The 117,565-nt window shown below is 43.4% G+C and overlaps 1 protein-coding gene across 3 annotated transcripts; it reads left to right on the top strand.

Annotated features, from left to right (window-relative positions):
* Positions 1 to 23,920: 23,920 nt before the first annotated feature.
* On the top strand, positions 23,921 to 90,693 carry LOC311254038 (ecto-NOX disulfide-thiol exchanger 1-like). Of its 3 annotated transcripts, none has more exons than XM_084384463.1 (15): positions 23,921 to 24,086; positions 49,195 to 49,343; positions 49,458 to 49,595; positions 59,405 to 59,572; positions 59,759 to 59,965; positions 62,172 to 62,405; positions 65,379 to 65,591; positions 69,582 to 69,688; positions 72,441 to 72,558; positions 72,787 to 72,986; positions 74,561 to 74,668; positions 75,549 to 75,605; positions 81,963 to 82,065; positions 88,738 to 88,823; positions 89,214 to 90,693. In XM_084384463.1, exons 2-15 carry the CDS (start codon positions 49,334 to 49,336, stop codon positions 89,343 to 89,345), a joined length of 1,881 nt encoding a protein of 626 aa, XP_084240589.1. In that variant the 5' UTR covers positions 23,921 to 24,086; positions 49,195 to 49,333; the 3' UTR covers positions 89,346 to 90,693. The 3 variants fall into 3 exon arrangements, with proteins under 3 accessions (XP_084240589.1, XP_084240590.1, XP_084240591.1); XM_084384464.1 differs by having other exon boundaries at positions 23,921 to 24,114; XM_084384465.1 differs by lacking the exon at positions 23,921 to 24,086 and adding an exon at positions 49,087 to 49,106.
* Positions 90,694 to 117,565: the final 26,872 nt, after the last annotated feature.

The raw sequence follows: 117,565 nt of genomic DNA, 5'->3' as shown, positions 1-117,565 counted from the left end.
ACATGATCTGTCCTGTAGTGGTCCTGTAGTGGTAGCGGTCTTGTCGTGGTCCTGTAGTGGTTCTCTCCTGTAGTGGTCCTGTCCTGTAGTGGTCCTGTAGTGGTAGCGGTCTTGTCGTGGTCCTGTAGTGGTTCTCTCCTGTAGTGGTCCTGTAGTGGTCCTGTAGTTGTCCTGTAGTGGTTCTCTCCTGTAGTGGTTCTGTCCTGTAGCGGTCCTGTAGTGGTTCTGTCCTGTAGTGGTCCTGTAGTGGTCCTGTAGTGGTCCTGTAGTTGTCCTGTAGTGGTTCTCTCCTGTAGTGGTCCTGTAGTGGTCTGTAGTTGTCCTGTAGTGGTTCTCTCCTGTAGTGGTTCTGTCCTGTAGCGGTCCTGTAGTGGTTCTGTCCTGTAGTGGTCCTGTAGTGGTAGTGGTCTTGTCGTGGTCCTGTAGTGGTTCTCTCCTGTAGTGGTCCTGTCCTGTAGTGGTCCTGTAGTGGTAGCGGTCTTGTCGTGGTCCTGTAGTGGTTCTCTCCTGTAGTGGTCCTGTAGTGGTCCTGTAGTTGTCCTGTAGTGGTTCTCTCCTGTAGTGGTTCTGTCCTGTAGCGGTCCTGTAGTGGTTCTGTCCTGTAGTGGTCCTGTAGTTGTCCTGTAGTGGTTCTCTCCTGTAGTGGTCCTGTAGTGGTCCTGTAGTTGTCCTGTAGTGGTTCTCTCCTGTAGTGGTTCTCTCCTGTAGTGGTTCTGTCCTGTAGCGGTCCTGTAGTGGTTCTGTCCTGTAGTGGTCCTGTAGTGGTAGTGGTCTTGTCGTGGTCCTGTAGTGGACCACTACCCTCCTCCTCCCTCCTCCACCCTCCGGCTGTGGTTGAGACTGTGTGAGATTGTTTTGGTCTGGTGGTTCTGAACGGCAGCAGCAGCGTCACTTCCTGCAGGCCTGTGTGTTGTTACAGAGCCTTCCTCATCACCTCCTCCTCCTCACCTGTCTCCATGTTCTCAGTGCAGTGTGTGTGTGTGTGTGTGTGTGTGTGTGTGTGTGTTGTGTGTATAATGTGATTATCCGTCCTCGTCATGTTTGTGTCGTCCCTCCTCGCTCGTTAATGGACCTCACACTGCTGAGCTCAACAGGGACGACTGAGCTGCACAGAGGAAGAACTCACAGGAGACCAACACACACACACATTCATAACTGTGTGTGTGAGTGTGTGTCTGGTTTCGTCACAGTGTGGGGACATCCTGAGTGTTCTGGGATAATGTTGTAAAACGACAGACATGTTGAGCAGCGTCATCACGACATGAAGTCTGGTGTTGTGACACGTCTGTGTTTCTGCTTCTGTCTCCACAGACGTCTCGTTAAAAACCTCCAGTAGTTTCAGTCTGACACATGTTGAAACTCAGACTTGAACTGTGGTCTGTGGCTTCATTAGGGTAACTCCACTGTATTGATAATGTATAAATCTGAATGCGTCTGTGGTTTTCAAACGTAACATGCCAACATTGCATCGTGGTGACGGAGCTGAAGCTTCAGATTAAAATATAAAACACATTTTATTTTTCACAACTGAAGACTGGATTTAGTTTCTTTGACACTAAAATGACTTCAGCTGTTTGAGGTCAGAACAGACAAACATGATTTATTGTTCAGTACAGAGAATATCTGACCAGCTGAAGGTTGTTTACACGGCTGCTGTTGAATTGTACAAAGCTGTGAAGACGACACACTGAACTGCATTCAGGTCCATTCAGGTCGAGCGAGTTTATGTCTGAGATGAACCAACAAACACATGAGAGAACAGAGTGAACTGTCCCTTTAATGTGTTCTGATGGTTTAAGGTCAGTGTGTGTGTGTGTGTGTGTGTGTGCGTGTGTGTGTGTGTGGTTATTTAAGTCCTCAGATACTTTACTTCAACAAAAAGTATTAAAACCACAGTGAGAAAAAACTCCACTCCCAGTAAAAGTCATGCTTTAAACCCGGAGTACTCGTCCTGTGAGTTAGAGGTCCACTGACATGACGAGCTCTCTGCAGACATGCTAACAGCTCTGTGTCACTGTACTCAGGCACAGCACGTCTTTGAGCTAAATGCTGACATCAGAATGCTAATTTGCTATCAGTGTAGTTTGTTAGCATGCTAACACCAGCTAATCATCAGTAAACACAGAGTCCAGCTGAAGTTGCAGGTATTTGGTGAAAAACTAAAGTCTTGGATGTTTCTCTTTGTAGTTGAGGTGCAAATACAACATTTGCCATAAAGAACCAGATCAATTATTTCTGTTATTAATTCTGATTATTTTCTTGATCAATAGCTTGATCTATAAATTGTCCAACAGGAGACGTATTTAAATGTTGAGCAACAGTCGAACACACAGACACGTTGATTGATTAGCAAAATTAATAAAATGACAGATGAGTTGAAAATTAGAAAATGAATTCTAACAGTAAAAATCAGAAAACGCATTCTGAGATTAAAGAAGCTGAAGACATTATGTTTTTTTGTCCAAATGAAATTCTCTACTCTCTCTCTCTCTCACACACACACACACACACACACACACACACACACACACACACACACACACACACACACACACACACACACACTTGGATCAAAGCAGAGTCTCCATCAGTGTGATGGAGGAAGCAGAGCAGCCGGAGGGAAGAGCTGCTGTGACTGAAGAGCTTTTTAATTCACACAATGGAGTGTGTGTGTGTGTGTGTGTGTGTGTGTGTGTGTGTGTGTGTGTGTGTGTGTGTGTGTGTGTGTGTCTGTCTTTCTGGCTCCACATCAAACAGATCTGATTTGTGCTGAAGAAGCAGAGTAGGGGCAGGAAATGGATTAACTTCCTGTGTGAGAGACAGAGACGCTCCGACATTCTGATCATTAAAATCAACATGTGTATCCATTAATTATCTTTAAATATAATTAACCTTTATATTAATAATTCAACAGTAATACAAAGAAACGTTCGGTTAGAGATGTCAGAAAATAGTGAAAAAAATACCTTCTGAAAATGTCACTTGGATTATGCTCGTCACTGCTATGGCCCTGCCTGATCGTGGATGCGCCTACTGCCATGACCCTGCCTGACACCCACCACTACTGTCGCTAATATTAGTCACATCTCTGTTACATACGTTCCACTACTATTATTGTAATGCATTACTACATACCATCCTTACCATTAACCACTACTACTGTTATTACTAGTAATCACATTTCCATTATGTGCATTTCATTATTATTGCTGTAATACATCTTTATGTACTTTCACTCCTGTCAACCATCCATTATAATTGAATACATCGTGATCTCGTTGATCTGCTCTGTACATGCGACATCTATTGCACGTCTGTCCGTCCTGGGAGAGGGATCCCTCCTCTGTGGCTCTTCCTGAGGGTGTCGTCTCTGTACAGATTGTAAAGCCCTCTGAGGCAAACTGTGATTTGTGAATTTGGGCTATACAAATAAAATTTGATTTGATTTGATTAAATATTTTCACAAAAGAAATTCATATTTTGACGTGTGAAACAAAACATGGCACATGAAATCACATGAGATTACCTTGTTCACATGTCAGTTACATGTTTTCTGTGTTAGCTGGACATCTTTTAGGTGTTAGTGAAAAAGAAAGTTATATTTTCACATGTCGGGTAATTATGTTTAAATGTAATGCAAAGTTTCCTCGTGTAAACAGATTAAACTGTGTGTTGTAATGACCAGTGTGGTCGTGTCTCTTGCTCTCATGTCAGAGAAATATATTTTTACATGGTTGTGTTGGTTCTTCGTAAACCATTTGAATATGTTTAAATCTTCTAAAGAAATGTTCCACCTCTGCAGGACTGTCTGCTGTTGACTCAGGACAGTGAAGATGAGGCAGACACATGAATTTAATGTCCTCAGCGTTATAAAATCTGACTGTAATCCTCATCTGATCCTTCTGGCTGTTCACACTCAACTCCTCGTGTGTGTGTGTGTGTGTGCGCGCGTGTGTCTTATCGTCTGTTTCTAATTCTCAGATTTGAGTTTTTAAATGTGCGGTCGAGACTTTAATCACATGCACATGTTGAATCTGAGGTGAAACCAGTTTTCTCCTCATCTCAGTGTTATGAGTCAGAGGCTCTGGTCCAGCAGTCAGACTGTGGTCTGTCCCTGTTTCTGTTGCACTCTTTGATAATGGAGCCGACCAGTACTGGACCAGTCCCAGTTTCCAGACTGGACTTCAGCAGGAATGATGCGTTTTACAGTTCTGTCTTCACGTCGTCAGTCTGAGCGTGTTTGAAGCTACTGCATGCGTGACTCCATGATGATGCTGCTGATGGAGAACAGCCGACCAATCAGAGCTCAGAATAAACACAAACATTCAGTGAGAGGGCAGAGGTGTGTGTGTGTGTGTGTGTGTGTGTGTGTGTGTGTGTGTGTGTGTGTGTGTGTGTGTGTGTGTGTGTGTGTGTGTGTGTGTGTGTGTGTGGGGGTGGCGGTAGAATCGTGTCATAATGCGTGCGCACCTATCAACTGAACGTGTCACACGTGCGTGCTTTGACGCCTGTGCAGCAAGCAGCGCCTGACGTGTAATGTAGGTTCCCCATTGACTTATAATGGTCCCCCGTTCACACGCACGTTCACGCGTATGACTGCTGCACGCCGGTAATCACACTACGCGTAGTGACTACGTGTAACATTCATGCGTTTTTATGCGAACGCACGCATTAACGCTCGCATGAAGATAATTGAACATTTTTTGTCACACGCTCACATGTAGGCGGAAATGACGTGCGCAAACTATGTCACGCGTAACAAGATGCTGCGTGCGTATGAAGCAGCGTGCGCACGTCTGTCTGTCACTGTTTGACAAATGTTGTCACGCGTTCACACACGCGTGCGGTCGCAGTTTCTGATGTGCGACCGGAAGTTGATCTGCACCGTGCGCAACACACCGCGTACGTGAACGCCTCGCGTAGTTGGCCTTTTCATTTTATTGAAGTGTCGTCAACCAGGGGAGGCAGCAGTGAGCCAGACACTGCTGCCAGAATTATAAAAGAAGAATGAGAAGGAGGAGAAGTGTTTTTATATATATATATATCTATATATATATATATATATATATATATATATATATATGTATATATATATCTATATATATATATATATGTATGTATAAAAAACGCTGCTGCTCGAGTCCTCGGTGGGACCAGGACGGTGGATCATTGATAAAAGTGCGTGCTTCCCCCGCCCCTCCCAACAAAAGTCCTGGGAGTGTGTTGCAGCTGTTCAGGTGCACAAACCTAACGCACCTCTCCAGCGGTCCCAGCAGTTCTCAATGAACTGATCACCTGCGGGGGGCGTGGTTAACTTACAAATGTTTGTCATTGATTTTGTGTCTTATGTGAGAAACAAAGTAAAAGAAACAGCAACAGAACTCTTTCTCTGTCTTCATGGAACAAATGAATCATGTCATGTAAAAGCCTGTATGTCTGTATCTCGTATTGGATCGATGGCTCCATCTACTGGATGAACATGGAACACAGAACAACTACGCGAGGCGTTCACGTACGCGGTGTGTTGCGCACGGTGCAGATCAACTTCCGGTCGCACATCAGAAACTGCGACCGCACGCGTGTGTGAACGCGTGACAACATTTGTCAAACAGTGACAGACAGACGTGCGCACGCTGCTTCGTACGCACGCAGCTTCTTGTTACGCGTGAAATACAGTCTGCACGTAACAACGCACGCACGCATAACAAAATTCTCATGCGTGCACACACCCGTTGCTGCGCATCTCTCTGGTTGTTTTGACATTGATATACCTTCATAGTGTGTGTGTGTGTGTGTGTGTGTGTGTGTGGCAGAGGTGAAGATAAGCAGCAGCCTCTTGCTCTTCCCATTAGTCCGCCTGAAGAAGGATGAGGTGACTTTCATTTTCCTCCCCCACTCATCACACACACACACACACTAGTCACAGGGTTAAATGGAGGTCAAACACAGTGTGTGTCAGATGTGTATCTGTGTTGATTCATGGCGTCAGCAGATGAACAGACGACGGATCAGAGGAGGGTTTTTACGTCAGCGAGTGAAACACAAACACCAGGGTAATGTTGGCACAGAATGTTTCTGTACACAGATGTGTTAAAACTGTACATTTCTTTATGTTCAGTTTTATGTTGTGGCATGTCTGTTTCTGCTCTGTTAGCTTTAGACGCACAAACTCTGGTTCATTTAGGAAAACATCATGTTTTGTCTTAAAACACCTGCTTCTGTCTCCACAAACAGCTGGAACATGTCCCGACGTCTCATTGAAAACATCCAGTGGTTTCACTCTGACACATGTCTCAAACAGTCTCAAACAGTAGTCGCTAACGCTAACTACACTTCCACCTCCACCTCCACCCATGGCAGTCAGGTGATAAACATTTACATTTACATTTAGGGCATTTAGCAGACGCTTTTGTCCAAAGCGACTTCCAATAAGTACATTTGTCACAAGAAAGAAACCACAACATATCACCATTGATAAAGTAAGAATGAATGCTATGAATGCTACGCAGGGGTCGAGGTGAAGTCCGAACAAGTGAGTCTTGAGTCTTTTTTACAGAAGATGGCGAGTGACTCTGCTGAACGAACAAACTCCTGACATTGGTCAGGCGTTCGTTCCACTGCTGAGGCACCAGAACAGAGAAGAGTCATGACTTCGCTGAGCGACCTTCGTTTGCTCTCAGAGATGGCGGTACCAGCCGACCAGTGTTTGGAGGTAGATGGATGCAGTTCCGTTGACGGCCTTGAAGGCCAGTACCATCGTCTTGAGTCGGATGCGGGCTGCAACAGGAAGCCAGTGGAGGTCATGGAGGAGGGGGGTCATATGGGAGAATTTGGGTAGATCGAAAAGGAGGTGCGCTGCAGTGTTCCGGATACACTGCAACGGTTTAGTCGCAGAGGCTGGGAGTCCAGCCAAGAGCGAGTTGCAGTAGTCCAGGCGGGAGATGACCAGGAGTTGCGTTGCGTCCTTTGTGAGGAAAGACCGGATCCTGCAGATGTTGTAGAGGGCAAATCTGCAGGATCGGGCCACAGCAGTGATGTTGGGGGTGCAGGATAGTCTGTTGTTGAGTTACGCCCAGGTTCCTCAGTCATTGAAGCCGATACTGTGACATCCTCAGCAGTGACTCACAGGTCCATGCGAGGGGAGTCTTTCCCCAGGATGAAGAGGAGTTCAGTTGTATTAAGGTTGGGCTGGAGGTGGTGCGCAGTTGTCAAAGTGGAGATGTCTGCCAGACATTCTGAGATGCGCGTTGCAACGTGGGTGTCAGAGGAGGATGGGGAAAGAGAGGAACAGTTGGGTGTCGTCTGCATAACAATGGTAAGAGAATCAATGTGATGTGATTGCAGAGCCTAGTGATCTAGTGTCCCCTGGGCCACCTACCCAGATCTGCACTCGAATTCCACGCTGTCTCTGTCACCCTTCCTTTCAAGCTGAACATTGTGGCGATCTGTCACCCTCCCGGTCCTTTCCGTGACTTCTTTGAAGATATGGACGCTCTCCTAAGCTGCTCCCCTGACAATGGCACACCACTCGTTGTCCTGGGTGACTTCAACATCCACCCAGAGAAGCTGCACTCATCTGAATTCATTGACTTCTCCACATTTGACCTCACAATCTCCCCCTCTCCACCCACCCATCGGGCCAGGAACCAACTTGACCTTGTCTTCACAACCGCAACCTGAAATCCCTCTCTGCCTCCACTTCTCCTCAACTGTTCTTTCCTCACTACCATCCACAGAACAATTCTCTCTAATGTCGACCGAGGAAGCCTCCTCCACTCTGTTATCCTCCCTCTCCTCTTTAAACGCTCTCTGCCCCCTGACCTCCCGACCAGCTTGATCATCCCCTCCCGTTTGTCTGAATCGCTGCGAACCAACAGAGAAAATGGAAAAAATCACATCATCCTGATGACCTTGCTCACTACCAACACCTCCCCTCTGACTTCACCTCAACTGTATCAGCAGCCAAATCTGCCTTCTACCTGTCAAAGATCAACTCCTCTGTCTCCAACCCCAGGAAACTATTCTCCGTATTCTCTTCGCTCCTCACCCCTCCTCCGAAACTACAGACCTGTATCTCTTCTTTCATTCCTCTCCAAAACCCTGGAACGTGCCGTCTACAACCAACACCAATGTTTCACAAAACGACCTCCTTGACCCTAATCAGTCAGGCTTCAGGACTGCTCACTCCACTGAGATGGCCCTCCTCACAGAGTCCCTCAGTGCCTCCAGAGCCTCGTCCCACTCATCCGTCCTCATTTTCTTCGACCTATCTTCTGCTTTTGACACAGTCAACCACCAAATCCTTCTCTTCACTCTGGCTGAAGTTGGCATCGCTGACTCTGCTCTAACCTGGTTCACATCATAGGGTTAGGGTTAACCCTAACCCTAACCTGCACCTTTCAGGTCATGTGGAATGGCTCCTTGTCCAAACCCTGCTTTCTGGAAACTGGTGTCCCTCAAGGCTCGGTACTAGGACCACTTCTGTTTGCACTATACACTAGATCACTAGGCTCTGCAATCACATCACATGGATTCTCTTACCATTGTTATGCAGATGACACCCAACTGTTCCTCTCTTTTCCCCATCCTCCAATACCCACGTTGCAATGAGCATCTCGGAATGTCTGGCAGACATCTCCACTTGGACAACTGCGCATCACCTCAAGCTCAACCTTAATACAACTGAACTCCTCTTTATCCCGGGGAAAGACTCCCCTCACATGGACCTGTCAGTCACTGTCGAGGACGTCACGGTATCGCCTTCATCGACTGCGAGGAACCTGGGCGTAATCCTGGACGACGGACTGCAGATTTGCCCTCTACAACATCCGCAGGATCCGGTCTTTCCTCACAAAGGATGCAATGCAACTCCTGGTTCAAGCACTTGTCATCTCCTGCTTGGACTACTGCAACTCGCTCTTGGCTGGACTCCAGCCTCTGCGACTAAACCGTTGCAGCTTATCCGGAGCGCTGCAGTGCGCCTTGTTCTCAATCTACCCAAATTTTCCCATGTGACCCCCCTCCTCTGTGACCTCCACTGGCTTCCTGTTGCGGCCCAGATCCGATTCAAGACAATGGTATTGGCCTTCAAGGCCGTCAACGGAACTGCACCCATCTACCTCCAAACACTGGTCAGACCACACACCACAGCGCAAGCACTTCGCTCCACTACATCAGCTGGATGATGGCTGGTACCGCCATCGCTGAGAGCAAACAAAGGTCGCTCAACGAAGTCATGACTCTTCTCTGTTCTGGCGTCTCAGTGGTGGAACAAACTCCCGGCCAATGTCTGGACAGCAGAGTCACTCGCCATCTTCTGCAAAAGACTCACTTGTTCGAACTTCACCTCGACCCTGCATAGCATGATGATGTAAATACAGCACGTAGTCTATCACTCGAACAAATGAGAACATATTTGTTGCATCACTCAGTGTTGCTGCAAAGACAGAGTTTGAGCTGTGAGGATGAAAACAGAGTTGTACAGTATCAACTGTACAGACAGGGTCAGTATCAGCTGTAAAGACAGTCAGTATCAGGTGTAAAGACAGAGTTAGTATCAGGTGTAGAGACAGTATCAGCTGTAAATACAGAGTTAGTATCAGCTGTAAAGACAGTATCAGATGTAAATACAGAGTATCAGGTGTAAAGACAGAGTTAGTATCAGCTGTAAAGACAGTATCAGCTGTAAATACAGAGTCAGTATCAGCTGTAAATACAGAGTCAGTATCAGCTGTAAAGACAGAATAAGTATCAGCTGTAAAGACAGAATAAGTATCAGCTGTAAAGACAGAATAAGTATCAGCTGTAAAGACAGTCAGTATCAGGTGTCTGTGCTCATAGTGAGGCTGGCAGACAGTCAGACTGAAGAGTACAGGTGGTGTAAATCAGGCGTGCTGCAGTGTGTTCATTAGGACGGAGCAGCACACAGACGGTGGGTGTGTGTCGGTGTAACGGACGGTGTTGGCAACTTGTTCCCTCTATTGTTCCCTCTGTTGGACGGTGTAATGATCCGTCTTCTCTGTCCACAGCAGTCTGCTCTCTAATCAAAGCTCATCCCTCACTGTCCTCCACTGTCCTCCATCTGTCCTGACCGTCACACTGGTGTCACTGCTGCTGCTGCTGACAGCCAGGGGGAGAGGCACGGGGGGGACAGGGAGACTGGGGGTCATATATGGAGGGAGAGATGTGTCTGCAGCTGTTCCAACTATATGAGGAGAGTGATGGTGTTCAGCTGCAGTCGCATCAAAATAAAATGTCACTGCTTCATGTTTCTGTCAACATCAACATTTCGGTGTTTACAGACATGTACAGCACCAGTATTTATTCTTGTGACTGGGTCGTGGAAACAACGTTGATTGGTCAAATTTGTGTAATAGTAGCAGTTAATTGAACAACATGTAAAGGTGGTGCAGGATTCACAGGGATTGGCTGGATTTTGTGTGAATTGTTGTGATTGCAGTCTTGCTCCTTCCTGCAGGGACAGAGTGAAGCCTCAGGATGGAAAAGTCTCAGGGTTCAGTGAAATGTTTTTACCTGCTGCCAGGTAGAGCCGAGTGCCGAGATCCTTCTCCAGGTTCCAGGTCCAGATGTTCACTCTTCACTTCTATGGTTGTTCTGTCACTTCAAACTGAAACCTACTGAAACAAGCTCCAGCTCAGTTGTCACGTGGTCCCTGGTAGGCCTGATTAGACTACGTCACATTCAGCTGTCTGAATTCAAACTGACTGTTTTAATGTGAAAATGATTCTGTAGAGACCCGAACATGTAAACACTCTACCGGACTCTGTGTGTGTGTGTGTGTGTGTGTGTGTGTGTGTGTGTGTGTGTGTGTGTGTGTGTGTGTGTGTGTGTGTGTGTGTGTGTGTGTGTGTGTGTGTGTACTGAGTGTGTGTGTGTGTGTGTGTGTGTGTGTGTGTACTGAGTGTGTGTATGTGTGTGTGTGTGTGTACTGAGTGTGTGTATGTGTGTGACAGTAATGTGTGCTGAGAGCTGTTTCTGCTTGGCTGCTCTCTCTGATGGATCCTTCTGGACGTCTTCTGTCCCCTGCAGACTTATCTCACACCAAACTACACCTCCCAGAATGCACTCTGCTGACCACAGAGTCCTCACCCCGGGGTATCACACATTTTATAAATCCACACACACACATATATACACACACCAGGTGAAGCTTTATTAGTTGTTTATTCTCTGATATAATGTGAGAACATGTTTCTGGTTTTGGAGCTGCTGCTTTATATTCGGTGTTTCTGTGGAAACTTGTTGGCTCTGCAGCTGATGGAAAGTGAATTTTCCCACTGAGAAGTCTTCTTCATGTGAAAACTGTTTTATTTTAATGATGTTAATGTTTCCAACATCTTCAGTTGTACATGTTGAAATGTGGCCGGGCTGTACGGTGGAAGGTAGATCTTTAAAATCCTGAACAAACCGACTCCTCCTGTTCGTCTGTAGAGGCTGCAGTGACGCTTGTCTGCAGATGAAATATGAATGTTTTTATTTGAATAGTTTTATTTGTGCAGAGCAGGAAGTCAGAGCTCATCTCTCAACCTTTATCTGAGGAGGAGAGTCGCTGCAGGGGAGGAACACAAAGGTTAAATAGGCCACATCTCTTCTTCTGTGGTGGTTCAGTCTGTGGTATATAGAGCATGTCTAAGTCTCATTTGATGCAGTCGAATCCGTGCAGCTCAAACTACAAACACGTTTATTTCACTAAAACCTCTTTTTAAACAAAGAAACGAAACATTCAGGACGTTTTGTTGCTGCAAAGTAAAAATGTGAAATATGTTCAGACAAAACTTTGATTTGAAGTGTTAAAGTTTAGATGTGAATGATTGAGGCTGGATTCATACTTCAACATTTTAAATAGCAGCAGTTAACAGATCGACACCTAACTGTCAGTGTCATCATGTGACTCTGCTGCAGTGCTTTTAAAACACACTTTACTGATTGTCAGGGTCCCCCAGAGGGACAAAAGCCTTCTTCACATCAAACTGCTCACAACCTGTTTCTGCTGCAAACAACAAGTGGACAATAAATCAGCTGTCTGTTTCTTCAGACGTGTGAACAGAATCTTTAAATGACGTCTGCAGGTCATCAGTCAACTGTCATCGTTCATGACCGTCTGAATGAAGAGAAAAACATCAGCTGAGGGAGGAAGGAGAGGGAGAGGGAGAGGAGGGAGAGGAGGGAGAGGAAGACGAGGGAGGGGAAATGGACGGAGGGGAAGAGGAGGGAGGGAGGGGAAGAGGAGTGAGAGGAGGAGGGAGGGAGGGGAAGAGGAGTGAGAGGAAGAGGAGGGAGGGGAAGAGGAGGGAGAGGAGGAGGGAGGGAGGGGAAGAGGAGTGAGAGGAAGAGGAGGGAGGGGAAGAGGAGGGAGAGGAAGAGGATGAGGAGGGAGGGGAGGAGGACGAGGAGGGAGAGGAAGAGGTGGGAGAGGAAGGTGTATTCACATGAGCGCTCACCAAAGCTCCTTCCCACAAGTCTTTGAGTTATCTGGTTGCTTAGCAACAGGAGAGGAGCAGCTTGTGTGAGTGTGTATGTGTGTGTGTGTGTGTGTGTGTGCGTGTGTGTGTGTGCTCGCGTCACTTCACTAAGTTTCCTAATTGGCCCGATCGATAGTCGTCTGAGCTCTGAGCTCAGGTTAATGACAGAAACCTTCAGACAGAAAGAAGTTTAACTAAATATAAACTAAATAAATAACAGAAATATGGTGAAATGTCATCATCACATCATCATCACCATCACCATCATCTCATCATCACCACCATCACCATCATCACATCATCACCACCATCACCATCATCACATCACCATCACCATCATCACATCATCATCATCATCACCATCATCATCATCACCATCACCACCACCATCACCATCATCTCATCATCACCACCATCACCATCATCACATCATCACCACCATCATCATCACATCATCACCACCATCACCATCATCACATCACCATCACCATCATCCCATCACCATCACCATCATCACATCACCATCACCATCATCACATCATCATCATCATCATCACCACCATCACCATATCACATCACATCACATCACATCACATCACATCACATCACATCACATCACCATCATCACATCATCACATCATCACATCACCATCATCACCATCATCACATCATCATCTTCACCATCATCACATCATCATCTTCACCATCATCATCACCATCATCACATCACACCATCATCACATCATCATCACATCATCACCATCATCATCACCATCATCACCATCACCATCACCATCATCACCACCATCACCATCATCACATCATCATCATCATCACATCATCATCACCATCACCACATCATCACCATCATCATCATCATTATCACCATCATCACCATCACCATCATCACATCATCATCACCATCATCATCATCATCACCACCATCACATCATCATCATCATCACCATCATCACATCATCACCACCATCACCATCATCACATCATCATCATCACACCACCATCACCACATCATCACCACCATCACCATCACCATCATCACCATCACCATCACCATCATCACATCATCACCATCACCATCGCCATCACCACCACCATCACCATCATCACCATCATCATCACATCATCACATCACCACATCACCATCATCACCATCACCATCACCATCACCACCACCACCACCATCACCATCATCACCACCATCACCACCATCACCATCACCATCACCACCATCACCACCATCACCATCATCACCATCACCATCATCACCACCATCATCACCACCATCACATCATCATCATCATCATCATCATCATCATCATCATCATCATCATCATCATCACCACCATCTCTACCATCACCTCCTATTTCTGTTTCTTCATCATCGCCTCCTTTCTTGTTTAATTGTTAAGATGTATCCTGATGTGAAAAACCGTGTGTGTGTGTGTGTGTATGTTCACATCAACATCAGACAATAAGAGTTCCTGACGAAGCTTCTCTTCATTTGTTGAGCTGTTGTCATCATCAGTCGCTGTGATTGGTTTGGCTGTGTCAGGGTCATCACACCAGTGTTGTGATTGGCTGAGACTAGTTGTATATATCATAAACAGGAGTATTTTCAGTTGGATGACAGCTAACTGTTTGAAAATCAAACGTAAGCCTGATGTTCACTGGTGAACTCTTCTTTTCGACCTGCAGCTAAATCAACACTGATGTGCGTCCAGGGTTTTCTTCAGGATGTGAAGTGTTGATCCAAGGATGCAGAGAGAGCCAGAGGCCGTCTGGCTGCTCAGACCTTATGAGAAATCCAATCGTTTTAAGGCCAGCCAGTCATTTTCAAGATGTTTTATTATGAGTTGTTCTCACCTCCAAAAACTGCAGAGATTTTTCCACTGGGAAGTGTGTAAAAAGATCCTGGAAACATTGATTTCACTTTGACTAAACAGACGAGTGCTGCTCTGTTTTCAACTGGAATAATAAGTCAAATTCATCTTTATAGATCTTCTGTGTGTCACTGAGTGTATTTTATTTACTGTAACATAACCTTATTTACACAAAAGTTCTTTAAAACTGTCACTTATTATATCCAGTGGTTTACAGACGGACATTAAAAGGAGTTATTTCTCATGTAAACAGATTATTCCAGTTTTATGTTCCCGCTGTTTGTGTGAATACATACTGGAATGATATCTTCTTAGATTAATTATCACCAAAGATTTGACATGTTTACAGCCGTCTGTTTTTTCTGGCAGCTGTGGACTTTAATGAGAAATTAATGTTGAACAAAGACAGAAAATATTGCACACACATGATGTGTATCAATGTGGCCACTGTGCAAACAAACTGTTGACCAATAAAAACATATTGGGGTGGAACCCGAGCTGCTCATTGATTGGTTGGATTTGAGGGACCGTCACCTGATTGGTTGAGCCTCTGTCAGTCTGCTGTGGTTTGATGTTGTCAGCTGCTTCTTCTTCACCTCTCCTTTGTTTGAACACTCGCAGCATGAAGACGACATTACAGATATTAATGACAGAGCTGTTAGCCAAGTAATCAATTGACACATTACCTACACTGATAATCAATAAATAGTTTGGAGTCATTTTTGAAAAAGAGAATATCTCTTCTGTGTTCTGTGACAGTAAACTGAACCTGTTTGTCACCTGAAGCATCATTTTATATGACTCATGGACTCCTCCACAGACCGAGCCTGAAAATAATCGTGAGTTGCCCTAATTAACATAATTAATATGGTTTTATTATATTTTTATACATCTGCTAAAGCTGTGTGTGTGTGTGTGTGTGTGTGTGTGTGTGTGTGTGTGGTGGAGGTGCTGACAACATAAATATGTATTTCCCTTTTACATCAGCTTGAAGAAGAATTTAAATTTAAAATTCATCTCACTGCCACCGCCTCTCCATTTTAAGAGTTTGTGTGTGTGTGTGTGCGTTTGTGTGTGTGAAATCTTTAACCAGTCACGGAGCCTGCAGGGCTGCAGGGGATAGAAACACAATTTCACTCACACTTCCTCTTATCTTCCTTTCTTATTTTCACACACACACACACACACACACACACACACACACACACACACACACACACACACGGCAGTACAGTGATATTCAGCTAAAAGGGGGATGGTTTAAATGTTAATGGCTTGTGCAGGAGGAGGCCGTTTTTTCATTGGAAACACTCGGCTGCACTGAACAAAATCTATAATCCTCTTTATTGGAGGGAGGACGTCCTATGGGAGCGCTGCATGTTGTGTGTGTGTGTGTGTGTGTGTGTGTGTGTGTGTGTGTGTTCTGTGAAATCTCTTTGTTCTCTTTCATTTTCATTGGAGCTCACAGGGATAATCAGCTGTGTCTCATGGACAGTAAGAAGAGCCTGACGTCTTATTTCACAAATCAATTTGCCTCAAACAGGAAGAGGTCAAATATACAGAATATACATTTATATATGTTCTGTATGATTAATTTGTGAAAGCACAGAGGAGTGTTTTGGACGCTGCGTTCAGCAGAGAACATGTTCTCCACTGACAGGGTTTAATGACACATGGGAAGTATACTGAGAGAACCTCCTCGACGGATCATGTATACTGAGAGAACCTCCTCCACGGATCATGTATGCTGAGAGGAACCTCCTCCACGGATCATGTATGCTGAGAGGAACCTCCTCCACGGATCATGTGTACTGACAGGAACCTCCTCCACAGATCATGTGTACTGAGAGAACCTCCTCCTAAGATCATGTATACTGAGAGAACCTCCTCCAAGGATCATGTATGCTGAGAGAACCTCCTCCAAGGATCATGTATGCTGACAGGAACCTCCTCCACGGATCATGTATACTGACAGGAACCTCCTCCACAGATCATGTATACTGAGAGAACCTCCTCCTAAGATCATGTATACTGAGAGAACCTCCTCCAAGGATCATGTATGCTGAGAGAACCTCCTCCACGGATCATGTATACTGACAGGAACCTCCTCCACGGATCATGTGTACTGACAGGAACCTCCTCCACAGATCATGTGTACTGACAGGAACCTCCTCCTAAGATCATGTGTACTGAGAGAACCTCCTCCACAGATCATGTATACTGAGAGAACCTCCTCCACGGATCATGTATACTGACAGGAACCTCCTCCACGGATCATGTATACTGAGAGAACCTCCTCCACGGATCATGTATACTGACAGGAACCTCCTCCACGGTTCATGTATACTGAGAGAACCTCCTCCACGGATCATGTATACTGACAGGAACCTCCTCCACGGTTCATGTATACTGAGAGAACCTCCTCCACAGATCATGTATACTGAGAGAACCTCCTCCACAGATCATGTATACTGAGAGAACCTCCTCCACGGATCATCGGTTGATCCGGTTGTGCATGGCGTATTGTATGTTATGTACAGCGTATTGTATGTTGTGCATCACGTATTGTATGTTGTGTACAGCGTATTGTATGCTGTGTACAGTGTATTGTATGCTGTGTACCGCATATTGTATGCTGTGTACCGCGTATTGTATGTTGTGCATCCCGTATTGTATGCTGTGTACAGCGTATTGTATGCTGTGTACTGCGTATTGTATGCTGTGTACAGCGTATTGTATGCTGTGTACCACGTATTGTATGCTGTGTACCGCGTATTGTATGCTGTGTTCCTGCTGCTGTTCAGTGAACAGCTGCTCACCTGTACCAGGTGTGTTTGCATCTGGATACAAACAGGAGGCTGGTGGACAGGTGAGGGTCAAGGCTCCAGACTGTCTGTATGAAACCTTCAGCAGCTGCAACATTAAACTGATCAACACATTAATGAATCAGTGATCAGAACCCTGTGATGGACCTTCATGACACTTTCAGTACTTTGAAGATACTCACGCTTCAGTCGGAGCTGGAGCAGCAGCCTCTCACTTCCTCGTACAGAAGGAAAATCCTGACTGCAGCTATTTTCTGCTTGTTCTCACAGTTTACAGTCGACCTCGGCTGGAGGAGAAAATGTCTCCATGTGTGACGTGTTTCAGCTCACTTCAGATATTCATGGTGGAGGAAGGAGGAGACGGTTCTGATACTTGTTAAGCTTCAACACTAATGAACGTCTCATCAAATCTAGTCTGTGCTCAGTGTTTTTTATTATTAGAGTAAAGAAAATCAAACCTTCAGGTGTGTTCAACCAGAGAAACTTCCTTCATCTGTGGAGCAGATTTTATTGATTAAATGACAAAATAATCCTGAGATCAAGAATCAAGATCGTTTTTAGTTGCAGTCCTGAAGGTCTGTCTTCTGTAACCTGCTGCAGCTTGTCAGCTGTCTTGTCTGCTTAAAAGAAGAACCCTAACCCACAAACAGAAAATAGATCCAAAACCCTTCATCTGAACCAGGAAATCATCTTTTTCTTCTGTTCGTCTGCATTCTCACCGTCAAAATATAAAGTCCTCACCAAGAAACTTAAAAAGGAAAAACCTGACGAGCAGATATTTTCCCTCCTCTCCTCCTCCTCCTCCTCCCCCCCTCTCCTCCTCCTCATTCTCCTTCCCCTCCCCCTCTCCGCCTCCTCCTCCTCCTCCTCCCCCTTTCCTCCACCATCTCCTCCCCCTCCCCCTCTTCTCCTCCTCCTCCTCCCCCCTTTTCCTCCTCCCTGCCTGGTGCTGTTCCTCTCTGTCTCCGTGTCATTAACGGTGATTTATTCGAGGGCTCTGTGAAACACGGATGGAGCCAATAGGTGGAGGCAGGTACATGGTGGCCGGCCCTCCCCCCTCACCCTCTCCTCCCCCCTCACCCTCTCCTCACTGCGGTGATTGATCAACAAACACAACACAACACAACACAACACAACACACACACACACACACACACACACACACACACACAGAGTCACAGTCACAGAAACACACATTTAGTGTGTGTGTGTGTTGTTTGAGGAGACAACAGCTGTGTGTGATGAATAGAGAGCTGGAGGAGCTTTTATTGTGAAAAACAGACGTGAAGTGATGAATTCATTCAGACTTTAAACAGATAAACGTTTCAGACTCTTTCTGTGTTTCCTCCATTAATGAGAAGAGAAATATTATATTTCTGATTATGAAAGCGTAGACAGGTCGATCAGCCTCCTGCAGCATGATGATTATGATGAATGTGCACAGCTGGCTCATATCACCAACACTAATATCATACGAATATATTCCTCTGATGTCAACACACATTAGAAATAAACAAAATTCACTTCAAATAATTAAATTCATGTTTAATTCTTCTGCTGTTCTGCTGCTGTCACACTAATGTGGGAAAATCAGGATTAATTACATTATTATTATTATGATTATAATATCTCACATCAAACAATTTAACATTTAGTTTATAAATAAATAGAAAAATAAACATTAGCCATGCTTTTCTAACATTATTATATAATTGAATATGTCAACAGTTAATGTGCAGTTATGTTATAATGAAGACGTGAAGAGAAGAGCTGAGTGTCTGTCTGTTCCTCACATTAACACATTTAATCAATAATGAGTCATTAAAAGAAACTATTTCATGTATCAGACTGTGGAGGATGAGTTGTTTCTTGTGACTCTGATAATAATTCAAGTTAAATATAATGAAATTAATTAATTAATTGATTGTGGCCCTCGTGAGATCTGATTTCAGACTCTGCAGCTCAGAGACGATCTGGACCAGAGGATTCAGATTTATTCAGTCTTTTGCATAACGAGTCAGTTCAGTGCAGCGTTCAGTGTGTTGAGGTGGAAACAAAGAGGTTTCTTTGAAAATACTCAGGAGACCAAAACAGAAATCAGAGAAATAAAGTCTGAAGAAGAAACAAAGAGAGAGAAAAGGTTAACGGCTCACCTGCTGTTCAGGTGCACCCTCACTCATTCTGCTAAGAGCTTCTTTTATTCTCTTCTCGTTCACTTTGAAATCCTGTCAGCAGCACAAACATTGTTTCCATCAGGTGATGACGTGTGATGTCGTGTGATGTCAGGAGTGATGTCAGGCGTGATGTCAGGACTGAAGCTGGACTGGTTCATTCTGGTCCGGACCGCCTTGGCGGTGGTCTGTTGTTGCCATATGGTGTCTTTGGCAGTAACACGCTGTCCTGCTCACTCTGCTGAACACTAAACAGAGAGCAGTCACTTCCTGTTCACACACTGCCACATTACCTGTCACATATCACTTTAATTAATGAGTCATGTCTCTGAAACTATTTTCTTACAATTAACAGGAAACTAAATCATGTCAGACTCATTAACCTCTCCCCCGAGCAGTGACTGTCCAATCACAGTTCAGCAGCTGTCACTATAGTTACAGCAGGTCTGTCTGTGTCTGTGATCATGTTGAAGCTGTATTCAGATACTCAACATTAAACAGTCTGCAGGTGGTGTCTGATTGACTCAGAGTGAAGCTGTGATCTGCAGCTAACATTAGCATGTCAAGCTAACTAGCCTCCTCGCTACAGTAGCACTGAGGGCAAGGTCACAGTGGGTTTACAGGTTAAAGATGTAATCTATATTAAAAGGTGTTAAAACAGCTCGACCTTTGTTCTTCATGTTGTTGAGTTGTCACATCATCTCAAATGTTTCCAACAATGTTCAAACAGAGAATCCTCCAGTTTCCTCGAGGTAACGCTTCATCCGGTCATCTGTCGCTGTAACTTCAGGAGAGAGTCAGAGAGGAAGGAAGTCTGAGAACGAGACAAAAAATAACGAGAAGAAAACTTTAAAACACCTCGTCTGAGTCACAGAGAGAGATCTGCATCAGGAAGGTGGTTGTTTTATTGAGGTGAAGCTCTGAGTGAAGTCAGCACTCAGCAGAGACTCTGGTTCTGGTTCTGGTTCTGGTTCTCTGTCTCCTCTCTGTAACGTTACGTTCATGAAGTAAAGTCCATTTCCCCTCCAGCTCCAGTCAGCAGTCAACATTACAGAACAGAAACACCCGACAGTGGAGGTCACCTCCGGATCACTGCTGCAGTCAGGCTGATAAACAGGAGTGAAGATAAATCCACTTTTTAATCCCGGAAGTTACAAAGTCATCTCTGAGCTCTCCTCCCGCCAGTTAACGAGACACCTTGTGTCAGAAGATATAAAGTGTGTTTAAACAAAGCTGTGGTGACTAACACATCCAGTTCTGTTGCTCGGCCATTATTGTTAATATTGATGGATAATATTGTGTGTGTGCGTGTGTGATCGTGTGTATGTGTGTGTGTGTGCGTGTGTGATCATGTGTATGTGTGTGCGTGTGTGCATTACAACAGTATGAAGCAGTGCAGGATGTTGAAGTCTGTTTGTCTCCACAGGAAACATCAAATCAGGACCGACCTGCTGCATCACTGTTTCTTCATTAATCTGTTCTGAGTTTGACCTCACAGACACACACACACACACAGACACACACACACACACACACACACACACACACACACACACAGACAGACAGACAGACAGACACACATAGACACACAGACAGACACACAGACAGACAGACACACACACACATAGACACACAGACAGACACATAGACACACAGACAGACACACAGACAGACAGACACACAGACACACACAGACACACACACACATAGACACACAGACAGACACACAGACACACACACACACAGACAGACAGACAGACAGACAGACACACATAGACACACAGACAGACACACACACACACACACACACAGACAGACACACAGACACACACACACATAGACACACAGACAGACACACAGACACACACACACACACACACACACACACACACACACACACACACAGTCTCCTCTCTCCTCTCTCCTGTCTCCTGTCTCCTGTCTCCTCCTCCTGAGGGGACAGTGGAGGAGCAGCAGGGCCTGTTTTGCCATCTAGATGTATCAGTTTGCTGCAGCAGCAGAGGCGGTGATGGATGGCGTGTTGCCGGCACCGCGGTGCTGCCATGAGTTACCGTGGTGATTACGGGCAGAGACGGCTGCTCACTGGCCACTTCATCACTGTGACTGGTCGGCAGGAAGGCGAGAAAAGAGAGAGAAAAAGGAGAGAGGGGCAGAAAAACAGAAAGAGAAGTAAGAAAAACACAATTGGAGCCGAGTGCAGAGGAAGCAGCGCTGACGCGTCCTGGCAGGAACAGAATCGTTAGAGGAGCTGAGCTCTGATTGGACCAAACAAATCGTCCTCATGTGGAAAATAATATCAAGGAGGAAGAAGGCACAGGGTGTGAACGCGGAGGATCTGATCAGATGAAATCTGAAGATGTGTTCAGGTTGAACAGGAAGCGCTGAGTCAGAACAGCTGATTTATATTGATCGCCAGTTTTACGAGAAAATCCATCATGAACCGGCTCAAAGCTAAAAATGGTGAAGAAACAGAAACTACGTCTGCTGTGCGCTGATGGTTCCTACATTATTAATCTCCATTACTTTTCTTTAACAATTAAAATGAAACTGATCTTTCTGACACATTCACTTTTATCGTTATTATTCTGATTTATCATCACAATCAAAGTTCAACTGTTTAAATATCTGCTCCTTGATTTCAGTCTGAAGTAAACAAAAGCAGCTTCTGCAGTGACGACTGATGCTAACAGATTTTATCAGCTGTTTGTAGCTGGTTAAGCTAACCTCAGTTTCATGAGTAAGTTGAAAATGTGTTCTCTGGACAACTTTTTAACACTTTTAAGTGACTGGATTTAAAACAAGAATCTCCTGAAAGTATCTTTAATATATTGAATATGCAGCTGATGGTTACATCATGTGATGCTAACAGGCTGAGGCTAAAGCTAACAGGTCCCATCAAACGGGAAGAGGATGCAAATATGGAAGATCCGATCAGATAGAAATTTTCCTGTGCGACTGCCCATGAACGTATAACACGGCACGGCACGGCATGGCACGGCACGGCACGGCACGGCACGGCACAGTGTGAGAGAGAAATCAACTGATCATTAAAGCTTTCTGTGAGACTCCTGGAGTCAGAGTTGAGCATTGTGAAGCTTCAGTGAGTCGATCGTTTCACCTCTCAGAGCTCTGCATGTCTCATCCTGTGGTTGGTGAGTTCATGTCTGGACCTGCTGCTGCTGCTGCTGCTGCTGCTGCTGCTGCCATCCAGCTGAGGGAAAATCTGACATCACTTCCTGCCTGCATAAAACCTGAAGAAAAACAGATCGATGCTGCCTGGGCAGCTTTTGAGTTCACTGTGCGGCTCAGTACTGTGGAAAGTTACTGTTAGTGCCACTGAACACTGCCATCAAAGAAGTATCAGTACAACAAAGTAAAAATACTCCATTACAAGGAAAAGGCCTGTATGCAAAATCCTACTGCATTCTCAGCTTCATGTAGTTAAAGTATGCGCAGTACAAGTACAGTAGTACTCTCAGCTTCATGTAGTTAAAGTACGAGAAGTACAAGTACAGTAGTGTTCTCAGCTTCATGTAGTTAAAGTACGAGAAGTACAAGTACAGTAGTACTCTCAGCTTCATGTAGTTAAAGTACGAGAAGTACAAGTGCAGTAGTATTCTCAGCTTCATGTAGTTAAAGTACGAGCAGTACAAGTGCAGTAGTATTCTCAGCTTCATGTAGTTAAAGTACGAGAAGTACAAGTGCAGTAGTATTCTCAGCTTCATGTAGTTAAAGTATCAGAAAAGTATAAGTAAGCCAAAGGTTGTTAGATTTATGAAACGGCAGCAGTTTGTTGGGTTAGGGTTCTGACTGTTGTGACTGACCGCAGCCTGAACTGATCATCGTTTCATGAATTCAGATGTTTCCTCCTCACGTTGATGGAAACAGAACGAGACATCTCCACAGTGACTAAAGGAGGTCTGTTGGAAACAGGATTGTACTGCAGAGAGGAGGCAGCTGCAGGTTTCTGTTTTCCTGCTGGTGAATAATTCAGTCCTGTGTGGTTCGACCTTGACGTGTGTCCTCTGTGGTCTGATCGTCCACCCTCCCCCTCACATACTGTATAAATGTGGACACACATCCAGTCAGTGACACAGCTGATCTTCAGACGGTCTGAGAGGCTTCAAATCTGTCCTCCAGCGTGTTGAATACTTTATGGAAGCAGGAGAGACGACAGCTATCATCCATGAATGTGTTGGTGCAGAAAACATCGAGCATGTTAGCAAACTGTCAGGACTCCTCGACATGTGTCTTGCCTCTGGAAAAATGTCTCAGAGCTGAAACACTGAGGCTGCAGCAGCATGTAGCAGCTCTCACAGACACACTGATCTCATGTTTATCCTGTTAACTAGTTAACTGTCATAATGATATTTTAAACTTTATTTCCTGTTGTCTGATCAAACCTCCGTGTCACTGTGAGCTCTCTGCTTTCACTGATTCACCTGCTACAATCACTGAGGAAACTAACCCTTGAATAAAAGTCATGTCTTCCTTTTTGCTTCTGTATCCATGCAGACTCCTGTCGTCCATTAATCTTCAGACGTCAGTCTGATGGAGACAGTTTGTCTGCTCACACAGCTGCTTCTTGACGGCTGACTGCAGGTCACAGTCGGTGTGGATTTAAAGGACTGGATGCTTCGGCCGAGCTTCGGGCTGTTGAGGTTGGATCCCTCCTGTAGTGATGAGGTCAGCGTTGGTGTGGTGATTTAAGGCGGTATGCGGTATTAGCACCAATTTTTTCTTGTTCTTTGAAAATGGCTTCAATGATGATAAATGTGTGAGTTTGGTGCAGTCACGCTGAGATCAGGATGGTCGTATTAATGTAAAACTCACTGTGCAGCGGGTCACTGACGTCACAGCTCTGTCACAGTGTCTGTATCATGTTAGCATGACACTGATCATACAGCCACTAGAGGGCGCTGTGACTGAGTGTCTGTGTATGTTCTGTACTGATGCTGTCATGAATGAGCTGCTCAGCCCTCAGGTGAGTTAAACACCTGAGTGTGACACAGACATGTGTAGTATTGTAGCTGGTGAATATCAGCCTGTTGTTGTTACAGTAAGCTGATCTGATTTCTCTCTTTGTGATGAAACGAAGCCTCTCCACCTCCACCTAACTCCCACCTCCACCTCCACCTCTCTCCCACCTCCACCTCTCTCCACCTCTTTGATCACATTCTGTCTCCTGTCTGACAAACTGAGCTGAGCTGAATAGAAACATGACGTGACAACAGTCGATCTGCAGACGGGAGGCGGAGGAGGATTTATAACAACAGGAAGTCTCATCGCCTCTGCATTCAGTGCTCTCTCTCTCTCTCTCTCTCTCTCTCTCTCTCTATCTCTATCTTGTCTGCGGTGTCTCTCTGCCTCTCTCGCCCTCTGGCTGCTCTTTAATTGCTGGTGTGAATCAGATGAGAAGTTTCTGTCGCTCTTTGAATAAACGCCTCTACACTACACTGCCTCCATTAAACATCACACACACTTCTCTGAAGACCTGGCCGTGTGTGTGTGTGTGTGTGTGTGTGTGTGCGATCTGTTAGTGTAGTTCTGTGTGTATCATAAATATGTATGAGTGTATACTGTATATACACTGAAGAGCTGCAGCAGCTTCTGAGCTCAGAATAGCTCCAGTTGTTTGTGTGTGTGTGTGTCTGTGCATTTGTGCGTGTGTGTATGCAGCAGCTGAATAAACTGGTGTTTTCAGGCGACACAGTGCCTTGTTGTGTTGGCGGTGAAGAGAAATAAACGCCTCCTGCTGTGTTTTCTCTTGTTCAGCAGTAAGTGTGTGTTTATTCAGTCTCACAAACACAATATGAAAGTCAAATGAAGAGTGCTGGACCCAGACCTCCACCATCAACCTCTGAACTCACAGAGAGGTGAAGTCCCGCCCCTTCCTCCACAGCCACCAGTCACATGACGTGGTCTCGTTTAACGCTCACTGAAAACTTGGAGTCATCTTGTATATCAGTAGCTCACAGAACTGAACCAGAACCAGAACTGCAGTTGTCAATATGAGCAGATTTATTGTGATCATCTTGTTTAAGCTGTTCTGAGCCCAGTTGGCTCCATGTTGGTGTTTGTTCCGGTGTTGATGAGTCAATGTAGTTCACTGAGCGCTTTAACACAAAACTACATGAGGTTTGACTTTAACACAACAAACTGACAAACATCATCTGTGTGATTAGTCTCTCCACATTGACTATTGATCACATCACGTTTTAGAAATAAGGTCCTATTGGTCACTGCTGAGGGGGCGGGACTTCACCTCTGTATTGTGAAAGATGTGAATTATTTACTGCTGTTAAATCTGTTTGACACAGTCTCATATTCAGACCTCAGATCAGATGTGACAGAGCTCTCTGCTTCTACTTTATATGAGAAGGAGGTATAATGGATAAGCAGTGTGTGTTCAGAAATCTAATGAGGATTCCAGATGTGTGATCTGTGAGAGAGTGTGTGTGTGTGTGTGTGTATGTCTGTGTGTAATGTAATCCAACTCTTCTTTGGTTTCAGTTATTTTTAAACCTTCAGAATGAATCTAAAATCGCCTGTTTTTTACCTGAAGTTTGGTTCATTTGAACAAAGAGTAAAACTCTTGACTTGTATTTCTGGCCTCAGATTTGTAAACAGGAAGTCATACAGACGACTGTCACAGGAAGCTTATTGATCAGATACTAGCTGTGTCCAAATTCAGGGGCTGCATCCTTCGAAGGACCCGGCCTTTGTGGACTCCGGGTCCGGGCCGGGTCCTTCGGAGAGTCCTTTGACGGCCGCGTCAACCGTTGTTAAATTGGACGGTCTAGCCTTCGGCGTATTTCCTGGTTGCATCACCAGATGTTCCCGCCCTTACCGTTACGTCACGATTGATGTCGCCCAGGCCCACTGACTGAATGGATTTTATGGTTTTCTGAACGTCTAACATTTTGAAAGTGAAGGCTTTTAAGGCTTTACTTCCAACGGAATAATGCTAATTTATGCCATATGCTAATGCATTACCAGCGTCACGTATTTTAACTGAAAGTCCGCTGAAGTTTAACATATCTGGCAATGGATGTTCAAATGAGTAAAAACCAAGTATAAACCCAGTACTTACATTTAAATGTCAAGTCTGCACCACTTGATGTCGCCATTTTTCTTGCTTTCCCTCTTTTTCGGGACTGAGGAGTGGCACGCAAAGGATCTTGGGATATGGGAGGCCGCGAAGGGTAGTAGCGGTGCGTCCTCCGAAAACAGGGAAAAGAAGGCTGCATTTGTGGGCTGCATTTGAAGGAGCCTTCGAATTTGGACAGCCTTCGCGCAGCGTTGTGACGTAATTGGCCTTCAAATGTGCACTTCGAAGGATGCAGCCCCTGAATTTGGACACAGCTTCTGACTGACGGCAGGTCAGAGAGCTGCTGCTTGTTTATTGATTAACCCTCTAGGCGCCAGAGTTTATTTAGGAAAATATTCCGTTTGGATTTTAAGATTTTAAAAGGCTGTAGCTTGGAAGTGGTGAGAGATAAATCCACAGTGTAAATAAGAAAAATATTCATAATGACCTAAAGTTTCTGATGGGAGTAAATTTAGTCATCTAATTTGCATATTGTGACGTCACCAGGTGACTGAAAGTAACTTTCAGTAAAACTGATTTTTGAACATATTTACACAGAAAAAAAAATGTTATATTGTCATCTCATCCTCAAAATAAAGGAACAGGAGTTTGATTGGAGTAAATTTACTAATCTAATTTGTATATCACCAGGTAAAATTCAGTAAAACGGAATTCTGAACATATTTACACAGTAGATTTTTTTTCATTTCATTTTTTCATAGATTTTTTTCATCCTCTCATCCTCAGAGTAAATGAACAGGAATCTGATTGGAGTAAATTTCCTAATCTAATTTGTAAAAAGAAAAGAAAACTCTCGTCGTGATCAGTGTGTGTTGGTTGTGTGACAGTGTGTGCAGCTGCAGCATCGTCAGTCACTCGTCTCTGACGAGCGATCGTCATCAGAGGGCAAATCGTCCCCTTCTGAATCGCAATCAGCAAAGATCTGTGCAAGCACCTCATCTGCACTGTAAAGTCTTTTGGGCATTTCGTTTTTTATTACAAAAATCGCTATCTGTCTCTCTATCTGTCCAGCACACTTCTGCCACCGCTCCGCGGCTCTCTCCTCTCCTACTCTGCCGCTTAGCCGCCACCGCTCTGACAGCCGGTGTCGGGTTTCAAACTTTTTTTTTCTCAGGTATTTTGCATAGAAACACACCCACAAATGACGTCAGGATTGAAGCTGAATCTAGTGGCCATCTAGTGGTAGCAAGCAGTAACAGCACAAGGCAGTAGATTTAAAGATATGGGCTGTTTTATTCAGCAATGTTGCCTGTTGCAATAATGCAACTTTGGCACCTAGAGGGTTAATATAAAACTGTAACGAGCTGTTTGAACGGAACATGTACCGTCTATAAGGATGACAGTGTTTGATTAGAGGCCCAGCAGGTCAACAGTCAGTAACACGTTGATGAAGGTTCTCAGTCATCCAGGTCATGGTCATAACGTCTGTGTCTTCAAACGACCCACAAGTGGCCCTAACGACTCTGAAACTCAGAGCTCACATGTGTCCTTAACGACTCTGTAAGGACACTCCCACACTATGTAAGGACACTCCTACACAATGTAAGGACAGTCCCACATGGTGTAAGGACACCCCCACACTCTGTAAGGGCATTACCACACTCTGTAGGGACACTCCCACTGTGATGACCCTGTCCAGTTTGTGTCTTGACCTATTTTCTGTGCAGGTGATTGAGGAGGCGTGTCAGGAGGAGATGCCTCACCTGAACCGGATTCACATCAGGGCTCCTCCTCCCTATATAACCAGGCAATCAAGTCATCTCTCTCTCTCTCTCCTTCCCAGCATGCAGCGCTTTTGTTTGGGTTATGTTTGGTTAAGATTAATTTGTTAAACTGTGTTACACTTACACACACACACCGATAACACTGACCTACATACTTTATTTTTTTTATTATAGTTGTTCAGTTAACTCAATAAATTATTTTGTTAAGTAACCAAGTAAGTCTTGGTGTGGTCTCCCATATTTTGTCTGACCCAGAGCTGGGCTCCCACACGGTGTAAGGACACTTCCACACTCTGTAAGGACACTCTTGCACAATGTAAGGACACTCCCATGCGGTGTAAGGACACTCCCGTATGATTTAAGGGCACTCCCACATAATGTAAGGACACTCCCAGACTCTGTAAGGACACTCCAACACTCTGTAAGGACACTCCCACATTATGTAAGGACACTCCCGCACAATGTAAGGATACTCCCATGCAATGTAAGGACACTCGCGCACAGTGTACGGACACTCCCACACACAGTTTAAAGCCTGTGGCTCCTCCAGTTAGTTAGAACTGAAGAAGCCTCTTGGATGAGAAGTGAAACGTCTTCAACAAACTGAAACACGTCCAGTTGACTAGGATACAGAACCTGACCTCCGTCTGTGACGATCACCGACCTCCCTCTGTGACGATCACCGACCTCCGTCTGTGATGAGTCTGTTAGCCTGGTTCAGTTGAACCCTGTGTGATGTCGTCTGTCAGCTGCTCTCCGTCCCGTTGCGACTCGTCTGGATGTTGTTTGTCTCTGATTGGCTACATCGTGTTAAATCATGTTAAAGCAGGATTGGATTCTAACATGGCAGCTGTCCTCCGTCTGTTTACAGCGACACTGTTTATGAGGCCAGTGTTGTTCCTGAGAAGATATCAGACTTTAAACAGCTGTTCAACACTCAGTGTCCACATCATTTACTGCAGTAGAAGTACTATTACTACTGTAAAAATACTCTGTTACAGTAAAAGTCCTGCACTGAAAATGTTACTTCAGTTAAAGTCTGTACAGATAATCAGGAAAATATAGTTGAAGTATTGAAGCGTTGAGACGTCCTGCAGGCTGTGACTCGGCTCTCTGATGTCATCAGATGATTGTTACTCAGTCATTCATGTAAAAGCAGATTTTACTCTTTGGGCTCAGTGTGAACTAATTTGTATACGACTGACTCTAATGATTATTTTCATTCTGGATCAATCTGCTGATTACTTTCGACATGAATCCATTGATTATCACTACAGATGATCAGTAACTCATTAATGGTTTGATTTTTTAAAAGTCTTCATGTGTTTGTGTGAATAACAGCTAGTAACTAAAGCTCTAAGATAAATGTAGTGCAGTAACAGTATGAAGTAGCATGAAAAGAAAATACAAGTACCTCAGATTTACAGTACTTGAGTAATGTACTTAGTTACATTCCTCCAGCCTTTAAATGACGCAGTCACTCTGTGTTGAGGATTCTTCTGCTGACATTTTACAGATTTTTAGATGTAAAAACACTCAGATTAAATTATCTGAGCTGTAGAATCTCTTGTGTTGGTCGGTCTGATCCAAACCCATCAGAGTCTTCGTCGCCTTCATCGTGGCCTCAGTATCGACTCTGACTGCAGTTATGAAGCTCAGACGAGGGACTGATGAGTTCTGCCACTTTGAGTTTTCTCTGATTGTAATTAGAAGAGACGGGAACAGACGGAGCCGCCGCAGCCCGCTGCTTCTGTCAATCAGCCCATTTAACATGAGTATAATACAACACACACACACACACACACACACACACACACACACACACACACACACTGGAGTCCATTAACTTCCTGATTCTGTCATCGTTACTTCTTTATTTATTCGTTTAAATGGAATTGTCTCATTTAGCAGCTGCTCTACACTAACACGCTCATATATACGGTGGCCAAAAGTTTGTGGACACTTACTGCAGGAGAGGAAAGGACAGGTGACCGGTAACCTCGGACCTAACGACCTACACACAACAACATGAATGTACTCCAACACTCACCTGGTCAATAATGGTACCAACCTGAACCAGCAGCTGTTCGCTTTTCTTCTGTTGGCTCTCCTCCCCAGCAACAAAAGAAGTTCCCTTAACACTATTTTACAGGCGAGGTCCCACTGCTGCAGCCCGGGTTAGCCCCGCCCACCACTATTATGATTGGTTGAAAAACAGAAAAAATAACTAGACAGTTTCTCTGTGCAGCAGAATAATAATGAATACGTTCATGGAGACGTTCACAGAGACATTAGCGGAGACATTCATGGACACATTCACGCAGACGTTTACAAACATCACTTGCGTTTCTGTGACGTCAGGTTCTGATCCAGAAGTAAGAGAACCTCATTCAGAAGTCCATTAACGTTTGTGATAATTTAACACAAAACCTTTTGATGTAGTTTAGATTCATGTGTCAGATGGGATGGTCGCTAACAAGACATCCTTCATTTTATTATCATTAATGTTCCTGTTTGTGTGTGTGTGTGTGTGTGTGTGTGTGTGTGTGATGATAATGAGTCAGTCCTGGTCTGTGAGCAGCAGTGAAGCTGTTTAAAATGCAGAGAGGAGTCACGGCTGGACGAATGTTAGCTACAAACACTCTGCAGCCTCTGTCACCCTCCTCCCCCCTCTCTCTCTCCCCCTCTCTCTCTCTCCCTCCCCCCCTCACCATCTGGTCATCCTCTGTGACTCAGCGCTGTCGCCCGCTGGAGGCTCTGACACACACACTCACACACACACACTCTCTCTCTCTCTCTCTCTCTCTCACACACACACACACACACACACACACACACACACACACACATACACATACACACACAGAACCTGTGACATTTTACATTGTGTGTGAGACAGTGTGTGTGTGTGTGTGTGTGTGTGTGTGTGTGTGTGATACTGTCTCTGTGAAATAATAAATACTCCCTGTTAAAATCTTCATATGAATAATTCAGATTTTATTGATCGATGACAGAATATTTTACCATGATGCTATTGCAGCTAAACAAAAGCTAACGGCTGTTTGTTTGAGTTCGTACTGTAGCGACCAGGTGAGTGTGAGTGTAGCTTGTTAGCTCGTTAGCTCTGAGGTGGTGGTTGTTGTTTCTCGTGGCGACAGCAGCACAGAGACAGTCTACTTCCTGAATATGGACAGGAGCTCTGCAGTGACCACAGAAGCTTCAGCTCAGTCTGTTGATCTGTTGAAGATCTGTCATCATCATCATCTTCCTGTGATGGAGGTCATGTGATGGACATGTTGTCTGTTGGTCCATGATCACCATGTTTTCATCCAGCCGCTCCACTTCACCTCCAGCTTCATTCATTTCTTTTTTTTCTAAACTGCCGACTGTATTGACTCTGTCTCCCCCTGCCTCTCCCTGTCCCCCCTGCCTTCCCCATGTCTCCTCCTGTCTCCCCCTCCCTCCCTCTGTCTCCCCCTCCCCCTGTATCCCCCTGTCCCCCCTGCCTCCCCCATGTCTCCTATTGTCTCCCCTCCCTCCCCCCTGCCTCCCCCATGTCTCCTCCTGTCTCCCCCTCCCCCCGTCTCCCCCTCCCCCTGCCTCCCCTGCCCCCCGTCTCCCCTTTTCGCCCGCTGCCTCCCCCATGCCTCCCCTTGCCTCCCCCTGTCCTCCGCTGCCTCCCCCACGCCTCCCTCCTGCATCCCCCTGCCTGTCAGGTCCTAAGTGGATTAAATGGATTTGAAAGTGGAGCCACAGCTTCACTAATAGCATTTCTTGAATATGAAACAATCCTCGGTGGATTGATTCACAGACTAAAGAGCAGCAGGACTGTAAGTGAGATGCATGAAGAGCTCTGAGTGTTTTCTCTCAGACACAAACTGAACATTATATGTCTGCTCATTAAGCTTCACCTGACAGGCTGCAGAGTTTAACGCTTCTGTTACCTCAAAGTTCAGAAACTAAACATATGAGTCAACCCTAATCAGTCAAACCCGAACCAGTTAAACCTGGACCAGTAAAACCTGAACCAGTTAACCCTGAACCAGTAGAACATGAACCAGTAGAACATGAACCAGTTAACCCTGAACTAGTTAAACCTGAACCAGTTAAACATGAACCAGTAAAACCTGAACCAGATAAACCTGAACCAGTTAAACCTGAACCAGTTAACCCTGAACCAGTTAACCTGAACCAGTTAACCTGAACCAGTTAAACCTGGACCAGTTAAACCTGAACCAGTTAAACCTGGACCAGTTAAACCTGAACCTGTTAACCTGAACCAGATAAACCTGAACCAGTAAAACCTGGACCAGATATACCTCAACCAGATAAACCTGAACCAGTTAAACCTGGACCAGTTAAACCTGAACCAGATAAACCTGAACCAGTTAAACCTGAACCAGTTAAACCTGAACAAGTTAAACTTGAACCAGTTAACCCTGAACTAGTTAAACCTAAACCAGTTAACCTGAACCAGTTAAACCTGAACCAGTTACACCTGGACCAGTAAAACCTGGACCAGTTAAACTTGAACCAGTTAACCCTGAACCAGTTAAACCTGAACCAGTTAAACCTGGACCAGTAAAACCTGGACCAGTTAAACCTGAACCAGTTAAACCTGAACCAGATAAACCTGAACCAGTTCAACCTGAACCAGATAAACCTGAACCAGATAAACCTGAACCAGTTAAACCTGAACCAGTTCAACCTGAACCAGTTAACCCTGAACCAGTTGCTACCAGGACTCTCTCAGCAGCAGCAGCAGCAGGAGCAGCTCATCAGCTGATGACACAGTGATAAAATGAAAACTAGAAAAATTGTATTTCCTGCGAAAATACAGTGTGAATGCTGACGGCTGAAGTGATTTTGCAAAATCTGCTGAATGTGCTGCTGGAAATGCATAAAACTATGAGAATGAATGGTCAAGAATTTGCAGGAAAAGCTGATTTTTTAAAGAGCTGAAGAGGCAGAAAAGCTGAATATTGAGTAACTGTTCAACTGAAAGTTGAACAGTTACTCTAGGTGAACATGAAGCTGAAGATTTTAATAGCTGAACAGTTTCTCTAGCTGAACATGAAGCTGAATACTTGAAAAAGCTGAAAAGGCAGAAAGCTGAATATTTGAAAAGGTTGACAAGCTGAAAAGTAATAGGCTGAAAGAGCTTAAAAAGATGAACATTTTGATAATTAAACGGTTTCTATGGCTGTACATGAAGCTGAATATTTGAAAAATCTGAAAAGGTTGAAAAGCTGAACATGTTGATAGTTGAACGGTTTCTATAGCTGAAGATAAAGCTGAATATTTGAAAAAGCTGAAAAGGTTGAAAAGCTGAAAAGTAATAGGCTGAAAGAGCTTAGAAAGTTGAACAGTTTGATAGTTGGATGGTTTCTCTAGCTGAACTTAAAGCTGAATATTTGAAAAATCTGAAAAGGTTGAAAAGCTGAAAAGTACAAGGTTGAAAGAGCTTAAAAAGCTGAACATGTTGATAGTTGAACGGTTTCTATAGCTGAACATGAAGCTGAATATTTGAGAGTTGAAAAAGTTGAAAAGCTGAAAAGTAATAGGCTGAAAGAGCTTAAAAAGCTGAACAGTTTGATAGTTGAACGGTTTCTATAGCTGACTATGAAGCTGAATACTTGAAAAAGCTGAAATACAGAAAGCTGAATATTTTAAAAAGCGGAATACTTGAAAAAGCTGAAAAGGCAGAAAGGCTGAAAAGTAATAGGTTGAAAAAGCTTAAAAAGCTGAACGTTTTGATAGCTGAACAGTTTCTCTAGCTGAACATGAAGCTGAATACTTGAAAAATCTGAAAAGGCAGAAAGCTGAATATTTGAGAGCTGAAAAAGTTGAAAAGCTGAAAAGTACAAGGTTGAAAGAGCTTAAAAAGCTTAAAATTTTGATAGTTGAAAGGTTTCTATGGCTGAAAATAAAGCTGAATATTTGAAAAAGCTGAAAGAGCTTAAAAAGCTGAACAGTTTGACAGCCAAACAGTATCTGTAGCAGCACATATGCTGGAGCAGTAGCAGAACCAAAGCTGAAAATGTCCCCATAAGAATGAATGGGAAAACACCTCCCAAACACCTGCAGGTTTAGAAAAAAGTGTGGTGGTTATGGCCAAAATATGTATACAGTGAGTAACAGGAGACATTGCTGAACCATGTGATGTATTTTTTATTTCTGTAGAGTGAAAAATGAGGGCACAACAGCGAGAGACAAAACCGGTACCGTCTGCTCCACTCCAGAGATTTAGGCTCAAAATTAACATTGCGCCTTATGGGGGAGTTGCTGGAGTTCTTGTCACTCTAGGGCTTCTACAGCCAAAAGTTTAAGTCGCACATCTGAAATAAGAATATCATCTGAAAGCCAACAAGATTTCCTACATTTCTATGTATATATTGTCTATGTGAAGTAAAAGATGCGGGACCCAAATCAAGCTGAAGACAATTTTTTCTCAAGTTTTTCCAGCTGCTCTCCACTCTAGCGATGATGTTCCGCACTCTAGCTCACGCAATACACACCCATTATAAACCCAGAAGAGGAGCTAAAAATCCTTCAAACTAAAACTGTGATTATTTCAAAACCATAAAAGATTTTCAAAAACTGAAAAACAAGTTCAATAGTTCAAGGTCTTGTGAATAATTTAAAGTTGGAATGGTGTCTCTAGCTCAAAGTATGAGGGAGCAGAAGAGGTTGAAAGTGGATGAGTTTTGAGGAGGATTTGAGGATTTTCCCATTTGTTTCCATGTTAATTTTTTTTTTTAAAAAGCTGAATATTTGAAAAAAGTTGAAAAGCTAAAAAGCTGAAAAGAACAAGGCTGAAAGAGCTTAAAAAGCTGAACATTTTGATAGTTGAACGGTTTCTATAGCTGAACGTATGCTGAAGTAGTAGTAGAATGAAATTTGAAAAAATCCCCATAAGGATGAATGGGAAAAAATTTTGGTTTTAGTTTTGAAAAAGCTGAATATTTGAAAAAGTTGAAAAGTTAAAAAGCTGAAAAGCACAAGGCTGAAAGAGCACAAATAGCTGAACATTTTGATGGTTGAACGGTTTCTATAGCTGAATGTATGCTGAAGTAGTAGCAGAGCGAAATTTGAGAAATTCCCCATAAGGATGAATGGGGAAAATTTTGCAGAAAAAGCTGAATATTTCCAAAAGTATGAAAGATAGAAAAAAGAAAAATGGATGCCATAATGTCCTTAATGAGCTGAACATTTTGATAGTTGAATGGTTTCTTAAGCACAAAATTTGAAGGAGTTGAAAAGAGCCAAAAAACGTACGGAATCATGAATAATAATAATAACTAGAAAAATTTGTATTTCCTACGAAAATACAGTGTGAATGCTGAAAGCTGAAGTGATTTTGGAAATCTGCTGAATGTGCTGGAAAACACTTGCCTAATGCATAAAAAATGCATAAAACTATGAGAATGAATGGTCAAGAATTTGCAGAAAAAGCAGAATTTTTCAAAGCTGAAAAGGCAGAAAAGGTGAAAAGGAATAGGCCGAATGGGTTGGAAAAGCTGAAGATTTTGAAAGTTGAACAGTTTCTAAGGTGAATATTTTGATAGTTGAACAGTTTCTCTAGCTGAACATCAAGCTGAATATTTGAAAAAGTTGAAAAGCTGAAAAGGTTGAAAAGTTGAAAAAGGTGAAAAGCTGAAATGGTTGAAAAGCTGAAAAGGTTGAAAAGCTGAAAAGTAATAGGTTGAAAGAGCTTAAAAAGCTGAATATTTTAAAAGCTGAACAGTTTCTCTAGCTGAACATAAAGCTGAATATTTTAAAAGCTGAACAGTTTCTCTAGCTGAACATAAAGCTGAATATTTTAAAAGTTGAACAGTTTCTCTAGCTGAACATCAAGCTGAATATTTGAAAAGGTTGAAAAGCTGAAAAGGTTGAAAAGTTGAAAAAGCTGAAAAGCTGAAATGGTTGAAAAGCTGAAAAGGTTGAAAAGCTGAAAAGTAATAGGTTGAAAGAGCTTAAAAAGCTGAATATTTTAAAAGCTGAACAGTTTCTCTAGCTGAACATAAAGCTGAATATTTTAAAAGCTGAACAGTTTCTCTAGCTGAACATAAAGCTGAATATTTTAAAAGTTGAACAGTTTCTCTAGCTGAACATAAAGCTGAATATTTTAAAAGTTGAACAGTTTCTCTAGCTGAACATAAAGCTGAATATTTTAAAAGCTGAACAGTTTCTCTAGCTGGACATAAAGCTCAATATTTTGATATTTTAACAGTTTCTCTAGCTGAACATGAAGCTGAACATTTTGAAAGTTGAACGGTTTCTATAGCTGAACATAAAGCTGAATATTTTAAAAGTTGAACAGTTTCTCTAGCTGAACATGAAGCTGAATATTTGAAGAAGCTGAAAAGGTTGAAAAGCTGAAAGTAATAGGCTGAAAGAGCTTAAAAAGCTGAACAGTTTGACAGCCAGACAGTTTCTGTAGCTGCACATATGCTGGAGCAGTAGCAGAATGAAATTTGAAAATGTCCCCATAAGAATGAATGGGAAAACACCTCCCAAACAGCTGCAGGTTTAGAAAAAAGTGTAATGGTTATGGCCAAAATATGTATACAGTGAGTAACAGGAGACATTGCTGAACCATGTGATGTGTTTTTTATTTCTGTAGAGTGAAAAATGAGGGCACAAGAGCGAGAGACAAAACCGGTACCATCTGCTCCACTCCAGAGATTTAGGCTCAAAGTTAACACTGCGGCTTATGGGGGAGTTGCTGGAGTTCTTGTCACTCGAGGGCTTCTACAGTCAAAAGTTTAAGTCCTACATCTGAAATAAGACCATCATCTGAAAGCCAACAAGATTTCCCACATTTCTATGTATATATTGTCTATGTGAAGTAAAAGATGTGGGACCCAAATCAAGCTGAAGAGAGTTTTTTCTAAAGTTTTTGCAGCTGCTCTCCACTCTAGCGATGATGTCACCCACTCTAGCTCACGCAATACACACCCATTATAAACCCAGAAGACGAGCTAAAAGTCCTTCAAACTAAAACTGTAATAATTTCAAAACCGTAAAAGATTTTAAAATTTTGAAAAACAAATTCAATAGTTCAAGGTCTTGTGACTATTTTAAAGTTGGAATGGTGTCTCTAGCTCAAAGTATGAGAGAGCAGAAGAGGTTGAAAGTGGATGAGTTTTGAAGAGGATTTGAAGATTTTCCCATTTGCTTCCATATTAAATTTTTTTTTGAAAAAGCTGAATATTTGAAAAAGTTGAAAAGCTAAAAAGCTGAAAATAAGAAGGCTGAAAGAGCATAAAAAGCTGAACATTTTGATAGTTGAACGGTTTCTATAGCTGAACGTATGCTGAAGTAGTAGCAGAATGAAATTTGAAAAAATCCCCATAAGGATAAATGGGAAAAAATTTTGGTTTTAGTTTTGAAAAAGCTGAATATTTGAAAAAGTTGAAAAGCTAAAAAGCTGAAAAGCACAAGGCTGAAAGAGCATAAATAGCTGAACATTTTGATAGTTGAACGGTTTCTATAGCTGAACGTATGCTGACGATGTAGCAGAATGAAATTTGAGAAATTCCCCATAAGGATGAATGGGAAAAATTTGGCAGAAAAAGCTGAATATTTCCAAAAGTATGAAAGATAGAAAAATGAAAAATAGAGGCAGTAATGTCCTTAACGAGCTGAACATTTTGATGGTTGAATGGTTTCTGTAGCTCAAAATTTGAAAGAGTAGAAGAGAGCTGAAAAACGTACGGAAGCTGGAATAATAATAATAATAATAATAACTTTAATAAATTCCGGAAGAACAATAGTGTGAATGCTTTGGAGCATTCACACTAATGAGTGTTTTGTCTCAGGCCTCAGATTTGTGGCTTGTCCTCTGCAGCAGACTCTCATTACTGCTGCTTGTCCGTCTGACGCTGCTGCTGCTGCTGATGCTGCCTTCACAGCTAATTTTAACCAGCAGCTAATTATGAGTGTTTCTCCGGGGCAGTAACCTGATGAAGAGATAATGACTGTGGAGGAAACACAAGAACAGAAAACAAACACTCACTGAGAAGAGGTGGTAAAATAATCTAAAGTAAAATGAAACAAGATGTCAGATGATAACACATCAGCGTATTTTAACAGTAAATAGAGTCACCAGCACATTAACACTACAGAGTATATAACATTTAACTCATAAACCCACTTTATCACTGTTACTAACAGCTGGAGCTGAAACCACTCCCACTTAATACCGATCCGAGTGCATTAGTGTGTCGGTGACGACTGAAACCAGATCATTACTGTACTAACTGACTCACAGCAAGTTTTCTATCACAGATATTTTCTTCAGAGTCTCAGGAGAGTTTAACTGTTGAACAATGCATGCTGGGAAGTCTGATATGTTGATTGAACATCAACACTGTGGAGTTTGACTTCCTGTAACAACACCAACTGTTTTTGAGGAATAACTGTTCTTGGACTTGAATTCAACCTAACAAGAGTTGAACATTGAACATGTGACGCTGCTGTGTAGCCTTCTTCTCTGTCCCAGCTCATCAGAGTCGTACATTATTTTCTGTCTTTCGACTGATTAACGGAATAATTGTTTAAACATTAATGTGACTGAACACAGCAGCAGCTTTTGTCTGACTGATGTGTTTTCTAGCAGAGACTCACTGAAAGCAGCCGAGCTGGTTCTTGTTTCAGCAGTTAAATCCTGATGCTTCTTTGAATGTTAAATGTGAAACGTTTCCTTTCTCTCAGTGGTCATTATGGCTTTAAAGTGGCCTGTTTCTGTGACAATGATTTGATTGTATTTGCTGGCTGGGCTGCAGCTCGTCTCTCTCTGGTTAATGGTGCTGCTCTAAAGGCTTTATTAGAAGTAATTTGCTGCAGCAGCGCTGACTGATATCTGGGCCGTGACCCTGTCTCTCAGCTGAAGGGTAAAGAGAGAGTCTCAGTCACACTGGAGACGACAGGCTGCACTCCGTCCATACATCACAGTCTGTACACTCTGAGATCAATACACTGCACAGAGAAGTGGTTCAAACCAGAGATGTCACTGCTGTCCACTGATTTATTACAGGTGGGTGTGAAAAATTATTTAAAGACTCATCAGAACTGAACACCAAAATAAAATGTTTTTAATCTGATAGTACTTTGGATTAGGTTCAAGAGAGAGAAACACAAGACAACATTAAAAAATACCAACTGTATCGGAGGGTAATCAACGGGACAAACCCGACTCTGTTGTGTTTCTGTTGGATCTCAGAGTGATTCACGCCACTTTTACTGAGTCCTGAGGTTTCAGGACGTTTGTTTCTGAGGTTTCAGGATGTTTGTCTGAGGTTTCAGGACGTTTGTTTCTGAGGTTTCAGGACGTTCGGCTCTGAGTTTTTAGGACATTTGGCTCTGAGGTTTCAGGATGTTTGTTTCTGAGGTTTCAGGATGTTTGTCTGAGGTTTCAGGACGTTTGTTTCTGAGGTTTCAGGACGTTCGGCTCTGAGTTTTTTAGGACATTTGGCTCTGAGGTTTCAGGACGTTTGTCTCTGAGGTTTCAGGATGTTTGTCTGAGGTTTCAGGACGTTTGTTTCTGAGGTTTCAGGACGTTTGGCTCCGAGGTTTCAGGACGTTTGTCTCACCTCCTTGCCCTCCACTCAACATTACACTGACACCAGAGTGAGAGCAGATATTAAATGACTTCCTGATTGACCATTCAGGATCATGATGACCTTTTCAGATATTGGTTTGTTGTTGAATATATATTTCAGTCTTAATACAGAAAATCAAATCTGAAGCTCTTGACATAAAGAAAAGCAGCTTCACAGGAACAGAAGAGAGTGGGTGTTTTATTGATCTGATCAGTGATGATGGAGCAGGTGGAGCAGCAGCATGAAGGCAGGAGACGAGAGATGGAGGATAAATAAAGTGATAGATGAAGCTGGATGATGGAGCTCAGTGTTTATCAGCTGGACCAACTTCATGACTGTTTCCATGGATACAGAGCGTCCTCAGGAGGATGCTGCTATATACAGTCTGTCATGAATATTCATGAGGAGTCATGAAACAGCCTCACACTGACTGTGTGAAGTAGACAGCACAGCACTGTGTGTGTGTGTGTGTGTGTGTGTGTGTGTGTGTGTGTGTGTGTGTGTGGTTTGTACAGAATGACCCTGACGTCTCTGTTGATCTCTGGATGTTTGTTAGATCACAAGTTAAATTCCTGTTTTAACTTGAACACTCATTCTTCACAAATGAAAAAATAAGTCTAACATAATTGAATAATTAAAACATTTTAACGTCTGTCACTCACACGTTTAAACAGTGACTTCAGCTGTGTTGTATTGATCACTGTAGATCAGGATAAATAGGTAAGAGTGTAATAAAGGGACACATGTCATCTACTGACTCAAATAGTTGACTTATTGTTGAGAAGTTAATTATTAATTACAGTAAATTCACGTTCAGATTCAGGCTGTCATCACATGCTAACATGCTAAAATGAGCATGCCAACAATCTTAACATTAGCATGTTACAGTAACTGGAGTAATGTTAGTGTGTTACCCTGCTGTGTGCTAAAGATGTGAAACGTTAACATAACATGCGTAATGTGTTGACGTGTGACCAGCCTGCACTGACACACATTAAAACATTGTCGTCTTATTTCATAGTGTTGATGTGCATCAAATCTCCAGAGGAGCATTCATTTTATAATCTGTATTGGCACATCTAGGCTTCCGTATTTCACTACTTCTATTGTGACACTTTGTGACACGTGTTCCCTTCTGTTTTGTTGAAGGTGAAACCTTCACCATCTGATGGGGTTTACAGGAATGTTTGCTCTGAGCCTGCCTCTGACTATCTGTAATCATTTATCAGATGACTTTGCGTCTTTGAAGATTAAATGTCTTCAGATTTTCATCAGAGACTGCTGCCATGCTACATCAACATTTTTAATGCAGATGGAATTTGTGGAACTTCCTGAAACACATTTTAAAGAACAGGAACACACGAGCATCAAGTTTTTATTGTTATTTTGAAAAAAGGACATGCTGAGCAGTGTTTGATCAGGAACATGTCTGTTTTTAAAGAGCAGAACTGTCAGCTGCTGAGAAAACTAATGAGGCCTCCTAAGAAACATAGCGTCTTTAAAGCTGCAGTGATTTCTGTTTGGCCACTAGGGGGTAAAATAACTCCAAAAAAGCTGAAAGACACACCGTCCTAATACAGTATGTTGTAGTTTACAGCTCCATTTGGACTAGATGTGCTAATGGAGCGGAGGTGTGGGGATTTGGCCAGCTCGTTAATATGCTGTAGTGATGTCAACTTCATGTAGCTACACGTGTTTTCTTATGAACCCATTTTTATCCTTTATCTCTTTCCATGAAGTCATTCAGTGTGTGCTGAAAGTGCTGTTACCAGCTGTTTTGCAGTGTACCCATGGGTGTAATAGATTACTTTGATACTCAAACTTAAAAACATGATGATTCTCAGGCAAGTCTTTTTTCTCTGATTTCTAAGCGGATCTATGGATGTTTATTCTGGATGGACATCAGATATAATGATATCCCCAGGAAGTGATATCATGACCAACTCTTCACATTTCACTCCATTAGTACTCTGATAAAGAGGCAGAGAGTGATGGGAAATCTGTATCCACACTGCCAGCAGGTAAAGCAGTTACTGTGACACTGAGCTCATTAAGTTACTTTAAAACACTTAAAACCTGATCACACTCCTGAGTCATAACTCAGTCAAATCTGAACACAAGGACACGAAAAACACACATTTTACATCCAGTGTGACTTATTGTATACCTCCTCATGTTATCATAATCTTTAGATCATAATGATAAATGCCCATAACACTCCTACCTGCCTTAGAATCATGTTTTCATTAGTATCAAAGTAATCCAGTGATAGTTCTCTGTGCATCCACGAGTACACTGCAAACAGGGGCTGCTAACAACTCATTCAGCACACACTGAAAAGAGAACATTTTACTATATGGTAAAAGGCAAAAACAGGGAAAAGACACCCGAGGAATCCTAATTTAGTGTGACGTGGAGATGACAGACTGTCAGACTTTAGAAAACATTGTGCTAAATGTTTGAATTACTGCAGTAACTGTTTAAACTACTGCAGTAACTGTTTAAACTACTGCAGAAGTAACTGTTTAAACTACTGCAGTAACTGTTTAAATTACTGCAGTAACTGTTAAAACTACTGCAGTAACTGTTTAAATTACTGCAGTAACTGTTTAAACTACTGCAGTAACTGTTTAAATCACTGCAGTAACTGTTTAAATCACTGCAGAAGTAACTGTTTAAACTACTGCAGTAACTGTTTAAATTACTGCAGTAACTGTTTAAACTACTGCAGTAACTGTTTAAACTACTGCAGAAGTAACTGTTTAAACTACTGCAGTAACTGTTTAAACTACTGCAGTAACTGTTTAAATTACTGCAGTAACTGTTTAAACTACTGCAGAAGTAACTGTTTAAACTACTGCAGTAACTGTTTAAACTACTGCAGAAGTAACTGTTTAAACTACTGCAGTAACTGTTTAAATCACTGCAGAAGTAACTGTTTAAATCACTGCAGAAGTAACTGTTTAAACTACTGCAGTAACTGTTTAAATTACCGCAGTAACTGTTTAAACTACTGCAGAAGTAACTGTTTAAACTACTGCAGTAACTGTTTAAACTACTGCAGTAACTGTTTAAATTACTGCAGTAACTGTTTAAACTACTTCAGTAACTGTTTAAATCACTGCAGTAACTGTTTAAATCACTGCAGAAGTAACTGTTTAAACTACTGCAGTAACTGTTTAAATTACTGCAGTAACTGTTTAAACTACTGCAGAAGTAACTGTTTAAACTACTGCAGTAACTGTTTAAATTACTGCAGTAACTGTTTAAACTACTGCAGAAGTAACTGTTTAAACTACTGCAGTAACTGTTTAAATCACTGCAGTAACTGTTTAAATCACTGCAGAAGTAACTGTTTAAACTACTGCAGTAACTGTTTAAATTACTGCAGTAACTGTTTAAACTACTGCAGAAGTAACTGTTTAAACTACTGCAGTAACTGTTTAAATCACTGCAGTAACTGTTTAAATCACTGCAGAAGTAACTGTTTAAACTACTGCAGTAACTGTTTAAATTACTGCAGTAACTGTTTAAACTACTGCAGAAGTACCTGTTTAAACTACTGCAGTAACTGTTTAAATCACTGCAGTAACTGTTTAAATCACTGCAGAAGTAACTGTTTAAACTACTGCAGTAACTGTTTAAATTACTGCAGTAACTGTTTAAACTACTGCAGAAGTAACTGTTTAAACTACTGCAGTAACTGTTTAAATCACTGCAGAAGTAACTGTTTAAATCACTGCAGAAGTAACTGTTTAAACTACTGCAGTAACTGTTTAAATTACTGCAGTAACTGTTTAAACTACTGCAGTACTGTACACAAAATGAAGTCAATCTGTAGAACCTCCTGAATAAATGCAGAGTAATGCGACAAATGAAAATTTGACATTTCATATGTTCTCCCTCCCTGACTGGAAACACCAACAAGATTTATGAGACCTGATGCTGTTATCAGAAGATCTGATTGGCCTCAGCAGTATTAACATGTTGGTTGTGTGCGTGTGTGTGTGTGTGTGTCTTTAGATATGTTTATAAGAGCGCCAAACAGATCCAGCTCTCCCAGTGTGTGTCCTGTACATTTATCAGTGTGTTTGTGTCCAACTGAGCACTCCTCAGTATGCAAGTGTGTGTGTGTGTCTGTGTGTGTGTGAATGATTCAGAGATGTCAAGTGAGCTCATGAATAATAAACAGGACATGCATTCTGCTGTGAATATTTTATGGCACATGAAAGTGAGCAGAAACACTCAGTAGAGTCTGGCCTCGTCCAATCAGCTCTCAGAAGGGTGGGCAGATGGATGGATGATGGATGGATGGATGATGGACGAGTGGACGGATGGATGAGTGGACAGTCTATAAAAGGGTGGATGGATAGATGAAGGATGATAGATGTTGGAAGATGGACGAACAGGTTGACAATGGACAGGTTGACGTTGGACAGGTTGACGATGGACAGACTGACGATGGACAGATTGACGATGAACAGATTAACGATGGACAGACTGACGATGGACAGATACAGCAGCTTTAATCAGCGTCTCACCTGTCGTTACACCTGTAGAGTCAACAGATAGAGAGAACAGATGAGGAAGTCTTTAAGTCTGTGATGGCACATTACATTTGCCAAACACACATGGACACACACACACACACACACACACGGACACACACACACACACGGGTGATATGAAGAAGCAAGCAGTTGAACGGAGAGCGACAGTCACAGCAGACTGAACACAGCTCGAGGTGTTTGTGTCTGTTTAGATTTCCAGTAACTGTTGGCTGTGGCCCATTAAACATATGACTGCTACTTGGATAAATACTGTGTGTGTGTGCGTGTGTGTGCTCTGCAGCATCTTGTCATTTTTACATAATACCTGAATCAACCTCATATCTCTGTTTCCCTGCAGGACGGAGTGTGCTTAGCAGAAAACTCAGGAAACCTGATTCACCCCAACATGACTTTTATTTCAGTTAAATCATGATTTCAGATCAGATGAATCGTGATTTAAGATCAGATGAATCGTGATTTCAGATCAGATGAATCGTGATTTCAGATCAGATGAATCGTGATTTAAGATCTGACGAGTCATGATTTACCACTTGCTCACATGACTGATTTAAAATAAAATCTCTCTCTGGAGATGTGTTTGTCTTGTTGCAGAAATCAACTTTATCAACATTATCGTCATGGCTGCCAATTTGTTGAGCAGTTTGACAACATTTTATATGATTTTGTTGGTATGTTTTGTCTCCAGGTCTGCAGTCCGTCACCTGGGAACATGAATGTCTGAACCACATTTCATCAGAGTTCACACACAGGCATATGCATACAGATCCATCTAGTGTAAACAGCATCTCCTTTCTATTGTACTTTATCTATTTCTTTGAGTACATTTTTATTTTATTCTTTTTTATATCTCTCGTCGTCAGCTTCTACCTCACCCTACTACTTTCTGTATTGTATTATTTGCACATTGTTTGTTCGCTTCTGCATTTCTCCCTTGGGCCAAGTTGAATTTGTCATACAGGAATCAATAAAGGTACATCTTATCTTATATTTCAGTCTGGACCAAAGTAGAGGACACACTGACAGTAACATCTCCACAGATGCTAAGCTAGCATGGCTAAACAATTTTATTTGCCAGATAAACGTTTCTTAAAATAAACTCATGGATTTTGTGTGACGCTACAGTGAAGCTCAGCAGCTTCCTCAACTCGTCATAATCCACAATCCCTCTCCATATCGTCAGGGACCTAATTCTGCCTGCAGGATGTGTGTGTGTGTGTGTGTGTGTGTGTGTGTGAGTGTGCGTGTGTGTGAGAGCATGTTCAGTCTTTGTGAGGACTCGGTGAGACTCTTCAGTGTTGACTCTGTGATACAAACAGAGCTGATCTGTTCTCAGCCTGCAGCGACTTGTTTACCAACTGCTGCTCCCATCCAATCTGAACATTTATGTTAAACTCATCGTACCAGTGAAGAACATGTTTTACTGGAAGTGATGTGATTGATGTTATTGATACAGTCAATCTGATTGATCTGATTGTATCTCTGTTAAATCTGGATGTGTTGTGGTGGTGTCAGATGTAGATAATGATGATGACTGCAGAGCAGTGGGCTAACAGAGAGTGATACGTGTCTGGTATACTAACACAACAGTGTTATAATCCTACATGAAAGACTGAGGGAAACACTCAGGATACTGCTGACACATATAGGATCTCGACAGTAGAACTATTTATGGTTCTGTAAAGAGATATTTCACTTTTTGTGTAATGAAATACAATTATAAATGCCATTATAATTATTACCTCTGCCACATAGGTTATGATTTTTTTTTTTTTACCATATTGGTTGGTTGGTTGTATTTTTTGTTGGCTGGTTGGTTGGCTGGTTTATTGGTTGGTTGGTTTATTGGTTTGCTGGTTGATTGGTTTATTGGTTGGTTGGTTTGCTGGTTGGTTGGTTTATTGGTTGGTTGGTTTATTGGTTTATTGGTTTGCTGGTTGGTTGGTTTATTGGTTGGTTGGTTTGCTGGTTGGTTGGTTTATTGGTTGGTTGGTTTGCTGGTTGGTTGGTTTATTGGTTTGCTGGTTGGTTGGTGTGTTGGTTGGTTGGTTCATTGGTTAATTGGTTGGTTGGTTTGCTGGTTGGTTGGTTTATTGGTTGGTTTGCTGGTTGGCTGGTTGCTTTTTTGTTGATTTGTTGCTTGGTTGGTTGGTTAATTGGTTGGTTTGCTGGTTGGTTGGTGTATTGATTGGTTGGCTTATTGGTTTATTGGTTGGCTGGTTTGCCGGGTGGTTTGCTGGTTGGCTGGTTTATTGGTTTATTGGTTGGTTGGTTTGCTGGTTGGCTGGTCGCTTTTTTGTTGGTTTGTTGCTTGGCTGCTTGGTTTATTCTTTTATGTTTTTATCCTCTGTGAGGCACTTTGTGTTGCTATATGTATGAAAAGTGCCATACAAATAAAAATAAAGTTAAAGTTATTGGTTGGTTTGCTGGTTGGTTGGTGTATTGGTTGGTTGGTTGTTGCTTACTTTATTGGTTTGTTGGTTGGTTTGTCAGCAGCATTAAAATAAAGATGGATCAGGATCCCCCCCCCCCCCCCCTCTTTTCATAATTACATTTTTTGGGGAGTTTTCCCCACATTTTGGTTAATGTCTATAATAATAATGCATGCATTGTTACACTCGGTAGTATCTAGTAGGACCCAGAAGCGGACACAGGGCAGGATGAACTGTTATAGGTGCTTTATTTAAAGAACCAGAGGACAGCTGGTGGTGATGAGAGCCCTTGTCCGAGAGGTGGCAGGAGGAGACCAGGTAGCTCTCGGGGCGCTGGCAGCGGTGTGGCGTGTGGCAGCGGAGATGCGGCCGGGGCAGACTGTCTGCTGCAGAGGCGCAGGGAGAGCGGAGTCACAGGCAGAGTTTGGGTCACCGGTGTACACTGGAGGCAGAAACAAAGTATTAGTTAAGGCAATCACAAGACACTAGAAGTTTGATAACGCTTAGTTCGGGCTGAGCCATCTACCACGTCTGGTCGACATAATCATCTGGCAGCAGGTAGCGTGGAGAGCGGGGTTATAAACAGGCGCTGATTGCCAACCTGCTGCAGGTGTGTGTGTGCCAGTGGCTCCGGTGACAGGGGACTCCGCCCAGCCTCTCGCCGCGCCTCTGCAAGCAGAACAGTGAAACAAAACACAAAAAACTCTACAGAAAGTGAGATTGTGACATGCATATCGATGAAAACAAATCAGGTGGCTGGTATCTGAATTACAATTTGATTCTGATCCTAAATACAGACCTAGCAGATATGTCTAGATATGCTTTGATAGGGTAGTCATTTTTTTTTTTAGCTTTTATAGCATCTAAAGGGTAACAAATAGGGACAGAAACCTGCAACTTAATGTCAGTTGTGGTTTGGAAACTGTTTAGATGCAGCTACACTGATCCCGTATGGTACCAATGTACAGCTTAGATAATGGGGATTCAGAGAGGTACCAACAGTTATTAGGTCTGATTTGTTTAGGGTTGGCCCTTTGTTATGGGGTAAGGAAAACTATAGTGAACTAAATTGTAGACAACATCAGAGGTTTTATTGTAAAGAAAACCAAAAACTGATAGGAGGGTAAATGGGACTGAAGGGTGCTGGTCTGGAGAGGTTTCCTGGTTTTGAGTTGTGATCCAGAGCAGAGCGGCAGGGATTGGTAAACAGACTTGCATTTCTATAGCGCTTCTCCAGTCTACAGACCGCCCAAAGCACTTAAAACACTTACTAGATGGCCCGCTGCTCCTCCGGAGCTACAGATGGGGCAGCCGTAGCTCAAGAGGTAGAGCTACACACTCCGGATTGGAGATGATCAGCAGACTTAAGTGGACGGGGAGAAGAAGCAGGGCTGGAGTCAGGGGTGACAAGACTAAGAAAAGACAAAGAAACAAGGTTGATCCCAGCCGGAAATCACGAGGCATCACAGAACTCTTAGATAATATAGCTTGAACGCAGTAGAAATAGCTGAGCAGAGTATCTGAAAAGGTCGTGATTATGAAGATCAGGTGCAGCTGATGGCTGCTCCCTGACACACCTGCAGACAATCGTCCACGCTGAGAGAGACAGTCCTGCTCCAAGGCAGACAGGTTGCCAAGGGACAGAAGATGTAACATGATTGTTGGGCCTTGGCTAAGGTATGCACTCTACTGAGTGCCATTCTAGTTGTGTAGTTTTCCATTTTTTAGAGGAGAATAAAATCATCTTTGGACATATTTGTTATAACTGTCCAATCGTTGAACCTCCTATGCTGAGGCCACAATATCAAATCAATACAGGGAACAATCACAGTGGGCGGAGACTTGAACCCTGTGTGACCTCTGCTTCAGTCATATGGACGCAGCTGAGTTCTTTCCTGTCAGACAGACATGAGGGATTAATTCAGGCTGTCAGTTTGCAGATTTTTTCCATGACAGCTCGACAGCACAGAGGAGGAGAAGTGGTAATGAGTGAGACACCAACCCACCAGCAGCACACACTGTGCCTGTGTGTGTGTGTGTGTGTGTGTGTGTGTTTGGAGTTGAGAGCACAGTTTTGTGTGTTTTCAAAGATTAGAAACTGCTGCTGAAAAGTTGTGTCACCATATCAAAGGCTGTGTGTGTGTGTGAGAGAGAGAGAGAGAGAGAGAGTGTGTGTGTGTGTGTGTGTCTGTAACAGCTCTCCCTGTTGGAAGCTGAGCTTGGATCGTAATGTTGCTTCTTAATAACCTCAACATTTCTCTGCCTGTGCGTCAGCTTGATGATTCATCACAGCTCTCTGGGATTTATTCTGATTTTAAGATCTTCTGAACTCTTCCGTTCTTTCCTTCCTCAGGTGGACTCTGGCACTGACTGGACGAACCGGTCTGTTCATGCATCCATTGATCCATTGATCCATCCTCTCATCCCTTCGTCAGTCAGAGAAAGGATCTGATGAGACGACTGAAGACAGAGACGAGAAGAGACAACCTGCGATGGCCAGTGGTAAAAAATTATTTTCTGACATTCTAGAAAAGAAAAAGTCATTCCTGTCAATCATGTCTCCTCCATCATGTGTCTAATTATCTCTCTCTCTCTGTGTGTGTGTGTGTGGTGTAGCAGCTCATGGTGTAGGTAGTCTGGGTGCTGAGCAGAACCACCTGAGTGTCTCCGTCACGGATCATGGAGCCTGGGCCACGGCCATGAACAACCTGGGCATCATGTCTGTGGGCCTCGGCGAGCAGCAGCTCGTTTCAGGTATCTTCTTCTGAAACTAGTTGAGACACAGATGTCAAGATTTTCTGCTTTTCTCTGAATAATTTCAATGATTTGAAAGTATTTGTAATAATGTGGAGGTTTGGACTGCTGGTAGGACTCAACAAACATTGTGAAGGTGTCACATTGTGCTCTGGCTCATCGTCACCACATTTCTCTCTATTTTCACCAAACCAATAATCAGCAGATAGAATATTGCAGTGCAGTCACAGCCTGCAGGGAAATTTTACTGACACCATTACTTCACTGGCGATACTTTTTAACTACATTTTACATACACAAATAATCACAGAACACACTATCCAGCTGAGTCTAATGTGAATGTCATCAATTCTGCACATAGCCCAAACATATCCCTAATGCAACCCTAACATATCCCTAACATATCCCTAACTTATCCCTAACATAACCCTAACATGAGCCTAACATATCCCTAACATAGCCCTAACATAGCTCTAACATGTCCCTAAAATAAGCCTTATATGTCCCTAACATAGCCCTAACATATCCCTAAGATAGCCCTAAGATAGCCCCAATATATCCCTAACATAGCCCTATCATAAGCCTCACATGTCCCTAACATAGCCCTAGTAGTAGGTGTAGTAGTGGCATTATTAACAGTAGTAGTAGTATGTGTAGTAGTGGCAGTATTAACAGTATTAACAGTAGAAGTAGTAGTAGTAGTAGTAGTATGTGTAGTAGTGGCAGTATTAACAGTAGTAGTTGTAGTAGTATGTGTAGTAATGGCAGTATGTGTAGTAGTAGTAGTAGTAGTAGTATGTGTAGTAGTGGCAGTATTAACAGTAGTAGTGGTAGTAGTAGTAGTAGTAGTATGTGTAGTAAGTAAGTAAGTAAGTAAGTAAGTAAATTTTATTTATACAGCACTTTTCATAGATAAAATCACAAAGTGCTTTACAACAAAGATAAAATGCAATAGAATACAGAGATCACACACACAAAAAATAATAAAATAAAATAAAAACACACCACGGCACAGGTCCAGGTAGCTTCACAGAGGTCCCAGAACTTCACCATCAGTAAAAAGCCTGTCTAAAAAGATAGGTTTTAAGTTCTCTCTTAAAACCTTCAGTGGACTCTATGCTACGTAAGGTCAATGGTAGTGCATTCCAGAGGCAAGGGGCACTGGCCTGGAAGGAGCAATCACCTCGTGTTTTAAAATGAGTGCGGGGGACCATCAAGAGTTTCTGATCTGATGACCTTAGTGAGCGTGAGGGAGAGTAGGGTCTCAGTAGCTCCGTGATGTAGGAGGGAGCTTGATGATGGAGGGCTCGAAAAGTAAGTACTAAAATCTTAAAATGAATCCTAAAATTAATTGGTAACCAGTGTAGGGAATATAAAATTGGGCTGATATGATCCCTTTTCTTAGATCCAGTTACAAGCCTTGCAGCTGTATTCTGTGCAGTTTGAAGGCGATTTACAGCCTTTTTGTTAAAACACATAAAAAGAGCATTACAGTAGTCAATGCGGGATGAAACAAAGGCATGAATTATCATCTCCATTTCAGGTCTTGAAATCATGGACCTCAGTTTAGCAATATTCCGCAGATGATAGAAGCAGTTCTTCACCAACTGTTTACAGTGGTGGTCCAAAGACATGTCCTTGTCAAACACAACACCTAGGTTACGTAGGCTAGGTTGGACAGAGAGACCTAACTGACCTAAATGCTGCTTTATGGGGGGAATGGCACTATCTGGGGCAATAATCAGTGTTTCAGTTTTGGCATGGTTCAGTTGAAGAAAGTTGTCATTTAGCCATTTTTTGATGGCAGTCAAACAGGCAATAAGGTTGTCTAATTTATGCAGCTCAGTCTACTTGAAAGAGCAGTAGAGCTGAATATCATCAGCATAAAGATGATAAGAGACATCACTGTCCTCACTGATAATCTGTCCAAGAGGGGTCATGTAAAGCAAGAAGAGAAAAGGGCCGAGGACTGATCCCTGTGGGACCCCACAGGCTAGCCTTGTCGGGTCAGATAGTAACTGGTTGACATGGACCAGAAAACTCCTGTCAGTCAGATAGGACCTGAACCAATTCAATACAGTGCCAGTAATCCCAAAAGTGTCTCTGAGTCTATTTAGTAAGACTTTATGGTCCACCGTGTCAAATGCAGCGGTTAGATCTAACAGTACCAGGACTGTATATTGACCAGAGTCTGCTGCCATCAGGACATCACTTGAAACACGGAAACCTGATTGGAAGGTGTCGAAGATAGAATTTTCATCAATAAAGGCAGTTAATTGTTCGGCTACTACCTTTTCTAGAATTTTGGCCAGAAAAGGGAGCTTTGAAATGGGCCTATAATTTTTCAGATCAGCAGGATCCAAGTTTGGTTTCTTTGATTTAGGTTCCACCGCTGCTTGTTTAAAGAAAACTGGGACAACGCCAGTTTGGAGAGATTGATTTATGATCTCTACAATGCATGGGCCAATAGAGCCAAAAGATTTAATAAACAGTGAAGTCGGAAGTATGTCCAGAGGGCTGGAGGACGGAGTCATGGTGGCAAGGAGCGCACTGATATCTGACAGTGTGACCAAAGAAAACAAGGACCAGTTGCACCGGGGAGGCTGAATAGTGCAAGGGTTTGAGACAGTTAGAGGAATGTTGGCCCTAATGTCATTTATTTTGTTTTCCATAAAGCTGGCAAAAGCATTACAATCAGTCGTAGAGGAGACTGGGGCAGTGGCGACATTAGGGGATGTAATGGAGCTAATGTTGTCAAACAGAAACTAAGGGTTTCTCTTATTAAGAGAGATAAGTTGGACAAAATAAGCAGTTCTTGCTGTTTTTAGCGTATTGTTTAAAACTAATCTCAGATCCTTAAGGTACAGCCTATGGACCTCTAGCTTCGATGCTTTCCACAGTCGCTCTGCCTTGCGGCAGCTTCTCCTATGATTTTGAATCTCTTCATTTATCCAAGGGCAGGGCTTCCTTAGAGAGGTGGATCTTGGTTTGATTGGAGCAACTTTATCAATAACAGACTGGCATTGAAGATTAAAACACTGTACCAGTGAGTTTACATCATCATCATCATCATCATTATCATCATCATCATCATCATCGTTTGGAGCAGGCTCAGCGTCAAACAAGGAAATAAAGCTCTCAACAACAGACTGATTAATAAAGCGTTTCTTTCCTTGAACAGAACATGATAGGTGCTTCTCAACGTATTCCATATCAAAGGAGACACAGCTGTGGTCGCTGACAAGAGAATCCTCCACATGTAGATTTTCAACAGTCAAACCATGTGAGAAGACAAGGTCCAGTGTATGTCCCTTAATGTGTGTGGGACCAGAGACATGCTGCACAAAGTTAAAAGACTCAGTGATATTTAAAAGCTCTGCAGCAGTGTTAGATGAGTGATCATCTATATGAATATTGAAATCACCAATAATTAGGACCTTATCCAGTTTGATAATGGAAGTTAAAAGTTCGGTGAAGTCGGATAGAAACCCACTAGCTGGGCCAGGAGGGCGATAGATTAAAATGCAGTAAAATGGGTTTTGTTCATTTATCTTAGTCACTTGAAGCTCAAATGAGGGGAAGCAGTCAGAGTTCACCAACCTAATTTTGAGGCGTTCACGGAAGACAACAGCGAGGCCCCCACCGCGTCCTGTGAGGCGGGGTGTAGCAGCAAAAGAGTAAAAGAGAGAGTAGTAATGGCAGTATTAACAGTAGTAGTAATAGTAGCAGTAGTAGTAGTATGTGTAGTAATGGCAGTATTAACAGTAGTAGTAGTAGTAGAAGTATGTGTAGTAGTGGCAGTAACCAGCCAGCTGTTTATTAAGTAGTTCAAAGTAGCTCCAGTTCAAACAGCTACAACAGTCAAATGTTGTTTATGAATGCTTTTACTTTTGACACTTAAGAACATTTTGCTCATAATACTTCTGTAGTTTTACTGACGACGACGACAACATGAATTTTGAAATGTGAAATTATGACTATTTCAAACTGAATGTTTTTCTAAATACATTATTTACTATAGGGTTTCAGGTACATGAATTGAAAATAATAATTGAAAATAGGATCTTGCAGTATCACTAGGCCAAAACAACAAACACAACAACAACAAATTAAAGATATTGGGTCCCAGCCTGATTCCCTGTGTTTTGTTTTTTTCCTCCCTCTCTCTCCTTCGCTGCTGCTCTCTGCTGCCTCACCATGCTCACCCTCCTTCTCTGCCTCTCCTCTTTTCTCTCCTCCACTCACCTCCTGCACTACTTCTGCCTGTGCTCTTATCTAATATAATATTGGGTTAAATAAAGTGTTAAATTCGTTCACATCACCAATACCACGCAGGTAATGTTAGGAATATTTAAATATTACACTTATCACGGTACACATCATTATCATTTCTATTGGCTTGAGGGAATAACATCACGATAATAAATCAAGAACATTGAGCCTCTCCTTTATGTAACGTTACCTGACTCTCTTCCTCTGGGACCTCTCTTCTTTTGAAAATAGTTAAATTTACTCATCTGAAAATGTAACCAGAAAAGAGTCATGGCAGAAAATGACCTGGGCATTACCTAAGCTAATGTTATGTCGTGCTGTTCAAAACGTGTATCTGAAACGTAACGGGTTTCCTCTATCAATAGAAAATTAAGTTTTACAGTTAAAAATTAATCTACAACAAAATAATATCTCTCTCTACTGTGTGACATAAGACTCGACATGCTTTATTAGGCCTAAAGTAATCTCTCTTCAACAAGTGTCAATGGTACAAAAATAAAATAAAAATAAGAATCTCTCTGAAATAATGATAGAAATAATGCGTCTCCTGTATTAACCAATCAATAACACATTTATACCGACTCAGGATTTTTTCTGTAGCCTAATCCATCTATAACATTAGGGTCGTTTTCACGGGTTTGAACAAAACTGTATCAAATATAACCTAGCTGAGGTACCTGTCTTTCACCCTTTCACCCTCGTCTCTATTCTCTTCGTCTTTCGCGTGCCGCAGCCAAACAGGCAGGTGGTGACTCCGTTGTTGGTTTTTCAAAATAAGGGTATTTGCAGCGTAGCGTCACATTTCATGAAAATTGAAAATATTCTGAAGGTGTGGCGGCTTTTATTTTGCCGTGGCGGTGCGCCACAATCAATTACATGTAGAGGAAACCCTGAGTACTGCATGTGTCTGTCCCTCAGTAGTGTGTAGTACTGCATGTATCTGTCCCTCAGTAGTGTGTAGTACTGCATGTGTCTGTCCCTCAGTAGTGTGTAGTACTGCATGTATCTGTCCCTCTTTAATGTGTCCAAACACTTGTAATTTGTCTAACGTCCACTAAGCTCTTCATGTATCCGCTCATTGTGATTTAGTGTTTATGAAATAGTTTTGGGGATTTGTCTGAGTCTCCTGCTGGATGGAGGTCTGTCGTTGTAAAAGAACTGCTGTATTGAGTTTATTAAATGAGCAGCAGCCAGATTTGTGGGCTTTTTGAGTTAATCTCAAAATAATTGAATGCATGGATTTAAGTGAGGCTGAATGAGGAGAGAAGAGAGGAGCTGTTGTAAGGAGGGACAGACTGTAACTTAGCAACCTCATTCCTGAGGAGCGCAGCAGAAATATTAATATGACGACATGATATTATTACAGTGATGATGTGATGCTCGTTAGACTCCACCTCTGGCAGCAGCTGCAGCTCTCCTCCCTCTTTAAACGACACGTGGGAACATTTACATCATGAATTTGATATGTGTGTGTTAAAGGGTCATTTCAGCTCAAATCACAAAAGCCCATGTTTCCTCTGACCTACAGGAGACAGTTTTCACTCTTTTAAACGGTTATAGATCTATCTGATAGATAAACGTCTGAAGCTGTGGAATAAACAGATCAACCTGATTGGCTGAAGAGTTAATTATGACATGGGTTCAGGGTTAGATAAGTTTTATCCGTCACTGATGTGTCTGGGTGTGTCTGACCAATGAGATCTCATCTTCAGGGTAATCAGAGACAGATGTTTCCCGCAGCTTTTGTCTCTTGGTAGTTCTGGTGGAAAAACAGTCATAAAATAATAATAATTAAAGACATAAATCCTCCTTTTCTGTGTCAGAGCGTCTCTCTCTCTCTCTTGGCTCTGGTTTTCATATTTCTCCTCCTTGTGTGTGTTTTTCTTCTCTATATTTCTTCCCCTGTCTTCTTCTGTTTCTGGCGGATGCTGCAGAGCTCAGAGCCAGAGAAATGAACCTGGCTCGTCGTTTTGGCTCTGGGAGAAAAAACAGCCTTATGTGATTATGATGAATGTGTAGCAGCGCAATGTGTAATTTACCTGTCGGGGTTATCGCAGGCGATGCTGTAATGAGTTTTCCTTAGACCTGAAGAATCTGTGAATGCACCAAGGCTACATATGTTCAGCTTTGTGAAAGATTATCTGTGCAGTGTTTTTCTCTTTTATAAGCCTGAAGAGCTCTAATGAAGAATGTGTAGGAAGTGTTTAACAGCTCTTTATGAACCCTGCTGCTGTGAGAAAATTAGATTATATAAGGAATTATTGGGATTGTGCTGTCCAAAGGATGCCTGAATAAAGACCATTTTTTCTTCAGAAAATGCATTTATTTATGAAGAAGTCACCGTAGGTATGTTTAAAAAACGATCAGTCAGCTGACGAACATCGACTGCATAAAGACGTGAATGCGGAAAATGTTAAGAGTCGATATTTGGAGAGAAACTCTGATCTGGTCACTTCCAACATGGAGGCATCGATACCCCACCTCCCCCATCTCCATCACCTCCATCACCTCCATCACCTGCATCACTTCCATCACCTGCATCACCTTCATCACTTCCATCACCTGCATCACCTGCATCACCTCCATCACCTGCATCACCTCCCCCACCTCAAACACCTGCATCACTTCCATCACCTGCATCACCTGCATCACTTCCATCACCTGCATCACCTGCATCACCTCCATCACCTGCATCACCTCCCCCACCTGAATCACCTCCATCACCTGCATCACTTCCATCACCTGCATCACCTCCATCATCTGCATCACCTCCATCACCTGCATCACCTGCATCACTTCCATCACCTGCATCATCTGCATCACCTCCATCACTTCCATCACCTGCATCACCTGCATCATCTGCATCACCTCCATCACCTGCATCACCTCCCCCACCTCAATCATCTGCATCACCTGCATCACTTCCATCACCTGCATCACCTGCATCACCTACATCACCTCCCCCACCTCAATCACCTCCATCACCTGCATCACTTCCATCACCTGCATCACCTCCATCATCTGCATCACCTCCATCACCTGCATCACCTCCCCCACCTCAATCACCTCCATCACCTGCATCACTTCCATCATCTGCATGACCTCCATCACCTGCATCACCTCCATCACCTCCATCACTTGCATCACCTGCATCACCTCCATCACCTGCATCACCTGCATCACTTCCATCATCTGCATGACCTCCATCACCTGCATCACCTCCATCACTTGCATCACCTGCATCACCTGCATCACCTCCATCATCTGCATGACCTCCATCACCTGCATCACCTCCATCACTTGCATCACCTGCATCACTCCCATCACCTGCATCACCTCCATCATCTGCATCACCTCCCCCACCTCAATCACCTCCATCACCTGCATCACCTGCATCACCTGCATCACCTGCATCACCTCCATCATCTGCATCACCTCCATCACCTGCATCACCTCCATCACCTGCATGACCTGCATGACCTGCATCACCTCCATCATCTGCATCACCTCCATCACCTCCATCACCTCCATCATCTGCATCACCTCCATCACCTCCATCACCTGCATGACCTCCATCACCTCCATCATCTGCATCACCTGCATCACCTCCATCACCTGCATCACCTCCATCACCTCCATCATCTGCATCACCTGCATCACTTCCATCACCTGCATGACCTGCATCACCTGCATCACCTCCATCATCTGCATCACCTCAATCACCTCCATCACCTGCATCACCTGCATCACTTCCATCACCTGCATCACCGCCTGGATCAGAATCACTGACATGTCTGTGTCTGGAGATGAACAACACAAATGATAATGACAGCATGTATTAATTAAACTAGAGTTGTTTTGATCTTTTACCTTAAAAATGTTTTATCAACAGAAAAATTGGTTCAAACTAATGAAAGTAATACAATTATGAATAGAAGTTACATTATTTTACATCTTATCTGAAAACCCAACAAAATGTCGTGGTCATCCATCCAACAGTTATTGATTGATTTATTTAAGTCTGGAGCAGAAAACTGACATCCATGAAACCAAATGCACAGATCTGTTTTCAATTTCAGTGCTTTGAGCTCCACAAATCTCAAAACGCTGACATGAAAAACTGAAATTATTCAGACTCGAGTTATGTGACACACAATGTTTTTTTTGGGTTTTAATGAAGTGATGCTGTGATGATGTCATCCTCTGACAGGACACAGAAACAGTAAAAGATTCAAATGTAAAACAGAATAATCCTTTTTATTCCAAACACAGTGTGAATAGAAAAGGCTTCACTTCCTGTGTGCTGCTGATTGTTTAAGGTGTGTGTGTGTGTGTGTGTGTGTGCAGTAAAAGCCTTCACACTGAATCAGTGATCCGTTCGATCAATCGTCCGCTCTGAGCTGCAGCAGAAACATTTCTTCCTGTTGGATTGAGGGACGTTTGTGGTGTTGTTGTGTGACAGCTCCTCTCGGCTGTAATCTGAATCACTTTATTCTTCTTCTGTGGTGGCTGTGGCAGATTTTCTGCTGACGTTTCGTTCCTCCCTCTCTTGTTATTGCAGCATTGTAGATAGAAACATGCACCGCCCTCCTCCACCCTGCCTGCTCCATTTTCACCCAGACAGCTGAAACATTGCTCTTGTCGCCTCTGTCCTCTCGCTCTTTATCTTCTCTCTTCTTCTTCACTTTCTCTTCATCCTGCAGAACACACATTTTCTCTCTTCTACCTTTCATTACCACTGAGATGGTATTTTCTTGTCTTTCCTATCAGATCTAGCACCCATTTTTTCTTCTCTTATCTGTATTTTATTCCTGATAGTGAGGCTGTATTCACTTCCCTCCCTCCCTGAATGTGCGGTCGCGATTATTTTCTATATTTTGAAATATCACACCACAGTTTTTCCTCCCGTGGCCTGCTGTGCTTTTAGACACCAAATGTGTTGTGAGTGTTGCCATCAGTTCTTTAATTGGAATAAAAAGATGCCAGTGCTCTAAAGAAGACCTGGGAGCTCGATTTATATGAAATAATAATACATTTTTTAGGGTACAAATTACTTCGTTGAAATATGAAACACTAATCATAGTTAGGGTTCTGAGGAGGAGAATTTTAGAGGTGTGAGCAGAAATTATCTCTGAACCAGAACACAGATTCTACCTCCTCATGGTTTAATAAATACTCATAATAACTACATCGTCAGTGGAGGGAGTACTCGAACACTGTAGAGTACTCAAATACTCTATTATATTTATCAGTGGTACTGTCAGCTTCATGTAGTAATAGTACTAAAAGTACAGCTATGCAGTAATGGAAGTATAATTAGAGAACTATTAGATTAATACTGAGACGTGTTGTGGGATCATGGTGGATGTTTATGCTGCTCTTGGACCAAGTTATGTAACAGGCCGGTCAGAGGTCAGGGTTCAGGGTTCAGGGGTCAGGGGTCAGAGGTCAGGGTCTGCTGTGTTGGACTGTACAGGTGTTGTATTGATTAAATGAGTGATGACTTCACACTTGCATCATGTTGTTGTGTCCTGCAGACACTCTGTGTATCCAGAGGTTCGACCCCAGTCTGGGACTCATCGCGCCCATTAACCCCATGATGGCGGGCATCAGCCTGGTCCCTCCCCCGCCCGTACCCCCTGACATGCCAGTCATCAAGGAGATTATTCACTGCCAGAGCTGCACTCTGTTCCCTCAGAACCCCAGTAAGATCTCACTGAGTTTACTGTCAGTACTGTGTGACAGGTACAGAGGTCAGAGACGTCGATACAGATGATCATTTAGAGACTTTTCTTCAAAAACAACAAAAATGTAATGTAGCAAAGGAAATAATGTCATAATACATATAGTATGTGATAATGTAGAGCTGAACATGATGTGACGTCCTTCAGATCTGCCCCCTCCATCAACGCGGGAGCGCCCCCCTGGCTGTAAGACGGTGTTTTTGGGAGGTTTACCAGAGAACGCCACCGAGGAAATCATCAGAGAAATGTTCGATCAGTGCGGAGAGATCATCGCCATCCGCAAAAGCAAGAAGAACTTCTGTCACATCCGCTTCAGTGAGGAGTTCATGGTGGACAAGGCTATTTACCTGTCAGGTGAGAGGTCTCAGATCCACAAACAAACACACACACACACACACACACACACACACACACACACACACACACACACACACACACACACTAATAGTGGCTAGTGTAGCCTGGAGCCAAGATGCAGAGCAGCTTCAGAGGTCGCTCGTCTCCTCTGAATGTAGATTTCTCTGTCATGACTCTTGAAGGTGTTAATCAGATGGTTATGAAGTTTATTATGTGCAGGACAAAAGATTGAGGACAAAATTAAACGTAATTCGTTATTTAATCAGTTAGTTTATATCAACATCTGGTCCATCTCACATTCCGCTGCGACACACAACACTTCAGAAAACATCTTCCAGTAATAAAAACCCCAAAGAACATCAGATACAATATTGTGATTTGAATAACATATTAATGTGGAAATATTTTAAATGAAAAAAAAAAACCCTGCTACAGCTAAAAGTGTATTTATGACGATCTGACACTGTTAATGCAGTGAATGTACAGTGGGGAGAACAAGTATTTGATACATTGCCAATTTTGCAGGTTTTCCCACTTACAAAGCATGTAGGAGTCTGTAATTTTTATCACAGGTACACTTCAACTGTGAGAGACGGAATCTAAAACAAAAATCCAGAAAATCACATTGTACGATTTTTAAATAATTAATTTGCATTTTATTGCATGACATAAGTATTTGATCACCTACCAACCAGTAAGAATTCCGGCTCTCACAGACCTGTTAGTTTTTCTTTAAGAAGCCCTCCTGTTCTCCACTCATTACCTATATTAACTGCACATGTTTGAACTCGTTACCTGTATAAAAGACACCTGTCCACACACTCAATCAAACAGACTCCAACCTCTCCACAATGGCCAAGACCAGAGAGTGTGTAAGGACATCAGGGATAAAATTGTAGACCTGCACAAGGCTGGGATGGGCTACAGGACAATAGGCAAGCAGCTTGGTGAGAAGGCAACAACTGTTGGTGCAATTATTAGAAAATGGAAGAAGTTCAAGATGACGGTCAATCTCCCTCGGTCTGGGGCTCCATGCAAGATCTCACCTCATGGGGCATCAATGATCATGAGGAAGGTGAGGGATCAGCCCAGAACTACACGGCAGGACCTGGTCAATGACCTGAAGAGAGCTGGGACCACAGTCTCAAAGAAAACCTTTAGTAACACACTACGCCGTCATGGATTAAAATCCTGCAGCGCACGCGAGGTCCCCCTGCTCAAACCAGCGCATGTCCAGGCCCGTCTGAAGTTTGCCAATGACCATCTGGATGATCCAGAGGAGGAATGGGAGAAGGTCATGTGGTCTGATGAGACAAAAATAGAGCTTTTTGGTCTAAACTCCACTCGCCGTGTTTGGAGGAAGAAGAAGGATGAGTACAATCCCAAGAACACTGTCCCAACCGTGAAGCATGGAGGTGGAAACATCATTCTTTGGGGATGCTTTTCTGCAAAGGGGACAGGACGACTGCACCGTATTGAGGGGAGGATGGATGGGGCCATGTATCACGAGATCTTGGCCAACAACCTCCTTCCCTCAGTAAGAGCATTGAAGATGGGTCGTGGCTGGGTCTTCCTGCATGACAACGACCCGAAACACACAGCCAGGGCAACTAAGAAGTGGCTCCGTAAGAAGCATCTCAAGGTCCTGGAGTGGCCTAGCCAGTCTCCAGACCTGAACCCAATAGAAAATCTTTGGAGGGAGCTGAAAGTCCGTATTGCCCAGCGACAGCCCCGAAACCTGAAGGATCTGGAGAAGATCTATATGGAGGAGTGGGCCAAAGTCCCTGCTGCAGTGTGTGCAAAACTGGTCAAGAACTACAGGAAACATCTGATTTCTGTAATTGCAAACAAAGGTTTCTGTACCAAATATTAAGTTCTGTTTTTCTGATGTATCAAATACTTATGTCATGCAATAAAATGCAAATTAATTACTTAAAAATCATACAATGTGATTTTCTGGATTTTTGTTTAAGATTCCATCTCTCACTGTTGAAGAGTACCTATGACAAGAATTACAGACTCCTACATGCTTTGTAAGTGGGAAAACCTGCAAAATCGGCAGTGTATCAAATACTTGTTCTCCCCACTGTTTAATGTATGCAAACATGTCAAAGTGATCACTTGTGAGTAACTTGTAGAAGTCTACAGTCTTCAAGTGATGAAGTTTCTGTTGTAGGTCAGGTCATGTTTGCTCTGCTCTCAGGGTATCGGATGCGTATTGGATCCAGCACTGATAAGAAGGACTCAGGGAGGATCCATGTGGACTTCGCCCAGGCCAGAGATGACCTGTATGAGTGGGAGTGTAAACAACGCCTACTCGCCAGAGAGGAAAGACACCGCCGCAAGATTCATGAAGACCGACTTCGGCCGCCGTCTCCTCCACCTATTGTCCACTACTCTGAACACGAGGCAGCACTGTTGGCAGAGAGACTAAAAGGTGAGACCAGAGAAAAACTTTGGGTTATTAACACAAACCCCGGTTCTCTGAGTAATATGAGTGAGATGTCTCACTATGGGATGCACGCCTTGGTGCATCTCAGAAAAATTAATCTCATCACGCCAATCCTGATTGGCTGGTGAATGTGTCCGTCCGCCTCAGGTAGTCCCATCTACCTTAAATAGTGCATGCGGATGGCACCACGTCATTCAAGATAAGCACCTCTTCTCACTCGCCCAAGCAAGAAGGGGTGTCTGGTGAGACATCTCACTCATATACCTCGTAACTGGATCTGGTGGTCTCAGCTACGACAGCGGGCCAGGTGATGGCCAGCTGGGCAGCGGCGCGTTTGCACACGTCGGGCATGTCCGAGCTGGGGAGGGGAGAAGCTGGTGTGCTACTCTCATCTCCATCCCGAGAGGCGATGGAGGCCGTGGGCTGCGCAGCCCGGGCCGGAGTGATGAAGACTTCTTACTGTTCTTCATCCTCTGATATGAGGAGTTCCGAGGCGTCATCTTCATCGTCCCCATAGTCCAGTTCCAGGACGTCTTCCTCCTGCCCCAGCTGGCGCTAGCCTCCGGTGTCGCCACTACAGCGACCTCCGTCTCCTCTCCGGCTTCGACGGCGGCGCCGTCGGAAGGGAGATAGGGGTCATGTCCAGACAAACTAGCTTGGCGGGCTATCCGGCTGTGGAGACTCTTGACGGTGAACACTGCACAGTATTGACACGAGCCGGGGACGTCGATAGCTAGCTGGGCGTGTTCCAGCCCCAGGCAACGTGAGCAGACCTGGTGTGGATCCATACTCGATACCTTGTTCCCGCAACGACAGAGTCGGGCCCCAGAGTCTCCGTGCCCTCTGGTGTGAGGGGATTTAGCCTCCATTCCTCGCAAGCTGGCGTGCAGGCAGGGAGTTGAGGCAGTTAGCTGGTGTGCTAATCGTGAAGAAGTCGAGAGATTAGCTGGTGTGCTAATGCTCAGTGCTCGAACTGCCGTGGTGGGGCGTCGAGGACAGTGCTGATCAAGCCGAGGGCAAGGAAAGCACTGGGTTCGATCTGGTGTGACCGACGAAGCAAAAAAAGAAAAAATATCCAAGGCTAGCAGCGCCCGGCGACAGAAGCTAAATAAGACCTGTCTGTGGAAAGTTTAGCTAGCTAGCCCTGGACGAGAGATATGCTCCGAGTGAGAAGAGGTGTTTGAATGCGCTATTTAAGGTAGATGGGACTACCTGAGGCGGACGGACCCGTTCACCAGCCAATCAGGATTGGCGTAATGAGATTAATCCTTCTGAGGGCTGCAGCGAGGCATGCATGCCATAGTGAGACATCTAACGAAATATTATGGAAGGGAACTATTAGAGTTTTAAGTTTAAAAAGTGAACATGTGACTTTTTACGGTGACCTGTGTAGTCTGATGGTGATGATGAGCTTCAGGAGGCTGCGTCATGAATGGAGAAATTCATTTAAAATGTAGCATGAATCTGAAATCATGTTCAGACTCTGAAGCTGATTTACAGGTGACTGTGAACAACAATGTGTGTGTGTGTGTGTGTGTGTGTGTGTGTGTGGACTATAATCTCCTGTGCAGATCACCTGCTGTGATACCTGGCAACAGTTTTAAATGAATCATTTAGGAAGCTACATGATTATTGATATTCTTCATGCTGTCGCTGAACGCACTGAAACAGTTTGTCCGTAGCTGCTCTACTTAGTGTGATGATAGGAAAGCTTCAGGGCGTCAGATCAGAAGATCTCTACAGTCCATTATTTTACCAGTGACACTAGTAATACTACAGTAACTGTTATAAACAATATCCACTGTCATTAATCATTTTGCAGCTACAATAAAATAATAAATTGTTATTCTGATTTTTCTAGAGGACTGCTACAGTACCGTACCCCAGTACAAGTAAGAGGTACTTGATCTTTGTGTGAGTTTTATTTAATTTCCACTTCTACTCCTCTACATCTCACCAGGTAATATTCTACATTGCACTAAGCCAGTTAGCTTAGCTTAGCATAAGGACAGTAGGAAACAACTCCGTCACTCCTTTATGCAAAGATTTGATTGGCTGTTTGGAGACGGGTTTTTAAGCAGGCAGAACAGGTGATGCAGAGCAGATGCTGTCACAGACATGAAAAAAAAACATGAACTTGATGAACTGTATAAATGCACCTTGTCTGTTGGAAACCAGCAGCTTGTTGCTTTATTTATTAGTGTTTGCTTCTGCGTCTTCAATTTAACTACAAAACCCAAAGCTGAGCCTGTGTGCCGTCTCCTCCTCCGTCCTCTAATGCCTAACATAAACAAGCATGTTTTTTTCTCTGAATAACCTTTTTGAATTCATTCTTCACTTCAAACAGCAGGGGAAATAAATTTCCTTTATTCCTCCAGTCGTCCCCATTCAGCTCTGCTTCATTGTGCTCGCTGTAATGTGACTGTAATCTGCTGCTGTGTATGAATGGGGCTTTATCAGAGCGGGAAAGTGTCTTCTTACAGGTTGCGTTGCAGTGGGTATTGAGCTCATTAAATGCTCTCTAATTCACTCGGTGGCACTGTTCAATTATTATTCAAATGGGGGAGAACGCAGTCGGCAGAGCCCGCTGAGGCTTTTTATGACTGAGCACGAATGCAGCTCCTGGTTTTGGTTGAAAAGTTGAAAATCAGAAATGCCTTTTGTGTTCAGTGGCTGGTTCACAGAGCCATGAAGGCCCCACGAGAAGGATTAAAATCCTGACTGGCTGCTCTGCTGTTTGTTTAGCCTGACTGAGTGTTAAAGGTCCCATGAAATGTCTCTCACATCCAACTGTTCACTCACTATTTGATGTCATGTCACATGAAACAGGAGGCTGATGAGCAGCTGTGGAAGAAGTATTCAGACCCTTTTCTTAAGTAAAAGATCAATACAACAATATGAAAATACTGCGTTACAAGTGCTGTAAGTCTCCTACACTCATGTACTTTTCTCCCACAGATGACCATAAGTTCAGCGAGGCCACGGCAGTGCTGTTCACCTGGATCGACCGGGGCGAAGTCAACCGCCGAACCGCCAATCACTTCTACTCCATGATCCAGTCGGCTAACAGCCACGTCCGGCGGCTGATGGGTGAGAAAGCTCAGCATGAGGAGGAGATGGAGCGCGCCAAAGAGATCTTCAAGAATGCCCTGATGGCCATTTTAACACAGTGTAAGAACACTTTCTTATTTCAAACAGTCGTACTGACACGACTCAGACAGGCCGCACGCGGGAAACCTGTGACTGTGCAGTTATTCAGGTAAGTTCACTCTGAGGACTCGTGTCACAAAATAAACCAGTCGTTCTGACTGATCGTATAATTGTTCATTTAATGTGCGTTGTTAATAAAATATCACCACCTTAAAAACAACAAGAATTAGATGTTCTAGGTTTTATGTTTGCAAACTCGTCGAAACCAAAAGGTCGCTAAAGCGTATTAAAAAGTAGAATATGCAGTTATGTTGCAGCTGATGACAAGACAACTCAGGTTATCAGTTGTCATAGTGACACAACAGAGCATCTCAGCCGTCACCACGGCAGGACCCGGACCCGGACAGGACTGAATCACTCAAAATGACCCTGACCTAACCCCAACCCTCTACTGCACAGTGATGGAGGAAGCACTTAGATACTTTACTTAAAGGTGCAGGTAGTGAATCTGTTCAAAGAGACTTGTCGGGGTTGGCTTACTGCGGCACAAGCAGCCCACAGAGCCACCATGGAGACTGTCTGCTGGCCATCGAGCAACCACCAGTGTGCGTCTGTGGACACTGTCTCAGAGAGACGCAGACAGGTGAGAACAGGAACGTGATTGTCATGTAGCGCCCCCTGGTGATGCAGTTTATTTAAGGTCATTATGAATCTCTGATATGGAGAAGACAGAAAAGAGAGCCAGCTGCTTGTGAGACGTCACAGTACACCAGAGAGTAAAGTATAAGAAAGTATAAAGGTACAACTACTAAGTGTATCTGTAATGATTATTATTATTATTATCGATGCATTCATGTGTTCATCACTTTAATGTTGCAACTTAACCTTTTAAACGGCATAATTATGGAGAGAATTTTGTTCCTTTATTATTCAATCAAATAGAATAGATTTGAAACCAAAAAAGAGATTTGAGAGCAAAAGAGAGTAAGTGGCAATCAAATTTTTTTTTTTGAGATCGAAACAGAACAGGTTGCAATTGAAAAAAAAATATGAGAGAGCATATTTCTTCAACTTCAATCAAAACTAATGTTTGTAAGTAAAAACATTTTGCTTATAAATCAGTCCTCTTTGCTTGCAAGTTCTAAAGTTTTGCTTGCGAATTCAACTGCACTTGATGGGCGGGGCCTACGCTGGTTTATTCTAAGGATTGAAATGGAACAAAACAATACTAACTCTAAACCATACTTTAACACTTTTCAGGCCTATATCTGTAAAATAGCAGTTTTTATTGAGTTGGTAATATAAACACGTATTATGTCAATTTGCGTTTGTCAGATTGAACAGTTTTCACAGTCACAGTCACTCCACACTGCTGCAGTCACAGAGGTGCCGACCATGAAGCCATTTTCACCACATCCGCTTCAGAGCTTGCCTCATTTACTCTGCAGAGATCTCATTCCCGTCTCCATGACAACACTCCTCCATCCGTCGCAGCATCAGCTCCATTATGTTCAGCTCAGTGTGAGGTGGTGATTAGGTCAGTCTCAAAGGTTCAGCGTCAGTCGAGTGATGAGGCTTCAGGACATGCCAACACACACTGACTGATAAACACAGCTGGTGTTTTAATGCTTTAATGTGTTGAATATAACTCACTGTCACCTTTCAGAGTCTTTTAAACCTGCATTACGTAATTTTGTATTATTGAATAATTATTAAATTGAGGCCATGTTTATGTCCAGATGTTAAATATTCATCTCTGCTTTTATCTACATTTTGGTCTCCACCGTCCCCTAAGAAATACATTTGTCTCTTCAGCTAGTCTCTAACGTTGGCTCATCTATGTCTGCTTTGGCTTTTATATGTGCTTTTATATAATACTATACATAAACTCTTAAAAATTATATAGAACGTTTGCTAGAAATCAAAAAACCCTACAGTCCAGTAGTGTAGGAAGGAACAAAACCTTGATAACTTTATGTAAATCAGAAATTACCTGATTTAATAAATTATTCAAACAAAGTCAAAAGACCAAAATCTGCTCGACGAGTCAGCTTTGTACTGACCCTCGTTACTGAAGCAGTCCGATGTGAAGCGGTTAGCACACAGAAACAAACTTACAGGAACCGTAGCCGGCACGTTGTTGTTAAAAATGAAACGCAACCACTGTCTCTTCTGTTCTTCTGTAGCTGGGACAGAATATAGGCACTTATGTTGATTTTTACATCCAAAAACAGAGCAACTTTCATGTGTAGCTCTGAGCGGCGACATTGCGAAACACTGCTATCTTACCGCTGGACACACTGAACTTCACCTCGGTGATGAACGCCCCAATCTCGGATATCTCCGGGGAGAGGGGGGAGTGTTTTCGGCCTATGCAAATCACTCCTGTCGTTAAGTAACGACATGAGCTGAATCTGAACAGCCTGTAGGAGCCCTGTTTTACCAGCAGGTGGGCTGCAGAGAGATGCAGGACTTGTTTGCTTTCCTCATTCTGGGAGTTGGTAGGCTCAGAGAGGACCAGTTTATATATGTAGAGACCAGAGAAAATGTGTTTTTCATAATATGGGACCTTTAAGGTAAAATACCTTAAAGCAGTTGTACAACTGGATGAGGTGTTTATGTGTCACATTATACAGTATCCCTGTTAGGCTGTTCAGACTCAGGAACAGGAACGCTGTAAAAAACTAAACTAAACTCTCACACCGATCATAACGTGTGAAGACATTTGATGAGAGCTGAAGGAGTCATTCTCAGAGTCATTCTCAGTCATTCTCAGAGTCATTCGGTTCAATGTTAATATTCAAAAATATCAGTTAATGCGGGTTTAACAGGTCAATTCATTGAGATTCAACAGGGGTAAGTATCTGACTGTTACAGTGTTTGTTTATCCGTTTGTCTTGTTTCTGTTGATCAGAGAAAGTCTACAGTTCAGGCAGCACACTCATCATGTGAAAAACAAAAGGATTTTACTTTTTGTTCAGTCATGTTTGATCCGTCACTGTAAGAAATGTGTCAGTGACAACAACCAAAATGTCAGATCAATACTTTGAAAGGCAGCATTTTAAAACAGAATGAGCCGCTTTTTAAAAGTGATGTTCTTATCCATTCTTACAGTAATTGATTACATTAAATCTTCCACTTACATGAAGTTTAAACAACATGTGACTGTTTAAAGTCAGCGTCATTCTGGATAAATGCTGCCTTCGTCAGTCCTGAAGGAAGTGAAGCTGCAGGTGATGTAAGTACAGAGCAGTGAACAGGAGAGAGACCTGCTCATCACATGACACACCTCCATCACCAGCTGCCATCATGATCAATATTTATTGTTTAAATCAATAATATTGATTTGAATCAGTAATATTTATTTAAATCAATAACACGTGGTATTGGTTGGTTCCAATACAATTTCCACAATTTGTGAATCCGTAACCGAATGAAATTATATTTGTTTAATAAGTCAGTGACTATAAAAAATAAATTTTGCTTATTTATAAAAGTGATTGTTTAGCTCAAACATTTGTGACTTTCTTTAAAGGGACATTTCACTTCACATCTTGTCATCATCTGCTCTGTGAGTCCACACTCTGCTCTCAACACTTTACAACACTCACATTCCTGTGAACTTTGGCTTGTGAGGGTATCGACAGTTTATCAGATTCACAACTGACCTTCTACAAACTCTTCTTAGATGCAGTGTTAGTGGAGCCTGACTCAGAGGGTCCCGTACGAAACCAAGCTGGTCATTAGTCCAGCTGGGCCATAACCTTTTTGACCTGAGCAGATGATGACACTGTTTCATATTTTGGAGTGAACTGTTCCTTTAATGTGAATAAAAGGTCCATGTGAAGAGGTCGTCCTGCTGGTTTCACCCAGCCTGTCATCAGTGTGTCCACGGTCTCTCCTCTGTCTGCTGTATGACCCTCAGTCAGTGCCTCTACGCTACATAAACGGCTTGTTTTGTCTTGACCCTCCTCCTCCTCCTCCTCCTCCTCCTCCTCCTTCACCCCAAAGTCGAGCAGATCACCACCGTTTTCACCGCCACCACCAGGCAAAAGGCATGGGACCATTTCTCAAAAGCACAGCGCAAGAACATAGACATTTGGCGAAAGCAGTGTGAGGTTGGTATCTTCTTCTGTTCTGTCCTCTGAGTCCGACCCAACGATTTGTCTCTGCTGTCACTGCTGAATCTGCAGGACAGACAGATAAGTACAAACTGGTACAGACAGACAGACAGACAGACAGACAGTGAAGGACATGTACAGACAGACAGAGACAGACAGGTACAAACAGGTACAGACAGACAGGTACAGACCAACAGACCGACTCAGACAACTTTATTAATCCTTTTGGGAGGTTCCCTCAGGGAAATTGAAGCTCCATGTCACTCACAGCACTGTTAGACACAGTAGAAAAGTATACATATAAATAAAAAAGTATACATAAATAAATATAAAATAACACTGTAAGAATAAAGTTAAAAATATATTATATACACACACACTTGTATATGTATATATATATATATATATATATATGTCCTACAGACAGCTACAAACAGGTTCTTACAGGTGGAGACAGTGAAGGACAGGTATAGGCAGAGACAGACAGGTACAAACATGCACAGACAGACGGGTACAGACAGACAGACAGACAGGTACAGACAGCGGTCTGTGGTCGTCTGTCTGTCTCCCTTCAGCCCAGATGTAAAGCAAACATCTGACGCCTCCTCGAAAGTGTGAGGGGCTGCCATGGCAACAGTGATATCCAGGCTCAAGTCTGTGATCAATAATTCATCCAGAGTCAAATGTGGATCCAGAGTATGAACATGAGACAGTCGTGTATGAAGGAGGGAGGATTTGTCCGTTTTCAGCCCCATCAGCAGTCGGAGGGTTCAAACCAGGAGCCGCCTGTTGCTCCTCTGAGACTCTGAGACACTTCTAGAGAAAATAAAACACAGACATGAGAACAGAGAAATGAGAAATGTGGTTATATTACTTCCTCTTTTATGTATGCACTGATAATATCCATTGTATTGTACAATAATTAATTATCCTGAGGAAACAAATGAGATTAGAAGCAAACAGTGTCTGTGATAGTTTCATCCTGTTGTTATCTTCTGATGATTAGATCTTTTATTGATATATCACTACCGATCAATATCATCATGTAGCACAAAGTTTCCATCATGCTCTGATGTTACACTTACTGAATCGTTTCATCAACAAGCTTTAACTTGTTGTTATTAAAGACAAAAGGCTAGAAATGTCCTTTCTAATCGTGACAGTAAATGCACACAACAATATTTATAATAATGTTCCTGTATTTTTACTTTTTTGTTGATTGATTGATTTGTTTTTAATTCTCCGTTTTATATCCACTGTAACCAAAGTCCAGTATGAACACAAACTATCAGAACAGTGTCTTTAATAAAACAAAGGTAAGAGTCAGACCTGCTGCAGTTCAACAGTCCTCTTTTAATGGCTGTTATATCTGTGGTAAGTCTACATGGACCGACAGCACGGACCGACAGAACTGACCGACAGCACAGACCCACAGCACGGACCCGCAGCACGGACCCACAGCACGGACCCACAGTACTGACCGACAGCAAAGACCCACAGCACGGACCCACAGCACGGACCGACAGTACTGACCGACAGCAAAGACCCACAGCACGGACCGACAGAACTGACCGACAGCACAGACCCGCAGCACGGACCGACAGTACTGACCGACAGCAAAGACCCACAGCACGGACCGACAGTACTGACCGACAGCAAAGACCCACAGCAAAGACCGACAGCAAAGACTCACAGCAAAGACCCACAGCACGGACCCGCAGCACGGACCCACAGCACGGACCGACAGTGCTGGCGACAGCAAAGACCCACAGCACAGACCCACAGCACGACCCGCAGCATGGACCCGCAGCATGGACCCACAGCACGGACCGACAGTACTGACCGACAGCAAAGACCCACAGCACGGACCCACAGTAATGACCGACAGCAAAGACCCACAGCACGGACCGACAGTACCGACCGACAGCAAAGACCCACAGCACGGACCCACAGCACAGACCCGCAGCACAGACCCACAGCACAGACCCACAGCACGGACCGACAGTACCGACCGACAGCAAAGACCCACAGCACGGACCCACAGCACAGACCCGCAGCACAGACCCACAGCAAAGACCCACAGCACGGACCCACAGCACAGACCCGCAGCACAGACCCGCAGCATGGACCCGCAGCACGGACCGACAACACCCAGTGACAGCACCGACTGACAGCACCAAGTGACAGCACAGACCAACAGCACCGACTGACAACACCGACTGACAACACCGGCCGACAGCACCGACCGACAACACCGAGCAACAGCACCAAGTGATAGCACCAACAAAGTGAATATATATATATATATATATATATATATATATTCATTCAAAGTGAATATCTTTGGAAACTGATGACTTTTATTGAATGTAAATCTGTCAGTAAGAAAAGGACGTCTGTCAAATACACACACAACTGAAGTAAAACACAAAATCATATTGCTTATTATTTTGTTCTGTTTCTTGAGTTTACCTTCTCATTTGGCTCCTTTGAGTGTTATTTCAGAATATCTAACTTCTGATTTTATCACTAACGCACACATTTTGATGTTGTAGTTCATTAACGTTGAGCCAATTTTAGATATGTGTAAACTGCAGAGCAGATCAGTAGTTGACTACTGCATCGTGTCAAAGAAGCATGTTATATATTGTTAATGTAAGAAGAGTGAAATGTATTAAAAGTAGGGAACACAAACTGTTTGACTTCTTTATGATGTGTGTGTGTCGCGGTGCTGCGTCTCTTGTTTCAGGAGCTCAGAAACGCTCACAGCGAAGAGATCATGGGCATCAGACGAGAGGAGGAGATGGAGATGTCAGACGATGATTTGGATCAAATTCCCTGTAAGAGGATGCGTTCAGGAGAAAATGGTAGGAAACACCAGCGTCAACATGTATAAATAAAATCATATACATGAAGCCTTTAATAAAACAGCTGTGAAGAGTTTCAGGAAGTAAAACATGATGTTTATCTTTGTGTTGTCATAGCAACAAACGGGAAGTGTTAACATCTATTCAGGAGCTGATGAGTCAACTTCTCTCCTCTCCTCTCTCCTCCTCTCTCCTTCTCTCCTCCTCTCTCCTCTCCTCGTCCTGCAGGAGTGTACGATCAGACTCATGCGTCTCTGAAGGAGGAGAACGACTCCCTGCGTTGGCAGCTGGACGCCTACAGGAATGAGGTGGAGCTTCTGAGGAAAGAACAGAACAAGTCGGGCCGAGCAGACGACGAACACACACACACACACAGTCCTGAGGCTCAGATTCAGCTGCTGCAGCAGAACATGAACAACATGCAGCAGGTGGGTCAGCATCTTCTTCTTCTGCGTCTTCTTCTTCTTTTGCTTCTGCGTCTTCTTGTTCTTTTTGTTGTTGTTCTTCTTCAGACTCTCTACCTTTTCCCTTCTTCATCTTTTCTTTCAATCTTGAATCAGTGTCTTCATGTTCATGGCTCTGTTGCTCCACTTTCAGATTTCATTAAGCATTGCATTGTGTCACTTAGAGCATTTGGATTTACACCTTTATGTGGTCAGACTGCAGATTATGAGCTTAAAACTAATTTAAAGCAGCAACAATACTGATAGACTGGAGTTTGAAATGATACTTTAGACTCATGCCAAGCTACTGACTTAATTAATCTGACAGATTGTGGATGAACACATCAGTCTGCCTGCAGCTTCACTTTGTTTTAACTCACAGTGTGCTCATGTGGCCGTTGGGCTGATGTCGCTGCGTGTTAACAGGTGGGAAGGCTAGTAAACCACGTTAACATGCCCTGATAGTAACACACTTCCTGTTGTACATGTAGCCACGCCACAGTAAGTTAAAAATATTTACAGATCAGATATAATAACAATAATATACGATCAGATATAATAATAATAATAATAATAATAATAAACATACAGCTGTTAAAGGCCAGTGTTCTGTTAGAGAAGTGACCCAAACGTTCATTCAAGCTGTTAGAAAGAGAAACCATGTCTACCCTCGAGCACTTCGACCACTTCTCCAACACCCTGTTTCTCACTGCTGACTCAGAGCGCTCCCATGATCCTTTGCTCCACTCATTTCACACAGAAAGCTCTGTTCGAGCACAGAGCTTGTTTGTTACGAGTTAGCCTGATTCAACTCGACTTCCTGTCATTTTCTATCTAAAGTGACAGCACTGATAAAACAAGGCAACTGCCAACACACACACACACAAACACACACACACACACACACACCACACACATAGTGTGAGTTAACGTCACAGTACTGTCGCTTCTTGTTTGTCAGCTGCTGTTGTTTTTCTTATTTTTATTGCTTCAGAAAGACGAGCTGCTGTGACAAACTAAATAAGTGTTTCACTGAAATACACATTTCCATTATTTACTTTATTAAAATACTATGATGGAATTATATCATGAAAACAGTCTATGGATGAATGTAAAAATTTTAATAATTAACATCTCCTTATTGGAAAAAACCTTAAACTACAGCTGTGCAGAGTAAAAGTTCTCCATCATGATGACTCTTTAAATGAAGAAGCAATGAAGAGTCAGCCAGGAAAATGAGACATAAACAAGTCTTTGGACAGGAAAGACAGGAAGAAGTGATGGAATCAAATATTAAATATGTGGATGGGTCTCTTGTCTTTCTATAGAAACATGGTTTGTTTCTATAGACAAAGTGATTCCCTGTAAACACATTTATGCTGCATTCACATTGTCAAGAAAAACAACTTCTACACATGCCTCATCAATTCTTGTCTTCACCTAATAAATAATTAACTAAATCTAATTAGTTAATTCATAATGACACACCTGTTGATGTCATGAAATCATGTTGAACAATAAGAACGATCGATGTGTGTGTGTCTGTGTTTGTCTTCCAGCAACTCCTGAGTCTGCAGGAGAAGCTGACGAGTAAACAAGCTGAGTTGGAGCAGGCGAGGGAGGAACATCGCTACCTGGAGGGGGAGATGCTCAGCCTGCGAGACAAGGTGTGTGCTCCTGCAGACAGCCTGTGATAGGACGCACTTACTGAATCACTTTCTGTGTTTTGAGAAATATTAACTCGTCTTTGTTTTGGATTAATCCAGATATTTTTCATTGTTGCTCTTTCTGGAAATGATAGAAATTGATGTCAATTTTCCCCCAAACTGTGTCAATTGATTCTTTCAGAATGCTTATATACAATCCAACACTCAGCTTGTCCTTACATGAGGAAACACATTGAGCGTTTGAATCAAATATTAATATGATTGTTATTTTTGTTTGAAATAATGCATCTATCAATACCCATTCCTCCTGTAGGAAGGAGGCAGAGGTGGAAAACATGTTTCAGTGGATCAACAGCGCAGATTAAATTAATCTGGACTACAGACGGAAGTACTGTTAAGAAGAAAAAAACAGAATGAGAGTTTATGAGAAGTTCAACATGTGAAGTCTTAATATTTTTCAATCAGCACAGTTTGCAGAGTCTGTTGTCATGATCCATATAAGTCGTCACAGTTCAACAGCACAAACTAAATCCTCCAGAATGATCATAAAGTTGGATCCACACGTCTCTAACAGCTTCAACACAAACTGAACATTTAAGCTGTATGAAGGAGGATTTATTACAGGACTGTTGTCTTAGACTAGCTTAGACTAAACAAAGCTGAATGTATGTTTTATATATATGTGTGTGTATATATATATATATATATCGTACATACACACACACCGATCAGGCATAACATTATGACCACCTGCCTAATATTGTGAAGGTTCCCCTCATGCAGCCAAAACAGCTCTGACCTGTCAAGACATAGACTTAAGACCACTTTGTGTTTAACTGCGACTGATCAAATGTCCGGTTCTTTCTCTGTCTGTCTTCAGCTTCTGAACAGTAACGTGGAGGCTGTGGAGGGAACCAATGGAGAGCTACATGAAAAGGTAAAAGACTGTGATAGACAAACGTGACATGAGCGCACAACAAAGCTGGTTGAATGAAAAGTGTCACACTATCATCTTTCCTATATGTGACTAGAAAGAAACTCAGCTCAAATGTAATACTTCAGGTGAAACTGTGTTTCTGAACTGGCCAATAACAAAAGACATGACAGCAGCTGATTTACTAAAACAGCCTTTCAAAACACACCCTGTGATGGGCAACATGAGCAGTAAAGTCAAATAAACCTGTAAACTTTTTGCTAGTGGCACTTGATGGCAAGTCAGAGGATTGTGAATATGTATCGAAAATAATAGTTCCCCATCCAATAATTCTGAGGTAACCTTTGGAAAAACCATAAATTGATATTCTGTCAATGAACTTTGTAAACTGTGATTGTGTTGTTCTGTTCTGTACAGTACATACAACATCTACTGCATGTCTGTCCGTCTATGAGTGGCTGGACAGAGTGAGCATTGTTTTGTGCCAAAGGAAAATAGATCTGGCAATTGTTGGCATAAAAATGAAATGAGACCGTGTTTTCTAAAAACAGAACCGAGGGGGAGTAGATCAAGTGCGAATAGAAGAGGGCCAAGGATTGAGCCCTGAGGGACCCCATGTGGAAGAGGAGCTGTTGAGGACACAAAGTTGTCGAGTTTTACACAGAAACTTCTGTCGGTTAAGTATGACCGAAACCAGTCAAGGGCGATACCCTTAATGCCCACACAGTGCTCGAGGCGAGAGATTAAAATGCTGTGGTCAACAGTGTCAAACGCAGCAGACAAGTCTAAAAGCACCAGGACAACCAATTTCCCAGAGTCTGTTGACAAGAGTATGTCATTTGACACTTTCAGAAGTGCTGATTCTGTGCTATGTAGAGCTTTAAACCCAGACTGGAACAGTTCAGTAATGTCATTAACTTCCAAGTAAGGTACCAACTGATTATGGACAACCTTCTCTAAGATTTTGGAGATAAATGGAAGATTAGAGATAGGCCTGAAATTGGAACAGAGGGGATCGAGGCCTGTTTTTTTAAGTAGGGGTCGAACAACTGCATATTTAAAATCCCCAGGTACTGTACCAGAGGAGAGACTACTATTGACGATCTCAAGGACACTTGGTCCAATAGTAGCAAGTACCTCCTTAAACAAGCGGGGTGGGATGGCATCTGCAGGGGAACCAGAGGGTTTCAAGAAAATAACTGTGTCCTTTAAAATGGAGAGGGACAGCGGCTCGAACTGAACAAAAACAGATGTGCAGGGCAAAGGAATCGAAGGGTCATAAGAAGGCTGAGAGATACAGGATCTTGTTGACACAATTTTATCAGTGAAAAAGCGGAGGAATCTTTCACAAATTTCAGTGGAGGCAACAAAAACATTAGACATGGTGACCTCTAGGACAGTGTTTATGGTTTTGAACAGAGTGCGAGGGTTGTTACAATCAGAGGCAATCAATTCTGAGAAATATTTATTCTTTTCGGCTTTTACAGTCCTCTGATAACACAGCAGGCTCTCCTTAAGAACACCATAGGAAACATGTAGCCTGTCCTTTTTCCACCTGCGCTCCGCTCTCCTGCACTCTCGCCTGGCAGCGCGAGTGACGTCATTCAACCAGGGCTCGGGTGTAGGTTTGGTGCGCCGGCTCTTCAAAGGAGCGATCATGTCCAGTGTTTGTAAACAAATGGAGTGAAAACTGGATGCCAGCTCCTCAGCGTTCAAACACATAGAGGTGCTAGAATTACCCTCGCGGAAACCAATAAAAGTAGAGGAGAACAGAGCTGGAGAGGAGGAGTTAAACACACGACAGCGTTGTGGAGGAGCGCACAGTTTAACCGGACACTGAGTGAGAATGTCAAATAAGATTGGCATGTGATCGGAGAAAACAGCGTCACAAATGTCCAAATTAAAAACACGCAGACCGTGCGAGAGCAATGAGTCAAGTGTGTGCCCGAGTTCGTGAGTAGGGCCAGACACGGACTGCACAAAGTTAAAAGAGTCAATATCATTTAAAGTTCCTGGAGATCGGCTCATCTGGGCAGCAGATGTGAACATTAAAATCACCAACAATAACGACACGGTCGTATGTAGGCAGAATTTCAGCCAGAAATTCAGAAAAGTCACTTATAAAGTCATTGTACTTGGGTGGTCGATAGATGACAGCACACAAGACAACATGAGAACAGCCCAGTTCAAATAAGCAAAGTTCAAAGCTTTTAAAGGAGGATTGCAGGCAGATCTGCCGGCATTTAAAGTTACTTTTAAAAACAACTGCTATTCCACCTCCTTTTCGACCCGACGACCGCGGGGAATTAAAATAGCAGCAATCCGGTGGTAAAAGTTCAATAAGAGGGGTGGACTCACCAGCGCTCAGCCACGTCTCCGTTACACAGATAAAATCCAGTCCACGAGACATGAAGAAATCCCTTAGAATAAAAGTTTTATTTACCAGCGATCTGGCGTTGACAAGGCCTAACCTGGCAGGGACCGGCATGTCCGGGGCATCAGCTGATCGTGGAGCTCGACACAGGGCCCGCAGATGGCGAAGATTCACCCCACGCCAGCAGGGACGGGGGGAGCAGGGGTCGAGGGGGTGGATTTCCTCATCCGAACCGACGACAGGTACCAGCCAGGTGTCGACAGGGTCTAGCGAGCGCGGGTGGAAAAAGAGACCAGGTACCGCTCCGTTTCTCCTCCGGGAAGCCACAGGAATCGTGCCAAAAGAGCCTTAAGCTTTACCAGCTGTCCGCCGCGTTTACAAAACAATGCAATTGATTTCTTAACATGGAAAGACACATATCTATCATTATTTGTTCACTCTTGGTGTACTTGTGGTCTTTAGAGTCCTAAAATAAAAAAAACTGGGTTCATCAAAAGATCTTTTGGTTGTTTTTTTAATTTCTTCCCAGAAAGCTTTGACCTTTCTGCATTGCCACACACAGTGGAATAACGTCCCCTTTTCCTTCATACATTTTGAACATAAATCCAGAATGTTATTATTATATTCATTTAATTTAGCTGGTGTAATATATGTTATCATTGTCCATTTATACTGTAACAATCTTAATCTTGTGTTGACTGATTGGGAGAGAGCCTTTGTGCATATTGATCCCCAGTCCTCTGAGGAGATGTCTTTTCCCAGCTCTTTACTCCATAAATTCTAGTGGTGTCAACAATAATCGATTCAGCGATGCATCGCAATGAGGGGCATGCACGATTCAGCATCGATATAAACGATGCTTAGCCCCGCCAGGCTAAGCATCGTTGTACTGAGAGCAGTGATCCCTGGATGATCAAATACATACCAAATGTATCCTTGATTACATTAGAAACTTGAAAAGGCACTGATTGATGGGTAAGTGTCAAAGCTCCCTTTGCTTGTGTTGTAAATGATGCTGAATAAGTGCTTCCCTGCCACCTCCTTCTAATTCTTACATTGTCCTCTCTTAAGGTGTGTCTCCACAGTTTTTTGTAAACCTCTGCAGTTCCAGGAACTACATTTAAGTTCTACCTTTTGAGACATTCTAAATAATATACCATGAAGTCCCTGTAACAAAAATGACATATCTGAGAGGATTAACACATTTAAACACTAGAACATACATTGAACATACTGAACAGTAGAAGAAAAATAACCCCATTCTCCCAACTAAATGGGAAGCCCCCCTAGATTTGCTTCCAGCTACTGTTATGAACAGATCTGTGGATCAGTCCACTCAGCCTTCTCTTGGACCAATTTAAAACAAAAAGAAAAAAGGAAGATTAGGTGTAATCTGCCCTTCCTGCTCCGTGTTACTTATATCAATATAGTTACTCCTGAAAAAAGTGATACATACATGCAAGCTTAGTAAGTTGCCAATGTTAAAATACTGACATTGTTGCGGCTTTTAATGCCAGCATGAAAATGAAAATTACTAAAGAGTGAAAAATAAAATAGAGGACAATGTTTGAGCGGAATTCCATCAAAATAACACAAATTATAATTTCTTTACTCTATTATTGCACAGCCTTTCTTTATGTGCAAACCATCCTACATCTGCAGCAACTTAATCAAGAACATTCACACTTAGTCTCCTGCGCTTTCAGGGCTTACCAGTGTATGCTGCTTTATGTAAAGACTAACCTCCCTGAATGGAGTATGTTGTATAAACTTGTGCAAACATAATAAGCTGCCAGTGTTCAAAATACTGATATACGTAATATATGTAAAGAAAAATAGCTTTGCTTTAAAGAAAAAAAAGAAAAATAAACAGAGGGTTTTCATGTTTGATTGATTCCCCATTTGAGTAACACAAATTATATTGTTTTACAGTCTGTTGTTGCACAATCCTTCTTACCATATGATCAACCTCACATCTGCAGGGATGTAAACACAAATATTCAGCTTACAGTCCAGTTGCTCCCTCTCTCTCAGTCTCCAATATTTACTCCTGCGGCTTCTTCTTTCACCTTGTTAAGTGTTGCACCGCCACACTGAGTCGTACCGTCTCCGTTGTTTGTGCACTTCTGCGGTGAGGTCGTTGTAAAAACGCACCTGTTGGTTTTTGTAGAGGATGTCTTTCTTTGCCCTAGCTGCCTTTATCACTGCTATCTTCTGCCTGTAGTTCAGAAATCTCATAATCAACGTTCTCAGCAGAGTTTCGTTGTCTCTTCTCGGCCCGACCCGGTGCGCTCTCTCCATCACTATCGGACATCGCAGGGGAGCGAAGTTCAGCACCTCCAGCGTCCAGCCTTCCAGAAATCAGCAAGGGTCCGGGCCCTCGGCATCCTCGGGCAAATTCAACAACCTCACGCCGTTCAGGCGCGACCTCGTTTCCATGCCGACAACTTTATCCTCCAGAACTTTGTTTCTTTTCTTCAGTGCTCTAACCGTTTCTTGTAACTCAGCGTGTTCGTCCTCCACGGTTGATAAACGCAACTCTGCTTGCATTATCCTTTCGGTGCAGTCAGCCAGTTCCTTTCTGGTTTCTTCAACGGCTGTTAGAATCCCATTAAGTCTGGTTGAGAACTCGGACTTCAAGCTGTTTATTGCCGCCAATATCTCTGCTTTAGCCCCGGTGAGCTCGCTGCCACTTTCTTCAGGGTTCTCCATGCTAACGTTAGCCTCTTTGCTAGCTTTATGTTCCACGCTTTGAGCCCCGAAGTCAGCTAACTTCGCTTGCGCCTGTGTTTTCCCACTATATCTGCTTAATTTTCCAAGATTTGGCAACGCCGCTTCAAGACCAAAGGTCGCCTACACGTTTCAGGTGCAGTTCTATATTGCATATCAGGATTTATCCGGATTTTAGAGGAGCATGACTTACTAGCTTGCAGTCATACCGGAAGTCCCTATTGTATATTTGTACTACTTTAAAATAATTTGTTGGAGGCTCTAAAGCACTGAAATGCAAACAGAAAAAACCTTGGACTGTATACAGTCTGACAACAAAGTAAAGATAGAGAACAACAACTAAGTACAAATAAATACCACAGTGTGTCAGAGGTCAGAGGTCATGAATGTTGCAGTGACGAGAAACATTAGTGAGATAGGGTTGAGAGTTCAGGCCTGCTATTTTAGTGTCTCACGCAGCACTTTACTAAGAGCCTCCATAGATACATACAAATACGTACACATACATGCATATGTCATGAGAGATGGACTTTTAACTGTAAACCTGCTGAAGTGGAAGCAGACTGAAGTCAGAAGGAGATGGATACATAAAACATGTTGTAAACCCTGGAAACTGCTCTGAGTGGAGAGAAATTATGCTTTTTATTAAATGATGAGGTGTTACCTTTGTGTGTGTTCAGTGTATTCAAGTACTCATTTGTCCTAAACTGTACTCCATACAACAATGTAGTATCCTCACCTTCATGTTGTTAAAGTATCAGCAGTAAAAGTATCAGTCGTAAAAGTACAGTGGTACAGTCAACGTCATGCAGTAAAAGTACCGGTTGTCCAGTAAACTGTCTCACTCTGTGATGTATGTGAGATTATTAGATTATTAATACTGACACATGAGTGTCAGTGCAGCATGTTACTGCTGAAGCTGATCCAGTTGGAGTCACATTGAACTACTTTATACAGTTAGTTAGTCCAGTGGCTCCTCTGAAGTGTGACCAGATCTGAGGGGTTGTCACGATCATGGGAGTGGAAAGTAGAAAAAGCTAAGTTCTGATACACAACATTTATCTTTCTTAATGGATCTAAAGAATAAAATATCACAGACATCTGAAATACAACCAGACGCCCTGAGTCAACTTTTCAAAGACCAAAAAGTTAAAAAAGCTAATTTAATCTATAACTATATTTTTTCTATAGCTGCTGGTCAGACTGTTCTTCATATTTGGTACTTATTTTGTGTGCGTGTGTGTTTGTCTTCACAGGGGATGAATGGGTGTGTTCCTTCGTTGTACCTCAGCAGAGAGAGGAGGAGTGAGGTCATCATGAGAGGAGGAGTCACATCTGAAAAGGAGGCTCTTCTGCTGGGTAAATATGTTCTCCAGTTAAGGAGAAATATTTAACAATACTTAGCAACATTGAACAACATTTAACAATATTAAACACCATTTAAGAATATTTAAAACATTTGACATTTTACAATATTTAACTATATTTAACCATAGTTAACCATATTTAACAGCATTTAACAACATTTAACAATATTTACAGCATTTCACAACATCCTTTTTAAAAAAATGTTTTTTTTTACAATATTTACCAATAAATAACAATATTTAACAATATGTAACAATAATTCAATGTCATTCAGCTGGAACAAACACTAAGATAAACTCTCATGGATTAAACAACTTCTGTAGGCTGATACACCAAACCAACCTGTTAACCAGAAGAAATCATGAGAGGAGCACTTGTTGTCAGACTGCTCACTCTCAGCAGGCTGGTGAGAAGTTAGCAGTTTGTAAAGGAATTTACAAACACGCTGCTACTGGCCTGAACATCTCTTTTTTTATCTTCCATACACCTTTCAGCTATACCTCCTGTTACCTTCTGTGACTTACAGGTGGTGTCATTATCAACATAACTCTTAACTGCACCATCAGAACTTTTAACACATGAATTAAACATTAAATAGTCTTAGTTGTCTGAAATCAGCTCTTTTTTCATATCTGAGTGGTTGTAAACGAATGAACCTGTGCTTTATCTCAGGTGTCCAATCAAAGTTCAATTTATTTTTCTACAGAAATTGTTGCTTGTGACACTCAAATAATCACTTTCAAGGGTTAGGGTTAGGGTTAGGGCTGTCGTGTGAACGGAGCTGAATGTGTGAGCACTGATTTTAGCTTGGAATGTTTTGTCTCCAACCTCTGCTGCTTTCGAGAAGTCTTCTAGTACAGGGCTCCAGATGGATTATGTTCATACTTGGATTAAGAAGTCTGGAATTTACTGATGACTATTACACCAAATTTAATTTGCAGAGCGACTGCTATTCATTCTTCATGTTGAGACATCAGTGGATTGATTGCTTTGTGTTCCCTGTGGAGTGAGTTCAGTGGGGCTCTGTGACTGTTTGTTAGCATTAAAGATGACTGAACACCCAGAATAAAAATGAAGTGCAGAACTTGACACTATACTCATTTCGGCTCACATACCGCTGCCATCATGTTGACACACTATGTGGCGTCTGGGGGTTCAGAACCAGTGAAGCAAACTAAAACCACGGAGGAGACTGAAACACAAAGTGTTTAAATCCCCTCTTTGCCTTCCTCAGTCTCTTTCTCTTCCTGATGTTTGTCTCTTTTTTTCTCTTCCTGTCTTCTTCTAAGCTCATAAGCATGCATCTCACTCTGTGCAGGGCCCACACAGCAGCTGGACTGAATTCATTTCAGCTGCTTTTGTCTCTCTCTGTCCTATAAATCCTTGTTACACAGGACATGCAGCAGCATAGAGAAAAGCATATAGTGATCTGTATTATTTGTACTGAAGCTGCTGCTTTGTCCAGAGACCAAGAGGAACAGCAGCACATTTATCTCTGTTAGTGGCACCAAGGAAATCCAAATCTTAAGGAGAGAGGAGGTTGGGCTCTTCGTCTTCCTGCTGTAATCTGATGCCTCCAAAGCTGCTGCTGCTGGGAGGCTTTCAGTATCTATAGAGTCAGTTTCTATACAGTCAGTATCTATACAGTCAGGATCTATACAGTCAATATCTATACAGTCAGTATCCATACAGTCAGTATCTATACAGTCAGTATCTATACAGTCAGGATCTATACAGTCAATATCTATACAGTCAGTATCCATACAGTCAGTATCTATACAGTCAGTATCTATAAAGGTAGTATCTACAGGTCAGTATCTATACAGTCAGTATCTATTCAGGTAGTGTCTATAAAGGTAGTATTTACAAGTCAGTATCTATACAGTCAGTATCTATAAAGGTAGTATCTATACAGTCAGTATCTATAGAGTCAGTATCTATACAGGTAGTATCTATACAGTCAGTATCTATACAGGTAGTATCTATACAGGTAGTATGTACAAGTCAGTATCTATACAGTCAGTATCTATACAGGTAGTGTCTATACAGTCAGTACCTATACAGTCAGTATATATACAGGTAGTATCTATACAGTCAGTATCTATACAGGTAGTGTCTATACAGTCAGTATCTATACAGGTAGTATCTACAACTCAGTATCTATACAGGTAGTATCTACAAGTCAGTATCTATACAGTCAGTATCTATACAGGTATTATCTACAAGTCAGTATCTATACAGGTAGTGTCTATACAGTCAGTATCTATACAGTCAGTATCTATACAGGTATTATCTACAAGTCAGTATCTATACAGTCAGTATCTATACAGGTAGTGTCTATACAGTCAGTGTCTATACAGTCAGTATCTATAAAGGTAGTATCTATACAGGTAGTATCTATACAGTCAGGATCTATACAGTCAGGAGCTATACAGTCAGTATCTACTAGGGATGCACCGATTGTGAAATTCTGGGCCGATACCGATACCGATGTTTAACATAACAACTTGGCTGATGGCCGATGCCGATGTTTTTTCTTTTTGTTATTTATTCCTTTTTTTGTGCCACAGAAACATACAAGTCTTTCAGCTCTTCATCATACTATCCTTGAATGAGTACAAATCCAATAAGACCAATTTATGAATCAAAAAAAACACCGTCATGGATTGCTATATGAAGTGTGTGTGTCATGCAGCCAGAACTAGCCAGACCACTGTCCAGCGATGCTGATACAGCGGAGTTTCTGTTGAACAGGTAATCTTCGTCTTTATTGTGGATGTTGTGACACAGATAACTTTCATGCTGATGCTGGCTTATGACTGTGAAAGCTGCCGTTAGTTTGTTTCTGTGATATTAGACGGTGTCTGTCTCTGCAGTATCGTCAACACTTGTTTACTTGTTTGACGGAGATGTTACCCTCTATGCTAGCATTGTAAACTAACAACAAGCTGACATTGCTATCATGTTTACACCAAATTAGCCTATTTATTTGCTCGTGGCAGCTAAATGAAGCAGCAAGTAAGATGAATGAAGGGATGAATGAAACCCCAACGCGAAGCGTTGTTACGAGCGGAGTTACGATGTGTGTATTTGCGTGGTCTTATCTGTCATAAACAAGAGATTATGGTTTACGGGCACGTTTGTGTCGCGGTCTGGTGCTACTCAGACAGCAGCTGGGACACAGCTGGTCCGGGGATCACGAAGGTTTATTTTTCAGCCACAATGTGGAAGCGATCGTTGTGATGAAAGCTGACGGCAGCATCTGTTAGTCTCTTGGCCCTCAATAACTTTTAGAAGTGGCTAACTGTTAGCTGTTGTAACTTATTACGTAGCTGTAAGGTAACGTAGCTGTAACATGACATTACGCTAGCTTGGCTGTGGAGCTTAGCTGTGGACATTGTAATGACTTACAAGATTTACGTGAGTTTCAACGGGCATTGTAATAACTTTACCTGTGAATCCGACATCGTTACTCCGCATTCAAAGCTGGGCTGTATTTGGTTTCTGCCGGCTTGTTGCTCTTGTTGTTTGTTGCGGGAGGCTCCGAGGGGAGAGCGATACGAACTCGGAGGGGAGGGGTGTGTGTGGGGGGGATGCTTTTTTCAAACCTTTCTCAGATCGTAGACCAGAGCTCTAAATCAAGATATAAACATCGGCCACGGCCATCGGCGAATGTCATTTTTATTTGCCGATGGCCGATGGCAGTTAACGAGGCAAACATCGGCCGATTCCGATGTTCAGCCGATGCATCGGTGCATCCCTAGTATCTACATGTATACATGTAGTATCTACAAGTCAGTATCTACACAGTCAAGATCTATACACAAAGATGGGGATCATGTCATTTGTTGGCTGCTTTGCCTTCACTCTGCGGTCCAACTCATCCCAAACCATCTCAACTGGGTTTAGGTCGAGTGACTGTGGAGGCCAGGTCATCTGACGCAGCACTCCATCACTCTCCTTCTTGGTCAGATAGCCATTATTAAGCCTTGAGGTGTGTTTGGGGTCATTGTCCTGTTGAAAAACAGATGATGGTCCCACTAAGCACAAACCAGATGTGATGGCATGTCGCTGCAGAATGCTGTGGTAGCCATGCTGGTTAAGTGTGCCTTGAATTTTGAATAAATCATTAACAGTGTTATGAGCAAAGCCCCCTCACACCATTACACCTCCTCCTCCATGCTTCACGGTGGGAACCACACATGTAGAAATCATCCGCTCACCTTTTCTGTGTCTAACAAAGACACGGCGGGTGGAACCAAAAATCTCAAATTTGGACTCATCAGACCAAAGTACAGATTTCCACTGTTCTGAGGTCCATTCCTTGTGTTTCTTTGCCCAAACACCTCTTCTTCTTCTTGTTGTTCTTCCTCAGTAGTGGCTTCTGTGCAGCAATTCAACCATGAAGGCCTGATTCACACAGTCTCCTCTGAATAGTTGATGTTGAGATGTGTCTGCTACTTGAACTCTGTGAAGCATTTATGTGGGCTCTAATCTGAGGTGCTGTTAATTTGTGGTTTCTGAGTCTGGTAACTCTAATGAATTTATCCTTTGCAGCAGAGGTAACTCTTGGTCTTGCTTTCCTGGGGCGGTACTCATGAGAGCCAGTTTCATCATGTGTTTGATGGTTTACGACTGCACTTGAGGATACATTCAAAGTTCTTGATACTTTCCGGATTGACTGACCTTCATGTCTTAAAGTAATGATGGACTGTTGTTCCTCTTTACTTAGCTGAGTGGTTCTTGCTATAATATGGATTAGAACAGTAGTCGAATAGGGTTATTCACTGTATTGGCCTGTGTATGAACCCTAGCTCTGCACAACACAACTGATGGTCTCAAACACCTTAAGAAAGCAAGAAATTCCACAAATTAACTCTTGACAAGGCGCACCTGTTAATTAAAACCATCCAGGTGATGACCTCATGCATCTGACTGAGAGAATGTCAGGAGTGTGCAAAGCTGTCATCAAAGCAAAAGGCGGCTACTTTGAAGAATATAAAATATAAAACATATTACTGGTTTGTTTAACACTGCTCTTTTTTTTTACATAATTCCGTATGTGTTCCTCCATAGTGGATGTCCTCAGTATTGATCTACAATGTAGAAAATAATAAAAATAAAGAAAAACCATTGAATGAGAAGGTGTGTCCAAACTTTTGACTGGTACTGTATATATATATATATATACACTCCAGTCAGTCAGCAGACACGCAGTTGCTACTGCTGAAGTAGTGTTATTTTAGATCACACTACCTTGCTCAGCATGACTCGCCCTACTCTGCCTCTGATTGGCTACATCCTGCCCATAATGAATGTAAATGTATTTCAGCCATTTAGGAATTTTAGTGTCATATTTTGCATATATAATTATAAAAAACAATAATAAAATAAAATAATAATAATGTTGCCTTTGCATATAAAATCTACAGATTAAAAAAAAAGGCGAGTGTATTAAAACATCTCAGGCCCTGTGAGTAATTCTTCTAGTCTATGATGCTTTAATAAATAAACAGTTTGATATTTTGGGAAATTTACTTTAAGTCGCTGAATTGACGTTTTAATATTTGTTCCATAAATACAAAGATACAGACAGCAGGTGTCACCTTTACATCAACGTGTTTCCCAAATATTCTTGTTAGTAAAATACAATGAATATCTTGTAATTAAAAACAGCTTAAAGCCTCGGTTTTGCTGTTGGCTGTTGGTTATTTTCCTCCATCCCCTTCAGTAGAGTATTTTGGTGGAAGACACACACACACACACACACACACACCCTACAGTCCTTCTCTGGTGGCACTGTTCCATGTGAATAGGCCTAGTGGAAGGAATTGAATTAGGCCTGTCTGTAATTGCCAGCGTTTCGCCACATAAATCAAGGAAATAAAAATTGGCTGTGCCGGGTCCTCCAGGGGACGCTTCTCTATCCCCCCACCCCCCACCACACCACCATCCCTCCCCCCATCCATACTCACTCTGCATGACTGCCTACCTTTGCAGGACCTCTCAGAAGTGATCAACTCAAGAGCGATTTGTGCTCTGGCCAGCATCTTTTCTGGGGCCCCTATGCTGTTTGTTTATTGTGCAGCACTTCATGAGGATGCAGATTGGCTGCTAACCCTAACCTCACCTAATATCCACCCGAGTGGTTCAAAGCTGTCTGTCAGTTCTCTCTCTTTCTCTGTTAGCTTTATTAGCTTGATAAGCCTTTGTTATTCACACACTTACAAAACTAAATCTGCACCATTGAAAACATGTTGATTATGTAAATAGTATCTGTTTGAAGAATAAAATGCATACAGGTTGTCCCTTCAGTATCTGTCAGTAACGAGTTTGTTCCATCAGTATCTGTCAGTAATGAGGTTGTCCCTTCAGTATCTGTCAGTAACGAGTTTGTTCCTTCAGTATCTGTCAGTAACGAGGTTGTGCCTTCAGTATCTGTCAGTAACGAGGTTGTCCCTTCAGTATCTGTCAGCAACGAGGTTGTCCCTTCAGTATCTGCCAGTAACGAGTTTGTTCCTTCAGTATCTGTCAGCAACGAGGTTGTCCCTTCAGTATCTGTCAGCAACGAGGTTGTCCCTTCAGTATCTGCCAGTAACGAGTTTGTTCCTTCAGTATCTGTCAGTAATAGGTTTGTCTAATGAGTTTTCTTCTTCTCTGCAGGAATTATATCGACCTTTCTCCACGTCCATCCATTTGGGGCTAACCTTGAGTATCTTTGGTCGTACATACAGAGACTGGACTCAAAGGTAAAGAATGACACACGGAACAGTCAGTTCTGTAGAGAAGTGGGTATAGTCTAAATTTATTTAAAGCTGCCCATCCAGAAAAGGATAAATGCCCTCTGTGTTTTGTACTTTACTACATTTATCTGACAGCTTTAGTTACTTAGCAGAATGAGATTACAAGGAAATAAGTCCTGGACTTTGCCTTGTTATCCCTGACAATGTCTCATGAGTCTTATTGTCAAACAAACTAAACAAACAAAATGTATAAAACAAAATATAATTGCTATGAATGAGGAGGGAAATTCAAGATACTCAGCAGATAAAGAAAGAAATTAAACTTAGCTCCATCTTTAAAAGCGGCCGCACTAAAGTGGTGAAAACATTAACTGGTGTGACCTCTCTGTCTGTCAGGTGACGGCGGGCGAGCTGGAGCATCTCATGGTCCGTCTGCCCAGTATGTTCAGGCAGGAGCTGAGTGGCGTCGGTGCAACTCTGGAGAAACGGTGGAAGTTCTGTGGTTTTGACAGCCTCGGTGCAGCGTGACGCAGGAAGAACGCACACACACACTGAGAAAACACACTGAACAGATTAGACTTTTAAACGTGTGTGTGCGTTCGTCAATCACAAATCATGTTGGATACACAGCAGTGTGTGGGACAATGATGTTCACGGAAGCAGACACTGGAAACTGTGGAAGATACAGATGTTCAGACCTCAAAAAGTAGGAAATCCCAAACACAGACCACTTCCTGATTTAAGGTTGAGGTGAAATAAGTGATGGTTGGTTCCACCCGATCTTCGCCTCACTGCTGAAAGTCAACACAATGAACTGCAACAGGACCCTGTCCTCACTTTGTTCTGTTAAGTGGTCCCCAGCAGCAACCCATTGACAGGAAGACAGAGTTAAATTTGTACCAAAGTTGATCCTTCACATATTTGGTCTTCAGAAAAAAATCACACCAAACCTTATTATATTTATCTACAAAATGGGAACATTTATTGCCTATTTTGGCCAGGAAGTGGGTCTGTAATCTTGCGGCATGATGGGACCACAGAGAGCCCACCCTCCCTCTTTGTGGTACTGCAGGGTTCGTCTGGGAATAAAGCAAAAAGCCTCCCACTGGCAAAACAAATCAAACTGAAGGACTCTTTTTAAATCTGTCATCAGACAAAGTCATGCACAGACGCCTTTCATCGAGACAGATGCATTTAGAGAGATACGACTCCTGTTGCAACAATATTGTTTATTTAGATGAACATAATGGAGAGAAACTCCTTCAGTGTTTGAAATAATCAGAATGATTTCTTCCTACTTGAGCTTCCTGCAGAGATCGTGGACATTAACTAAAGGAGTGAAGGAGCAAAAGGGAAAATATCTGGGGAAAACTGAAAAAGGATGATGGAAATATGAGCTATAAAGGATGATATGAGGGAGAGAAATCAAGTTAATCATTCCACTTAATTTATTTCATTATACTGTAGGAAGGTGTTCATTGAAGGCAGCACTAAAGCGTCTCGCTGCCATAAGTTACATACTGTATTTAAATATGATGAAAAAAGATGAATAATGGTCCTGACTGTGTCCTGCTTTTGTAAAATATACTTTTTAAATATAAGAGTTCATAGCAGTTTAGCTAACTTTTTCCCTCTGAATGGAGAGAAGAGTGAAGAAGAAGATACAAATGAAGGGATGAAGATACTGAGTGGTCGAGACGCCACACATCTGTCCTATATTGTTGCTTTCAGCCACATGTTCCCTCTTTTTGTGTCTCCACAGTCCACAGTGCTATACATGTCAAATTACAAATGATAATTAACTGATTTTGTATTGCACTTCCATAAAGTTGTTTGTCACTGTTTTTCTTATTAAAATAAAGTTGTCGTCAGCAGAGATCGGTAGAAACTTTATGACTACACAACACTTGCTTACTTATTACCCTTCTTTTAGTAGATTTAAATGAATTTAGTTCATGTTATGTATTATTTTGTGTTTCAATGCATGTTATATTAAGACACTGGTCCCAGGCCTGCTGGTGCTCTGTTAACATATTGCCGATGACCGCCTGTGAACGGCTTTAGATAGAACATAGACGGAATCAGTGATAAAACTAAAGTATACAATAATATGCAATGAAAACAGTTGTGCTAATTAAAGATGGGGAATGATGTGTTTTTAACTCAGCCCCCCACCCCCAACTGCCAATCAACCTGCATCTCACACACCTGTCTCTGTGGAGCGTCTCAGCGTGGTGCTGGTGGACCACAGTAAGTGTAAATATTTAGCAAAAACATAACTTTGAAAAAGGTGCAGTTGCTCTGTTTTCAAAAGTTTTAAGTTTCAGCCCTTAAAAAACTTGGTTTGGGTTTGAAAAACAGTGTTTTGGCTTAAAAATTTTCCCTGTTCCAGTCACCACAAACACGTTTGCTGTTTATTTTCCTGCCCTTGCTTTCAAACAGCAGCTAAACAGACAGTGCATAGTGCATGCTGGTCATAGGTCAGTGTTTCAGAGAGCCTGTGATTGTGTTACTGCTACGCTCACACAGTAGATCATGTTTAAGAACTAATAATTTTCCAACTTGTTGTGGTAATGTAGATATTGGAGAGAAAGGGTCGTGACTTTGCAGCTGTATTAACTGTTAAATGGTCATTAATGTATTCAGATGAGGAGACAGAAAAGAAAAAGAGCAAATACTTTAATTCATATATGGACACGATGATCTAATGTTTCACCCACAGATCTTCAGGTCAACGTGAATAAGTGAACACCTGTGTGTATTTAATCAGCTGTCAATGATAAAACACAACAGTAATATTTTTCAATGAGCCCAAATGAGGCATCTGATATGAGACATTTTCAGAGAGATAAATTGATGAAATCACTTCTCTGTCTTCATGTGATTGGACCGACCTGGAAGTAGAACCTCACAGCTGATCTGTGGCTGTTGGTGAGATATACTGGCAGGTTAAAGACACTGTAGTGGAGTTATCAGGGTTAGGGTTAGGGCATCCACATGGATGATTAATTTGCCAAATTATATTCAATATTTGGGACAAAAAGCTGGTGCACTTAATAGAGCTGAATATTAACTCACAAGTAAAGAAGTAAAATATTGTCTGTTTCTGTCGCAGGTGATCTAATCAGTGAATGGTGAGACATTAATTCAGGTGTATGGTCACTTCTTTACCTTACAAAGACCATCTGTCATATCCACATGAAATGAAGTTACTCAAGTTGTTTTTCCAGTAGATACTTTTCTCTAACCAAAGTAGTTCATTTGATAAATACTTTCACTGGAGTACTTAAAAACAGTGGGTTAGTATACAGTATTTTCACTCGAGTAGTTTTCGGCTGGTTTGGTTGTAAGTCAAACAGTACTTCCACCTTAACACTGGTGAATTGATCTCACAGGATGATGTAAAAGGCTGCTTCTGATGCTGGCGTAAAACACACACACACACACACACACACACACACACACACACACACACACAGACACATCTTGATAATGAACTTGTGTGCGTGTGTGTGATATCTAAATGGAAATCTAGGGCAGAGCTTCACTGTGTCAAACGTAATCTCTCGTAAAACGAGAGACTGAATACATGAACATTTTTCCCTCTCATGGCTCACTAACCTCTTTCAGCATGAGAAAAAATAATTGTATTAAGGAATCACTGACTAACTGTAACTCATGCAAAGGAACCCACAACCAAACCCTGTCGTTTCTGATAATGTGTTGAGGCTGAATGTGAAGCAAATTGTAGGATCGTGATAGCGTACAGAGCTACAAGCAAAAAGGAGGAAATAAAAGGTGAGCTTCAGTAACATGAAGCTGATTGTAGTGGACAAAAACAGTTTAGGAAAATCCAAGAGGAAAGGAGAAATCCATGAAACTAGACTGGCTATAAGGAAACCATGCAGGAATACAAATGAGGGAGACGAACTGACAGCTGAAAGAAGGAAAATCACACCAACTGAAGACACCTGAGGCTCACCGGACAGGTGAAACTAATGAGAGCAAGACAAAACAAAGACAGATTCATTCAAACTACTGATCGTCTTTTTAATGTGGTCACAGCAGCTGAAGCTCCAGTCAGTATGTTTATGTTCTGACCCGTCAGTACTCAGTACGTTATTATTATCAGACAGACAGACAGACAGACACACAGACCGTCAGACAGACAGAGACACAGACACAGATAGACAGAGACACAGACAGACAGAGACACACACACACACACACACACATAGACAGCAGTGCTGCTGTTAGTCCACAAGTAGAAGCAGTAAGCTGAAAGATTTCACACAGCTGCTTCTGTTTCCTCTGGGCCTGACAGAAGAGAAAAACCAATTTCACAATTTAGGGCAGCGCTGCACTCGTGAACAGGGAACACACATAATCACACATCGGTGTGTGCAGAGGAGGAAGCTGGCTGCAGTATTTATGTGTCTGTTAGGTTTACTGTGTCAACACCAAGCCTTTCTCTCTCTGTGGGCTCCTCACTGTTCATGTCACGATTTGTAGACAACAGCTGCCAGCGGCTTCATTCCCCACATTCACCAGCTCACACTGGGTCCTTTTGTTTGGATGTTGGTTTATGCAGGAGCATCACACTGTCTTGGACAGGAATTAAATTAAATGATAGAAAGGGTTTGTTGAATTAGCACCTTTTGGTATCTGATATTTGTATAATGCAATAATTTTAAGCTTAACTTTTAATTGCTTGTCTGTATGTATGCTGTATTCTTTATAAGATCGACTGACATTGCTGTGGAATGGGCAGTGAATTGTTTGTAAATGCAATGTCAGTTGTAGCACCGTCATGCTACGCGTACATAGAACATTCATTATTAGGGCTGTCATTTAAAAAAAGTAGATGAGTGAATCAATCAATCGATTGACACCACAGCTGCGCAGTGGTTAGCACTGGGTTTGAGACCCATGTGCTGAGTTTGCATGTTCTCCCTGTGCCTGTGTAGTCTCTCAGGCTTCCTCCCACAGTCCAAAGACATGCAAGTTAGGTTGATCGGTTACTCTAAATGTCTGTTAGGTGTGCATGTGAGCATGAATGGTTGCTCGTTCCTACATCTCAGTCCTGAGCTGAACTGGGGTGCTGTCCAGGGTGTACGCTGCTCACCCACTGTCACCCGGGATTGACAACAGTTCCATCTGAGTGGTTTTTTGAAGCCCCAGCCTCATCTTAATTGAGAGTTGTTGTTTTTTTAATTCTTCAAAGAATAAATAAATAAATAAATTAAGCTGTCACTAAAAGTGAATGGACTACAGTAGAATCTGGGACATTTGTGTCATCCACCAAGCTTGGCTTCTGGTGTTAAAGAGTGGCTAGCTCTTTTAAGAACAGGGCAATTTGTAGTGAGTGAGTGGAGAGCGCTGGTCGGTTAGGGTTAGGGTTACTTAGTGGCAGTAAATTTACAGCATAGATCACAGTTTGACCATGAACAGACTCTTTTGCTCCATAATACACAGAAGACCTAAAGCTATCACCACCACTGCTAATTTCCATGCTTTTAAGATAAGCTAATCCTGTATTAGTCCCACAACAGGGAAAATTGCAACAACGTGGAAATGTGCTAGGCATGCTAATGATGTCAATCATGCTGAAACGGCAGTTTGGTAGCAATAGTATAACGTCCGACTATTAACCACAGCCCATTAACCAACAGACAGTTGGAAACACTGGCTGCAGTGGGACTTTTCCACTCAGTATGCTCACCATGTTTACTAAGCTGCTGTGGAACGTGTTCAGTGACGTGAGGTCAAGGGGCGTCATAGAGCGCGATTAATCTGCATTATTTTTGTGAGGTCATATAACCTAATTAATATGCATGAGTGTCTTGGTTTGATAAATGTAGAGCAGGCTGTGTGAACCCATCAGAGACTTTTGAGTTGTATTTACGACAGGTGGTAATAGTGACAGGAAGTTAAGAGATAAAACAGGAAATGATACAAAAGAATAAATGAGCAGGCAACAGTTACTACAGCTACAGCTACTGCTGGAGCTGCAGTGTTGATTCAAACATCCTAGCTAACCTTTGTGTATGGTAGGTTCACAGAGTGTTGAGTAAAATCCACCAACACCAATTTCTCATGATGGACATCCTACCTGGAAAAGTAAAAATGGCCAATATACAGAGATTGAAAATTTGTGCAACAATATTGGGGGTGTAAGACGACACATACAACACATTTTGGTGTAAAAACACAACCAAAACAAAAACAAACAGAGCACCGAGAACAGGATTAGTAAACTCATTTGCTGTTTTGTAAAATCTGTCTCCTGAACTACTTTTCCTCTTTAGCTTCTGTTTCTTTTTCTTCTCAGTGTTTCTGTCGTCTATCTCTTTCTCACAGCTCCTCCTCTTCCATTTATCTCCCCCGTCCTTCCCTCTGTGTGTCTATTGTTCTTTTGTCTGAAAGAAACACAAACAGAAATTACAGAGGATGTAGCTGTCAGCCATGGATGATGATTCCTCAGAGCAATAATCACTAACGGCTCACTGTTCTGTCTCTGCTGGACGGACGGGCAGGATATAATGTATTGGAGTTAGATACACAAAATGTTTTCCTGCTAAATGTGATCACTACATAACATATTAAAAATGTGCGTATAAATGGTGTGATGGAAACATACTTATCGATACTGTCCTACCATTGACTATTTAAATATTTTGTATTTAACTTATATGAATGTTTTTCTCCTCATTTATTAAGTTTGTTCAGTCATTGAAGTGACTGAACCGACAAATAAAATATAAATGGTAATGTTAAAGACAGACAAGTGAACTAATCACTGTTGTAATGTTTCTTATTGGCATGAATTGGCTTATTGATTTGTTGTTTCCTGTTTTATTTTATAGAATATAATCTTGTGTGTCATGTTTTACTTCCTGTCTTAGTCTTTTCCCTGCCCCTTTTCTGTTTACACCTGTAAACCATTAGTTAATCAGTGCTGTGTATTTCAGCCTGTGTGTTCCTCTCAGTCTTTGTTGTTTCATCTGTGTCTCCTGTTCTCCGGTCATTGTGTGCCCTCTGACTTCCCACCATGTTCTCTGTGGCTTCTGGTTTGTCTTCAGTGTGTCAGTGACTTTCCTTTGCCTTGTTTATGTTGTTTGAGTTTTTGGATTTTGGACTTTGGATATCAGGACATCATTGAAGCTAGCTTGTTGTTGTTTTAGCTTCCTGCCTCTGTGTGTCTTGCGTTTGGGTAACAGCCAACTTGCCTCTTTGCCAAAAAGATCTCTCACTTGCTCTACATCCTGATGAAGAGGTGTGTGTGTGTGTGTGTTGCTGGTCTATAAATAATGTGTTCAGCAGCAGCATTGTGCAGAGGCAGAGAGAGCAGCCCTCCATTAGCTGTGCTCCATCTCTAATGAAGCCTGTTGACAGCAGCTCTAATTAGCCACGGCTCTTTGTCGAATGCAGTGTCGAGACATTCCTTCAAATCCCCCGCTGTTGTCACATCTCATCACTGACGCCTGCTTGTCATTACACCTGGCAGCCATTACTGTGAGAAATCTCTTGTTAGACATGTTTCTATTGTGAGTCTGCTGATGGCTGGCTGACAGCTGTGAGTAACCGTGTATGATGTCATCAAATTGTGTGTCCAAAATATGTTGTAGCACTGAGAGATGGTAATGTTGGTATTTGAAATGAAGCATGTACGCTGGTCTTACCAGTGGCGTTTTAGGGACCCTGACTCAACACTAGTAAAGCTGGCCTTTTCCCTTTATAAAGCCAGTGTGATGCACTATGTAACAGGATCCTCTATGGGTTTGATTTGTATTTCTTCCTGATCAGGAAACTGGCTCCACTAGATTTCTTCAACAAATTTCCCAGTAAATCCTGCGTTTTCTCAACATCAGCATACTACCAGATATGGAAAAGGTGTAGGGAGAAGTGTAAAAACTAAACAAAAGAACCAAAAAAACCTAAATCAGACATAACCACAAAATCAAAACAGCAGCTGAGTGATTATTGAAACCTATTGTGAAAGAGGAAGAATAATATAATGGAAAACAGCCATGGCTGCCACGGTGCCTTATGGCTTTCATTTGGCTCCATCTAGTGGTCAATCTTCACCTATCTTCACCCATGTCAGTCTCTGAAAGTCAATCTTTAAAACGTTGACCTGATATATTTCCATTAAAAAACCCTGACTTTTTCAAGCAAAAAATTAAATGTATGTGGTGAAAGGGTTAGGTTAAAAGAGACGAGGCTTAAGTTGTCACAAATGTGGGTCCAGTGCACTGGCGCAGAGCCCTTTGTAAAGTTGCTTCTGCCCACACTAGACCCCACAATAGAGGTCCCTCAGGTTATTTAAATGTGTAGCTGTGTAGTTTAAGCCCTTAAGAGCAGTTAATGTCATAATAGTTGGTCAGTGTAGAACCCCGAATCTGGAGAAAAGGTGGTTGGGGGTGGATCGTGGTCCCGAAGGGTCAACGGTCCATGTAAGTGCTTAAACATACAGAACACAGAAAACTATATTTCCTTAGTGCATGCATAAATCAGGGAGAATCACAAAAGAAGGCTGGACAATAATATTATTATAATGTATAATTGAGTAAATCATGGAACTCAGAGTATGGATAAATAACAAATAAATAGAGAAATACATAGATAAATAGTTAATCAGGTAATTCATAATTAAGACTATATTACTATATTACCATAAAAGGGGTGCGTTTGCAGTGAGATGGGGGCACCGCGGAATCCAAATAATCAGGTGGGCGATAAATAAAGAGGATAAAATCCCCACACAAACATTAGTTCACCACATTGAAATGAATGTTTTATCTGTGTCTTTGTAGACCTGCACGTTGGCCTGGGAGGCATTTAAGAAGGAGGATGTGAGGCAAAGACATATTTGTGGTGTAAGGAGGACCCCTGCTGGATGAAGCTGGGTAGGACCTCCTGTCTCCAGCCCTAGTGCAGAGAGCAGGTGAGTATAGACCTTTTTTTGTTATATTTTGTGGTGAATACAACACACAATAATGGGTTAGGGTTAGGTTTATTAGGATAACACAGTGACTCTCCCTGACACTGTCCTTCTGGATGGCACGGTTTGGGGTAGACAGCCAGAGGCAAGGCATGGGCCGGCGCATGTCACACATAGTTCCCAGAGTAGCTTGTAAGGTAAATTGTGTGGGAAGAGGAAGGAAGGATAGTTCTGAGACAAGTAGATAGGGGGCGGGAGAGAGAGAGAGAGAGACAGACAATCAGACCAAACCAAATTATCAACCGACAAAACGAAATCTATTTCACATACTGGAAGGAAACAACTAAAACACAGAGTAAATTAAAGTGTTATCCGACCCTAAAAAGAAACTTCACATTAGCAAATTATCTGAGCACAGTAAAAGATCCCACACACACCACCAACATCAACACACACACACACACACACACACACACACACACCATCAACACACACACACACACACTTGACTTTCTTCTTTTTATTTTTTTAGGGTTAGGTTAAGGGGAAGAACCAGTAAACCTTTTGGGGGTTACTGGGGGTGCACTCTCCACCCCATGGAAGGTGGGTCCCCATCCCTATCTTCCATAATTAGGGTAAGTATTTTCCTTTTATTTAGGTTTTTTCCATTTTTTTAGGTTTTTTATTGTTTTTTAGATGACTTAGGCTTTAATTTTTCTTAATTCCCTCCCTTAATTTAGGTTTAACATGTCTTTTTCTTCAGTAGGTTTGATTAGGCGGCTCGCGGCGACGTTTCAATTTCTGTTTGGATCTTCTTCAGGCTCTACCACCCCCTACAGGTAAGTACCCAATGGTAAGTAGGAGATGTTGCTCCCTTGAATTCCCCAGCCAAAGTGATTGTTGTTTGTTGTAGGTGTTCCTTATATAGGCTTGTGTTAGATAATTCTTATAGTTAGTGTTATTCTTAACTTTATATGCAAATTAGCTTTTGGTCTTTTAGGTTTAGTGTTGTCCAATTGTAATTAACCCATGAATTGTTTATCTTTTTAGTATACCATAATTAGTTTTAACCCTTTGTTACCCCGATGAACTGATTATTGATTATATTGATTATTGATTAATTTGTATTAACCCTTATTTCCTTCTTCTTTTTCCCTTTTTCTTTCCTTTTCCCTCTACCTATCCTCCATCCTTTAACTTCCAACCGGCGATGAACTTATCTTGGCGTACCTCACATTTATATATGGCCTTCTTTTTGGCAAATGTGGAAAAAGCGTAACCTTATTAGGGTTGTCAGACCTCTAGGGTCAATTTGCGGGTTAGAGTTAGGGGTTTGGGATTAGGGTTAGGGGTGGGAACCAAATAGGGTTTAGTTTTGGGATTAGGGTTAGGGCCACAATGGGGCTAGATTCCAAATTAGGGTTTATGGGGGGTAAGTTAGGGCTAGGATAGGGTTAGGACAAATTAGGGTTAGAATTTCCAATTAGGGTTGGGTATTGGCAATTAGGGTTAGAACCATGGTTTAGGGTTAGGGTCCCAATTAGGGTTAGACTCCCGCGGCTAGTTTCCAGGAATTGGGGCCGATATTGTGGAACCGAATCCAATGATTGTGTATGGGGAATTAGCTCGTGGGCAACGGGTCGGCTAATGCGCTATCCCGCACTCCATTCATTTCCAATGGCGAGGTACTAAATCTCGTATGCTAACATAGTGCTTCCACGATTGCGACCAAAAAAGTAAAATAATGACATGGGAAAAATATGACAGATACTTCTGAATTAGGAGATCTAAAAAATGTCGTTTTGGATGAATTAAAATCCTTTTTTGTATTTTTTTTACACGTTCAAAAAACACTTGACGTAATCTACTTAACGGCCACAAGGTGTTGCTGTTTCTATCTGTTTGACTTCCTGGAGTTGGGCCTAACCAAAGTACCCTTTCCGGAATTGGACTTCCATGCGGTAAGTATCTAAGAAGCGTGCCCGGGATAGGTGCTTCTCTGCCCGCTATGTTTTAGAGTGAACCGGGGATATGATCACCTTCCAGGAAGATGACCACCATGCGGTATCTACCTCAGACACATGCCGGGGATAGGTGCTTCTATGCCCGCTATGTTTTAGAGTGAACCGGGGATATGATCACCTTCCAGGAAGATGACCACCATGCGGTATCTACCTCAGACACATGCCCGGGGACAGGTGCTTCACTCGGGGGAAGGTTTCAATGAGAAATGGGGGTAAAGTATAACTCCTGGAAGTGGACCTCCATACGGTACAAACCTCAGACACATGCCCGGGGACAGGTGCTTGACTCGGGGGAAGGTTTCAATGAGAACCGGGGGTAAAGTATAACTCCTGGAAGTGGACCTCCATACGGTAAATATGTCAGACACATGCCCGGGGACAGGTGCCTCACTGGGGGGAAGGTTTCAATGAGAACCGGGGGTAAAGTATAACTCCTGGAAGTGGACCTCCATAGGGTACATACCTCAGACACATGCCCGGGGACAGGTGCTTGACTCGGGGGAAGGTTTCAATGAGAACCGGAGGTAAAGTATAACTCCTGGAAGTGGACCTCCATGGGGTACATACCTCAGACACATGCCCGGGGACAGGTGCTTCGCTCGGGGGAAGGTTTCAATGAGAACCGGGGGTAAAGTATAACGCCTGGAAGTGGACCTCCATACGGTACAAACCTCAGACACATGCCCGGGGACAGGTGCTTGACTCGGGGGAAGGTTTCAATGAGAACCAGGGGTAAAGTATAACTCCTGGAAGTGGACCTCCATAGGGTACATACCTCAGACACATGCCCGGGGACAGGTGCTTGACTCGGGGGAAGGTTTCAATGAGAACCGGAGGTAAAGTATAACTCCTGGAAGTGGACCTCCATACGGTAAATATGTCAGACACATGCCCGGGGACAGGTGCTTCACTGGGGGGAAGGTTTCAATGAGAACCGGGGGTAAAGTGTAACTCCTGGAAGTGGACCTCCATAGGGTACATACCTCAGACACATGCCCGGGGACAGGTGCATGAGTCGGGGGAAGGTTTCAATGAGAACCGGGGGTAAAGTATAACTCCTGGAAGTGGACCTCCATACGGTAAATATGTCAGACACATGCCCGGGGACAGGTGCTTCACTGGGGGGAAGGTTTCAATGAGAACCGGGGGTAAAGTATAACTCCTGGAAGTGGACCTCCATACGGTAAATATGTCAGACACATGCCCGGGGACAGGTGCTTCACTCGGGGGAAGGTTTCAATGAGAACCGGGGGTAAAGTGTAACTCCTGGAAGTGGACCTCCATACGGTAAATATGTCAGACACATGCCCGGGGACAGGTGCTTGACTCGGGGGAAGGTTCCGATGAGAACCGTGGGTAAAGTATAACTCCTGGAAGTTGACCACCATACGGAAAAATATCTAAGATACATGCCGGGGATAGGTGCTTCTATGCCTGCTATGTTTTTAGAGTGAACCGTGGATGTGATCACCTTCCAGGAATAATACCACTATGCGGTAAGTATTTAAGATACATGCCCGGGATATGTGCTTCTATGCCCGCTATGTTTTTAGAGTGAACCGTGGATGTGATCACCTTTCAGGAATAATACCACCAAGCGGTAAATACCAAAGACACTTGCCCGGGATATGTGCTACTCTACCCGGTATGTTTAACCCTTGCGTTGCCCTTCGGGTCAGGGTGGCCCTCCCCCTTAATGATTACCGCGTGTGTCCGGTAGAGGCCGCTACTACCCCCTCTGCCTTTTGTCACGCATGACCGTTGAGAGTCGATGACTGGTAGCGCATGAATAAACACATCTGTCCTCTGATCTCCAGAGACCCAAACTTTCCCCGTCACGTGATTCGCGGCTGAATAAAAAAAAAACCAAAAAAAAAACCACTGCCTCTGATCTCCAGAGACCCCAAACTTTTCCCCGTCGTCTGATCTCCCTTGCACACGTTGCCCTTCGGGTCAGGGTGACCCACCCCCTTAATAATTGTGTCTCCGGTAGAGGCCGCCAATACCCCCCCTCTGCCTTTTGTCACGCACGACCGTTGACAGTTGATGACCGGTAGCACACACGTTGCCCTTCGGGTCGTGGTGACCCGCCCCCTTAATAATTACCGCGTGTCTCCGGTAGAGGCCGCCAATACCCCCCTCTGCCTTTTTGTCACCCTTTTGACACCCAACGTCCCCGGTAAACCGAATGACATGACACACAGCGACATCTGGTGACCGAGAAAGGAAGAGGGTGAGCCAAAACGCAACAGAAAAGTTCTCAGCCAATACACACAGGCTGCGTACGGGCTTGTGTACCCCCCCTTTTTATCCTGTCTACATTTTGACCATTCCAGTGAGACCCAAACTTTGCCATCGCCCAAATTTCCCCCCCCCCATTTCATCTGCTCTCCAGGCACCCAACCTCCCCAGTTAAATTATCTCCAGATACCAAAGTTTCCCTCTGTTAGAAGAAGAAGAAGAAGAAGAAGAAGAAGAAGGAGAGAAGGACGCAGGGCTTGCCAATGTAAACGGTGGATAATGTCTTCACAACAACACTGTGCTGTTTCTTTTACTACATGTGTTTGGACTGACCCGGTCGGTTAGGCCTTCATACGTTTAGACACATCTCTGCGTTCGCATTCTCAGTCAAACCGACGCCGGCGATGTTAGCCGACAAGCCTTCGTGGGTTACGCGTAAGATGTGTAACATGAAGGAGAGACAGAGATATCCTATACTGTGACCTGCAGGTTTTCATAAATATATCTGCAAAAGGCAGAGGAACACTGAAGAATACGAGGACAAAAGTGGTAGATATTGCTCAGACTTTTGTTTTTATTCAGTTCAGCAAAGCACATCACATCACATCACACTTGAGACACGAGAGTCTTCTTAGCACGGCGCGAGAGGCTTCTTAGCACGGCCCGAGAGGCTTCTTAGGGCGACCCGAGAGGCTTCTTAGAGCTGGGAGCTGTAGTAAAAACAAAAAACAAAAAATAAAAATAAAAATAAAAATACGGAGATGACTTGTTTTACAATCAAAGTCGAGGGTAACAATTACACATCACAAACACAGGTTGTTACTCCGAGTCTTACCCGTCTTCTGTAGTCATGTCATTGACATGCCCGTCGCTTTCCATTTTGAAGCATTGGATACACGTTGTCTAAGCAATGCAGAGGGTCCAATCTTTCCGCACAACTTGTACAGCAAGGGTCTGTTGCTCTCCTCCGTCAGACTCAGGAACGTTTGTGTGTCAATCTCTTCAGATGCAAACTTTGGGATATGACGCTCAAAACCCCACTCTCTCAACTTGGTCTCGACAAACGCGTCCATTATAACAGACGAAAACACGTCCGAGAGTAGAATTAAGCTCTCTGAATGAGAGACAGAATGCTGAGACTGAGATATCTCTGTCAAACAGAGACTGGTTTTATACTGTCCAAATGACGCGATGTCATCTGACCGGCATTATACTGTCCAACCGACGCGATGTCATCCAACCTGTGCTGTACTGTTTGCATTGGCAAGCCTGCGCTGTTACGCGAACACGGAGATGAGTCTAAATGTCATCTGACATGTTCGGGTTTTTTTTGTTTTTACAGCCTGTGCTGCGCCGTTCACATCCACAACCTTGTACTGTTATGTGAAAACGGAGACGGATCTGGATTTCTGACGCAATGTCATCCTACGATGCTATTTGGCCCAACTGACACGATGTAATTCAACCAGTCAAGTTTCTTCAGTTCAATATAGCTTTATTTCATTTGTAACACACATCGACATCATGAGATGTAGATTGGTACAGTGAGATTTTATTCATTTCTTTTTTCTTTTTCTTTTTTTTTGTCTTTACTTTACAAACACTAGCACACCTTTCATAGACATCCCTAGAAGGTCAAAGGCGTGCATGTTAAAGGAGGCCACCACCAATGAGATGAACTCCCGGTTGGCTTGAGGGATGGTAGTGTCACTGCACAGTTGCTGCAGTATCCGAGTCATAGCGAGGGTATCGCGTCCGTTTAACCTGAACTCGGCATATTCCTCTGGAAGCAGCTGACCGTATTGCTTCAGTACATCCAGGGCGCAGTTGACATTCAGGATCCTTTTCCTGTAAAGCGGTGTCGTCGTCACGGTTTTGAGATGCTCGACCCTATCGCCGAGCGCAGAACGCGCCTTCTCCGTCAATTCCACAACGGGAGGATCTCTCCTGACTGAAACCGTACAAACAAACGTGCAGAAATATTATTTAGACTTTAGTTGAACAGCGTGTGGTGATTCTATTCCAGGCCTCGATTAATTAGCTCAGTAGCACACACTCACCAAACTTCCCCCGGGGTCCGTATTCCAGCAGGTCTGCATACAAGTGCCTGTCCACCTGAAATAAGACCCGTAGGAATTTCATTGCGCTTTCCTCGCTCTCGAGGTAGTGATCGATGACTTTGCGCATCATCTCAACCGGATTCATCGTACGGTGATAGTAAGACCCGCGGAAAAAAATATCCCAACCTTCTGTCATTAGGGGTAGGGTTAGATCCAGATAAGCCCCGATACACCGGTGTCTCTCTGCTATGTCGTGCTTATACGCCTGCAACATCTGGATGCGCGAAGTCCACTCGATTGAGCCTGGGCTGAGGGCTTTGTCCGCTTCCAACTTCAGCATTTCTTCTAACACTTTATCCACCACCGCGTTCACATTGACAGGGCACGCCATGGTCGCGGGCTTTGGTGTACTACTATTACTACTACTACTACAGTACAGACTTGGTACACGGAAAGAAGGGTTGTGAATAAACGGAGCTGTTCTGCTGTCTATTTACATATACAGTATATATATACACACACACACACACACACATTTGCTGGGGGTGGCCACGCAACCTAACCCAATGACAGACTTGACAGACACTCTGTACAGTACAGTAGTATCACTGGTTAGAGGAACGGTCGGCAGTAGGACACTCTAAACGAGATATCCCCTATTGGATTGATGGTCTTACACAACCAGTACTGTTTTGTCCAATCGACACGATGTTATCCAACCGGTACTGTTCTGTCCGACTGACGCGATTGGATCCGACTAGTCATGTTGTGTCCAACCGACATGATGGTATCCAACCAGTACTGTCGAGTCCAATTGACGAGACATTATCCAACCGGTACTGTTCTGTTCAACTAACGCGATGTCAACCACCCGCGACTGCTGGTTTCACGGCTAAACAGGTGTTGGACGAGATTTCCTCAAACGCCAGGCAACACTACTCTGATTCCGAAGAGGACGTGTCGGAGGAATCGGACGTTGCGGAGGAACACGAGGACGACGGTTGTCGCTCGGGAGAAGAGGCTGAGGCTGCGGCTGAAGAAGAAGAAGACGAAGACGAAGACGAAGAAGAAAATGAAGAAGAACAAGGAGAAATATACATGTCCAAGAACAACATTATCAAATGGTCCTCAGAGGCATTTTACAAACATCGCAGGGTAATAGCGCAGCACGATGATGATGATGATGATGCCGATGATGATGATGCCGATGTCGATGATGTTGATGATGACGATGTCAGATTTATGAGGAGAAGAAGGAGGGGAAGAAGGGAAACAACAGCAACAGCAGAAGCAAACTCACCGGGACCCGCCGCGTACGCCGTTGCCAATGCCCACGACATTGTGTCACACGGTGTGTTTCTCACACCGGCGATAGACAAAATTGTGCTAGATATGACAAATCTGGATGGTTTTCGAAAGTACGGAGACGGCTGGAAAGACATGCGTTGAATCGACTTGCACGCCTACATAGGGCTGCTAATCCTAGCAGGTGTATACAGGTCCCGAGGCGAGGCCGCGGCCAGTCTATGGGACGCCGAGAGCGGTAGGGCAATTTTCCGTGCCACCATGCCTCTCAAAGTGTTTCACATTTACTCGAGAATGCTACGCTTTGACGATCGCGAGTTGAGACCTGAGAGACGCGCCACTGACAAACTGGCAGCCATAAGAGAGGTGTGGGATAAATGGACAGAGCGGCTTCCGTACCTCTACAACCCAGGGCCTGACATAACAGTGGATGAGCAACTGGTTCCCTTCAGAGGTAGTAGTAGTAGTAGTAGTAGTAGTTGTTGGCATACAATAAATGCTCTTGTTGTGTGTGTGTGTGTGTGTGTGTGTGTGTGAGCGAGTTTGAGATGAATTATTTGGTTTGTTATTCTTATTCCTTTTTCCCCCTTTGTCTCCTTCTTACACACACACACACACACACACACACACAAAAGGTCGTTGTCCTTTCCGACAGTATATACCAAGCAAGCCAGCCAGGTATGGAATCAAGACGTGGGTGGCGTGTGATGCAAAGTCAAGCTACGCGTGGAAAATGCAAGTCTACACCGGGAAGCCGACCTCTGGCGCTTCAGAGAAAAACCAGGGGATGAGGGTTGTGCTCGATGTCACAGAGGGACTGACGGGCGGCAACAGAACTGTCACGTGTGACAATTTCTTTACCTCTTACGAGCTCCGACAGCGCCTCTTAGAGAGGACCACGCCATGGTCGGTACGGTTAGAAAAAACAAGCCCGAACTCCCGCTGGTGCTGCTGACATCCAAGAACAGACAAGTCTTCTCCTCAAAGTTTGCATTCACGTCCACCACCACTTTGGTGTCCTACATGGCAAAGAAAAACAAGAACGTTATGCTCATGAGCACGTTGCACACAGAGGCTCCCGATGTTGGCGGCGGGAGCCATCGCAAAGACAGGAAACCGCCCATCGTTCTAGACTACAACAGCAACAAAGGAGGTGTGGACAACTTGGATAAGGTGATTGGAACATACAGCTGTAGAAGAATGACAGCGCGCTGGCCCTTGGTCATCTTTCACAACATCATCGACGTTTCTTCGTACAATGCCTTTGTGTTATGGCGAGAGATCAAACCTGGCTGGCTGTCGGGTAAACGAAACAAAAGGAGGATGTTCCTGGAACAACTGGGAAAGGCGCTGGTGACTCCACTCATCCAAAGCAGGGAGCATCTACCTCGCACGGCAGCGTCTGCCTCGGTAGTAGTAGCGCTAAATGTCGTGATCAGCCTGAGGAGGAGGAGGAGGAGGAGGAAGATAAGAATGAGGATGTAGAGGCTGCAGAAAAAGAAGAACAAGAACAACGACGACGACGACGACGACAACAACAACAACAAGAGCAGCAGCAGCAGCAGCAGCAGCAGCAGCAGCCCATGACCACCACCACCTCATCAGCTGTCAGCTCACCTGGAATACATAGCAAGAGGAAGAGGTGTCAGATATGCCCACCAAAGAAGGACCGTAAAACATAGACTTTGTGCTTTGGTTGTAAGACATTTATATGCAAAGGATGTACAATGCCATTCTGTCCAACCTGTGCTCATTTCAGTTTAGGAGCTGAGATTAGTGGTGGAGAAGATAGAAGGACAGGACATGTCTGACGGGCTGGCTGACTGACTGACTGACTGACTGAAATACTGTGTATAGTCCCTAAATGGCGCTACAATGATAAGACACCAGCCCTGCCACATTGCCATTGTCCTGGGGGGGGGGGGGTCTCTGTGACCCTCTGTGGACACCAGCCCTAGCCTTGCCCCTGCCACATTGCCCCTGCCACATTGCCATTGTCCTAAGGGGTCCCTGTGACCCTCTGCCCTCTTCAATCATATTAGATTTACTGCTGCAATACTGTATATAGTCCAAAGGCGGCACTACAATGATAAGACACCAACCCTGCCCCTGCCACATTGCCATTGTCCTGGGGGGTCACTGTGACCCTCTGTGGACATCAGCCCTGGCCTTGCCCCTGCCACATTGCCATTGTCCTAAGGGGTCCCTGTGACCCTCTACCCTCTTCAATCATATTAGATTTACTGCTGCAATACTGTATATAGTCCAAAGGCGGCGCTACAATGATAAGACACCAACCCTGCCCCCTCCACATTACCATTGTCCTGGGGGGTCACTGTGACCCACTGCTCTCTACAAGCATATTAGATTTACTGCTGCAATACTGTGTATAGTCCCTAGGCGGCGCTATAACGATAAGACACCAACCCTGGCCCTGGCCCTGCCCCTGCCATTGTCCTGGGGGGTAACTGTGACCCACTGCTCTCTACAATCATAGTAGATTTTCTGCTGCAATACTGTGTATAGTCCCTAGGTGGCGCTATAACGATAAGACACCAAACCCGCCCCTGCCATTGTCCTGGGGGGTGGTGGGGGTCACTGTGACCCTCTGTGTGGGGTGAAATGTAAAGACAACACGAGGGTTAAGAGCTAAAGGTCTGTATGGTCACCTTCCAGGAATGTAACCTCTATGGTAATGAATGAAACATTATTGTTTAAACAGTCTTTTATTTACAGAATTCTATAAATGAAATTAAATACAAATAAATTGCAAATAAAATACAACAAGACTTTATTCATTATTACACTTTAGACATTATTCACATATTAATTGTCACTTGACTTGGACGACGACGATGTCCCGGAAGATGACGAGGAGGTGGAGGAGTCCGAGTCCGACGCTGAGTCAGTCAGCGTCGTAATTCTGGAAGGCCCAGGTTGTGGTTGTGGCTCTGGCTCTACCTCCGGCTCTACCTCCATCGCCTCTGCCGGAGCCTGGCTCTCCTCCTCCCGCATTGCCTGGCTCTGCTCCGCCGCCCCTGCCTGGCTCTCCTCTTTATGATGATTTTAGAAGAAATGAATTTGGGTTAGGGCTAGCAAACAAGAATGTGCATTGGCTACAGAGCTATCATTACATATTGAAAGGCTCACCGGTATTTGTGACAGGATCCGCCCAGTCCAGGAGGCCGCGCAGGATGGAGAGCCGGACCTTCATAACCTCCTTGGGGGTCCTCTCCCCCATGACATAAAACCTCTTGGCGGTTTTCGGGTCATGGCACATGCTGTTGTTAACGAGGAGGGTGTCTTCCGGGGAGAGCATTCTGTCCGCCTGTAGGAGAGTAGGTGAACATTTTATCATTTTATGCATATCACGGTACATTATAGCCTCACGTCGTTATTCCGGAATAGACACTATTGATAAGACTGACATACCATTGTTGTCACGGCCGTGCGGATGTCCCGCAGCGTGGGGGCCCCTGGCAGCCCAAGGTCGGTCCAGCTGCGGGTGAAGTAGTCCCCCAGCTTGTACATCTCCGCCCCGGCCCGGTTGAAGAACAGAGTGTCTGGCTTCATGTGGAAGCCGGGGAGGAATTTGCGCAGTTTTGAAAACCGGAGGAGCTGGAACATTTCGATTTCCGAAATCCCGACCATGGCCGGCCCGAACGCCCCGACGGTCTTGTGATCCATGACCTGGGAAAGTAAGAAGCAGAAGAAATGTTACTGTAAAGCAAGTTACGGTAGATCGACTTCCAGGAATCGGACCTCCATGCTGTAAGTACCAAAGACACACGCCCGGGATAGGTGCATGACTTCGGGGAAAGTTTCGATGAGAACCGGGGGCAAAGTCTCATTCCAGGAGTTTGACCTCCATGCAAAGTCACATTCTAGGAATTAGACCCCCATGCGATACTTACCAGAAACACATGCCGAGAACAGTCGCCTGACTGAGGACAAAGATTGTGAGTGAACAGTGGGTAAGTTCAAGTTCCGGAAAAGGGACTATGGATTCCAGGTATTCTACTTCACGAAACTGTCATCATTAATAACCAAACAAACTCACCCTGATTGTGTACGTCTTGCCGTACAGCTGGGCCTGCCGGACCTCCGCTTCCTTCATTGAAAGGAACACGCCCTTCCGGTGGCCCGTCGACACCGCCATCGTGCCGACCATCATCCCCACCACCGCGCCCAGCTTGGCGGAGCTCTTGACATCCCCCTTCAAGGCCCTCATGGTCTTCGGGAGTCTCTTCCTGGCCGCCCTGAGGTAAGCCAGGATTTGGCCGGGGGTCACCAGAGAATCTTTAGGAAAAAAAACACGACATAAATAACACAGTGACAACAGAATTTAAGAGTATCAACCATTCTAACCTACATTGGAACGCACCTGATTTTCTCCGTTTGTATTCCAACCTTTGGACTACAACCTGCGCACCCAACCCCTTTTTCCACCCCCGCAACCTCTCCAGAATCGAGCCAATGATTTTGCCCGTTATGCAAACCTGAGGTATGGAGGAGGCCATGATAAACCTCAGGAATGCTTCTATGTCGATAAGGACATGTTTCTGGCTCGAGGGCTTCAATTTGGTCCTCAGGTGATTTAGGTACCTGATGGTCGAAACAATGGAAGTCATGAGCTCCGCAAATATGGAAATGAATTCCATCACTTGGTTTTGGAGAGGACAAAGCAGAGCTACATACCCATTGAGTTTGACCGTGTTGTTAAGAAAAAGTAGGCTCTTATTTATGTCCGTGCCCCCACCGGACATGTAAAGCAGGAACTTCTTAGCATAAGATATTCGCTGCTTTACGTTTTTCTTGGCTTTCGCGGTCTGGTTAGGCCCCAAGAGGTTCGCCTCAAAGGAGTCCAAGAGAAAGTCTAAAAACAAAAGAAAAGAAAAGAAAATTCCGGAAAAACAACTTCAGATTCCTGGCAGAGTATGCATTTGTCCAGGAATTGAACAAGTTCATATTACGGACAAACATCATCTGATTCCAGGAATTCAACTCACCCAGGTTGGGGCTGAGGCTGCCGGACTTGGAGGAGGAGGAGGGACCAGGCAGGGGAGTGGATGCTGCTGCGGGTGGGGATGAGAGTCCGCGGGGAGGAGGAACCTCTGGACTGGCGGGAGGAGGTGGAGGAGGAGACCCTGGGCTGGCAGGAGGAGGAGGCGGAGGAGACTCTGGGCTGTTGGGACCGGCGGGAGGAGGAGGTGCTGGACCGGCGGGACGAGTAGGAGACACCGGAGAGGGAGAAGGAGGTGCAGGCGCTCTTGGAGGAGGGAGACGGGTCAGGTTTTTAACGAGAACCTGCAGCATGTCCATCTCCCCCACAAGCAACACTATGACCTCCTTTGTCCTCTCCAGGCGTCTCACTACTTCATCCACCGATGGAGACGCCGGGGTGTGCGTCGGTGGAGCCGCCGTCGGCGGGGCCGCCGGGGGTGGTTAGAATTAGGGTTAGAGGCCAGGATAGGGTTAGATGCCAAAATAGGGTTAGGTAAAAGGAAGAGTATAGTTTAGTTGCCCGAGTAGGGTTAGGGTTAGGATATGGGTCAGCAAACCCCCTCCGGGAGGAGAAGGCAGGTGCACTGTCCTTCCACCCATAGGACTGCCCGACCCTCCGGTCCCAACGGACTTGCCGGTTACGACGGCGTCTGCCGTACCGGACTTCAGTCCAGTCGTCCATTGTTGTGTGTCTTTTTTTATTTTTTTATTTTTGAAAAAAACTGTTATTTTAGTTTTGAAAAAAACTTTTGTTTTTGTGCAAAAAAGAACTAAAAGAGCTTTCCAAAAAGGAGGAAAGTATAAAAATTGTTTTTTGAGAAAAAAATAAAAAAATATATATTTTTTATATAAAAAAAATGTAAACAACAAAAGAAGGTGTGCCAAAAGAAAACGATGTTTCGATCTAAATAAGATCTTCTTCAGGTAAAGGCACACTGAAAACTGAAAGGCTAGCAAAGGCTGGCTGGCTAGAGAGCTCTGCATGCTTTGCTGGTCAAAGTAGGTATGAGCTCTCTCCCCTGTGTCACTGCTTTTATACCCTCTGTTTTTAACTTAAGTTTTTATCCCAATTTTAGTGTTCCCTTGTTTTCTAATATGCCTATAATGAATTAAGATACAACCCCTTACTAATCAAGTCCATCAACCATTTTAACCCTATAAATATGAAATATATACTAATTATGAAATTGTTATAATTATTATTAATCTATTTAAATTATTACTATTAAATTTTTAATAATTTATATTTTAATGAATTAGACTCCCATAACCTGCTGACTTAAAATTTAGAGTACAGCTAGGGTTAAGAACCAGAATTAGGGTTAGGGTTAGAATAATAGTAACGGGTAGGGTTAGAATAGGGTTAGGGTTAGGGTTAGGTTAGGGGGAACTGAATGATAACGACAAAGGCGTCAACATTAAATGCACAGGCCATCAGCCGAGCGACGACAGCGGGACCTCCATCCTCTCGTTAAGGCCCCCCGGTGTGCGAGTGCCTAAATGCTGGATCCAGAGTCTCTCTACTCTCCTTCTTTGAGCTGTGGACCACCTGGGATTGCAGCGTAGGACAGTTGCGGTAAGTGAAGACCAATCATGCAGAATAAAGTGTTTGACCAAAAGAGTGTGTGTTTTATTCTTTTTCAAAATATTGTGTCTATGTTGTGTGAAACGTACTAACATAGTACTGCCTGTCTCACCAACATACTGTATGCCACATTTTTTGCATTGAATAACATAAACACAATTTTTAAGGTGGACATTGCCATAGTCATAGGTCTTAAAGACCTCCTGGTTGTGTTGATTACGCACCCAGGGTCGGTGCTTAAAAAATTCTCCGTGCCACTTGGGTCTAGAGTCAGTGTGTGGTTTGAGTTTGGCTTTGACCAGGATGTCCTGTAAGTTTTTGTTTTTTCTATAGGCCGAAATTATTCTGTGGTCTTTTAGAATTTGGGATTTTTCTACAAATTGGTCGAAATTGAATTTAATAGATCTTGCCAATTGAACTGTGGATGGAGAGTATGTAGTGATTAGAGGGAGAAGAGAGCTGACCTGTACAGGCTTGGTCTGTTTAAAGGTGTTGAGAATTCTCCTTAAAAAGGTCCTAGAGTAGCCTCTAGTGGACAAAGCCGAGAATAGCAGTTTGGTGGCTGCTCTGAAATCCTCCTCTCTGGTGCAGATTCTGTGAAATCTTAACAATTGAGATTTGACCAGGCCTGCATAGGTGTGCTTAGGGTGAAAACTAGATTTAAAGAGTAGAGCATGTGTGTCTGTCTCTTTAAAGAAAACTTTAATGTCCAGTTTGAGAGTGTGTTGAAAATCTGGTCCCTTAAATGTGGTTGTGTCCAGGAAGTCCACAGAGGAAGGGCTGAGGTTGGATTTGACACCGATGGATGGATTGTGGGTGCCAAGAGTGTGCAGAAATACATCAAAATCCTCTCTAGAGTGGGCCCAAATACCCCAAATATCATCAAGAAACCTGAAATAATGCAGAGGTTTTTTGGAGCAGGAGGCCAAGGCTGATGATTCCCATTCAGCCATGAAAATATTGGCATAGGCTGGTGCGAATTTTTTGCCCATAGCAGTGCCTTTAATTTGAAGAAAGAACTCCCCGTTGAATTCGAAATCATTCCTTTTTAAATTTATTTCCAGTAATTGTAGGAGTTCTTTGTCCGGTCTGTTAATTTCCGGGTATTTTAGAAAGATGTTTTTTATGGCTTGTATGCCCTCTTGGATGTCAATGTTTGTGTACAGGCTATCAATGTCCATGGTGAATAAAAAGGAATTTGCTGGAATTTGGATTTGTCTAATCTTGTCTATGAAATCATATGTATCTTTAATGTAGCTGGCATGCCTGGTCGAGAGAGGATTGAGATAGAAATCAAGAAATTCAGCGGTACAATAGGTTTCACTGCTGCAATCCGAAACAATGGGTCTCCCTGGAGGGATTTCCCCAGGTTTGCTCCACTTAGAAGGGTCCTTGTGGATCTTGGGCAGCATGTAAAAGAGTCTTGGCCTGGGTTCAGTGTCACCCATAAGATAGGCCTTTTGTTTGGCATTAATGAATTTCTTAATGTACAGGGATTGTATGATCTTGTCAATAATAGGGATAGTGTCTTTGAAAATAGGTGTAGCCAATTTAGAATAGTAATTTTTATCATTGAGTTGTCTGTATCCCTCCCACAGGTACTGCTCCCTGTCCATAAGCACCACCGCACTGCCTTTATCTGCTGGCTTAATGATGACATTTTTGTTGTTACCGAGAGAGAAGAGAGCCTCAAACTCAACAGTTGTGAGGTTCTGCTCGGTCCAGCCAATTTTAAATTTGGTTTGGAAGTGCTGAAGGTCAGCATTTATGGCAGTGGCGAGTCCAGGAGGCAGTTTACCTGGGGGAGGGACCCAAGTGGATTTGGGAGTGAAAGGTGGACGCTCAGAGTCCGGTTTGTGTTCAAAATAGGTGGCTAATTTTAATCTTCTATGATATTGTTGAATGTCCCATCTAATTTGTTCTCTCATGTTTTTATTGCTGCCTTTAGAGGGGATGAAATTGAGACCCTTGCTGAGTAGAGCAAACTGAGCTGCTGTCAAGGTAAAATTCTTACACAGATTAATCACATTTTTAAACCCCGTCTGCGTGACAATATTCACGGGGAGGTTTATTTTAAATGTTGCAGCCAGTGATCCAGGATCTGCTTGGCCGTCGAGTGTGACCAGTGGACGCCGTCCTTCTCGGTGGTGAAGATCCCTCTGGCCAGAGCTGGAATGAAGTGATGATTGGTGGTAATGTAGCCGTTGAGGCGTCTCAGATTGTCCTGTTCCTGGTGGGGAAGAGTTCTGGAAAAGTTAATTTCAGGCAGGATTATTTGAGCCTGAGGGAAAGCCATTTTGGCCATCCTCACTGCTCTCTGTAGCTGTTTAATGGTGGTCTCATTCACTTTCTGTGCTCTATTGTTCATGCCAAAGGATAACACAAGTTTTTTAACTGTTTCACAGATCTCGGTTTTACCGAGGATGACCTCGGCGTGCCGGAAAGTGGCTCCTGGGAAGCTGTCTATCTGCAGGTCAGTCTGTTGGAAGGGAGGAAATCTGGCAATGTTAGAGTCGCCTATGATGAGCCACTCCTTCCTGGCTGTGAGGCCCCAGTCTTTGGTCTTGTTGGTGGTGTTGATGTGCCTGGTGGGCCTGCGTGTAGATGTGTGTGGTGTATTAGTCTTGGGTGGGGCAAAGCTCAGTCTGCTCTGAATGGACTCACGTGACTTGTGTGAAGTCCTGAGGAGAGGCCCCCCCTGGGGTAGCTGGTGGGGGGGTGTGGTGGTTGCTGTCAGCCTCTTGCTCATGGGTGACAGGTCGAGGTCTGTGGAAATGTCCAGTAGTAGGTCATCGATGGGAGGCGGCGGGTCGGTGGGGGGGCGAGAAGCCAGTTTTGTGCCCCGTGCAGGTCTCCGCTCCTGGGGTAGAGTCTGTGGAGGAGGGCGAGTGGGAAGGAGAGCAGGTTGGAGAGAGAGAGTGGTGAAAGGAGAGGGGGAGTCAAAAGGTGCGAGAGGAAGAGGAGAAGGAGGAGAAGGGAAAGAGAAAGGGAGAATAGGAGAGGAGGATGAGGGGAGAGGGAGGATGGGAGGTGATGGTGACGTCAGCTCCGTGATCAGCTGTGAGTCGCGGGGCTGGTTGTCCCTCTGCTGCGTCCTCGCGGCTGTGGAGGTCGTGGGCTGCACGGGTGGTGCTGCTGTGGGGGTCTGCCACGGGTGGGAGCTCGGTGGAGCATGTACCTGCGCCGTGACGATGGTTGGGCGTGGAGCTGGCGGTGGTTTAGGTGGCGGCTCCGTCTGTGTTGCGGTGGGACGGTGCGCCGTGGGTATCGGCGGCGGATCCTCCGTCGTTTGGCTGCCCGTGTGTACAGTCACGGGGCGTTTAAAAGTCTGTGCCGGGCGTCGTGCTGCTGCTGGTCCGGTGATGATGCGGTCCGCAGGTGGCGCCGGTTGATGTTGCTGGGCTCCGTTCGTGTCCGGAGGTGGGTCCGGGGGCTCGTCTGTGGAGAGACCCTGCAGAAGTGTGGCATATGTGCGGTCCAGTGTCTCTTGTCTAATACGGCGGCCAAAGTGCCGTCTAGCCCACGCTGAGGCTATTTCCAAGTTTTGCTGCCACTCAAACACAGCCATTTGGATCAAAATCTGAATGTCATTTTGCATGCAATCCTCGTAGTGGTCACGGAGGATGATAGTGGTGGTGTGAGCCCACTGTCTCGCATTGCCGTCTATCAGTGACAGTGTTTTGGGGTTTGGTGCTGCTGGTTTGATAGCAGTAGCCAAATTGTGCGTCATTTTGGCTATGGTGACTGGTGGTTGAGTTGCGGTGATATTGTCCAAATGATGCGTGGCTTTAATGATTCTGTGAATTATGCGTGTCTTTAAAGTGAAATCTGGGTCGGTGGAAAGAGGAGCGGAGGTCACCGGGTCCCGTCGGGGTCCTCTGGGTGTCCTGACATACCTGTTCTGTCCTCTGTTGCCCGTCCAGGCCTGGACGGGTGCTGTGCGGTAAAGGCCGCGGTCGCGTGGGCCACGATAGAGGCCTCGGTCATCGCGTGGGGCCGTGCCGTGCCCAGCCGGGTCGCGGAGGCCTGTCCTGGTGACTGCAGCGTAACTGCGCTGGTCACGGTATTGTTGATCATATTGTTGGTAATAGTAGGGTCGATTACTAACCCGTGGGGGGCTGTTGGCCAGACGACCTCGTCGTCTGCGTCCGTAGTTGACCACTGTCCAGTCAGCATCGTGTCTGCGGTCCGCCATTACACGCGGCTCATTAACAAAACTAGCTGAAAAACTCACTGTGGTCTTTAAAGAATGAGTCGTGATGGTCCGTGGAAAAGTGAAAGCTTTATTTCAAGCTGTAGCGACGTTTCGGTCTTGAAAAAGACCTTCTTCAGGCAAATTGTGTGTTTTAATATCTCTAGCTTAATGTCTGCGTGGCACGACATGCGAGTCCGAGAGCAAATGGAGGTGGTGTGGCGTGGGGTGAAGGGTGAGATCTCGCGAGCCCCGCAAGGACGGCCCCCCACACAACGGGTACCCTCCGGGCTCAAACTCCAATCTGGGCTGACTGATCACTAGGAAGCGCTAATCTGGAGCCTCTGGGCTCATCAGGTCTGAGATCGATTGAAGAAGGGCCGGTCCAATTAATTGTTTCCGTATCCCTAATGTGGCCAATTAGTGCCTTTGATATGTGCTAATTGTCTGTGCTTTTGATCTAGCCGAATTGTTTGTATTAGAGTCTCTGTCAATTGTGTGGTGAATAAATTTGAAAAGTATGAAATTTGGGGTCTGATTTTCTGTCTCCTGTGTGTAATATGTCCAAATTGCAGGTGAATGAATAAAATTTGGGTGGGTGGGATTAGGCCAGGGGTGAGAGTGGTTAGGTTTAGGGCTCAGGTGACCTGGTGAGGCCCTCTCTAGGGTCCAAGGTTAGGGTTAGGGTTAGGAAAAGCGTTAGGGCCCCTTCTCCCGCCTCCGCGGGGGAAAGGAGGAGCACGGTCCATCCACCCAGGACTTCTCCCCCCACTATCCCATCTGCGTGGCCTGTTTTCATTGCGGTCACGGGGACGCCCACGCCTGCCCCCGTACCGTACAGTGGTCCAGCCATCATCCTGGTAAGGCATGATGCTGCTTTAACTTATTTATTTATTAATTGTTTATGACTCTGTAGCGGTGTATTTAATTAATTATAGTTGTGTATATTTATTTATTATATATTTATAGGCCAGATATGAATGAAATGAAATTATTTATGGAAGTAATAAAAGATGAAATAAAAAAAGAAAAGAAGAGAAGAAAGATGCCGCGACGTTTCGACCTGATTAGGTCTTCTTCAGGCGAAAAAAAGTAAAAAAGAAAAGAATAGAAGAGTGAATGTATGTAAAGTTATGTGTTTTCTTTCTCAGCAGACTGTCAGGCAGTGTTTCTCCCTTGAGAGTCAGAGGCAGAATGAGGGAGAGAGTGTGCTCCGCTCCTCCTTATATACCCCTCCTCCCAGGTAAGTCCCACCCCCTCCGTACGTAGGGTTTTGAGGTGAGTATCCCATTATAATGGATTTTTAATGGTTTTTAATGGATTTATGATGAATTTCAATTGTTTTTAACTAGTGTGAACCTGTATATGAATTGTATGATATTATTATTTATTT

This window comes from Pagrus pagrus, assembly GCF_965226575.1.
Source record: "Pagrus pagrus genome assembly, contig: HAP1_SCAFFOLD_183, whole genome shotgun sequence".
Lineage (NCBI taxonomy): Eukaryota > Metazoa > Chordata > Actinopteri > Spariformes > Sparidae > Pagrus > Pagrus pagrus.
The sequence above is the reverse complement of the archived record's forward strand: the minus strand, read 5'-3'. Positions and strand labels throughout refer to the sequence as shown.

Coding starts and splice junctions, on each gene's coding strand:
- LOC311254038 (XM_084384463.1), top strand. Junction 49,596..59,404: donor CGAGCAGCAGCTCGTTTCAG/GTATCTTCTTCT, acceptor TGTGTCCTGCAG/ACACTCTGTGTATCCAGAGG. Junction 88,824..89,213: donor TACAGAGACTGGACTCAAAG/GTAAAGAATGAC, acceptor TCTGTCTGTCAG/GTGACGGCGGGCGAGCTGGA.